Raw genomic sequence first — 107,396 nt, 5'->3', positions numbered from 1 at the left:
TTGACATCAGATATCGCTGATAGGTGTATATCATTGTGTGGATGTAGAACTTCCGCGATCGGAACTAAAGGGATGACCTCGCGAAGGCCTCCATCTCTCTCGTCCTCTACTACCATGTTATTAAGTATTACACATGCTAGCATTATTGATTTCAATTTTTTTGCGCTCCACAAACGGGCGGGTCCAGCTACAATTGCAAACCGTCCTTGAAGAATTCCAAAAGAACATTCAACGTCCTTGCGAATCTCTTCTTGCTTTTGTGCAAAATACTTCAATCAATAAACAAATAATTAGTATCGTAACCAGAATTACTTTGTGAAGAAACCAAGTGAACATACAATTTTCTTCAGTTCTTGTGGCCTTGCAATCGATTGAACTATAGTTGCCCATTTAGGATAAATGCCGTCTGCAAGGTAGTATCCCTTGTCATATTGATGACCATTGATTTCAAAATTACACTCCGGCGCCTCACCTCGGCAAAGACGTTCGAATAATGGAGAATGATTGAGTACGTTCAGATCGTTGAGAGCTCCAGGAATTCCGAAAAAAGCATGCCAGATCCAACGGTCCTTAGAAGCCACTGCTTCCAAAACTATAGTGGGACCTTCTTCTTTGCCTTTGAATTGCCCACTATGCGCTTTTGGGCAATTTTTCCAACGCCAATGCATACAATCAAGTGATCCCAACATTCCAGGGAAACCACGCTCAGCGTTCTCCTGAAGAAGTCTTGCGGTGTCTTCCCGGTTTGGCTCTCGGAGATATTCTTTTCCAAAACGAGAGACAACCGCCTCACAAAATCGTAACATACTCTTGATAGAAGTTGACTCTGCCAGACGTAGATTTTCGTCGTTCATGTCGCCGGGGGTTCCGTAGGCAAGCATCCTTATTGCTGCCGTGCATTTTTGTAGAGGTGAGAGTCCGAGCCTATGACAGGCATCTTGTTTTTGCACAAAATACTGGTCCTCTTGAGTTACTCCTTCAACAACTCGCATAAATAAATTCCGACCCATGCGAAATCGACGACGAAACAGTTCCTCATGATAACGAGGGTTATCAGAGAAGTAATCATTGTAAAGTTCTATGTGAGCTTCCTCCCGATTTCTTAATATGTTCGGGCGTTTGCCCTTCTTGGAGCCACCACCTCGGCGCTTTTGATTACCACCCGATGTGATGAGGTGACGAGCAACGTCCGTAGTAACTTGAGCTGCATTCATGATTACACGTAATCGATCGTTGGTTTGTCCACACATAGTCAAGAGGTTGTTCAACGATAAAGGGTGTTGATCAGGTGGCTCAGCCATCTTATGATGATAATGGACCAAAAATCTAATCAAAGCGGTTTTGATCAAATTGCATTTCTTCATCACAATCCGATCATATCACCCATCAGGGTGAAGATCACCTATCACCCTGATGTCATAGCCGGATGAATATGACACAGGAATATCTCTCGCGTGGCTCAATCGGTAATTGGTCGTTTTCACTTACACGGCCGCGGTTTTGTCAAACACCGCGTAAAATGTTTGTACAGGTCAAGACCTGTCGAACTGTCATTGTATAGACGGTGTTTATTCACGCCGTGGGTGGAGATGCTCTTATCAATCACCACATCGCATAAAATATGTATAGTCACCAATACACGAAAACAGCTTTATCAAAAAGATTCTTCCCCAGCTGAAGTGGGGTGTGTTTGAAGGTTAATCAAATCCATCAAGCACTTTGATCAAAAACTTCATTCAAGTAGACCAAAGATTATATCAGCAAACAATTCTACCATTTATCATTATGGTATGCCTACAAATGATGAAACCAAATCCATCTTTTCAAAATTTTCATGAGGTCAATCAAAGATGGAGAACGAGACTCTAGATCATCATTGTCCTCAGATTGTTGGGCAATCTTAGGTGGAAATTCTTCAGGACGTGAAGGTCTTTTCGGTTGAATGTAGAGGTGATCCAATCAATTCAATTCGGCAGAGAATCCGCGCTTTCGTGGAATTCGAGAGCCCACCTAATTTTGAGAGTTGCGAGCTTTTGCACAGTACCGGGCGTGTGAACGTTGTCATTTCACATTACACTTTAGACACGTGAGACAGGTACAGACACTACCTAATCTCACCGACCTCCTGAATCTGGAGTGTGAGACACCGCGGGTATAATGGCATTTGTTGAAAGCCATTTCTCACTCGTTCTCACTCCTATGCCCCATCATAAGACAATCAATATCCAAGAAGAGCGACACTGATTGCATAACGGGTTAGTGGGCTTGAAGCTCTCATTATGACATTAACCACTCCTCTTGTCACCGCGGCACCGCACCCAAGTGGTTCCCTGTAGAAGGACGCAAGGTCGTCCAAATGTATTGACTCCTTGACGCCCTTTAAGAAGATCATCTTTGGCTATTGATGAGTTTACAATTCCTTATTTCTTCCTTCCCCTTTTCAGCATCCTTCATTGTCCGTCATCATTCAATCTTCAATATATGATTTCAGAATGTTAGTAAAAGACTTGATGAAACAGTTGTTGAAATTATCGCCTGAAGCCTACCACAGCCTCACGTTGCGCCAGCTCTCTGCATTCCTCTCTGTTTTGGCGGACTTCCTGCAAAGGACTGGCGACGTGTATGGACCTGCACCACGTGAGGGACCCATTGAATTTTTATGCGAAGTCCTTGACCCAACCCAGCCTGTAAACACTTGGGCCCAATTGTGGTACTTGACCTATGGAGACCTTCACTTGTGCTTCAACGACAACAAGGATGTTTATTGGAAAGGCATTCCAAATGAAACCCGTCCACACGCCGTAGTGATCACCGAGTACACCTTTGAACCGCCCAAATCAGTATGTTTCACTTGCACAATTGACAACGAGCCCCACCCCCTTGAATCGAGGCGCCAGATCTACGGTTATTTGTATGACATCGATGGGGTTAAGTCTGTGCAATACTTCACCAAATACTGTCGTAGTAAGTTACACTCAATCCAATAGTTGCACCTTTTTACCCTTGGAATCCGACATTACCCCAATTCGCTGTAAAACAGATTGCAACACTACGTATACGCCCTGCTTCATGCGTCGTGATGACACCAGGGAATACTACCATCAAGACGAAGGGCAGCCTGAGGAGTACTTCCAGGTGTCTCAGCATTTTTTTATGACTCACAAGCTAGCGGACTACTTCAATCATCTCCAGATGCTTGGTGTGTAAGAGCATCCACTATGGGTGCGGTAACCAAGTGATTTATCGTAACTTTAACGCTAAATTATACACAGGTCCACTATGGACCTGTTTTAGACTTGCGGTCCGTACGACTGCATCAAATCTTGCTCTCCGTGTGTTCAAATCTACGCAAGCCTACGACTTGATTTATCGTAGGAAATCAAGTCAAAACTACTGTTCCCAAAACTTCAAACTGCATATGAAACTTCATTTCTCAAACTTCAAACATCAAAACCTCACTTTTGAACTTCAAATTTCAAACTTCATCCTCAAATCTCAACTTCGAGATATCACATCTCGGAACATTGCACTTTGAATTGAATCGATTTCAATCACAACATCACCCTATATCTTAATCTTTTGCGAGACACCTTAAGAATTGAGGTGCACAATAGTCAATTGCTGAGTAGGCTGAGCTCGAGCTCAATCTGTTTGGAATTGAGTCTGAAATGGTGAAGGTGGTGTGTGAAGCCTATAAAACAAGATTTCTAGACAAGTTGCTCAAATTCTTGATGTTCCTCATCATTGTGGTTTGAAGACTTCAAAAGACAGTCGATGTGTCTCTTCAAGGAACTTGTAGTGGGCATCTGATGGATGGTTTTTTGGATGGGATTTGTGAGAAAGATATGATAAATCATCGCAAAATCAAACCACTGTGGATCTGGTTGATTCACAGTGATTTATCGTAGTTAAATCAGACATTACATCAATCCGTAGTGGATTTCATGCGGTTACCAACTTAGGTAAAACACGCGTGATTAAATTTCGCGGTCAGGAACGCAAAACTTACGATAAATCACCATCATGATAGTGGATGCTCTAAGTACTTTTCACTATCCTCATCTTTCACCAACCAAGACCGATATTTTTTGGTTTATTATCATCATGGTTTAACAGGGTATCGATATACAATCTCGTGAACTCCTACAATCAAACACACACTCCTTTCAAGGTCATACATCCAAACGATTTCCTGAACCCCCATCACACTCAACCCCTCAGTCAAACTGTCTGTTCCCAGGGACTTGATATACATTGATTGATGCTGGCCTACAATAGGCGCAAATTGTGTTTGAAGGGTGACACAAATGGGCCGGACAATCGATGTTTTTTTGCGGCGATGGAGGATCACTCAACATGGCTAAAACACAAAGGATCTTCCTTCACTTCTCACGTTTGCTCCGTGTGTACTGAGGTTGAAGATATACCAGGAACAAACAAGGGTACCAGTAAGCAAAAATGATGAATTCTGTTCATTTACGTTAACTCCCAATGGTTTATGGCATCGATTCTGACTTAGTTTCACTGTAATTCTTTTTCAGTCATGCGCGCTCTAGTCACAGACGGTATAACCATTGGTCACTGGTCTTGTAGCGTTTCCGAAGTCCAACTCTGAGCTCTCAATCCTGAGTCAACAATGAATCACTGCAAACTTCACCTCAACAAAGTCAACGATCGGTACTGCCCTAAGCACCAATCAATGCTTGAAGGCTACTGCCAAGCACAGCCATGTGTTGAACGGGTTGTTGATGGTACCAACACATGCAAAGATCCTCAGCATATAGAAGCTTACAAATCATTCAAGGACCGCAACTTGTCTCTATTTGGTTTACCACGAAAGTTCAACCGCCCCAATACCCGCATCCAGATTGATCCTACCGAGATGCTTTCAGCTGAAACTGCGGAGATCACTGCCACAGAAGAACAAATGATGTATGCTGAGGTTGAAGAATGTGAACATGAAGCTGCGCGTGATGGAGGCGATAGCATCAAATCAAAGAAGATATTGCTGTCTTGTTCTTGTTCTCACAATGAACAGCTAATGGTTTGCTGCTGTGGTGTAGTGATTGCTAGGAAGACGTTCTTCAAATCGGAATCAGTCCCCAAGGTCAAAGTAAGTCATAAATTTTGATTTGTGTCTCTCTCATAGTCTCTCTCATTGTAAGTATTACTCGCTGTTGGTAACATGTTATTGACCTAGTGGAATGGGAGAAGTTGGTTATGTTACATTACATGTTTAAACTTGTGCTGACGGGTTGGACTTACCCAATCTTATTTATCATCTTTAGGTATGATGTCATACCTGATGACCACACTCTTTACCAACTTCCCATCGTGTTCACTATCGTCGAAGTTTCATTTCTTCAAACTCAAGTCTCATCATCTATTTGTTAAAACTTGTAGTAGTTATCAAATTGAAAGTTTTTCAGCCCTCCCTCCCACCCTTTTAAGTACAATGTTTTTCATATGTTGTGTTTTACATCCATCAAGATTTAGTTCATTAGCAAGCATTTTTTCTCTTATTTTTCATTTCCTTCTTACATCTATATTATCATTTCATTATTTTTTCATTTCTCTAATATTTTATCATATCTTTTATTTCAATTCAGTGTCTTATGTCAGATATGTTTCTTTTTGTTCTGGCAAGATGTGCGTTAGTTTTTTGTTGTTCGTGTACAAGTTATGTTTCACTTAAGACCGCTCGCTACCCCGTAGGGCGTTTGTTTGTTTCAAGTAATATTATATCCCTTGGCTTAGGCCTTGGGCTTTGCACCAAACAGTTTCTTCTTTGGTTTTCAAATACCAAACTATTAGTAAGTTTTAACAAATCCCATTTCTTACTTACGTTTCTTTTGGCCTTTAATAGGAATTCATATACGAGGTCTTTCCTGACGAGATGCCCCAAGTTATCTTCTACAATAACACGTGTGGGCTCTACTCCCACATCATGACTAATCCTGAAGATGCTGAGCGTTTCAAACATGCACTTCTCCCTGTCGACACCTTCCACATCAAGTCGCACAAGGAATCTCACACGACATGCCAAACTCACAACAATCCTCATAAATTTCCCGAATTGAAGAAACCAGATGGTAAGTGGAAGTTTAACGCTTCTGCGGCAGAGATTGTGAATGCATGTTTTGGGCGATTTGACTCAATGTGCCGTAACATGCATCCGATTAGATACAACTTATTCCTTGAAGAAATGATTCGCATCCACAATATTAGACTTTGTGACCAGCTTCAACAGAGGCAAGGTGTCTTTGTAGGCAGTGTTGACTATAGGTCCACCCCCATGTAATTAGACTTTCATGTTAATTTTTCGTAACTTTCATTCATTAATCATCATTGAAATCATTTGAACTGTGAATTTTTTTCTGTATCTGTAATGGTTTATTCTGCATTATTTTTTGTAACTTTCATTAATCAACTTTGAAATCATTTGAACTGATATTTCTTTCTGTAATGGTTTATTGTTCTCTCATTTAATTTTCGTAACTTTCATTAAACAACTTTGAAATTGAAATATTCTGCACTGTTATCTTTTGTCGGTAATAGTTTATTTGTCTAAGACCTTGGCATCTCTATGAACTAACACTTCTGTTATTTAGTGTTCATGGATTGGAAGTTGAAGCGATGCATACATTTTGTTTGATCAAGTAACAAGTAGACCAGTTAGAAACTAGTCAATAGATGAACAAAAAAAATTGAATGACCAGATGATACAACAGCTTAATTTTAAGGAGAAAGTAGATATCGGAAAGTAGTCAAGCCAATTCAATTGAAAGTAGTCAAGCCAATTCATTCATCTCTCAGAGTGGAGGCATCTGAAGCGCCGAGTAGTTCACAAATATAGTTACATTCATGGTCCCAAGCAAAGTGGAAAAAGGCCATTTTGGTTGTGTTGGAGGCTTGTCTCTCACTAAAGTAGTAGTAACGGTCAAAATCAATCGATGAGTACTCAATAATATTGCTTTGCCAAATTAGTTATGTACTCACTTTTTGTTACAGCAGATCATGTTGTTGATGGTACCTTCGATGTCACAGTCGATTTGACATATCAAAGTGTTGCCACCACTGGCATCCAATGTGTAGTGAATAAAAGCATGAATCAATTCTTTCCACGGATTAAAAGGTGGTGCTTGCATAATGAACTTGTAACTATAGACGTAGCGTTCATTTCGAGGTGCTGTTGGAATTCCACATAGGTACCAACCTGGTTCGGCTTCGCGTAGAGTACCAATGGTCTGTAAGAGGTATACCACTTGAGCCTGGTGCGATTGCTACCGAGTTAGCGTCATAGATAACTAGTGTGAACTAGATAGACAATCACCCACCTTTAGACCTAAAGCTTTACAAAACAAATCACCTAATTTATCGGCGTCATCACTCTCAGCCTCTAGGTGAAATAGCCATACATCGCGAAGGTCATCTTGGAACATTTGCAACATGCTAGCTGCAAAATGATTAGCCTGACCAAGTCGGAGCACTTGAGAGCGGGCGGAAGTGACACTTTTGTCCCACAGACATGGTATTTTGCCGTGAGTATATTTGGAAGGTCACCGTTTTCACCTTCTTCCACTTCGATCATATGGCCGAGCCAGCTTTCCCAGTCTCTACTGCCAATAAAACTGATAGCCAATCCAAACTCACATAAGACCAGGTGACTTTTGTAACCGGTGAAGTCTTCAGGTCGATACATAAGCGGCTTCTTTGAACGAGCTGAAAGCTGTGGAAGTGAGTAGATGAAGGCGGTGTTCTTCTTCAACAAGTCTACCCTGGTGAAGTTTTTGTCACGATCTGAAAGGGCAATCAAGCCTTTTCAGTCACCATTAACATGATAGAGTATAAAGATACAAATAGACTGAACTTTGTGTGGGGTGATTGTTGGAATTATCGGTGTTATGCTTGATATCATTTGATTCATCTATAGAATTCACGTTAGCATTTTGGAGATTATAAGTGGTATGAAGTGTAATGAAGATGATCACTCAACTCTTTTCTTTACCCAAAGAACTAGTTGGTAAGGTAGTCGACGTTGTGATCACAGAGGGTGACCCATTATTGGTGGAAGTGGTAGCTGATGCTGTGTCAGGATCAGACATCCTGTCCCAAACACGATCAGCTGCACTCTTGACGACGCCACCAAGAGTCCCTTCATCACTTTCAGATACATGGGTCTGGTCAGTGACCCCGGGAGAACGTTCAGATGTTGGAGTACTAGGTGGAGGAGCTTTCTTTTTGGATGCTGATTGAGTGAAAGACAGCATTCTGATCCTATCTAATTTTTGGCCAAACAAAACAAGGTGAGATTTCCAAACAATGTTAGATTTAAGTATCCTACGTAGCATTCTAAAGTAGAGTAGAGAAATCTGTGTAGACACACATAAAGGATGTGATTGGGATGGGATGTGGATAGAAGGGTGGTAAAAGGTTGTGTGTTTGTTGCAGGACCCATTATATAGAGATTTCTACAGCAAGTAGAAATCTCTATATAGTGTGTCCGTGTGTTGTCAGCACTTGCTAGTCGAGTGCTTCAAAATCGAACTCATCATAAACGTGATTTGCTCGGGTAACTCACTTGAGAGATCCTTCAAGCTCAGCAGTCTTCAGTCTTCAGTCTTCACATAGATTTCCAGTAATAAACGATCGAGGTTACATTTGTAAATTTATCAAGAAGTTATCTATTTACACTACTTGCACAACCGAGCCAGAATCACTAACAAGTAAGATAAAAGGGGGCATGACATTGGGCGTAAGAGTTTCTTTGGTTTCATTTGCTGATAGATATATAACAAGTTAGAAACGGTAATTAATACATCAGAAATATAATAATACTATACACAAATATCACTAATTAATAAAATAGAGATATCACTAAATAATAAAATAGAGAGACGTGGAAAACCATCTTACTACAATCTGACCTTCTTACCAGGTCGGCTTGGTGATTGTCAGCTGCCTTCCACTCTGTTTTGAAATGCTTTGGGCCATGCTTAACGAGCTGGTCGCCATGGATGGCTACATAAGGATTAAGTCTTGCTGACGTGACACATTTAAGCCATTGTTGATATGTTGAGACAGTTGAATCTACATAGTTGTAGCGGGACCCAAAAACAGCTTTGAAAGCTTCTTTGTTGGTTTTATTCCAAGGTTCCATAGTCAGGTCAAAGAATGATTTCATTTTGGACATTGTGACGACGGTCTTGCCTGGCCATCCTGTAGGTGTGGTTGGAACTGGTCCGTTAGGTGTCGTCAGAACTGTTGTTTCATTGTCGGACAATACAATGGGTGAAGGTGAGCGAGCGCGTTTGTTCGGTTGTGACCCTCGTTTTTCGATATCAACAGCTGAGGATGAGGTCTCGCCTGTGGAGATTTTGGAGGTGCTTGCGCGTTGCTTATTGGCAAGTGGGGAAAGTGATTGGGTCGGGGGTGATGACAGTAGATCGACCATCCTTCCCTTGCCCTTTTCCTTCTGGGGTGATTCAGAGGCGTGTTGCTGTATGAAGGCTGTGAGATTCATTCTTTCTTTTTTGCCGCCAGTGGAAACCGAAGCTAATTGGCTAACAATATCCTTGCATTTGAGGGGATCCACTCGTGGAAATACAACTAGCAGTTTGCGTGTGTTGACTGGATACGTCACCAATATGTCCATGGGGGTATGAAGCTGATTGTTTGAAACAATTTTAACTTAGCCGTTCAGTTGAGCCAAAATAAAATATGTTGGCCTTACCCAAAGTTGATGTTCTTCGCTCCATACTTGCAAGCCTCCATTCCATTCTGCGCCGAGCTGATGCTCAACCATCGCTTTGATGTCATTTGACTGTGAAAGACAGAATTGAGGCCAGCTATCTGCTTTCACAATACCGGCCCAGAAATCATGTGGATTGTCCTAGAGTGAAGTGGCATGGTCAGTAGCGAGTTTGTCTCAGATTAAACGTCATATGTTGATTCATTGACTTAAAACACTTACTCTTGAGGAACCCCACACTACCAGAGCAATCGATCTTTTTGCTCGCTCAGCATTCGCTGTGTGTAATCGTTCTTCGGCTTGATCTGACAACTGCAAGGCCCTAAACTCTCCTAGATATGACAAGGGGAGCCGGTTCTTATACACCTGACGTCCCATGCTGCGGTCACCCTGTTTAGTTGGGTGGTTCATTGTGTTTCCATTTCCATCTTCAGCTGAGGCGATGAGGATGTCAGCTTGTTGAGTCTGTTGAGTCGTCTGTTGTTTCCGCTGGTTGGTCTGCAGTTTCCGCTGGTCGATTGAATTCATGGCATTGTGCTTCAAACACGGAACGGTGGTGTTCAACATCAAGCAACACTGTTGAAAATCCGGTTTGAAATTGCAATTAGCTTAGCTTTGCCTCATTAAACATATTCGCTTTGTAAGTACTCACCGCCTTGCATGCATTCGCAGGGCATCCGGCATTCTTTCGCAAGTTATGACGCGGGGCGGTTCTTCCGTGTATGCCATTGCAGGTGCCGCCAGTGTCATTGGGAGGTTGGGGCGCTGGGTCATTACAAGTTTTGTTTGGCTGCTGGGTGGCAGGAGGAGTAGGCGGCCCATTGAGCATATGTTGAGTGTCTATTGGAATTGGATAGCCGTTGATTGGTGCAGGTTGGTCTCCTTGGAGATTGTTGTTGATTGCAGCAAGGTCGTCTTTAAATTTCCGGCTGTTGTAGGTTCAAACGTAGTCCTTGTCAAACGGGCACTAGAAATTCATCAAATGTTGGGTGGGTTCATGGGTTCCACCGTGGCTAAAACGTAACTTAGCTCACCTTGACACCTGTGAGCCAGCTGCTGTTCGAATGAAAGTACACCGTTGAATGAGCTGGTCTGGTCTTACAATTGCTCGAAGGGCAAACTATGGCCGTCTCCTGGGGGGATTTGGAGCGTTTCGATTTGCTTGGTGGGTACGGTAAAGGCTGGTAAGGGTTAATGGGCACAATGTTATAATGAGATTGTCGGTTTGGCATTGAGAGCAATGAGAGGAAGGATGCAAATATGTTGGCTAGCCAACAATTTATCTTGTTAAATAATGTTGGTGTCGCCATGGTCAATCCTTGGGGTGATTCATCAGCTAGATATTCTTCTTGTTCCGTACTCATTTTGTGTCGAGCGGCTTGGTTGAGACAATATTGTTGACAAATTATAAGATCATCATGAGAATGTGATCTACTATGGGGAAAGAGATACACATATGGCACATATCCGTTTTCGGACTTCATATGCATTTCCTGATTAAAGGGAAATATGTATTGAATGATCCTTTGCGTCATCTGTTTTGGTCTATATTGGTATACTGGGGATAGTGTGGACGTAAACAGTATAACAAATGTTGTACTTGGCGATGTATTACTGTATGGTCATGCGGCAGAAAGCTCGCAACTAGCAACCTATGGCTGATAACAGCAATATCTTTAACCCAGATGTGCGCATGTGATGACTACATCTGGACATTCACTTTTTGTTTTTTTACCTTGTCAGTTGATTACCTCGCTTGTGTTTGTCTCCCTCATGCTTTCTCTTCTCTCACTCGATCAATATGTACAAACTTCAATGACCGTTGATATATCACATGGAACAAATAGGTGAAAGAAATGAACTGAAATGACACGTTATAAACTATATACACACACACACAATCTAAAGTAACACAAACTAGACCCTTGGTACAACCCCTTCTGCCTCACGACGAGTGTTCCAAATTTCTTGGATCAAGTTGTCTCAAAGTGCAAAATGCGCATCAGCCTCACGGTATGCACTCCTGCCCTGCATAAAACGTGCAGTCAAACCAATAGGCCTAGGAAGCTGAGGTGGCGGTAACAACTCTTCGCGTTCAAAATACTCTAAACCAACATCTCCCTGCGATTCAATAATCATATTATGCAATATGATACAAGTGTTCATAATGAGAGCAAGAGAAGATGGCTGCCACATCCTGGCAGCACCCTTGACAATGTGAAAGTGTGCCTGTAGAACCCCAAAAGCATGTTCCACATCCTTTCTAACCAACTCTTGGTATTTAGCAAATAACTTCAAAAAATCAATGAAGAAATTAGACATCCTTATCCGGAACAAAAGAAATAAGTTGAAAACGATAAACATACACTAAGTTCTGGGGTAGATGGAGCACTAAAAGTTTTAACCAACGTAGACCAGTTCAGGTAGATGCCATCTGCCAAGTAATAACCAGTGTGATAGTCGTGACCGTTGACGACAAAGTCACAGGGTGGCGCCTCGCCTTGTGATAGTTCGGTGAAAAAACTAAAGCGCTCAAGGACGTTGATGTCATTCATAGCACCTGGCATTCCAAAGAAGGAATGCCAGATCCATAGATCTCGAGTAGCAACTGCTTCTAGCACAAGGTTTGGCTTCCCTTTTCGACTGGAGAAGTGGCCTTGAAGCGCCTTGGGGCAATTATTCCACTGCCAGTGCATGCAGTCGAGCAATCCAAGCATACCGGGAAATCCACATTCGGTGTTTTCGGCGACAATACGCTGAACGTCTTGAGCATTTGGTTGACGTTGATACACAGGGCTGAACAGTTGGATTACACCATTGCAGAATTGAAGAAGACATTCGATAGCCGTCGATTCTCCAATGCGTAAGTACTCGTTGTTTTGATCGGCAGTAGTTCCGTAGGCAAGTTGACGTATAGCCGTGGTGCACTTCTGATGAGGCAAGAGTCCAGGTTTACCTGCCGTTCAATGTGATAAAATCTGTTAATCCATAGCCTTAAAAGGGTCATAATCAGAATGGATAAGGCTTACCCAAAGCATCACTACGTTGGGTTAAGTACACATCATCCTCCGCAAGCGCCGTCATGATACAAACAAATAAATTGTGGGGCATTCAGAACCGACGGCAAAATAGACCTTCACCATACACAGGATCAGGTGCAAAATAGTCCTGCATTAGCTGAGCATGACCAACTGGTGCATCTCAACAAAGGTTAGGTCCACGACCAGGGTGGGAACCACCACGAGATTGTGGTTCTTCCAATAACAGAAGGATTGGGAGAAGATCAAGGTTGACAGTTGAAAGTGAAGACACAACTTGAGAGCGTAACAAAGCTCCAACCTGGTATTGAGCTAGGAATTCAACTAATTGTTGATTCATTGTAAGGTTTATGTTTATGTGAATTGTTCAAGATTTAAAATAAATCTAATAAGATTGATTGGAGGTATAAAAAACAATCGAAGAGGCTGATTGAAGATAAGACAAAGGTATCACTGAAATGTTTAAACAGGGAAGGCTGGAGACAATTGTATATACGTGTAAATTGAGATAAGAAAACGGACAAGGACAAAGGGTATTGCCTGAACAACGATTGTTTGGTTCTTATATATCCTGGTGGATGCCTGCCATCACACAGCACATTGCTCACGAGCTCAACAAGATTATGATATCCTCGTGCATACACCTTTGTTATATTACTTGGATGACCGATTGCAATTAGGGAAAAAGACGGCCGCCTACCGTGGTCTTTATGAGTGTTTTATGGTCTTTGAACTCGATCAGATGTATGGGAAGGCTAGGCTTATCAAAAACAATCTATGACATCTCAAATAGTCATGATTTGACAAATCAGTCAAGCTCAGACAGGTGTAGAACCTCAAAATAAATATCCAGCTCGTGCGTTGCTTGTGCTGTAGCTGGAACTGAGATACAGGTGTCCAAGTGTCAATTGTACACACCTGTACTCAGTTTCCATATCCCGGCGCATTGGGGATGCTCTTAAAAAGATGATGACTTTGTTATTTTAGGTAACTGATTGGAATATCAGAATGACAAGTACAGCCCTTTCCATAATGGATGACTTTGAAGAAAAAAAACCTTGAGTTTTCAAATAAAAAACCTTGAGTTTTTTTGTAAAGTGACCGAGTTTTGTCAAAAAGCTGCTGGGTTTTTCAAAAAGTCAGTGAGTTTTTTGGAAACCTGGCCCAGTAATTCTAAAAGAGAAAGAGCTCGCTCAGTTTTTGAAAAACTCAATGAGTTTTTGTAAAAAACTTGCAGGTTTTTTTTTGAAAACTCAAGTGTTTTCTCTTTTTCCAAAGTCATCAATTCTGCAAAGGGCTGTACACTTGTGAAACAAAATGTGTCATCAACGGGTTGGGTTTTCATGATCCCTAAAAGTGGTAAATAACATGACATCATTCTAGGTACAACTGTTTTCTCATTTAATTCTACCATTTTGTGGCTCTACATATAGCTTATTTCTTGATATACTCAAATCAGATCAAATAAAATTTAATCATTAGTTTATTGTAAGGTATGAAGAAATTTCTGATATAGTAGAGGTTTTGATTTTTGATTTTTATGAATACATAGATGTAGGTTGGAATAGGTTCAGTTTTTTATACTTTTTATTTATATTTACAAATCCAGTTTTCCAGTCTTGTGCAATTTACATTGTTCAAGGTGGTTACTTATTTATGTACTGCTGCGGCTATGTTGTTTTGTTTGAGGCATGAATTAATTAAAGGATCCCACTACAGCTGTTCCAACAAAGATTGATTTTTTTTGAAAATCTCGCCAATGTGCAAAACCCGGCTTTGGTCCCTCACTTGATTTTGTCTCTCCGCTAATTGGAAGAATACAGGAAATAATAAACTCGTAATCAAGTTTTGTCTTTGGTTTCAGCCGCTGCGGAGACAACTTTCTCCAGCAAAAAGTTGTCAACCTTTCTTGAAACAGCTGTATTTGGCGCCCACTCAAGTAATACCCAAAGCCCGCTTTTCTCGGTGCTTTACCCGCGTAAATCAGTCTTTTTTCCAAGAACCCAGACCCGCCTCAGCCAAATTTGGCTGCAGCCGCGTCACTTCCGGGCTCATACAGCAGCTCGTGCCCGCTCGGAGGAAACCGGGCTACTGAACTCTCAGAAGTGGGCAATAGTGGGAATCCAAGCTCATCCAAGTGGGCACTTGTGTTCTCAATCCAGGATGAAAGACCAAAACAAGATAGCCACACTAAGACTGCCCTCATATTCAACCCAGCACCAGTCTATTCAACTTACAAGTTCAACCCACCATCCTCAACAAGCCTTGTCCCAAGATGGTAAGTCTGTTTCATCTCTATCTCTCCCTGCCTTCATCCGAGATTTCAAGTAAGTAAGTTGCTGACCATTGTCTGATCACAGCCGTTGTTTACTTTTGTCCATTTCCCTTGTCTTTTCAACTCAACCGGCCCTCCAATCCCAAACATCACATTCATATCTTTGACGATGTCAATACCAGGACCTTCTACTTTGACTGTGAAGAAAAAATTGGTGAACCGTAGTGCTCCCCAAGGCTACCCAGTCTATCCACCGTTTCCACCTCCACCTTTTATGTACCCACCTTACTGCCCACCATTTCCGTATCCATCTCACAAAGACAATACTGTAAACAATTCAGCCCTTCCCAATTGGCCATATCCTCCCTATCCGTCACCGTTTCCTTATGGATCTCATTTACCTGCCTCATCATTTCACAATACGGACCACGATGAAGACGCTGCTTCTCATTCTCAACCTGATCCTAGCTTTATTGAGTCCAAGACAAGCGTCAAATCGGCTGTTACTGTTACTCTACCGACTCAATCCGCTCCTGTGTCTCAACTTTCCAATGTTTCTCATCCTGCCGAGTTTCCTCCATCTGCTCCTCTCATTGAAGACAAGACTACCTCCATTATTTCAACCACTTTGAACTCGTCGTTATTCAACACATCAGCAGATGCATCAACTTCTCACCCAACACATCCAATACCAATAGTCAATCAGCAACCCCCTCTTGATGATATGGACGTTGATGTGATTGACCTACAAGCTGAACGTGGCAAAAATGGCCCCCCATTGGTATATCTTCTGTTGTTTCCACCTTAATTCACACCAAGCTGACAGCTATTTAATTTTTACTATGATCTTTTGTGACACACAGGTGTTGAACCAGTTCGTCTATTGGAATCGCCACAATTCGGGAAGTTGAAAGCGGTGTTATGTATTTGAACGCGGTAGCTAGGCATCAAAGATATGCAATTGCTATCAAGAGCCACAGAGGCAATAAGCAACGGAAGTCACAGGTCTACTTCAGATGTGCACTTGGATGCCCGGTCCAGTCAATCGCTAAGGTCCGCGAAACCTCGATGAAGATGACGGGGTGTCTCTTCAAGATATCACTCAATTACCATCAGAAACCCTCTCAATGGATTGTCCAGCGGGACTTGAAGAACCCTGACAAACACGAACACAACCATCCTGCTTTCAACCAGCCACATAATCTTTCAAAAAACCGGCAATTCTCAGACCATGTCATGGGTCAAATCAAAACACTATCCTCAGCTGGGTGTCGAGCCTCACAGATTTGTCATCTCATCAACTTCCCAGAAGGTTCAGATCCTCTAGTTCAAGATATTCACAACACTTGATATTGACTGAAGACATCTTGGTTGGCTGGGCGTACACCCATCCAGGGTTTATTTTATTTGATTTCAGACGCCAATTGGGCCTTTCATACAATGACGGCACTTGATGGAACATTACAGTCCTTGTTGTTGGCCAGCCCTCAAGCAATCACTATGGCTTGTTGTTTTCACACCGTCATTGGTCCTGACTGCACCTACAAGACCAATCGGTTTAATCTCCCCCTGTTTCATATCGTTGGCACATCCAACACACACAAAACTTTCACCGTGGCCTTATGCTTTATGCACAGCGAGGTTGCGGATATGTACGTATGGGCTTTGGAACAGTTGAAATCGGTAGTTTATGAACCGGTTTCCAAAGAACAACCACCTTCCAGCAAACCAGAATCAAGCTCTCACTCCAACCAAAACACCTTGGACCTTTTGAAGACATCCAATGCCAACAATTCACAAGTTCCTACTTCAAATTCGAATTCTGTCGGTATCCAAACAACTGAAGACAAAGCTTTCACCTCCTCCAACAAGTCAAACCTTCCAAAGACGTTCTGTACCGATGCAGAGCCTGCTCTGTACAATGCAATTGGGAAAGTTTTTCCTGCTTCAACTCATCTTTTATGCATTTGGCACATCAACTTCAACATAGGTACCTGTAAGAGCAAGTTCACCGGACCTGAATTCACCGAGTTCATGAAGCTTTAGAATTGGTTTATGCAAAGCACAACAATCACTGAATATGACGAAAACCTTGAGGCTGTAAAGAAGATGGCCCATCATCACAAAGTCTTGGAATACCTGGAAAAATTGTGGCTTTATCGAACTGATAAGTTTGTGGCACTTTTCACATCTCAGACCCCCCATTTCGGAAACTCATCCACATCTCAACTCAAGGGCGGCCACCGTTGCCTCAAAGACTTTCTGGAGGGCAACAACAACAATTTTATCACTCGTTTCAAGGCTTTCAAGCGTGCCGGGGATTCTCAATATGACGAGATATTCATTTCGACAGGAATTGAAAGCCAAAAGACTTTACTTGGCCTACCCAACATGTTTCAAGAGCTGAATCGCACAATCTCACATTTCACACTCAAAAAAATCAAGGGGCAATATGATTTGATACCTGATTCTCTGAATAGGACTTGCATGAAGACCTTCCGTGGCGTGTGGGGACTGCCGTGTTTGCACGAGATTGCTAATGCCTTGACCAAAACTAAATATATTCCAGCATCCCTTGTCCACCAGCAATGTCATATGTCTATAGAGATTTCTCCACGTGATCATGGAGAGCTATTGAAAGCTGTGCAATCAAAGTTTGACCACTTAATCAACCTGCCCAAACATGCTTTGCGGAAGATATATGAAGAGCTTGGAAAGCTCGCATCTGGTTGGTATTCACTGGTGCCAATTGCAAACGCCGCAGTCAAAGTCAATCAACGAGGCCGACCTCGTAACAGCCAAAAACGCCCAGCTCCATCTGAAAAAGGAAAAGCAAAGAATACGCAATGGAAATTGGAATTTGAGATAGAAACCGTCAAAGAAGCAAAAAAGTCTCAACCTAAGAAATGCGGCTATTGTGGCAAGCGTAACCACTGCTTAACCTCCTGTCCCCAACGTGCCAACAATATTCTCAACAATCCAGATGAAGATATAGCCAACAAATATTCTGAAGAATCCGAAACAGACAATGATGACAGCGCTAGTATTGAGCTTGAATCAACTCAGCTCGAACCAACTCATGGGTCTCACTCTCCAGCACAGATCAAGCCATCTGACGCAATAGATCAAGAGGTCAAACGTTCTCAATTATCATCAATTTCACAAATAGGAGAAGGCAAACAATCGGACCTGATGGTATCTCAAGAGATCAAAGCAAAGCGGATTTACAAGTGCAGCTTGTGCAAGCTCCCTACTCATCCAGCCAACCGCTGTCCCATCAAGTCTTTATTGGCTCCCACATCATCATCCACGACTCTTTCTGTGACAGCATCAACCTCGGTCGTGATTCAACCATCAACGTCAAACAACAAGTCAAGCACAGCATTGACCTTGAGCGGGTTGACACAACCCTCTAACAAAGAGCTTCTGGAATTGGCACTTTTGGACACCAGCAGCATATCTTTTGGGTCTTCTCAGTTGAACTCTGACAATCACAATCTGTGTCCTTTCTGCGATGACCCAATGCCATCAGAGCCATCCAAGAAACTATTGAGTCTGAAGACGGTCCTTTTTGCTTTGCCCAGCATACACAAGCAAATAGGAGGTCATCGAGATGCTATGGATTTACCTGTGAGTAAGCTTTTGTGTTGATCTCTTTGATATAAATTGCTAATCATTCGGGTTACTCTTCAAATGGACAATTTGTGAATTGTAGTTACCCCAAACTGCAGCTTTTTGTCATCTTCATCGTGAGGAAAAAGATGTGATACCCATGGGGATACGTGATGAATGGCCTATGCAGATCAACTTCGATTTATTGGAACAGTGAGTCCATTCTTCACCCTCACAAACTGCAAATTGTATTGGACCTAATACACACAATGTCTAGATGTATTCAGAAACATCAAAGTCGTCTTGCCCAGATTTTCAAGCAGGAAATCCCTTCCTCTTTTCTCAATGTTGCCCAATCCCAGTGGAAAACCCAGGGATCACGGATGTTTAGTATGCTTGGCAAGTTTGAGGGATATGAGCTGGAGCAGCCCGGATAGTGAGTTCAATTTTGACAACCTGTGCTTTTCTGTTTTTGATGACTGAACAAAACCATTAGTTATGGTCAGATTGGTTTTCTCGTTATGTTCAAGGTGCTGTCCAAGATGTTCTTGGACACGGATTCTGAGACCACACTCGACAGCAAGCCGTTTCCATTGGATTACTTCCTTTGTCGCGTACTGTTGCCCGAACTTGCCCTATCCATGATTGCCAAAGATGTGGGCCTGCCAGTCACCAATGCCAAAGTCATGAGGATTCTCGAACGAAGCCGAGCTTTTGGAGTGGCTGTCTTTTCTCAGAATGACAACAATGTTCCGTTGAAGCTTGGTAACACCAAGAAAATCACAGTAATCTCAGCCTCTCAGTCGTCAGATTCCAAAGGAAACACCAACAAATTCAGTTTGAACTCAGACTCAAAACATCCAGCTCGCAAAAGCGCTCTGACCTCGCCACAGGACCAAAACATATTGAAGCAGATTCCACACTTCATGGTTCCATATGTCAACTTGATTTTTGATCCACCACCGTTTGGAAACTGTGGGTATTATGCAATTGCCACAAGTGTTCAGTTCTACTCTACAGATTTGTATCTGCATGTTCGAACCAAGTTACTAGCCGAGCTCAGGTCTAATGCAAAAGACCACGAGGCTCTGATTTCAGTTGCTCGGACTCGGCCTGCCATGAAGACGCGGAATTATCGCCTGTATGCTGCCAAGGTAGCTCAAGACCTTCTGGTCCGACTGGATTGGAAAGGGCTTGAATGCAGTGAGCAATATTGGTTGCAAATGCCGTATTTAGGTTATGTGATTGCGAGTACGTACAATAGGCCAATGATCAAATTGGATCCACTGCCATCCAACTGTTACACATTTTTTCCTTATCAGACCCAACCCAACAAGGAGATTCCTATTGTACTCGCATTTGTCAACAAACAGCATTTTGTGAGCTTAGCACCTAAGGTGGGCTTGATACCTTTTCCAGAGGTGTATGGTAAGTCCAACAACTCAGCCATGCTTGACACAACTACAATACCTAGTTGGGTCAAAAGCTACCAAGATCGGTTGGATAGCTGGACTAATCACAGACAATCCACCTAGTTTTACACACTTTTTTGTTTTTCTCATCTGTCTCCTCTCACACTCACTACACATCACACTTGTTACACTTGTCACACTCGTTATTATACTTTTGTTTGTTGGTGTCTTGTCTTTCTTTCTTATCATGTGTATGCCCTTTAAGCGTGGCAAAGGAATGACAAATATTACATGGATTTCAAAGTGCATAGTAGCAGTAATTTCTACTGAGAGCCTGTGACAAGATGATGGACGGGCTACGAGAGGCTAGCTGTGCATCTCAGAGTTTTTGGAGTTGTTTAAAGTCAAAGTGCGCGGTTTAATAATTTCATTTCAAAACCGGGCATTCCCGGTTTTCTACGAAAGTTGGAAGCCCGCTTTGTTATCCGGTTTCCGGGCTTTGGATCTCGAAAAACAGACGCCAAATAGTGGGATCCTTAATTAAAAACATGGTATAGTCCAGTGAATTTGGTTTGTCTATTCTAATCTTTCCATCATTACCATAGTTGATATTTCCGCCCAAAACTTTCACCTGAGAGTTAGATGACCTATAATAAACTGAAGTGTGTCACTAGAAGAGCCAAGATCAATACTTATGACTCCAGACAAAAATAAGCGCACTTGAAAGCAAGCCTCCAATGTTTGAAAAACCCCTGGATCATTTCAAACTAGATGAATCTGTTGAAGGTTGTGGTCACATTAATTCAACAGCAGGTTCCTTTTTGACAGCACTCTCTGCTTCCTTTGAACAGTCTTTGTGAGTTATCTATTCCCAGAAACAAATTGGGAGATAAGAATTCCACTCATGTTTCCAATATCACTCTCAGACTTATCAATTTGATAAATCCAGAGAAACATGGAGAGACTGAGAGAAGGTGGATTCCAATTTACATCTCTCTCTGTTGAATGTTTTTCCAGTATTGATCTCTCTGACATTCAAGTGATCAAGTCCATTGCTACAATTATTCAACTGAGCAAAACAGTCCCAACACTGCTTACCTTCTGTATCATTTCAGCACTTCTACTATATCTGCAGACATCAAATCCTTCATCAGATCAAAACCACAGTGACCGTAGGCCCCGTTTTTATCCATGTCATTTTCAGATTCTCAATATCATCATTCTTATCTTCAATTTTACTTTGAATCATTTTAAGGGTGGTTCAGTTGAAATTGTTTTGGCTGCAAAGTATTGTCCTGAGGTGAAGGTGACTGTTTTGAAAGATACAGACAAGAAATATGGAATTCTAATCACTTTGAGTGTTGAAACTGAGCCATTATAAACACTACTATGTGAAATATTTTCTTGATGACCAGTTGCATTTGAATTGGCAACTGACAAAAACCTACTTTTGATGATCTTCTTTAACTAAGGGGCATGCTCTTGCAAAAGAAATTCTTGGAAAAGATGATTCACCATTCTTTGTACTCAACTCAGATGTCACCTGTTCATAATCAGTCAAGCCACTTGCTTCCTTCCCTCAAGCTCAGCAAAAAGAAGCTACAATCATGGTCACCAAACTTATGCTGATGTTGAGATTGCTGCTGTAATTCTGAAGCTCTATGGCCACTTTCAATACTCCTACGTTATGGAAGACAATCAAGCCAGTAGACAATCAATTCTTTGATTTTGATTGGCATGGAGGACATGGATTGAGCAGGACCGGAAGTCCTCTGTGCTATGCATTCAGGTAATTTGGGTAACTGAGGTAGATTGGATGTTGATTGGATTTGTCTTGCAACATCCCCAATCATCATTTTATATTTGGAGGAAGTATTGATAATTTTTACACGGTTGGTCTTTTGAGGACCATCAAAAGGATGAAATGATGGAACATGCCGGTTGGTTTACTCCACAATTCAGTTCTGAGGTGATTTGGAGATACATCCTCAGCAGTCCTCAGCAAACTGATGCTGATGAGGAAATGGCATGATTTGCACAGCCCAGCACTGAAGGCTCATGAAGAGAGGTACACAAAATTGATAGCATGGTGACATATGAGCAACAAAGAAAAAGGACAACAATTTTTACCAGATTCCGCAGGAACATACTGAAATAGTGTTTGAATTGATAGTGGTTATTATGGTAAGTGCTTATGCTTCAGGCGCCAGCTGATGCGTTCAATCTCAGAGGATCTACCCAATTATATGAATTGAATGCTTTTGAATAAATCTATGGCGTGGGTAGCAGGCTCTTTGCTGCCTATCCCAAAACAAAACATGGAGCTTTGTAATTGAACAGGGTTTTCCAATACTCAAATTCTAGCTGGATTATCTCCTCTTGACTTTTGATACTCTATGCTTCCTTCAAGTGTGTAAATCCATTTTTCACGTCTTCAAAATTGACCCAAATATTCAATAATGATCATCTGCCAAAATTCTTGGATAAGCAAACATTTGAAAACTGAAGGGATTGATCAAACTCATTGTAAGAGGGTACCTCATCAGAAGATTCATTTTTTAAGAAAAAGTACACAACCTTGCATTCAATGACAAATCTCACAAGAAATTCAACACCAGGTGATTGAATGTCAGAATCATCAAAATTATATCTTAAGATCAAATCCTTGAGCATTCTTTTCCATCTTATCATTCTTTTTCTGTTCTCCATCTAAACATCCGAATTTGCAAGCACTTGTAAACATGAGATCTTTCCTTTGGAAAATTGGTCTACATCTTCAAGCCATTTGGTCAAGATGATGGCTATGAACAAAATCGATCCAATCAATTCAATTCGGTATCCAATCATTGAACAATTGAATAAGACCTCAAATAAACAAGTGATTGAATTTTTCTCGATCTAAAATCAAAATTATCATGATATCTCATTTTCTTCTTGCTTCTTTTCTGATCAAGACAGATGCTATTACAGCGGTTCCAAGAAAGGTTGACAACTGTTTTTTGGAGAAAGTTGTCTCCGCAGCGGCTAAAACCAAAGACAAAACTTGATTACAGGTTTATTATTTCCTGTATTCTTCCAATTAGCGGAGAGACAAAATCAAGTGAGGGACAAAACCCGGGTTTTGCACATTGGCGAGATTTTCAAAAAAATCAATCTTTGTTGGAACAGCTGTACGTCGAAAGCCGTTTTTTTAGAGCGGACATGGCCGCGTTTGCCAGATGAACACTGTGAGCCACAAGAATGACATCGCTGGTACCCAAGCTATGCATGCACGACCGAGTCCCGATGCATATGTAACATTAAGGCCTGTAGGATTAAGTACCTAACACACCAAACCACTATGTATTTAAATTTTGGGACTTAGCAAAGTTTAAAGCTCTTCCTTTTGTGAGTTGAGGTCAGAAAGTGTATTACTTAGGGTTAAGCTGTATGTGATTGAGTTTTGAATTTGAGCTGTGCCCTCTTGAGTCTTGTCCTGTCTTGTCCCCTTGTTTCGATTTCCAATTCCCTTTCGTTTAAATTCAAACTTTCCTTTCTCCCACTTCCATTCGATCGATCACAGAAATAAAAACTTGTCTCTTGCTCTCAAACCATCTCCACTTGAACTCTTCTCACTTCAATCACTTTCTTCCACCTATTCAATCCTCCATTTAACAATCGCCCTTTTCCACTTCGAACATCATAAATATGTCTGCCATGAATCTTGATCGCCCATTAGACGACATGTGGGTCTTATCTTATCTCGCCCCTCCTCTCGTGTTCTCCTTTTGTTGACATCTCTTATCTTCTCCTCTGTAGCATCTCTGAAAAACGCAAGCAACGCCGTCCGGCAGCTGTCGCTCGTCGCGGTGGTAAAGCTAACCATACCACCGGGCCCATGTAAGCTTTGAATATCTATCCTATCATTCCCTATTTCTCTCGTTCGTACTCATTTTTATGTCTTCACCTTAAACTCGAAGTCGACACGGTCGCACTACCACTCGACCCCAACCTGTCGCGATGGCGGCCCCTGCGGCCAAGATCCTTCAGCTTCCCGCTCAAATGGGTCAAGGCAGCAAGATCATCGTGTCGAACTTGCCTACAGATGTGACTGAGAATCAAATCCGAGAACTTTTCTCTACTACTGTCGGTCCAGTGATGAAAGTTGCCCTCAGCTATGATAATCGAGGTCAATCAAAAGGCACGGCCCAAGTCGAATTCAAGAGAAATGACGATGCCACAAAGGCGTTTCAACAGTACAACAAGGTCTCTTCCTACTTTCGTTGTTTCTCTTCTAGATCCTCATCACTGACCATACATCTTTCCCTTTTGTCCAGCGCCTTATCGACCAGAGTTCGTTCTTTTTCTCTTTTAGATATTTCTGTGCTGAGGTTTCTGCATAGGCCTTTCAGTTTCCTTGCTCGCCTCATTGGAGGAGTTTTTATCCGCCCGCCCGCATGCTTCCATCAGGCCATTGACACTAGCCTACCAGAGTCTTAGAACCCACGTGATATCGGTCCAGCCTCATGGTTCTCGCCGATCTGATAGTCATATTGATGCCACGAAGACTTGTGCCTCACTGGCCTTGGCTCATCGCTCAATGATATTCACGCACGGACTAGCCAGCGCATTGTACCTATGACGACTCACTGGCTATCCGTTGTCCAACAACTTGTTGCTACGTGCGACTTTTGTTCAAGCTCAAGGGCAAGCGTTATTTTGACCGAGGGTCAGAAGCTTGAAGAAAGGTCTTTTTGTCGATTGTTCGATAGCTGCGAAGAAAATCATGACTACCGGCGCACCCCTACCTTTCCGCTTTCGCTGGCGCGCTACCACTTGGACCTGAACAAAATCAGTGTACTGATAGACCTTGACCCCTCTTGCATCACCTCATCTCTACCAAATTTCACAACACGACTCGTACCCTCAAACCTTCATATACTTCACATCATTGTACGTTTTAGATCGACCCATGAAAGTAGAAATCATCCTCGACCCTGCTCGCATTCCACCTCCGCCTTTGTCAACTCGCGTGGCTCCTGCTCCTAAGCCAGCTGTTTCCGTCAGGTGATTAAGATCTCAATATTTTACAATTGAAACCCACACCGTTTCCTAGTTCTTGGGAAACTCTTTGTGATCATTGTCGGATTGGGGGAGATTCTCGTCCTCAAAGCCATTGCCCATACCTTCGGGTCGATACTTACTACAACTGCTCTGTTTCTTGAATCCGCTTTTGTCAATATTGCATTCCTACCTACTCAAATCACACCTGGTACATCAATACACTACGCTACTGGGTCACCTTGCGATTAATGAAATTAGGCAAGCTGCTCCCGCTGCCGGTCAGCCACGTCGAACCGGAGGCAAGCCACGAGGCAAAAACAACAAGCAACCACCAAAATCTGCCGCTGATTTGGACGCTGAGGTCTGTCGCCGTGTCGTCGCTCGCCATGCATAGTGATACTTATTTGGTTTATTTATCAGATGGAAGACTACCAGAAAGCCAAGGAATAAGCGTGCAACGATGCTCTCGTGTCCGCAGAAAGTGAGCCATCTCACTAGCTCATATCTGTTCTCACTTGTCCTGACGTGTACATTGCTTCTTAGAATCGAACACCCTACGTCAAGTATCTGACAGTTTTTCTCGCACATTCATCTTTGTGCGTCCGAGGTGCATGGAGATCACGTCGTCAAGACTTGTTTTATGAGACTCTAGAAAATCAATCGTGCTTCCTCATACCTGCGGCCCTGTTACTTTCAATTTTGTTCTTTGTCTGAATCCACGAAATGTATTTTCTCTTTGCGTTTGAATGGTGATCATGATCTTTCATTTCGGTCATTGTACTCATGCTCAATTACTGCTGACCCCCCACATCTTTTCGAACCGTAAAGACTTGAAGCTATTCAATTGGTGCTTTGATACTTGCACGTTGTCTTGACTAACTACTAGGAGCGCATTAGCGAAATGTGATTCTATTAATGACTTGTTATCTGTACCATTGATTGCGGTTGATTGCGCCAACTCAGTGTGACCTCCCATCTATAGGGATCTGCTGCCATTTGGTCGAGGTGTCCACAGCTCATTCTAGCGCCCACAAAGTGTGATGTGCTACCTCTTATGTAATGGCTGACAACACAATTTCTACATTTTGAGCGACCTGTCCCCCTCCACGCTTGATCATAGGGACTGGGCGAAGTTCGGACGAGCACAGGATTTTGCCACCTGAATTAGCGCAAGTATAGCAAGGAAGTTGTCCGAAGAGATTTAAACAGGAGGAACATATCACTGACCTTTCGCATGTCCAAGTGCCCCGTTCAAAATCTCATTGGGATGACAAAGCTGAGTCCGGGTTCATTCCCAAGGCCATATTCCCACAGACCCGATTGCTTGCTCAACTTCTATAGGATGTTCCAACGTCTATCTCGCAAGGGGTTCTTCATGAGGACCCCAACCCAAAGGTACAAACTTCCTTTTTGGGCTCCCCCGTGGGCACCACCACCGGAGAGCTCAGGGCCACAGCCTTATCTGTGAAAGGTATATCAGGCAATCCTGATGCGGTCAGCCTAAGGCTTGTGGCTGAGGAGTAGGAAGTTTTGGATTGGAGAGCCCATCAGATGATGGCAACCGGCTATGCGCCACCCTATTTTTTTTAGTCTCATGAAGTTGACTAATAAAAATAGGGAATTTTGATATTGATTCAACAGGGGCTGGATTGCTTGCGATAGTATTTCAACTACGGTTGAATTGGATTTTTGCAGCGCTTCGCCCAGTCCCTCATGTGGCGGACATGTGGAGGCTTGTGACGTGGGTATGCCTCATGCTGAACAGCACGTGATGTGAGGTAAAACAAGGAGGTACATACAACTGGAACATGGCACCGAGCTCTGTAAATACCGAGTGCGTGATATGCTGCAAGGCCAGATGCGTGCATGATGTGCTGCAGAAACTAAATGCGTGGCAGCGTGCGACCATGTCTGACCAAAAGCCCGAGGCTCGACCCGGTAGTGCTGACTAATCCCGAAGAGAAGACCCGGCGGGGTATCTGGAAGAGGTCAACCACCAATGAACTCGATAGATCTTCCGGAACACCGAATCCCACACCTAAACCAACAAAAACAAAAGAAAAAAGTCGATCAATCAATCAATCAGATATTTTTTTAAAAAAGAAAAACTCAATCAAATCCAAGAAAAATGAACATCTCATTAATAGCCAATCGATTAAGATTATTATCATTAAACAAATTACAAAGTGAAATTTTTCAAACTACATATAATCCACATGAATTACGTATAGGAGAAAAATATTTAAATCGAAAATTAAAAGGACATTTGATGAGATCATATTATCCACCTATTAGACCGGTGAATTGGAAAGAAACTAATTTGATTTTTTTAAACACTGCTAAAGCTGAAGGAATTACTGGTAGAGATTTAGAGTATTGGAAATTACCTGATTTAAGAGAAGAAAAAAGGTAATGGATTCATACAATATATATATTTGTTTTAGAAAGTTTTTGATTAGGAAGTGGGGTTTTTTTGATTGATTGAAAAATGGGTTTCTTTTTTTTGGTTCGGGGTTTGGATTGTTTTTAGATTGGATCGGGTTGCATATAATAAGAAAAGAGGAAAGGGACCACCTAAGAAAGGAGAAGGGTAAATGATTTTTTGTTTGATTTCTTCGTCTTTCAAAATGATTGATCATGATTTTGGATTTTTTTTTGGGATTTGAATTCAAATAGACGAAGAAGTCAACTTAAGAAACGAAAGTAAAGTTTACAATGAAGTTTATCAAAAAAACGAAAACAAGTTCAGATTCGTTGGTCGTACTTCTTTCAATATCACTTCAAAGTTGAATTCAAAAAGGTATTCAAGGTTTAACTTTGGATGATTTGATGGTGAATCAATCGCAAGTTGGAAATTAGTTTTATCACTTCCAAGTCAACTACCTCATTGATCATTCACCTACAACACTTCATAAAGATCTTGAAGATTGTTAATCAAACCAATAAATTCCAAATCATGTAGTCAACTTTTTTTCCTTACAATCTTGGGAAAGATATAGGTATACTATTTTACTTTGGAATAGGTTGTAGTTATCAATAAAGATGTAATTTTTTTTTCTTGAGTAAGATTGATTGAGTATTAAGTTTTTTCTTTGTTGTTGTTGTTGAGAAGATAAGTTAGTTGAAGATTTTTACAAGATTCATCTGGTGATAGTCTTATGAAATTAAATCGTATCTTATACTTCTGATTACATTTTTCAGTTCATATGGTTGATTTAGTGAAAGAAATGACTAGTTTTAATGTTTTTGAGTGCACTGCAATAGATACTAATGTATTTTTTTTTTTCAATGAAAGGGTGCACATCCTGAAAAAACTGGAAAATCCCACCTGGAAATCTTCATGTAAATCTTTCACATCCAAACATCAGTCATATTGTAGATGAGGATGAATGAGATTTATGTCACCTCTACGTACTGTGTTGCGCCTTTCATAGCAGTAGTTAAAGTGGATGTCGGGGCTGCTATGAGCAGGTAAGGTGTTCATCTGATTTCATCTCGATTCATCTGAGATTACACTACATTTACATACACATACACACCCTATTCCTCACAAGTCCCCACTCACCCCTCGACTCAAGTTCACTACCAATCCACAAAAACTCGTCAACGTCATCCCTCTTAACTATTCCCCAAACTTGCAACATGGGACAAAACCGAAAACAACTATGTTCGAACGAATCTAATGAGAAGGAGTCAACTAAACGTACACGCGTAACGAAAGCTGATAAAGAAGCCGAAGAAGCCGAATTCGCCAAACAAGTCGAAGCAGGCAAACGCTTTTTCGCTGGTCGTCCCATCCACCCTCTCAATGACAATGATGATAATGATGTCAATTTAAACAAAACCAATTTAATTCATGATAATTTCGATAATGATTTAAATTTAGATGAACATGATCACGAGTTACAGTATGGTGATTTTATGCCATTCGGTGGTTTACGGCGTCCAGATCACATTGTCCGCATAGAGGAATTCATTTCTCAACATCGTGGATATCGATACGCACGAGCTCGTGAAGATCTTCGACAGAACTGGGAAGCTATCAAAAATAAAATGACTGCGGCCTATCTCCAGTCTCAAACCATAACTTTGAACTGGACCACCAAGGCATGCTACCTCAACGATGTGAGTGATGACTGCAAGTGCAGAGAGTCGCAGTTTCACTATCGAAACGTGGACCTAATTGACGTAATGTGTGAGTTTCTGAATAACTGAAGGGTGTCAACTTATACTGATGTCATTTGCATATGTAGCTCGGTCAGTGTCGAAGCCAGTTCGGTTCTGTTCATGCCTCCCCGAAGCGGTCCAGCTTGTTTATCAAGGTTTCTTTCCATCATCTCCCCAGCAACCACGAACAGCCTTCTCGATTCCTTTGGTACAAGCTTATCACTCCGTCTGGGAAACGTCAGTGCCTCCGAGTTCAAGCTTCATCAACGGTTGGTGCAACTTCCTCGACCGTAGATCCAAAAAGCCGCTACTTGCTCGAGCTTCTTGAGGAAATCGACGAGACTTGACTCAGCCATTCTCGAACGCAACCCATCTCTACAGCCGCATTATTGTCTTATCAAACAGCATTCTTCAATACGGTCTGGAACTTACCACCATTGATCAATGGGCTGCTCGATGTAGCCGCTGCTTTGGTCCTTCAAAAGACGAAGTCAAGGTATCGGATGAAGAACCTGATGTTATTGTATGCATGGACGGGAATTTTCAGCACCAACATAATATATTGGCAAGCAAGGATAATTCGGAGGAAGCACAATACCCTGCCATATTCATGCGACCTTCAGAAATTGCGAAACAAGAAACCACCACCGCACTACCACGACCAGCAGCTCCAGCCACAGATGAAGATGTAAGCCATTAATTCAAATCATATTAGTCGATTGATGGATTCACAAAGACTGATTAAAACTCAAGGTTAGGATCCATGTGGTGAAGCGCACAAGACTGCGAATGATACTCGGGGTAAATCAACTTGGGATCAATGCGACGATACAGGACTTTTTGCCATGTCCTGCAGGCATGATGTACCATTATTACTGGCTAATATATATCAAAGTGGTGAAAAGTACGTTTTTTTCTCTCATTCATATCACTTCAACCACTTTATTCATCCTGCTTATACATTTTCACCACCCAAATTCGCCAACAGGATGTATTACCCTCTAAGCCTGCTGCAGTCGCTAATGGACGACTTTCCTGATCTAAGGGTGGCCGTTCTATACGATATTGGGTGCGTGCTTGACAAGCACATCACAAAGGTGAGTAAGTGGTATGAGTGTTTACTTGTTTTTATTTTAATACTGATTACTCAATATCTGATAGCAAAACAAATTACCAGAATATCAACGTCGACTAATGTTAGGAACATCGGTGTTCCACGTGTATGTCCACACGTGGGGGTGTCAATTATCTTACAACCCACGGTTCCTGGAGTTTTGGGGACTATCAGATGGTGAAGGACTCGAGCGCTTGTGGTCGGACCTAACACCTCTTATTGCTCGATTACGGACTTCAACTCAGCTACACCGACTCCAACAGATTGCCGCAAGATGTGTATACCTGACTAATCGAAATCAAATGAGCTCGGCTAGCTGGCTACTACGGAGATTAAATAGCGCAAAAAAAACGATACAAGAGGCACAGCGTACACTAGACACGTGGTGCAAAGTTGCTAATCGATACCAACCCGGACACCTTTATACACCCGAGTTTTTCCGAGACCAGTGGGCATCTGAAAGAAGTTACAACCTCAGAATGTCGAAAGAGGTCAAGATTCGACAAAAGGTCCAGCTGGGAAGGCTGCTGTGCCTGCAAGATCTCATGTATAAGACTTGGTGAGGTTAAGCAGTTTACTCGGATCAAATATTTCAATACACTGAAGTTGCTTTTCAACTCAGGGATGAACACACCGGCCTAGAACTCCAAGCTTTTGATCGCCTAGCTAGATTCCAGGATCTAGCAACTCAGATCACTGAGCTGCGTAGCAAAGTTGGTCTTTCAGATACTTTGACAAGCCTCTCTGGTAAGATTGGATTCTTTAATAAGAAAACCAATAATTCAAAACTGATAATGTAACTTCCAACGATCTTGATTAGCTGCTGGCCAGGATTGTTTCTTGAAAGTCTGGTATGCCAAAACTGAGGTTTGGAGTCGATTTCTATCTTTGCGGGCGGAACAGAGACCGTTAGATCCTGAAAACAGAGTAGGTGGAAGTTCACGTCTTGGTAAGCATTTGTTTTGATTTAAATATGATCAAGACATGTAACTGACTACCCTTCTGGCTTCTAGGTACACATGAGAAAGAACGTATCATGCTCGCTATTCAAAAACAAACACGCACGATGAAAAGCACCCTCGGCAATTATAACATGCTGGCTCGTGAGTTTCAAACTCTATACCCCGACCACTCCACCTCTCCTCCAGTTGAATATACGGACTTGATCAAGATGGAGGCCGACGACCCTTTCTGGAACGACGGGGTTTTTACTCACTCCAGTGAGCCCTGGGCCGTTGATCATGGCACGCAGATGGGGATGTGAGCGTTGGCGAGGGTACAACGCGGTCAGGAGGAGGTGCGACGACTTGGGTGGGAAATACGAAGAGCCATGCGATGGCTGACACACGAGCACCAGCGTCTGTGGAATATTCTCACATATCTGAGAGATTCGGATGACAATGATGCGGGTGAGGTAATTCAATCAGAGTTTATCAATAAATTCATACAACACGAAGCACTTGAATCATTATCAAACGGCAGCAGAATCGATGTTGTCAAAGGTATGGTTCATACTGCCTTTGTGAAAATCAGCATGTTGACCATCCATTGGGATCAGAATGCTATGGAGGTAATCATGAGAACTCCATCTCAGTTGGGTGATCTCGAACTTATGACATTATGGAAATCTCAATGCAATCGTATTGATAATCTACGTGCATCAGATTGTGCGTCAACGACAGATGGGGACTTTGTAAACCTCTTTGGACCGTTAAGGGTTGATGACCGGTTAGAGCAGCCTCTGGCAAATATCAATCCCCCACTTCTGGATGATTTATCTGATATTGAAGAGGCAGATTGGGAAAATTTGCTTGATGAAGGAATGCTCTTAAACATGATGAAGAATGTTGCGTTGGAAAATTAGTATTTTTGTGTTGTACTCTCCTTATTTTACTTGTTGTACATTGTATATGTTGTATGTTTGATTATAAATAAAATAATCATGAATGGTTTTGGGCAATATTATCATAGATTTTGTGAATTGTTTTTGGTGCTTGAGTAAGTGAAAATAGTACACTTTTTGAGATTTGAGAGTCCATTTCCAAGGTGAAGATGATGATATTTGGCCCAAAGTCATTAACAAAAGTTGTCCGGGGCGCAGGAAAGCACCTTGGTCAAACATGCATTCACCCAAAAGGCATCAACTTCAATGACTTTAGGTGGTTTTTGGACGTGAGCAAGATAAAATAGTACCTAATTTGAAATCGAATTTGATTTTTGAGGGTGAAGATGGGGAGATTTCGGAAAAGTTGATTAATGAAAGTTGTCGGGCGTATGGCAAAGCATAATTATCCAAGAAGCAATCACCCAAAAAGCATCATCTTCAATGTCTTTGGCTAGTTTTTATACGTGAGCAAGATAAAATAGTACAGTTTTTGAACTTGAGTTTACATTTCAAAGGTGAAGATGTGGAGATATGACAAAAAATCATTAATGAAAGTTGTCCGTCGTGTCGTAAAGCACCGTTTCCAAAGGACCATTCACCCAAAATACATCATCTTCAATGACTTTGGGTGGATTTTATACGTGAGCAAGATAAAATAGTACAGTTTTTGATCTTGATTTTACATTTCGAAGGTGAAGATGTGGAAATATGACAAAAAGTCATTGATGAAAGTTGTCGGGCGTATGGTAAAGCACCTTTACCAAAGGACCATTCACCCAAAAATCATCATCTTCAATGACTTTGGGTGGTTTTTGTACGCGAATAAACGAAAAACCTACATTTTTTGATCTTGATTTTACATTTCAAAGGTGAAGATGTGGAGATATGACAAAAAGTCATTAATGGAAGTTGTCGGGCGTATGGTAAAGCATAATTGCCAAAGGACCATTCACCGTTTTTCCCACATCTTCAGTGTGTTAGAGTAGATTTTGTACTAAATTTTGTATCAAAAACCTTGTAAAGTCTTTTTTGAGAAATTTCACGCAAGTCATGTTGCTATAACCTGATACTAATTTGACCACAAAGTTGGTCTAAAAACATCAATCACATTCCAAAAGTGGGAATTTGGCACTTTGGTTCTCTGGTAAATGTACTTTCCTACACTCCGGACATGTTTCATTATTGACTTTTTGTCATAACTCAACATCTTCACCTTGGAAATGTAAAATCAAGATCAAAAAATGTACTATTTTATCTTGCTCACGTATAAAATCCACCCAAAGTCATTGAAGATGATGTATTTTGGATGAATGGTCCTTCGTTAAAGGTGCTTTACGACACGACGGACAACTTTCATTAATGAAATTGTTTCATATCTCCACATCTTCACCTTCAAAACGTGACTTCGATTTCAAAATAGGTGCTATTTTCTGTTTGTCACGTACAAAAATCACCCAAAGTCATTGAAGTTGTTGCATTTTGGGTGAATGCTTCTTTGTTAACTATGCTTTGTCATACGCCCGACAACTTTTATTAATCAACTTTTCCGAAATCTCCCCATCTTCACCCTCAAAAATTTACTTCCATGTCAAAATCGGGGTTTTTTTATTCCTCCCAAGGACAAAACCCACTCAATCTCACTGGAGATTATGCTTTTTGGAGAATTGCTTCTTTGGAATATGTGCTTTAGGACATGGCGGACCACTTTCATCAATGACTTTTGGTCATATCTCAACATCTTCACTTTCAAAAATCGAATTCGATTTTAACAACTACCCCAAAACAAATTCATTTCTTGTATTTCCGTTTTGAATTTCTAAACAACAAACTTTACAATATAAGGTAAAGGAACTAACATCGAGTCACAGTACGAGACAAAAGTGGATATAACAAACGTTTTGATGAAGACAGCAGCAAATCTTGTGTATGTAGCAGTACGTTTTGACAAAGACGATATAACAAACATTTGGATGAAGACAGTCATCAGATCTCGTGTATGTAGGATGAGCTCATATCAAGATACAAGTACAAAAAGAAGACAAGGCATATAGGATATAGGATAACTAAATGAAATATAAAAACCCTTGTGGCACCTACACAAGAAAGGAAAAAAGACTCATTCATTCACCCTGAGTTGTGCTGAAAGTTGGGTTTCGTGACGGCTTACAAGAACTATTTTTATTTATTGTGGCAACCACAGGTGCACTCTTTGCAGGTACAACATATGACCTTGTTCGAGGTTGATGATCCGCTCGATCTAACCAACGTTCAAAAAAGAAAAATCATACATCAAAAGTTTGTTATGGTAGTACGGTATCAGTATGACTAACACTGCTGGGTTGATGTTGGACACGGAACCGGTTGGAAGAGCATCAGTCGTCTTCTTCGTTTGTCTGTTTGTTCAAACAAATCAAAAAGTGAATAAATTGAGAAAATTAAAAAAATCGAAGGAGATCAAAACTTACACAAAATTTGGTTGAGCTAAACTCGGATAAAGAGCCAAAACACTATAAACACTGGTACGGCCATGCCTTTTGAAATGAACCAGACGCCAGTCGTTGTGATGTTCAGCTACGCTAGGTGAATCCCTTTTAGTGCATAAGAACTCGGAGTGTCCAAATTGGCCACAGTGTTTGCATTGCCTAACCCAGTCTCTAACTTCGGGTAGAGCAAGCTCTTTTATAAACGGAAGGGACTTTTTGAAAGTTTGATCTCGGCTGACTTTGGTGGTACTCGGTTTTGCTTTGGGTCCTGGTGATAAGAATGAATAGTGTCTAATTGGCGAAGGAGTTGATGTGACGATGGTCATAGGAGAATCAATCGAACGAGAATCTTCAATCAATAGATCCTTGGTCGGAATGGCCAAAGTACAGTCTTTAGCTGTTAGATCAGTCGTTTTCGCGGCCAAAGGAGAGTCAGGAGAGTGTTGAATGAACAGGTCTTCGGTAGGGGATGATGATGGTGATGGAGATGGAGGTCAAAATGCTACTTGAGATGAAGGTGGAGTTTGAGACGGATGAGTATGAGATGGTTGAGATGATGGTGGCAATGAAGGAATAGTGTGAATGGTGACCATATCGGAACGCTACAAGTCAAAGGTAAGTGAGAAATCGATGTTCACGTTGAATGAGGTGATTTCAAGTAAGAGAAAACTAACTACGATATCCGATTCGAAGGAATTGAAGGAATTGAAGGAAAAGATGTGAAGGCTGGTTGGAGATGGAAGAAAAGAAAGAGCATCACGATTGAACTTATATATCAAAACGAAATGACTTGTTCTATACGTCTCACAGGTCATCATCGCCGATATCGGATGGAGGGATTGTGTTGTTGGCCAAGCATCAAGTCACACATTAATGATTATGAACTATGTTCGTTCATCATAACATGCAAGTAAGCTGAGCTCACGTTTTTCAACTTACCCAATATTGTTTTTCAACTTACCAAATATGAATCTTATCTTTAAACGATATAAATGATGAGGCTTTGGGAGGTAATAAGGACAAACACCGAGATCAATATAAACAATACAAATCTCAGTAATCAATTGACCGATCAATTTCAAGACATGCATGTGAAGCAGGATATAAATTTCTCTCAAGAACAACACAACTTTATTTCGGAAGACACGAAGACATAAAAAAAAACCTATTGTGGAGATGATAAACAAGACTATTACAAAGGTTTTCTAAATCAAACGGTTGCAAACAACATGGGGTCTACATTAAGTCCGCGGCGCTCCATGATATCAGTGTTAACACGATTGAAACCGTTTGAAAATCCATTTTGGATATCATTTTGAGTTCGATTTAATGTATGTATTTGGTTGTCTTGAGTTTGGTCGAGGATATCAGTACTGCTGTTGGTTTGAGGTTGGTGGCTTCTGTTAGGACTGAAGTCAGGTTGGGTTTTGCTGAGCTGAATATCGGCTTGAGTTTGTATTGGGACCAATTGGATTAAGTTTGCTTTGAGGTCCGCATCGAGGGCAGCAACTTTGGCAGCGTTGAGGTTGCTGCTGGGCATCTTGAAGGTTGATTTGACAGATCGTGCGCCAGGGAGTAATTTTAATTGCCGTCCGGCCGCGGCAAGGGTAGCATTGCATTTGCTCCAGGGCCAGTGCTTCAAGCCCACAGTATCAACTATATCATAACCAAAGACCAAACGTGTAAGTAAATATCCATATCGAGTTCAGTTTATTGTAGACTTAAGCTTACATACATAGTAATCTTGAGAGGGCGTGGACCACTTTTGCTTGCTTTCTTTCAGTGCGCTCTGCCGATAAGAAGATAACCAAATAAGCTACCGGAAGTGTTTAATGTATTTGTAAACTCACCGGCTAGTCCAATTGCAAGACTATTGGGTTCTTTCCCCACCAAAAAAGACTGCAACTGCGCGGGTAACTTATTGATACCATCGGACTCATAGATGACATTGATTGCTTTATTGAGCCCGACAGTGTTCCGAGTCACTTGAAAGTGGTGCTTCCCGATGTGGTTGGAGACCGCTATAAGTATCATCTCGAAGTGATTGGATTTTGCTATTGAGATGCACTGTAACTCCCTCAGATGATAAGTGATTTGAGATAAAAACAAAATGAGAGGGAAAGAAAGTGCTTACCTTGGCTAAAGTTTGATCCAATAACTTTTCAGCGGTCTCTTTGTACTTTTTAAGGCAGCGTGGATTGGTCAAGATGTTGGTGCAAGATTGATGGTCAGGAGAATCGTGATTCACATCGCTGGTGTCATTTGCATTGAGGTTGTTGGTAATGCCGTCCTGAGTGTTGGTAATGCCGTCCTGAGTGTTGGTAATGCCGTCCTGAGTGTTGGTAATGCCGTCCTGAGTGTTGGTAATGCCGTCCTGAGTGTTGGTAATGCCGTCCTGAGTGTTGGTAATGCCGTCCTGAGTGTTGGTAATTTCGTCCTGAGTGTTAGAATGACCTTCACGAGTGTTGACGTTGGCGATCTGAGAAACTTTCTGGTAAGACGCTTTCTCTTTCTTGTCGAATGTGGCCCACTGAGCGCTTAGACGTCGCATAGCCTCCCCATCACCAATACCGCCAGCTAATTATATGGAAAAGGTAAGGTATAAACTTGGGTAAACGAATTAACTATGTGAAGGGATAACTTGCCTGCTTTGAAAACGGCCTTTGCCAACTCGCTTTGGAGAAACCCATTCCAAGCTGATGGTTGACGTACCCCTAGATACTTGCCACTAGTGAAGCGTTCAAATCAGATGTCGAAGCTTAGTATGATTTAAAATTTGAAACCATATGTATAGGGAAAAACTCACAATACCTCTTCCATGGTAGATACAGTGATGCCTAGTTTGAGTGCTTTGATAGCTTTGAGGGTTTCCATCTCTTCGTGAAACTTTAAGACGGAATGGAGTACTGCTTGAGTCATACCGCTTTGAGCGTGCAGTTCTGCTAGAGCTCGGAGATCGATGCTACTCATGTTCATGGCTACAATGTCGGCCACGTTGACAGACGGGGTGTCGTTGGATGGTTTGCCTTTCTTGTTGCTCTTGTTGTTTTTGTTACTCTTCTTACGCTTGCGTTTATCATTCGTGGCTGACGTTGCATGCACAACACTTGTTGGATGATTACCAGTAGTTTGAGTAGACGAAACACGCTGCTCGAAAGAGTCTGCAAGGGATTCAAGGTTGGACACGACTTGACTTCCGGTTAGTGTAGAGCTTGTTGGTAAGTTGGGGATCGACATGTTGGGTTGTATGAGTTGAGTAAGATGAAAAAGGTTGTGGTGGAACTTTGAAGTTGTGAACTTTGAAGGTGAACCTTGTAGGTTTGGCTCGGTAGTGAACTTGAGTCGAGGGGTGAGTGGGGACTTGTGAGGAATAGGGTGTGTATGTGTATGTAAATGTAGTGTAATCTCAGATGAATCGAGATGAAATCAGATGAACACCTTACCTGCTCATAGCAGCCCCGACATCCACTTTAACTACTGCTATGAAAGGCGCAACACAGTACGTAGAGGTGATTTATGTATGACTATGAAGGTAGGATGTGTGTAGTAAAATCAAGTGAAGTAATCAAAAGAAAGCTTCTCAGAGTGTTTGTACCGTGGATACTGTTGAGACATTGCGGTGTGGAAGAATTTGAAGAAACAATTTTTTGGATTATTGTAAGATTGTATAAGGAATCCTCTTGAGCTTCAAGTTCTAGAGGTTGATCATAAAGGGTGCAAAGCTCTCATGTAAGCTTTTTCTTGAGATTTGAGAATGCAACTGAATTTGAGGGAATGTTAATAAGGGGGCTCAAGTCAAATTTTTTACGGCCCTTTCGTAAAAAATTGGGGAAAGTTTTTTACGTTACGGTACCGTAAAAACTTTTCCCAATTCGTAAAAAAGGGACGTAAAAATCTCTTTACCGCTTCTCAAATCTCAGTCATAAAACCAATTTTCTTCCGATCTTTTTGTTTTGTTCACATCGGACACTTCACCATGGTTCGGGTTTCACAGCATCAACAAACGATCGAAGAAATTACCCACCTCTACCAAACTACCGAATTCCTAGCCAATGAAGCCCTTATGCAAGAACTCTTCCTGGGAGCTCCAATCATACCATCGATGGGTACGATCTTATACGAAGATGATCAAGAATCAGCCGAGCTATTCGATATCTTATTCAATGAACGAGACGGGCTGAAGACTCTACTTCAAGTACTTCATGACTTACGCTATCATGAAGAACGCCATCGCATTCCTTATGATACTCCCTTCAACATCAACGATCTGCTTCGCTCACGTCGGACTGAGTTTCGGCAAGCTATGAGAACTACCCGAGGTGGCTTTGATGCGCTACTTGAAAAGATATCACCCCATCCTATCTTCATATCACCCACCAATAATCCTCAACCACCAATCAATAAACAACTAGCCATCACCTTGGAACGCTTAGGAAGTTGTGGGAATGGAGCTTCCATTGGACGCTTTGCTCGAAATTTCAAGTCATCGATTGGCGGTATCATCAATTGTACTCGTAGATGCCTGTTGGCCATCAAAGAAAAATGTGCTCATTACCTCCAATGGCCCGGTCCCAAACGACGCCAGGAAATCTCCCAAGTCATGGCACTCGAAGGTTTCCCTGGATGTGTTGGATTCATCGATGGAACAACCTTCCCTATGTATCGAAGACCTGGTTACGATGGTGAAACTTTTTTTGATCGAAAGAAACAATACTCGATCAACTGTCAGGTTGTTTGTGATTGCGACCGTCGAATCACAGCTTTTTACACGGGGTGGCCTGGCTCATGTCATGACAATCGCATGTACTCACTTATGAGCCTTTACAAGAATCCCAATCGATGGTTGAGCCCAGGTGAGAACTTGATTTACACATCTTCACTTTGTCTTTTATTTCCTTTCACAGTACTGACAATCGATTCATTTTAGATCAATACATTTTAGCTGACTCGGCCTACCAAATCAGCAATACACTTGTTTCAACTTACAAAGGCAATGCAGCAGATGTCCCACGAAATTCTGAATTCAACCTCTACGCAGCACAGGCTCGGGTGAGAAACGAGCACTCCATTGGAATCTTGAAAGGTCGGTTTGCATCATTGCAAGACATGCGATTGCAATTGAATGTAAAAGAAGATATGGAGTTCTTTCTCGACTGGATTCATGTCTGTATCTTACTTCATAACATGTTAGCTCAATTAGGGGATGCTTGGGAAGAAGAGTATCAAGATGACACCGAAGAACAAATTGATGAGATGGCAGTGATGCGTTTAGATGTTGATATAGGGGCAGAAAATAGTGATGCTGGTAATCTAAGAAGAGAACTTGTGCGTGATTATGCTGTAGCTTTTAATGATAGTGAATGAATTATAGTGTTTCATTTTCAAATACTGGTGTATCTGATCAACACGGAAAAATTATAGTGTACATCTTATTGTTTCTGTTTGACTCAACAAACTCCACTTAAGCTTTGTATACTTTTTTGTTATGTTTGGACTCGCATCTTTTAATGATCATTGTGTCATTTATTGATTACTCTTTGTCAATATCAAAAACTAACAAAAAGAAATACATAGTATGATTACCTCCAAACCAACTAAGAAATGTTCATTTGCATAGAAAAAATTACAAATCGTTTTTGAATCAGATCTACAAGTCTCTAGCTTTGAAGACATACAAAAGAAATCAGACTGTCATACAATACATTTTGCTTGGTTGAGTAACAAATACTGCTGAATTAAAATTTGCTCGCTCATTTTTGAATGAGGCTTTTTCTTTGAAATCTCGAATTTCTAATTTACATAATAATTTTGTTCTTCTATAATTGAGGGACCGGATTTTAGGATAAGAGTAAAGCCTGATGATGATCACAAAAGAGATGTGATTGTCAGACAAATGTGCATCAAAGTCAAATCTGTAGAATAAGAACTTACTTTGGCTGATCTATCAAGTGGTAGGAAACATCAATTCGATGTATGCCTTAGTATCTTCAATTGACATCCCATCTTTACGACACTCCTTTACTGCCTCTCGTTGTTCTCTTCTTTTGTCTTCAGCTGATTTAGCTGAAGCAAGCTTCAAATCACAATCACATTGAGCTTCAGCGACCCGAGCTTCGCGTTCCAAGTCATCTCGCTTTATCTGAGCCATCCGGGCGGTTTCCAAGTCAAATTTCTCTCTTTCCCAAACGATTTTCTGTTTTTCTTTAAGTTCTTCTTCTATTTCTTTTTCTTTCATCTTTTCATTATAAAATTGCATTGTCGATGTTTGAGCCTGCATCATTGCATTCGCCACTGGCTTCTTACGTCGAACATCATCTTCATTCACGGGTGGCAAGGGTTTTAATGGTCGATCTGCAACAGCCTTTGAAGCCTTTGAAGCCTTTTCAGTTTTTCGGGTTTTCGGTTTTGGAGTGGATCAAGACTGTAGGTCAGGTTCTTCTTCGATTTCTTCCTCTGAAAGATCAATCGGGGATTGTAAGTTGGCCTTACGCTTGATGCTTTGGCGAGGAGGTAGAGCTTGTTGATCAGGCTGTATGTAAATTGGCTCCTTGATCTCATTTGAAAAGTCAGGTGAATTGGCGTGTAAGAAGTCTTGAAGGTTATCGGGGTGTTGTTGAGTTTCATCGTCTTCATCATCAAATTCCTTCAAAGAGGGTACAGGCGATTCAATCTCATTTTCAACATCTTCGAGCTCTTCAATATGTGCTGCCTTTCTCAAAATTTCAGTTGATGACAATATGTTTTCATCTTCATGTTCAGATGATTCCTCAGAGTCCTCATCATCCAAGCCCGCCTCTAAATCCATGCTATCGCGGATTGCACCTGGAGCCACGTTCGCCTTTTCACCAAATATTTTGTTCAATCTAAAGAACATCGGACACTGACTTTCTTGTTTTATTTCAATTGTAACATAACCATCAAGCAAGTCCTTCTTAGTTAAACCCTCACCAGTGTTCCTGTCCCAGTAATTTCGAGTTTCAATGTATTTAGTTTTGATTGTACCCCACCGTTTGCCAAGTGCACTACCATCAAGTGATAGCTTGTTTGAAGAATGTCTACCGTTTGCTCGAAGTCGATCATTATGTGAACTATTGACTAGAGTAGCAAAGATATTCCAGTGTGCCTTGCGACTTAAACCTCCCACTTTTGTTTTTGACCCAGCACCCATGAGATTTCTTTGATTAGACTCGTTTGAGATATAGTCAAGTACAAACTCGAGATCTTCTCGATCAAATCTTGCGCTATAGTTTGACGGGGTTGGCTGTGATAGACTTAGGTCAACCGCATTGGCTTTTTTCTTCGGAATCGTGCTAGTTTTTGGAGTAGGTCGACTAGTACTGGCCAAGACAACAGCAGTTTGTTTCTTCGGAATCGTGCTAGTTTTTGGAGTAGGTCGACTAGTACTGGCCAAGACAACAGTAGCTTGTTTCTTCGGAATCGTGCTAGGTTTCGGAGTAGGTTGACTGGTACTACTTGGATCTGCAGTTCCTTGTTCATTCTCATTTGCGACGATTTCTTTCATGATCTGTTTAGTTTTTCAAATATGATATTGGGTTATAGGTGTTCCAGGGGCGAGGTGAAGTAGCTCAGTACATTGCTGGTTGATCTCGGCTAGGCTGCGTCGAACCATCTTTGGTTGATTTTCTGAGACAAGTATAAAACAGATGGCTCGTGAAGTGGTCAAGAGGGATGGTGGTCAAGGAAGATGATGGTCAAGAGACCCATCTTATCTCATTTCAACTCTGGGTACCCGAAGGACCAGCTCGGATCTCCTTCTGAGCGTAAATTTACGCAAATTTACGGCTTAAAATAATTTGGGACATCGTATAACATTTCCCAAATTCATAAAATTTTGCGTAAATTTTATGAATTTGGGAAATGTTTTTTACGACAGAAGTTGTAAAAAAATTTGACTTGAGCCCCCCTAATATGAATTTTTGAAAGAATTGGTTTAAATTGAACTACTGCTGGTCACCCAAGACTGAGAGAATTTCCTGATCACAGTCATTGGGAAATTCCTTGATAGAATTGTATCAACTTGAGGGGCAAGAGAAGAAAGTTCATGTGTTTTGTCTTTATGGTTTATAACAGGTTTATAAGAGTTGGAAATGTATTATGAAATAAAGTGATTTGAATGAAACTATAGTTTTTTGATGAAATGATCCCAAGTGAAGAATCGAAGGAAAATAGTAAACAGTTCAACTTAATCGAAATCAACACTGCGGAGTAAATTAAACCAATCGAAAGAAAGAAAGAAAGAAAGAAAGATATCAAAAGGAAGATCAGGATCAAGTTAATGATTAAAATATCTTGAAGGAAAGTAAAAATACGATTGAAAGGAAGATCAAGAAGTTAAAAAGACGAAAAAGAAGAGAAAGTTAAAAAAAATGAAAGACGATTCAAACGATCAAAACCATCAAAACCATCAAAACCATCAAGAGTGAGTAAAACATTCACTATCTTTCTTTCTTTACCATTCATCAAAAGAAAACTAACAAAATACTATTTACCTTCACAGTCAATTCGAACTTAACCATCATCACAATACCAACTCAACTCAACCAACACATCCACAACATCAGCAACATCAGCAACATCAGCAAAGACAACAGCAACAACAACAACAACAACAACAACAACAACAGCAACATCATCAACAACAGCAGCAGCAACAACAACATCAACAGCAGCAGCAACATCAACATCATCAACATCAACAACAACAACATTCACAGCAAATCTTACAACAACAACAATTTCTACAACAACCACAGCAAATACTACATCATCAACAACAGCAGCAAATTCTACAACAACAACGACAACAACAACAACAACAACACTACCAACAGCAGCAGCAGCAGCAGCAACCACAACAACTCCAACATCAACAGAATCAAAGACAGATCACCTCAACAGAATTACCTAGAATACCTGGTTTCGATCCCGTAGCTATCCATGAAATATCTCAAATCTTACGTCAATCTAATAACAATCCACATTCGGTTCGTCTCTCACCAGCTCAAATCAACCTTTGGAGTCAATATCGATCAAAGTGTGAGAGTCCTTCTTTCAATTCATCAAGTACATCTCAACCTAAAGAACCCATACAACATCCATCACAACCACCTCAACCTTCAACATTTCATCAACAGCAACAATATAACCCAAGAATTGCTAATCCTCAAATCTCAAATCTCAATCGATCATCATTCAATCTTGGAAATCATCAAATTCCTAATGAAAATCGAATTCATCCTAATCACAATGGAATCAATCCCAATGGACAACCCAATCAACCTTATGAGAATCGATCATCCAACTTTCATCCTGCTGGAATTCAAATCAATCATGACAATCGATCATCTCTTAACCCAAACATCAATAACATCAATCCTAACGCAATCAATGAAACCCGATCAGCTTCCACCATCTACAACCTCCCGCCTCGATCAGCCAGTCCATTCACACCACCACCACCACCTATTCACAATGGTCACCATTCTCACTCACCTCCACATCATCCTAATCCTAATGAAACTATTACTGCCAATAGTACTCTTCATGATCTTCCTTCACCTCCTAAAACCTCAACTCATCCATCCGATCTACAATTATCATCATCATCACTTAACAAATTGCCGGAATCTTTGATGAGACCTTCTAGTTTTTCACGACCTCCCAATCGATTACCAGTTAGCTCTAGTTTTACTAAATTAGAAGATCTCCCACCTGGCCAAACATCACTACCTAAGCTCACTCCTATCGAACAAATTAAACTTACTCAATGGGTCAAGGCTGATCATCGATTTGAAGTTGAAGCTTTGAATGATCGAAACATGAGACGAAATCAATTACAAGAAATCGTTAAGGATGCTGCCACGATTAATCGACAAGATTGGATAGGAGAACGAACATCAAAACCCATGATGAATTCTAGGTATAAGATTCGAATGCCGATCGAGGACGAACGTGAGAAATCGATGGGAAAGAGAAAAGGTAGAGATCGATTGAAATTAAACAAAGATCAAATCAAACTTGTCTCTGAACGCGAGGAGCTCTTGGTACCTATTAGACTTGAACTTGAACATGAGCATTGGAAGTTGAGGGACACTTTTACTTGGAATCTCAAAGGTATGCTTCAATCTCTCTCTTTTGACCGACTGATATCACAACACTGACCTAAATTTATCTCTCTTTGCTGTGGTTGGATGAGTAGAACCAGTGGTAACACCTGAACAGTTTGCTTCACATCTGTGTGAGGATCTGATATTGCCAACACAGCATTTTTTACCTTTGATCGCAACTGCTATCAAAGAACAATTAGAGGACTATAAAATACATGCAAACTTCCATCAACACCAGTCAACAAAACAAAATGAAGACAAAAGTTGGTGGTCAATTTGGCGAGAGAATCCAAAACGTGTCAAACTTGATCATACACCAGCCATTCAGATGAATGGCGATGAAGATGAAGAAGAACGTGATGAAGATGAAGACGAAGTGAATGAAGAACTTCGAATTGTGATTAATCTTGATATCATTTCAGGTTCAGTTCATTTATCAGATCGATTTGAATGGGAAATTAGTGAACCTAATAACTCACCTGAAGAATTCGCTGAGATTTATATCAACGACTTGGGTCTATCTGGAGAATTCAAGTACGTACCTTCAAGAGGGTCTTGATTGACGTTCAATCACTCTCGAAAGATATAGATCTGATGCTTATTCTCTTTGGTCGTCTTCAGAACTGCTGTGGCACATTCGATCCGAGAGCAAATTGAGATCTATGTCAAGTCACTTGCCTTGGTCGAACATGTTCACGGATTACCAGTTCCCAATGATGAATTACGATATGCTTTCTTGACTGGAATTACTGATCCAATGCGAACAGCACCTGTAGCCGATGATCATACACCATTCCTGACACTCTTAACACCTGACGAATTAGATCGACAAGAAAAAGAACATGATCGAGAAGCTAGGCGTAAAAGACGTCAAACTCGTGCTCGTCGTGGAGTCACTTTGCCTGATCGAGATGCACCTAGAACGGCTAGGACGACCGTACCACGTCAAGGGCTGAAAATGGTCATGTCTTATATGGATGAAAATGAAGATACCGTGGTACCCGTACAACCTGTTGCTGAACCTTATCCAATCAAAGAGTCTATCGTCGAGCTACCTGATCCACCTGGTAAGGTATCCTTTTATCCATCTATGTGTAGCTGTTTCCAACTTGCTCTGATCTCATTCCAATTCCTAAATCCCAGAACATCATCCCAGGAAGATCTTGGCAAATTCAAAAGACCATCATTTGGTCGAACCCGTCTCGACCGGAGCGAGTACGCCGATCAAAGGTTCAGGACATCGTGCCTCTCGACGATTACGTGGAGCCACCGCGGATGTGGCACCATCGGTTGCAGATACACCACCCCCCCTTGCCAGTGCATCAACTCCAAAAGCCCTTGCAACCACATCAACGGATCATCAGCCAAGGAAAGAAGATGAGGCATCGAAGAATGAACCGAAAGAGCCAGTCACATTGGCAGGTGGAGCTAAATCGAATCGTCCAACGCGTGGATTCAACTGGGCAGCTCATGGCTTACATGATCCGATGATTAATGGAGTTTGGCATTGTAGTAACTGCGGCTGTCCCGATAATGTGGCAGTTGGTCGAAGAAAAGGACCTGGTGGAAAAGATACTTTGTGTGGTGAATGTGGTCAGTCCCCTTGTCATTTTGACCTAATTTCCATCTTTTCTCTGAAAAATAAACCCGGTACACTCTAACTGACAATTTGTATCCTCAATGAATAGGTCGATATATGCATCGATTTAAAAAGAATCGACCGGCGCTTTGGAATACTTCCGCTGATTATCACACAAGCCTCAAGATTGAAGCTGATAAAGCAAAACAAGCAGTAGCTGATCAAGAACGATTGAGAAAAGGGAAGACTACGAATGGCAATTCAAACAAGCCAACCGATACAAGTGGTAGTGGATTAAGTGCATCCAAAAAACGAAAGAAAGAAGGAACTTCAACTGCAACTGGAACGCCTGCATCTGTCTTGGGCAGACCTAAAAGGGATCGAGCTGGTAGTGGCAGTGTGAAGAGTTCGAGGGAATCATCACCTGTCGTTTTGAGAGAGAAGAGAAGTAAAGCAGGCTTGTTGATGAATAAGAAAGCTAGACTTGATAAGAATAGCTCTTCGTCCTCTTCAACTGCGATATCCAGCAATAAACGAAGACACAATAGGATTGAAGATGACGATGAGGAGGAGGAGGAAGAGGATAAAAAGGAAGAGGAAAGAACAGAACAACAAGGTGAAGGAGGAGATGATGGCTTGGAGGAACTTGTACCCAAGGTTCCACCCGCACGTCCTATCCCTGGTCCACCGCACGTGGCTGTCAAACGTAAAAGTAGAACAGCTATTGGAGCGAGCAAGAATCAAAAGGATGAGGATGAGGACGAGAAAGAGTCTAAAAAGAACATTGAGAATATCAAAACAAGCAAAAAGAATGGCGATGAGGTCATCAAGAATAATGATCGTGAAGAAGAGTCGAAACCGGTCAACACATCACAAGAAGGATCGAAGCCAGTGATAAGTGGTAGTGGTGAAGAGGAGCTTAATAGAAGGGCTAGAAGAGTTGTACCGCCTGATTGGATGATGAGAGAATTAGGAGATATAAGGAATGGGTATCCAAACGATCGAGTGGAGTTGGTACCTAAAATCAAAAAAGATTCACAACATGTAGGATGGAGATTAAAGTGTTGGGATTGTCCTGGAAAGGTAATTTATCGATCATCATCATCATCCAATCAATGAAGGCATAAAATAGACTGATATGATTTTTTTCTTGATATTATAGCTGTACACTGTTGGACCTGACGAGTCGTTTAGTAACTTCGTGGTGCATTTGAAAAACAGGGTTTGTGTTTCTTTTGTTGATTAATTTTCAAACGAGTTAGATTGTGATACGAGATATATAAAATTAATTGTTTTGATTTGTTTCAATCTTTGTAGCAACATCGAACGCACGTTGACGAAAGAATTCAAGCTTCACCTACAACTCCTAACCCAACGGAAAAAGTTCAAACACAACCAACCCCTCAGACCACAAGTAATCGTAGTACTGTAGCACCACCACCACCACCACCACAAGTGACGATGATCAACTCACCAACAGTTTCATCGAAAACTCCTCAGAATGATTCATTACCTTCACCACAGGATGCTTCTGATTCCTTAGCAGCTCCGGTCTCAAACTCATTGCCACCTACACCGGTCGTGCCAAGTTTATCAACCCCACCCCCACCAAACGCTGTGAATCCATTACCACCAACATCTACTATCTCTGCTGCTGCACCACCACCACCGCCGCCATCGATTGTATCTGCAAGCTTATCAGCACCAGTACCATCAACTGGTTCTGCTGGATCATTACCACCACCACCACCGATCTTACAACCCAATCCATTCCATTCTCATCCAAACCATCATCTTCATTCACATCATCATCATCATCATCGACAAAGTTTTCTTCCTAACCCCCCTAACTCTTCTTCACTTGCTCCACCACCTCCTTCTACACTTGTCCATCCTTTACCTAAAAAACCAATGTTATAGAATGAAGAATAGGAAAAAGAAAGAAAGAAAAACATTTAAAACTTCAAATTTTGAAAATCGGATTGTGGAAAGTTATTGTTTTGTCTGTGTCTGTGTGTGCGTGTCACTGTCACTGTGTCTGTGTGTGTTTGCTAGTATGTGTTTTTGTGTGTGTGTGTGTGTATGAATGTTGAAAGATAGAAAAAGAAAGATGTGTGGTGAATTGTGACTTGTTTGCTTGGTATAAATATAAAGTTATAAAGTTATATATATATGATTAGAAATCCATATATAAATGAATGAAAGGTTCTTCTGTGTGTGTTTTTGTTTGTGATTGTGATTGATTGGATCATCTTGAAGATTTTTTTGGGGGGAAAAGAAAAAAGATGAGGAAAATCTGAAGAAAAAATTGATGAAATTAAGGTTGATCTTTGATTTGATTTGATTTGGTTTTACTTTTTGGTTTTACATACATACATAATTGTTTGTTTTTGGTTTTGCAATTATTTTTTCATAAAGGATTGAAATTGAATTTTGTTTGTAGATACTGAAATCAAAAAGAAAAGAAAAAAAGGTTTTTTGGATTGTCTGATTAAATGATTTTTTGTGGACTGGTTTACATCTTGTTTTTTGTGAACATTTGAATCATGCATATGTCTGACATTGTATATACATTCTAACATTCATTAATCAAAGAAACCCAATTGAAAAAATTGTGAAGAGAGGTGACATTTGGTTTCTGTAATAGGCTGTACTTATACTCTCTTTTGATAATGCTATCTTTGTTAATTTTCTTTGTGATTTTGAATGTTTGTTTGAGTTCTGAACTCAAGTCTTTTCAGATTTGAATCCAAAGAAATCATATCAAAACTCAAGAACTACAATTCTTACTTATATCATATGTGGAAAGCACAATGAAGAACTCATAAATATTGAAAGCATCCACAGTGGTGGGCTCCAAATCGGGGCTATTGCCAAATTTGGTGACTGAGCCCCAATTTTTTGGTGCAATGGCGGTCCCTGTCGCCAAATTTTATTGTAGCAGCTTCAAATTTTGAGTTTTGAGCTACAAATTTGGCAACAAAAAGCCGGGCTCCAAATTCCTGCACTTGCTCAATCCCATACCTCACACATGTAAGCCCACGCACACCAATCTCAAAGTGTGTGTAAACACATAGAATGTACACTTTTGAAGCCCATACGACTGCATCCGGATTGATTTGGGGCCCCACCAAATTTGAATTCGTTTGATTTGGAGCCTCAATTTGGAGCCCACCACTGTGGATGCTCTGATGAAGCCAAACAATCAACCTTTTCTCATCTCACCAAATGCTTCAAATTGCAGTACCACATTCATTGTATCTACATCTTCATTCTTTGACAGTGGACACAGTGTAGACATTTTTTTTGATATTTGAACTTTAACTCCAGAGTCCAGATATGTAGAAACACAGGTATTGAAGAAATGACTGTAAAGCTGTATCTCCCCACAATCATAGCCCTGGTATGTGATGTATTGGATCTTTGACACTCAGTCTTAAGGGCTGGAATCCATGTCTTTGATTAGCTGACAATATAAGAAGCCTAAAAATAAATAAACATATACTGATTTTGCTGAAAGTGAGCTGATGTAGAATGTGTTGAATTGGTTGTTCAGAACAAGTTTGATGCCCAATATGTGAGGTTTGAATCACTGGTATGTAGGAGATCTATATGAAGATCTTTTTGATTTGACTTGGGAATGAGGTCTGATCATTTATCATACATATTCACTTTGACTCTTCTCTCTACAATTAGTCAGAAAATCCTTTTACAAAAACATTTTTAATCAAAAAAAACACAATGAAGTTTTAACTGTCACTCAACAAGATGATACATCTCAGTACATAATTGTTTGGTGGGGAGGTTGTGTATCTTAAATCACATGGCTACATCTATGAACACAATTTTACAAGTTGAAGAAAGTCCATCAAATACTGAGTTGTCACTCAACTCTTTTGCACAAGCACACAAGGCACAAATCCAGTGGCAAACATCAGAAAACCATAGACAATCAAAAGCTGCAGGAAAATTATGAGGTCTGGGGCTCTCAATCACTTGATGATTATCTTCCAAAACAGCCTCACAAATTATGTGATGGACAAAATTGGATGCAGGATATATATCTCTTGGGCCACAAACTACAACACATTTTCCTGTCAATCTAACAGGCAATCAAGAAGAATCCACAATGAGTGAATTTGAGATGGAAAGGCTAAGCTCAAGGAACCACCTCAGTTTAGATTTGTTAAGTTCTCAAGGGTTGAAGATGTGTGATAGATTTTGTGTTTCACAAAACAGACCTCCTAAAAAGGCAAGGGCAGGAGAGCCTCTAGGAATAAATCCTAATGAAGATAGCTGGAGATTAACACCCAATTTTCTGATAATGTTTCCCACCCCTCCAAAACAGATAGAATCACAGAACCAGAAACATAGACATCAATATGAGTCTGGACCAAGGGAGGAATTGAACAATATTCTTGAAATGAAGTATACTTCTGGCCACATGATTATACAGCAGGGATTGATATACAAAACTTTTACTCACACACTCCTGACAAAATGTTTTCATAAGCTTCCACTCATTTCACACTGAAAACAATTGAAATCAGGTACAGGCATTAAGAAAATCTTCAAATTATCTTACTTTGAAAAAATCAAATCAGATAAGTGCTTCCGGAAAAGATACAACACATCAGTCACGGCTGGCAGAGTAAATGTGTTGTATCTTTTCCAGAAGCACTTGTACACCAGTTACACCACTTCCATCTCTACATTTGTTTTATCTTACAATCCAAACTTGAGGGTCTGAAAAATGGTCAAAAAGACAATAGTGTCATCTTCAAAACCTATTGCAAGTGGTCTGTCAAAGCACAGACAATTTGTGATCAGGAGACACTAGCCCACTTCATTTTGTGGCATACAGAATTAATATACCATATCTTACAAATGATTCCAATGGTAAAATCCTCACAAGGCATCCTAATTCAAACAAAATGGATATATAGCTACAGCTTTGAAAGTATCAACTCTGGCCAAGATGTTTCATATGTTGGAGTCTGACTTTGACAGTCTTACACAGAAATCAAGGAGTGGGGATGTCCTAGAGCGGCATGTCTATGAAACTTTTGAAAGAGACTATGTATAAACTTGTTTATCTAACCAGAAATACTAATCAGAACATGCATGTAAAGTGTCTGAATTCATTCAATTTTGGGAAATGGACTTCATGGAAACAATGAACTTCCTGTAGACTTCTCAATCAGAGAACACTGGGTATTCACTTTCCATACTCAAGGCCTTCTCTTGTGTATTTCTTTTTTTTTTCAGGAAAATAAATGCTAGATCATGTATGTATACATTGTTCTCTGAATTCCTTTATTGAAATGCAGAAGACAATTTTTTTTGTAAATTTTTGGCAACCATCCAGAGCTTCAGAACTTGAGAGATTTAAAGACACAAAAAAGAAGAGAAAAGGATATGTTGTGATTAGAGATTGAGTTGGGGTTTTCATGTTAATGTTGATATTCTTGACATAATGTGTTCATTAGATTCTTGTAGAAGTACTCAGTACCCAATGGTGCTCAACTCACATCCAACTTTGTTGTGGAACTTGAAGGTATCCCAAGACAATTTCAGTCAGAATGGGAGAAGAGTTCAAGCAATGTCACATTATGTGACCAGAGGATACCTCACACAAAAAACAGGGGTCTCATCATTCATTACATCTGATCATACATTTGATGTCATGAAAGAACTGGTTGAAGTATGTCATAGAATCTTTGGAATATACTTCATGTTAGAGCTTCATATCACCACCCTCAAAACCAGTTTGTTTTGTGTTCAGGGTTAAGTGATGTGAGAGCTGTGTGTCAATCATCTGTTGGAAAGGGGTGTGAGAGGTTCCTTAATGTAGATATGTGTTGTATGTCTCCTCAAGTCATGTGATATTTCACCTGAGTTCATGTGGTGAGCGGGGCGTGAAACCAGGGGCTGGCCTTTTAGGCCCAATTTTGGGGCTGGCATGCCAACATTAGGGTTAGGTCTATGCCACCCAGTTGCTGTGTGATTCTGGGTGAACTATCAGGACCCTGGAGAGCTCTTATCAAGGTGCATGTTGTGCAAAATCTTCCTACACTACACAAACTTCACCACAGTTTACATTCATAAAAACTTGACCAGATCCCTTGCTTCTCCCTCAATAATGCCTAGCCAGAAGTAAAGCACTTTGTCGACTGCAAAATTCATACCTACACAATTGTGAAGAGTTTTGTAGATGCCGTGAAATCCACAGCAATACATAGCAAACATAAGAAAATAAAATCTTTTACATCACACACCTCTACAGGAGCTCTCCGTGGTCCTGAACAATCCCATTTACATCATTTTTTTTCAAATCACATCTCAAAGTGCTAAACTTACAACAAATCCCCTATCTCCAAGCCACTGTCAGACATAGACTCCTTTCACATCATGCCAAAAAGCAAATCATCCTTGTCACAGTCAGCCTCAGACAAGTAGAACCAACCTACCATTGGATTTGGAAAGCAATGGACAGGATTCATGATGTCTGCTGAAGTGAATGCATCAACAAACCACCACCAAGCTCAATGTCAGCACTTTTTTTGATAATTGTTGATGAAATGTACAGCACTCTCCAGCAGTATTAATCATTATGCACTACAAAAGATGCTATCTTTGGTGTTGTTGAGCGGTTTTTTACCTCCTTTTTTTGCTTTTTTGAGGGATTTAAAGAGCTCAGAGGCACACCTCAGTGCCCCCACTATAGGTGTGCCTTTGAAAGGCTCAAAATCCGTGCCTGGGCCTGCCTCAAATTCACAACCCGCGTCCACCACGTGACTGAGTACATCTTTTACCATGTGTAGCAGCACAGTTGCTACCTTTCCTCATCTTTTTACTTTTTTTATTTGCCCTGTGCCTCAGTCACAGTTGCCAAAATTGGTGCCCAGGGAGAGGTGAGCATAACAAGCTTGGAGGTTTCCTCAACTTGTCTACCTTTTTCCTTCCAACTTTTTTCCCCCTTTTGTTCTCCTTTCTCCTGGCTCATCATCTGCTTAGATCATTAACATGAGCCAAGCAGATGAGATAGGCCTTCCTCAGGCTTTGCTCTTTGGTCAAAACCTGAGGGAAGGCTAGCCCAGCCATCAGGATTTGCTTGGTTGATGTTGTGGCCTGGTATCTACGCAAAGTCAGAGGCTGTGCCACTGGAAGAAAATCGCAGCAAAGTTCAACTGTGGACCAAGTAGCTGGACACTGGTATACTCAAACTTAACATTCCCACAAATTTCAAGCTTTGAGGAACACCTTAAGCACACCCACCCAATGGATCCATGACACAAGGTCACAATGATGATGTTCTCTCCCAGGAGCCAACGCAGTTTTTTTATCTAATCTGAGCTGTACTGTGATCAAACAAACCACCAGAAGAGCTGGTTGCATTTAACTCCATTATCACATGAGGCAGCTGCAATGAATGTGAAAATCCACATTAAGACCCACATCATAAGTGAGCAAGCACACTTGAAATACTTTTGTGGTGTTTTGAGGTAAACTCAGATTGCTGAAATGATAATGATTTCTTCCAAGATAGCCCAGTTTGAGCTTTATCAGAACGAGGAAAGAATCATCACACGTACAAATGATCAGAAAGGTTTACGCTTGTATTCACAAAAATGAGTCACTTGATGATGAGTAGGTAGCTACAGATGATTTGAAGAACGCAATGCCACTAGAAATGCCACTCCTTAAATGCTAAGATCTTCTGTCTGAATTGAATCTTTCACGGGCGCGCTCTCTCCTTGATGCCTTGAATAGGACCAAGATGGCTTCCTTAACAAGCCCACCTTGGCCTTGAGAGATCGCACTGTTACATTGTACATCAGTCTTGCGGCCTCGGGAGAAAGCCATGAGGGAGAATCTACTGACTTGTTGAAGGTTACCATGAAAGTAGCTTTATCATCGGAAGAAGCCAACTTGACCGGTAACTGCTCCACTATAGGAGGAAGCCATGTTGACAACTCTGCGGGAAAGTGCTCGCCTAATAATCGGAATATTATGATCACTGATGATGAGAGATCTTCGGGTAGATCTGAGAGGAGCCTTCGCAAAAGGGCTTCACAAAGGAGGAAGCCATATTGTGTAACAACGGATCTAATAGGAGCTGCCAGTAAGGCAAAGCCAGCTGGTGCCTGAGGTGCGTCTACGCCATTTTGAGGTCGCTGTACACCAAGACTTTCATGGCCTACAATCTCTCGTACATAGTCCAATGTTGCCGACAACGGCCCAGGGTCGTAAAGTTCAAGTGAAGCGAGAACGATTGGAAACGAGGGAGGAAAACAGGGAGACGAAGCAATGATCTGAGGATAAGACTCTAACAAGACCAAAAGAAGATGAATGTAATCATCGATCACTACAAAAGAAGTCAACAGAATGACAGAAGATTAGCAGATGGGGTTGGGCGTTGATCTCCAGACAAGAACATTTAATACATACCATCAGAAGTGTGCTCCGCCCCTGCCTCCTTTATAGTAGAGAACGCATGGACACTTTGCCTTTCAAAGGCGATCTTCAAGCAAGACTCAAGCCCGGGATCTCGTGTTTCCGAAAACATACCGACCACTTTGCCAGTAATCCACAAGTAACTGGGACACCCTGACCTTTCATAAGAGACCGTCATCCTGTCAACTATGCTAACTAACAAAGGTAAACAAAATCTCCCAAAGAATTGAAGGCCGCGTCGGATGACAGCGCATGCGCGCTCGGAAACCTTGAAGTTTTTGTCATACGAGCCGAGCACTCCGTCCAGAACTGTCCAGATCTGTTCAAGAGTCTTGCTACATTCAGGCTGTAAGTGGTCTGCCAGGCTAGGTACGTAGGAAAGAAATGTATCGAGTGTTTCCAGGGTGTCTACGGAGCGTAAAGGATCAGGGAAAAGCAAGACGATATCCGGCCAAAGCAATTTTACGCACCTGAAAGCTGCTGAATGGCACCCTCTTGTCCCAGTGGCACTTTTTGTGCCACCATGTTGTGCATATTCTCCACAAGGGGCATACAGAAGGTCTGGAGGGCTTGTGAGGCTTCGGGTGCCGGCATCACCGCTATGATGTGAGCGAGCGCACCCGATAGCTCCGTCATGTCGTCTTTGCCCAAAGTTGACGAAACCGTTTGATAGAAAGTGTGGAGTTGAGGTAAAAACGACACTAAGTGCTACAAGGGAGTTGTTGGATTCATGACCTGTGCCGCAAATGAATGGAAACAATGGAAAGAGCGTACCTGTGAGCAATCTCGACATAGAAACTTCATCGCCTGAGCTGCAGCCAATCTAACCTCTTCGGCAGGATCTTGAAATCCGGCTGAAATATACTGAAGTTGAAATGGTATGCTGTCCGGATGCAGATTAGTCCATTCTGTATATCGGCAAAGGACCAAGATTGTAGCATATTGTATCTTAGGGTGAGCTGGTAGTTTGGGAATGATATCCATAATCAGAGGTAAGACTTCATCATCCTTGGGATCGACTTCGGCGCCCATCGTGCGCATGGAAAACAGAGGCGCTTCGATATCTTGCCAACGAGAAGACGTGCTGTTCGCCAACGCTCGTACAATCAAGTCATACGACCTCTTCAAGCACAAAGAAGCACCGAGAACATAACAGCAGTCTTTGAGAGTGTCGCCGATGTTGTGTCGAAATCGTCGGAAAGCATCAGCTTCTTGGCCGGTATGTGTACTCATGTCGTTAGGATAATGCAGGTGACCGATGATTGTCTGAACCAGGCTGGAATATACATCAAGCAGTGGTTTCATCTCGCCTTCAAGCCTCTTGCGATAAAGCCCCTTGGAAAGTCGGTACCAAAAGTTGAAGGTGATCCCGACTACATCTAGATCTTCATAATCGCAGCATGAACGGATGGCATGAACGATTGGTAGGAAGGTATCGGGATGTCGAAGGATCAAGGGGGTGTACCACTCTCCAGCTTCGACATAAATTCGACAGTAGCCTCTCATCATGTCTGGATCTTCCCGGTCTTGAGCCAGTTTGGGTTGAAGGGCGATTAAAAATGAGACTATTCTTTCGATAAGTGCCATGTTATCGTCGATTTCTTGAGTCTCGTGAATCAGATCAACTATGAGATCAACAGCCGCTTCGAACAGCTCATCCTCACTCAGTGCGTTAAAAGCCGAGCTCAGAACGTTCGGGGTACCGACAACTGAAGCTGAAATTTCACCGGTCCGTAGCCAAGCGCTTAAACACTTGAAAACTTGAGACTTGATCGGTATTGTGATGCCTTTGAATGAATGATCTAGGTTAGAGCTCCTTCAGTTTGAACCAAAGACCGAGGACATCGCACCTTGGGCAGCCAGATACATTGAAAGTGTGTCTGATACCAATTGAGAAGTATGTGGGGAACTCCATTGATTCTACGGTTTAATGATGAATATCAATGAGAGGTTCTAAAAGTGATGAACGTCAGAGTGAACATACAGTGATCTTGATCCGATGGTTACCCAACACTTCTTGAGGAAATACGGTCAAGAATTCTAAGAGGATTGGAACAGTCTCCGGGCTTTTCCCAAACTTTTCTGTCATGTCTCCTATGACTGTTGGCCATTCCGGCAGCTGTAGTGCTAGATCGGCCAAGCTCAGACATAAGTGTACAAGGACTATCTTAGCGGGTCCAGTGGCAAAATCTGTCAAGACGGTCAATAAAGAGTCCCGGAGCTGTAGCCGATGAGGAGCTGGGAGCTGTTCAAGGTCAAAGGTGATCTGCAAAGGACGAGAACAACCAAGATATTAATCACTTGGCCTAAATTTCGTTATATACGTTCATACCTTTGCACGAAATGTTTGAGCAGCGAACAGCTTAGATTCCAGAGAGCTATCAGGTGCACGGAGGATTAGGTCGGCAGTGAGCCATGCTTCTTCCTGAATATCAGAGTGAATAGGTAAAGTATTGAGTTTTTTGGTGGAAGCAAAACATGCCACAAACCGGCCTGAGTCAGAATTCGTGTAGTGATGAAATCCGCCAAGGAGCCATTCGCGAAGAAAACGATTGGAAGGGCGTATGATAAGCGAGGCAATGCTCGCTAGATAATCTGAGAGCGATGACTGACGGTCTTTTGGAAATTTTGTAACCATTCATTTGCTTGAGACTTTAGACTAGGGTCCGGATTGTGGTAAAGAGCCGCAAGATGAGCTGATAGTTCCTTGATGGGATCCGACATTGAAGAAAGTTGAGAGACTTGAAGAGTAAGACGAAGATGATACGAAGATGATGATGAAGGGTTGATGACTGAGTGATTCGACAGACTTGATGAGCTGATCAAATGGTAAACACCGACTCAAGAGATGTCACCTTAATCATCAAGAACCTATATGTCACGCCAGCTGACAGTCTCGATCATTATGCAGTCCAGAGTCACTCCAGACAGCCAGCGTCTTGCCAATTGGAGAACTCAAGGGGAAACACCACATATCATGATGAGATCCTGCTCCGAAAACCACAAGGAGATACGCCAAAAGCTCTCAAGGGAATAAATTGAAGCTTTAATGGGTTAATATGACATCTTTGATCGATTTCTCCTGCCCTCTATCATCTATGGCATAATCCGGATATCTCTGATGGAGAGCAGTTGTTTTGTTGTCACAGGCTCCATTCTTGTATAATTGCCCACTGATTTTCTGCAAATCCAACCAAATCTTCTCACTTGATCACTGAATCTTTACCCCACAAACTAATTCAAGATCTCTAAATCTTGTCTGTTGACCTCACGCATGCACTTGGACGTTCAATCATGGGTCTAATTTTCATCAGAAGCTATAAAACGCTAAACTTTTAAGTTTGTATACATGCAAAGGAGAGACTGCTAGTCAGAAAATTGACTTGGCAAAGCACCTGGGAAGGCCTTGGACTTGGGGACATACAATCATAGCCAGGAAGCTATCATAGTATTAGAACTAACCTTGGAAGTTTGTGCTTCAAGGGCTCATAGATGAGGCCTCTTTTTGCCCTAGCAGTGCACTCAACAAATATCCATCTCTAAAGTGAACTTCACCTGAGCATAATCAGCTTAGAGGTGGACATTATATCTTGTGAGGTAGGAAACCCTGACTATATAGTGCAAAATAACTTGCGGGCCTCCAAGGGCCAATATGTCTATCTCTATGCTCTGTGTAGTACAGATGATTTGGTGTACAGATGATTTTTCATCAGCAAAAAGCTTTGAACAGTCAGAGTCAAATCAACTTGCAGTGCTGGTCTGTTGGTGGAATATGGCTCCATGAATCTTTATTTAGTCCAATAAGGATAAGAGACTCCAAGGTCCTTTGTTAACTCAACTTTTTCAAGAACATTGTGCCAGTGTATTAGTCCAATATGACCAACACAAATCCAACTTTCAACGAAATTTTTCAAGGTTGATGAACTGATGTGTTTATGCCATACCTGTTGACCTCATTGTGACTTTCGTGTATATGAAAGACCATGAAAATACCCCATGCAGGACGCTTCCTTGAGGTAAGTTGACCTTGTCAGTAATCTATGTGCCCAATATTGGTAGCAAAGCATCATTTGAATTGCCAAATATTGGTATGACAAATTACATCTTGTAACAGCTGTTTTATCAAGATATTTCATAGAAAGACTCTTAATTCTTCAATAGCCTGAGTCCATAACGAATTGCCATGGCTATAGATACAATCTAAAAGATTCAAGTGAAGGGATTTGACGGGAATGATCAGTTTCTATTCACTTGATTATAAGTAAATCAAAAGGTCTTACAGAAGTGATACCTGCAGGCATCAGTTTACCAGAGTTCAAAAACCTTTTACCCATGAAGATCGACAATGCAAGGCTAACAGCTTCGAGGATGAATCAACACATGGGGGTTAGCTTATCAAACCCTTGCACTCGATCATAATATTTTTGAAGTGCGCGTCAATTTCGTGTCAAGTTGAGAGAGTGGCATACCGAAAACCAAATCTGGCTTTCCATGAACCTGTGCACGATATGCACCCAGCCCAATCAGTGCGCCTATGGACGAGGAGATGACGTTCAGCTTGAATGCCATTCAGGTGCGAAACGTAGGTATGATCATGGAGCGAAGGACGTACCAGAGCCACCACCCGCGATTAACGAAGGTACACTAGACGCTTTCAAATAACTACGAGAGTGAAATGATGAGATCGATGCGAATGCTCAATCACGATCAAAACCTAGACTTTGAACATACGCATCTAATCAAATGAGCTGCATTTGGACTACTCACCCTATGAGCCCACCGCCAGCTACAAATAATGCGTAAGCACTACCGACGAGGAACACATATTGGTGGGTCTGAAAAAGTCTTTCGAAGGAGAACTTGATAGGGAATAAAATCAACGAACACGCCAAGATAATCGGTTGTTTGGGAGGCCATTTTTCGTAGTTATCTTTTCAGAGTGATCAAGACAAGACTGAAGTGTCTGTATGTAGATCTGTCTCTGGAGGATCTCATGAAGTCATCAAAGTCGATCTTGAATTTTATAGCAGAATCACACAGGTGTCACGTAGCTGGAACATAGCTGTCATCGAGTGTGAAAGTCCCCTGGCGTTGAGAGCTGTTGGGTCGAGTCTCGACTCAGAACGACTTCGACTCGGATAACAATATACGAACTCATACGGAGCACATGCATACATAGTTCTCCTGAGTTGCCGTCCTCAAGGTTAACATGGAGATGGAGATCAAGTGTGCATTGGCAATAGCGGTTTCTTCCCAGTTCTCTTTGTCAACGGGTGTGACTTCAAAGGACTCTTGACAAATATTGACAGCTTCCCATGGAGTAATGCATTATCACCGGTCACTTGCTTCTCTTCTTTTCTCGGATAATATTGGGCAGAACAAAGGAAGGGATGTGATCTTGAACCGTCTTCAATAGATATGATCAGCAATCAATCTTCAGTACCAGTCTGATATCAGTCATGATCTCAACAGTGCGGTCCACAGTCACACGAACTCCAGATGCTGAGCGGTCTAGAATTTTGGCTGTTCAAAGTGGGCGTAATGAAATTTCTAGACGCAGATGACAATCCCAAGATGAAATTTGTCAAATCTGTAGTATGGTAACATCACCAGGTAGATCGGTGAGGCTTGAGTACATTTGCAAGGTATAATTGCATGAATTGCCATCACCCCAATAGTTTCTGACAGGTGTTGTTTTTCTCCATGATTCGACAGATATTCACAAAACCAGGATGGACTTCAAATCATGATTGACTAAACAGTTTTGATCTATTTAAATATCGACTCGTCAAATTCAAGAATCGCCAAAGTTGTAATGGAGTAGCTAAGAGAGTCGAATTTTCAAATAGAGTTGAGAAGCATGACCGGGATTGGTGAAAATTTTTGGTTCATTCATTTCAGCGCTTCAATCAGGGTGATGTTTTCTCCTTTGAGTAGTAAACGACCTATTATTGATACGGGCAAAACAACAAGGCGCGTCAGAAAGACTTGAACATAACCAGTTGGATGATGAAAGTTGTCCCACCTAGCGGTACTCGAGTTCCCTTCTCAACAGCCTCCCGGTGAGGAGTTCCCTTCTTGGCTTTAACCCAGACCTCAGACGCGTTATCAAGTACTACATTCATGAACTCATCAAAACCCTAAGAAATCAAAAAAATGAAAAAGCACCGTGAGTGATGAGCTTGAGTATTGGATGAAGAGACGCGAAAGTTGTGACATGAACCGTCAGGAATATAGGTGACAAAGACTACAGAGTAGGTGGGATGAGATCGTCGCTCGCTCTCTTCAGACTGAGAGCAATACCGATCCTCTAAACTACTTTTTGTCAGCCAAGGATGAGAGCATCACCCGTCAAGCTGATTCAAAAGTAATGAAAATTAGCTCACAATGATCTTTCCTTCGAGCCTGAATTCCGTGTTGTCGTATAGCCAGATATGAACCAGCTGACCAGCCTGGAGATGTTTGAAAATAACATTCTAAAATACATGATCGCATAAACACATCAGTCGCGATGAACCCATTTCATAACATCGATCAAAAATGGATCTCACGATGGGTTGAACCATCACACGTTGTTGTCGACCCGACATCTTGAATTAGGTTATCTGAAGCTGTAGAATGTGACCAAGATGGGTTGGCGTTCGAGAAGTTACAGCAATGCCAGTCGATCGATGGCTTCGATGTTTTCGTGTTCTAGATGATTGAGGTGTATGGGTCTTGTCGTCGAATGTTGAAATGCATCGTCAAAAAGACGAACAGCACGATCAATAAGACTTCCCTCGAAAGCTCCATTGCTCACTATACACATATCTCGTACAGCGATGGAGCATTATGCTTATATCTAAAACATTCCTGTTACATACAAAGCTGCAACTCAAGGGCAGGAAATAGGGAAACCATGCAAAATATAACCCCAGACTACTGTTGTAGCTGCATAGGGAAACCAAATGGTAGAAGCAATGGAAAACATCAATTTTGTGAATGAACACAAAAGGAAGGTAAGACTCATGAGGGGAGTTCACTATAGAAAGGGTATCACTATCATAAACAGTAGTGTACATATACTATCCGGTCAAAAGGAACCGAAACATCAATCAATATTGGTACTTCAACCAGTCTGGATTGATCAGTGATATAGGACATGCATCAAAAGAAAAAGAGACGGTAGTGAAGCATCCTATCCCATGCTAGCATCAAGTTATTGGAACTAACCTTGATACTGTTAGAAAAGAAATCCTGATGTTCTAGTATTCAAACATCCCATTGCCTTCACACTCAACTACTGATCAGAGGTAATTAACACTATCCAGTAAAAAAAGAATTCTATCCCTTCTTGGGCACTTCATAGACAAATGCTTATCCTTACAATCCATATGTCAAACATCTCAAAACAAATTCAAGTTGAAAAGAAACAAGGACGAATCGAAGTAATCGTTAGAAGAGAACGAATGTTCGTAATCATAATGTCAATATACCTAGGCAAAAGACATAGATGCTGCTGTTTAAAACGATTCTTAATATTATTGTACACTATTGGAGTCAGTGTTGCCAAAAGTCTAGTTGATGAATATCTACAGTTTGTTTAGCCATAAAACTATTTGGTACAACACTGTCCAATATGATAATAGTCTTATCAAAGTTTGTATATAGCTGTAATAAAAGCAACATTAGCTTGGCTAGAATCATGAAACGATACAAAGAGAATAGTGAATAACTTACTGCCATCCGAAAACATGATAGAATTCTCATCATTCATGATGACCAAGATCGCTTCAGCTTCACTGGGCGAGAATGTATTTTCTTCCGACAAGCCTTGGTTGACTTGTGGGAGTAAAGTTGCTTGTGTCATCATATCTTCATCTTGTCTCATAAACGTCTCACCCATTCGTCGTTTGAACAACTTTATCCTAATGATGATGAAAAAAATTGAGCGAGATAGTAGTCAGGTATAATTGATGACAACTTTCACAAAGCAAAGCATAATTCATCGAACTGAGAAGACAGACAAACCTTTCGATCGTAATGGGACCATCAGCTATATTATTTGACGATGGCTCCGTTACAGGAGCTGAAGATGAAAGATTCTGTGTTTCATTCCCAACCGTTCCAGTCACGTCGGTATCCAAATTCATCGTATCTTGATGGTGATCACCGGTGAGATTAAGTTGAGATAAGCTTTGAGTTTGATCTGCAATGGAGTGAGTAGTTGCTTGAGTCCCTTTTTGCGCACGAGCACGGGTTGCATGTCGAGACGTTGAAGGGGTTTGTGACGCTTTCGCAGTGTTAGTATTGGGCTCTTCGTCACTACCATCCGCATCTGCATCTTCATCCTCTTCATCCGTTTCATCATCAACAGGTGTTCCTTTTGCCTTGTTGGTTTTACGCCTCTTGGAGCTGGTAGCTCGAGTACTTTTGAGTACTTCTTTGAATAAGGCAAACCTGAGAATCGCTTCAGCACCTTCAGCATCTGCAACACTTATAGAGTTGGATAGCCTTGCTTTAGCATGTGCAGTAGCTAGACGGATCAGAGTTTCTAAGGTACGGGCCGTCAATGGAGAAGTCTACAAAAAGAGTTTCGACAGACTGGTCAGATTGAATGGTTCACAGATCCTAAGCAAGAGCTTCATGTATTCACCTTTTTCTGATTTGATTGCAAGTCGTCATTACGTAGAGAGGAATACGCATTGACGATGTAGTCGACTGCATCTTGTGAAAGGCTGGGCTTACACGTGTTTTTGGCGTATTGGATGAATTTCTTCACAAATGCGATGGATAACACTTCTTTCCGGCGTTGGTCGTCTCCTGTGACGCCTGCATGTAGTAATGGATTGAACTTCTCAAAAACAACGGTCTCCTTCACAGATCCATGGTCGTTGGAATCAGGCCCGACGCCAACTGAAAGATTTTGTTCTAGACTGTCGACTGCCGGTGTTCCTTCCTCGACACCGGGTTGAAGATAACGATGCATACGTAAGACATGCTCAGATATATGACGATCCCGTTCTTCGTCTGTATCATCTGTTACGATGAACAGAAGATCAAATCGAGACAGTAATGAATCAGGAAGTGCGATGTTCCGATGGGGATCTTTGTGAACGTCGTATTGTCCATAGATAGGATTGGCAGCAGCGATTACTGAGCAACGCGCGTTAAGAGAGGTGTGAATCCCAGCTTTGGCTATTGTGACCGTTTGCTGCTCCATAACTTCATGGATTGCTACCCGATCAACATCTGACATTTTGTCAAATTCATCAATACAAACCACCCCGCGATCTGCCAGGACCATGGCCCCTGCCTCCAGTCGACGTTCACCTGTTTCCTTGTCAGTGGTGACAGCGGCTGTAAGACCAACTCCAGACGATCCACGGCCAGTCGTGGCAATAGCTAGAGGAGCGGTGTTGAGCACAAATCGCAACATCTGCGACTTGGCTGTTGAGGGGTCTCCTACCATCAACATGTTGATATCACCTCTGATGTGGGTCCCGTTTGTCAAGTTCTTCTCCATACCCCCGAGAAGGAAAAGCAAAACGGCCTTCTTGATATGTTCGTGACCGAAGATCGACGGAGCCAACGATTCCGCCAGTAATTTGATCACGTTTCGCCTCTTTGCGATCTTTTTGATGTTTCGCATGTCCATCTCGGTGAGTTGAGCTTGTGCAATTCCTCCACCAGCTTTTGAGGACAAAAGAACGATGTTGTTGGTCACTATGAGGGTTCTGCCATAGCCGAAGTCAGCACATCAGTTTCCCGGCTTGACTGTATGGAGCAGCTTTGTAATAACCAGTGATCATCACACACTTGAATGTAGCACTCCCTCCGCCAGCTCCCTTGCTCCCGAGACTTCTATACATCCCCACTATCTGAACACGGTCACCAGGCTTGCATCGATCGACCAAGTCATCGTCCATGACCACTTCAACGCTGCGAGGTAGCTGCCCGGCAGGTGCACGTTCAGGCATTTCCTGAATGGCGATCGTTTGATGATCCATATAAGTTGAAAGCCCGTATTCCGTCTGTAAAGTATTCCCGTCCGCATCTTCTTGCGGATAGAGTGACTAAGAAAGTAGTAAATCTCAATAAAGTTTCGGTTTCGTCCAATGATATCATCACATACATTGCTTGTGTCTCCTGTTCCACTACTAAGTTGGTCGCGATATTCACGTCCATGAAAGACATTTGTGGCATGACAGTAATGGACACTCTTGATTACTTTCGGACGCACAAGACTACCTGAACCGCAAAAGTCGACATGATCAATAATCACATCAGTGGAATTCTGCGTCGAGATGGAGGGATACGCGATGACAATTGACCTACAACGCGTGACAATGCCTTCCAAGGAGATAATTTTGCCAATCATGTGACTTCGTAATGTGCGAGGGTTGACATGATGATCACCAAACGAGCCCCGTAAGCCTTATAGGAGCAAAAGCCAGTCAAAACCTTATTTTCAGCTTGAGACCATATAAGAAGGTAACCTACCGATGTAATACTTTTGTTCATTCTGTTCTGGAGAGTAATCGAGTGTCTTAACAATACTATTGAGCGCCACGTCGAAGGCATTGAGATATTCGATAGGTTCCTTCAAAAGACTAGATGTTTTGATCAATCAGCTGGGTATCTCAAAGCAGCTCGATGGGCTACTTGAGAGGGAGATGCAAGTTGAACGCACAGATCGCAAAACTTGCGGTTATAGTCTCTCAGGTCATCGACATTGACGACCAAGCGGCGCTCGCCTTTCTCAAGCATGCTTTTCACTAGTTCGCTATAATTCGGTTTACGCGTCTGATTAAGAGTAATGATCAACGAAGATATTCAGGTAAGAAGACCCTATTGAACGTTAACTAACATCATCTTCAATAAATTCGATAAAGATTCGAGCATTATCATCGATTTCATCGCCCCTTCGGTTGTTCGAAGGACCGGCTGGCCGATTCGTAGCCATCGATTAGAGATTCGCGAAAAACTTGGTGAGTTCCCAAAGTACGTGTTAAGAGAGCTGCCTGTGAGTTGAATCGACTAGACGGCGCTTTTGTGGCCAGGTTGTATGCTTTGAAAGTTTTGAATGTGATTGAGAAGAAAATGACGCGACGAATTGGAACTTGGGACTCGGAGTGAGCAATGTCAGCTTTGGAGGATGATAGAGTTGGGATGGGAAAAACCTCTCAAACACCATTGTCTAAAGCCATACAACATTTTCGATCAAGTTTTCCAAATATTCCCGCATTCAATCAGCTTGCTTGACTTTTTTGAAAACTGTGATTTATCATTTCATGAACTGGCACTTTGTCCATCAACAGTTTCGGCTCACTTTGAGACCCAACACTCATTCCCATCCTCAAAGATGGATGTCCAACTTCTCACCAGTTTACTTTTCAAAGACAACTTACAGTCCATCAAAATTGGAATTTCCTCAATCGAACAATTCTCAAGATGTGATTCATAAATTGGAAAGTCGTCAACTCATTGCACAACTCACCAGGTCCGTCAAGATCCATGAAAAAACCTTCTTCTGGGCAACCTTTACGATCTGAAATCTTATCTTCACCTAAGTCGTGCAGTACGTCAACATCTGATAGATCAACCGAGGACGATCTATTTAGGTATCGATCCAACTGCAAGCTCTCTACATGTAGGGAATTTGTTGGCTCTTATCGGACTCGTTCACTTTGCTCTCAATGGTCACAAGACTATCGTTCTTGTAAGTTGTTGAAGTTTATATCTACTATCGTCATTATTTTGACTGACTGGATCACTTGTGTTCTTTAGCTCGGCGGTGGAACCGGGATAGTAGGTGATCCTTCTGGTCGGAGCTCTGAACGTACAAGCCTTTCACGTTCATTGGTCGATTCTAATGTGGAATGCCTCCACAAACAAGTCAACAAAATATTGGACTCCGCTCTGAAGCATGCTCAAACACGAGTTCGCCACACTGATGATCATCAAGATTCTAAATCACCTCAAATATGGCTTCATCGCGTGAAAAACAATATGGAATGGCTTTCAGGTTTAACCCTGTTGGATTTTTTGGGCTCTGTAGGAAAAATAGCCAGAATTGCGTCTATGCTTGCCAGAGACAGGTGAAGCGTTTGCTCGAATTGCTTTACGATTTTCAAAATTGTGGCTTCTTGTTGACGTACGAGTGCTGATCAGACAACCGTTTCAATGAACACGCAGCGTTAAACAGCGAATGGATTCTGGTGCTGGTATCTCTTTTACCGAATTTACATATCAATTACTACAAGCATACGACTTTAATCAATTGAGACATCGATATGACTGTACGATCCAACTCGGTGGTAGCGATCAATATGGGAACATTATGAGTGGGATTGAAATCATGACCAAAATTGGTACACATCAAAAAGAAAACAACCAATCTTCGTCAGAACTTGTGGAAACAGAAATACCACAAAGTTATGGAGTTACACTACCACTCTTACTAAATCATAAGGGAGAAAAGTTTGGTAAAAGTGCTGGTAACGCGCTTTGGTTATCATCTAGACTTACCCCACCAGTTGACCTCTATCAGGTTAGCTACCTTTTCACATAACACCGATGCCACTATTTTGCTAATGTATGACTTTATCAGGCATTCCTACGGACTCCAGATAGTGAGATAGATAAGTATCTTCGAATGTTAACGTTTTTACCTCTGGAGGTAATCAACCGCGTTATGGACGATCATCAAAAAGGTGACAGACAACGCCGCGAACCTCAAAAACTCCTTGCACAAGAAATCATTCTTCTAGTACATGGATGTAGGTCTTTCAATATGTTTGACTTGAAGCATGTAGCTTAGATCGAGCTGATGCGTTTGTTATATCCTTTGATTTATAGCTGAAGGGCTCTCACAAGCATTATCAGCTACCGAAATACTTCATCCCTCCAAAGGAAACCTTTCAATGCTGACGACAAATCAATTTCAAGATGCTTTCGATGGATCGCCACATCACATACGCTTGCAATCCAACAAAGTGCTTGGCTGCAGTATTGATAGCATCGCAGTGCTCTCAGGCTTATGTAAATCGAAGGGTCAGTTGAGATCATCTTGAACATGAGTGTTGTGGTCTAATCTGACTTGGAAACTCGGAATGCATATCGTCCCTGCAGGAGAAGTGCGAAGCCTGAAGCAAAGCGGCGCAATCACCGTCAATCATCAGCCATTGCGTGACAATGTCATCCAAGATAGCGATTTGTTAGCAGGTGAATTCATTTTATTGATGCGCGGAAAGACTGCGTACAAGCTCGTTAGTATACTGTCGGGTGATCAGGACAAATGAAAGTTTTTTATAATATCAACTGCCTATGCTGTGTCCTCTTCCTGCTTTCGGTGAATCCTGGATGCCTATACACATCTTGATACCAAATGTACACATAACGTGATGCCAAATTGCTCAAAGGACATAGACTTCAACATTCTCAGGTCCTGTTTTGGCCTCTTCCGCAATCAACTGTGCCATCATTTGCACTTTCGGTTTGTCCTAGTCGCACTGTGTTTTGGTAGGATTGTGGAGTGAAGTCAAACCTCGTGGAGTTTGCAGGTTAAACTCTTCACGCGCGCCGGTCACCTCACATGAGGCATATCAGCACAATGTGAAGCTGGAAGAGACGATTATCTTGACACGTCATTTTCGAAAGCAGCATCAACACTAAAATACAAGACTTTGCCGTTTCTCCTTGAAACCTTGTTCGAACCATTCAGTTCCGATCAAGTCCTCTTGTGATCGATCATCCCCTGCCACTGTTTCCCTCTTCGGTACAACCTCGGTGACCTTTCCCTGCACCTCTGCCGGGTCCAAGAGATGAGCAATTGCGTCTCTCGTGAATCGAACGCGACCTCAAATGATTTAATACATCTACGCCAAAATGAGGTGCCTTAGTATCCATTCTGGCCTTTTGGCTTAGATCAAGTGTAGTATCTGTTCTTATCAGTGTAATTACTGGTATTGGTTCATCGAACCAATCAATTAATTACTCTTATCTTTGATTGCCCTCGACCGCTCCCTGGCTTGCCAGCGTGGTTGAGACGATGGCCTTGGGCTCACACTATCCCCTTGTGCTGTCAGGCAAAACCTCCTTTTTGGCCACTTGTCGAAGAGTAAGATGCTTTTGCAAGTAAATACGACCATGTACATACACGCACAGGAGATTTGAGATGGATGATGCGTTCAGCCATGGAAAAAGACCCATCAAGCCGTATTAATGTCACAATTGCCTCGGGCTTGGTTGACCGTGAGGAATTCACGTTTAAGGTCAATAAAAGCTGAGCTTTTTGTTCTTCCTTGTCAGTTTGGAGTTCAAAACCCACGAAAAGGAACCACGATCTAGTCCGTCCTAGTCCGCCATTCACTTGATCATCGCGTAGTGTTTATGAACGTTGAGCTAATTGGATGTATGAGTGCAATCAACCAGTTTATTTAGATGACCGATCAATCCAAGCCTGCTACATACTTTGTAGCACTTTGAACAAGTTTTTTAACAAGCTCATCAAGATCAACCTACGGATCTTGCAAGAAAGTTGATCTAGTGTAATTTTTAGCCAGCGTCGAAGGCTCAATCTATTACACATTGAGTGACCGTCCAGTTTGAACCCCAAACATATAAAGCACCAGGCCAACTCAGGCCTCCTTGTCCATATAACTTAAACCGCATCAACGTTTTCCCTCTATCACGTTCACTATCTACTTCCAAGATCGCTTTGTTACTGCACACTGCGTTGATCGTAGGCCGTGGAGTGACCTATACCCTATCGTGCTCTTTTACGAAACACTAAGTGAGTGACATCAGCGATGCTTGCAAACAAAGGGTTTGCCTGAGCATTCCTTACGGCCACAAGGACCTCTCGGGTTGCTGATATTCGCTGTTTCACGCCCAGATCGAGTGATTGACATTGTGTACCTCAGAAACTCAGTCTCGCTAGAGGTTCTTTGCCAGAGCGCATAAGAATATGAAATTTCAGATTACCTCTATCTTTTTCCTCTGGGTCTTTCTACCGGGAGCTCTCCTGACGGGATGTTACATTGAAGGTTTAGGACAAATTAACCAACCAGAACATCTTAAATGTCTACGAGATATCAAGCATTCAGATGCAACTGATAGTAAGAGATGCTCTGATTCGATTTGGTTTAAGGAAAAGTGAGTCGTTTTTTTTCCGAGACCTAGTTTCTGTTTACTGAATTCAGTTTGGGTTAATTTCTTTTTTTCAGACGAGCTTGGCTTGATTTAGAAACTTGTTACGAACGTTGCTTGAGTTGTGTTTTTACTGGTATCTTTGCTAATGCTACTTCAGTCAGCTGTCACGAGCGTGTATTCCTTGGATATTGTTCAATGGGTTATCGTCTTGGTCATTGAAAAAAACTTCCACATATCTATTGCTGGCTTATAGGATATGGGATATGATGTCTTCAAAATTGTTCTATATTTTATCGGATGAAATCCAATGTGGTGCAACAAATTCTTTATGAATGTCACGGTTAAACTTGAACCGAATTCCAATCAAACGTGATCGAACCGCAATAAAATTCCTTTCTTGTAATTCCTCAAGATGTTATTTGTGTCCAAGAGTTGATAATGTGATATCTTCATTACTTCTCTCTGTTGATACACTCTTCTCACTTAGTATCTGAGTGATAAAGATGTCCCGCTGACTTGCTCAATGTGGCCTGTGTTGCTTCACTTCAGGGTTTCTATGACTGGCTGGATTGTTAGCTTTAAATATTTTAGTATCTGATCACCATCTATGAAACCTATGAGAGTCACCCTACATTATCATATTCCAAGCTTGCACAATCGATATTTCTGGCTGGGCAGTTGCAAAAAAAACTGTAGAACCTAGGAGGCACATAGCACATATACTATCATTCAAATTTGACATGCTAATAATGCGCACTTCATGGATTTTTGAATCATGACTTTCAACTTAATGGTATTAAAATGTTGGCCTTTGCCAAGGGTGTTCTCATTCTGACTCTGACTCCTGAGTTTTTGGTGCATCACGTAGCAGTGCTGTGAGGCTCGAGCATTTCACACTGGTGTCACTTCAGCCTTTCAGTGATGAAGCTTAAGCTTAAGTACAAGCACTATGATCAAGATTTTGATGGAATTGTAGTTTTCCGCAGGAGGCACGACGAAGGTGGGCGATGTCCACGCTTACGTGTAGAGCATACTACTGATGCCTCGGTGGAACTCGTCCTAAAATAGGTATGACAACGTAACCAGGACCAAGGGTCCTGGTTGATTGGACCAAGGGTCTAGTCTTGCTCGAATATTTAAATTGACAAAATAACCTTCACAACTAGACCAGGAAGGGTCTAAGGATCCGAATTGTTCCGTTGAGAAAAATTACCACGACAGGTTATCATTGTCATTTAAAAGAGTTCTTAACGTGGCCACGGATGAGATAGAATTTTTCGTTCCCCTCATCCGTCTTTCCACTTCATTTCTTTGTTATCCAAATTTCATCTTTTACCGATAAAATCTTCTATAGCTCCAAAAAGTATTTTTGCAAGATACCAACAACAGCTCCAATTTGTTCTATCAAAAATCCTGAAGAATTTATCGCATCTTTTTCTTTAGAAAAACGACCGTTTTCATAAAAGTGTCTACAAACATATACCTTACTTGTACCAAACCAAGACTCATCAAATCCTCGGCAATTGTAGATAAATTTTAAAAAGAAAAAGTCCATACTTTCCAAAAAACGTGACAAACGTCGATCAAACAACCAAGCAGAAAGAGAAAATGTCACCAAGTAGCATTGAAAACACCGCGGCACGTTTAAACTCCTTAAACTCGACAAGTGGAAACATGGCAAACCCTACAGACGCCACCACAAGCGTGTCAAATACGCAAACCAAAAACACTAGCGATACGGGTGAGCAAAGATTCTTTAGAAAAACCCAATTGGCACAAAGGAATCTCGTCCAAGATTGACTCAAAACCAAAGATATTCTAAGTCTAACAATTATCGTCTTAACTTACCAAATGTACACAATAGGTAACACAGAGCCACCACGGGAAAAAGGACCAGATGATCCCAATAAACAAAAAAGCCAAGGTAAGCAAATTCAGGCAGTGCGATCAGTCACAAATCTAAAAGACACTGACGAAAAACCACTATTGAAATTTGATGCGATATCGTCAGATACATCGAAAGATAAAGAACAACCACAAGGAAATAGTGAAGCTGAAAAAGAGATGAGAAAAGATCAATCATCAGCAGACAAATCCACGATCAGTCACAAAACAAACATCCTGACAAAGGAAATGGAACAGGTAAGATAATCTCTCAATACCTAATAAAAATGCGAAAAGAAAATTCCGTTCTTCGGGAAACATAAACCAACTTCATCCTCCATTCCATTTCTTGCCATTTTAGAAGCCTCCCCGATAACAAACATCAACGATTGTCTAGCTACAACCAAAAATTGATATCTAGAAGAATTCAAAGGCACCACTGTCCTCCCGAAAATCAAGAAGAAAGCTCCTAAAATGACAGAAGACGAAAGAAAAGAGAAACTACGTCAAGTCCAGTCGAGACTAGAAGAAATAGAAGAATTAGTGAGAAAATCAGCCGAACTCACAGGCTTATCAACTGACGAAGACACTGAGATGTCTGATCCCACCGAGATGTCTAAGCCCCTTCCAAACTGCTCTTTCGAGGAAGGAGGCTTATCTTTTGATTTCAGTAAAGCCGCCGACGCCAACGCAGTAGGTCTACCGCTATTCTTTCATAAGAATATGCAAACCCTGCAAGGGTCACTTCCTCTTCCAATCTTCAACAAACTGTGGCAACAAGCAGCTTCCGATAATCACACCGATTACAAGAAGAGCGACAAAGAGATTGAGAAGTACAGAGGTCATCCTTTCCCTGGAGAATGGTCCCAGTCCAGGTTTGAATGGAACGAAAATTTCGACACACTAGTAGAAATGTGCAGGAGAGTCTACAAATACTACTCCTTCGCCAACGCCCTAGAAATTCACAAGAAAAACGTTATCAGAATTTTCAAAGATCAACGTTCCTGGGTTATAGCTTTCAGATATGACTTAACCATCAGGAAGGCAACTTTCGCAGTCAGAAACCCAAACGACAAAATCCCCAATCCAGCGCTAGAACCTACAGGACTAGTCGACGAGATTTATTACGCTGCCAGAGCTCAAGGTGACCTAAATCTTGACGACAACCCTTACAGGAAAGGAGGACCAAAATTCGGAAGAAACCCATACGCAGACATCACTTCTGATCCATCCTCATCCAATTCGAGTCAAGGCAATGCCACATCAGGACAATCCAGACCCTACAGCTCTGGAAGAACCCAACCGAGATCTCAAGGACCTTATGGTAACTACAAAGGAAAGAATTTCAACCCCAGCTATAAGAGACCAGAAGGAAACAGATCAGATAATTTCAAAGGAAAAGGAAAAGAAAAAATGTAGGTGAAACCTCACATTTAAAAGTCTCCAGTACAATTCTTTCTGTTACCATCAAAGAAAATACCCCCGTTGTTTTTTCCTCTAATCCTCTAAGATGGATGCTTGATTCAATCAAACAGAAAAATGTGTGGAGACTCATAAAATGTTTTTTCTTCCTTTCCCTTGTGAAAACCTCTTGTATCATTGAACTTGTCCTTTTGTACGAAAATCCTGCAAAAATTCCACACTTATTGAACAACCCAAAAAAGGTTCAATTGTACCTACTCCGAAAGCTCCCACCTGTCCTCTGACGATTCATTCTTACTAGCATGTTCTGCTAATCCAATGCCACAACCTCCCGATGACGGCATAAGATGGCTTTCAGAAGACCTTTGGCCAACCAAGGTCACGTGTGAGATGAACATACCAGAGTGGAAGAAGGCCCTCGAAGCAGCAGGAATCCTTGAAGAATATGGAGATGTTATTTACGGTTTCACTCATGGTTTTGACCAAGGAATACCGTACCATTGTTTCGAGCACTGTAGATGGTACACCCCTCCAAATCATGCCTCCGCCGCAATCACAGAAGAAAAAATCAATAGAAGCATGCAAAAAGAGAAAGCTCTAGGTCAAATTTTCGGACCTTTCACTCACGAGGAAGTGTATAAAAGATGTGGTTTCTTTCGTACTAACCCAATGGGAGCTGTGGTAAACAGAGATGGGTCCATCAGACCCATCAATGACCTATCTTTCCCTCGAAACAATCCCAATATCCCTTCTCTAAATTCTTTCGCCGACGCCGAAGACTTTAAAACGACATGGGACAATTTTTCAACTGTCTCACAGTATTTCAGAAAAATAACCGTCCCATTCATCATGGTCATTTTCGATTGGGAAAAGGCTTACCGCCAAATCCCAACCATGTTGTATCAGCGTCAATACATGATGATCCTGGCACCAGACGGCAGCATATACTACAACAGCCGCATTGGTTTTGGCGGGGTAGGTGGTTGCGGGTCCTTTGGCAGACCAGCAGATGGTTGGAAGCTGATCATCAAAAACGAATTCGACCTCATGGAAATTTTTCGATGGGTTGACGACGCCCTATTCATAAAGGAAATGAATTCGAAAGTCCAGATGAAGGAAATTGTCGACAGAAGTCTTGAGTTAGGAGTCATCACAAATGAAGAAAAAATATCAGATTTCAAACCCGAACAGAAGTTCATAGGTTTTATCTGGAATGGTATCGAAAAAACGGTCAGACTCCCTCCCCTGAAATTGCAACAGCGAAGAGATCAAGTTGACAAAGCCTTAGAGAATGGAAGAAGATTCTCCCTGAATGAAGTCGAAGTTCTAACAGGCCGACTTAATCATGTTTCACTAATCCTGCCTCAAATGAAATGCAACCTCACGTCGCTCTATAGATGGTTAAAGAGCTGGGTGCATAAATTCGCGACCCAACTTCTGCCTGTCGATGCAAGGAAAGACTTAGAAGAATGGAAATGGATCTTGTCAATTTTCCAACAAACACGATTAATCAGATACTCAGTCCCAATCAATATGGGATGGGTAGGGGACGCATCCCCAAGCTATGGTGTTGGAGTCCTCATTGGAGGAAAAGAATGGTTTCAGCTGAAACTAAAAGTAGGTTGGCAAAATTCAGGTGATACTCCCAGAGGAATCGCATGGCTAGAGACGGTAGCCATTTGACTTGGACTCTGCCACATCATCTCCACAAGAAGCTGTGAAGGTAAAACACTGATAGTGTGGACTGACAACACCACCAGTGAACACGCAATCAAGAATTGAAAATCCAAGGATATCGAAGTAGACACTGAGTGGAAGAAGATACAAAATCTCCTAATCAAAAATCAAATGGATCTAGTAGCCAAACGCGTAGTGTCAAAAAGAAATATGGCTGATGACATATCCAGAGGAGAAGGCGATGATCATGACAAGGAGGAGAAGTATAGAGTTATGACCTCGATCCCAAAAGATTTAATTAAATGCTTCACTCAGAACTGGAAGAAAGAGGAGGAGTTCGATGATTTAAGTTTGCAGTTCCCAGGCCTTGTATGCGACTACTAGACCAATGATCTTGTTTTTCCCACTCTATAGATAATGTTGGTTTTTACAACAGACGTGTCGTAAAATTGTTTTTAGTTCTATGCTGCAATTGAACTCAAGTTTTTCAATTGACCAAATAAACTCCCTTACAGATGTTTTAACCATCCCAAAAGGGTTTGCATTATGAGAATGTAAGCGAAAGGCATGATCACGTAAAGGTGGACAACAGGTGTTGAAACTTGTAGGAGAATCAGTCAGACAACATGATTTCGTTTCATAACCATAGTGGAGACATTCAGATTTTCTCGAAAATCGTCCAAGTGCCTACACCGTCAAGAAAATTTCTAAGAATCATAACAGACAATATAGTCCCTCACAGAAAGTACCGTTAGGTAACAGAGGTCTGATCCCCACAAGAGAACATTCCCCAAGTTCGACAAAGAACCAACTGACGGAGACACAAGGCAAGTTCAACCGATCTCTGGTTGAAAGTTTCCTTAAGACAATAGCTAACCGAATGTCGTCATTTAAATAAGATATGCATATAACAAAGGCCGAGCTAATCAAAATCAAATGGTTCGTAGGAAGAGGAGACGATCAACTTTACTACAATACAAGACAAAGGCACGTAATCCTAGGGTGGAAATGGAACACGTTGGTCAGCTATAACGGAGCTGTTCGGAAATTCCTAAAAATTTTCAAAGAGAAAGGTACAAGACCTTTTGGACTACCAGCGACAAGAGATGAGATATACGACTTTTGTACGTGGTCGGGGAGACACCAAGATGGTCCAACATCCGAAGACATCTTGTCAAGAACAGTGCAGAAGTATATCTATGGATTAAAAGCTTGGCATCTGTACCATAGCACAGATTTCCCAAAATTGAACGAGGAAATGATAAAGGTGATGCTCATTGCTTCAGGAAAAATAGACGCTGGAATCCCGAAATCAAAGGAAAAGAAGGCTGTTCACTTATCTCATATGGTCCTTCTGATCACTGAACTATCAAAAGGAGGCGCAAGAGACATAGCGATAATGGACACGGTACTCTGCGCTTTCTGGAACCTGGCAAGATTGGGGGAAATGGCTGGGGATAAGCATGATTCATCAGAGATTATAAGAAGAGGAGATGTAAAAATAATGGCCATAAACAAAACGGAAGAAGGTTTCATATATTTGAAAGGCGCCAAGACATCAAAAGCGGGAGAGACTCAAGTGTTACAACTAAAAAAGCTAAATCACATTCTATGTCCAGTAGCCGCACTGAAGAGAAGGATGAACCAAACTTATCAGGACGAGGATCCAGTTTTTAGCTACCTAGAAAACGGAATCCGAAAAAACTTATCAAAGACAATCATCATGGCAATCTGTCAAAAACATTGGGAGATAGGCGGGTACAAAGGTTTAACGGGTCACTCTTTTAGAGTAGGCGGGGCCTCTTTAAGAGCAGCTTTAGGAGTCCCAATAGAAGACATATGCGAGATAGGCAGATGGAAATCAGAAGCTTATAAGCTTTACATCAAACCATATTCAATAGAAGAATTGCTAAAAGCTAAAGAACTGTTAAAGGAATTAAACAAGCATCTATTGAATTAATGAAATAGCAAAGTGATAAACAAGCCTAAAAGTGTTGGGTTTTCGGTTTCATAGGCTCAGGCTTTCAGACTTGAGAGTAGGGTATATTAAAACCTTAACCAGAGTAATTTGATTCTCGTTATCGAATCAAAATTGCTTTGGACTTCTCTCGAGTAGGTTCTTTTAGAAGCCTGAATCTTTTCCGACTAGTCCCCTTTTAAAAATTACCCATCAGTCATCTACGTAAACTAGCTTATAAAGCTCATCAGCCGTAGCGACTGGGAAACAGGTTGGATGTATTTGACTCCTCAGTTCTTATAAACTGGTACGTTTCGATTCATCACCTGAAGTGGTATTAATCCGGGGACTTCGCAAAATGACTCATCCTGACGTCAAGATAAATATTATCAAGACGCAGGAGGTTTCTCGCAAAACCCGTACACTGGTAGTCCTGGACCCGTAAGGTCGGGACTACCTAGGTTTGCTAGAAAGTAAAATATACCATCTTAGGGACTATAAAAACAATACCTTCAGCATTTTATGCCTCAAAAACGACCACCGGACATCGGAGAAGGTGTTCCGAATCCTCCCCCCCAAAAAAATCCGACTTTGCGACGATCGAATGACGTGGACTCCATGATGTGTGACTTAGGATCTCTTTCATCAGGAAACTCTCAATCGTACGATGCTCTTATTCAACTCATGATCAAGATGATGAACGGGTTCGAAAACACGATCAATGAACTCAACAATACGATCAAGGAATTACGCGAAGAAATCAAAGTCCTCAAGGAACGCTCAACGCCCCAACATAAAGAGCTCCACGCCACTAACAATACCACAACTCCTAGACCTCGTGCTTGGAACAACCCTTACCCAAAGCAAAATACAACAATAACTCCTAAACAACCCCCCAAAAACTCGGATATCAACAACTTCAAAGCTGCTACATTGATCATTCACAAAACACCTGGTACAGAACCCTTTAAGGGATTGAAAACGGCCGAAATTGCTCAAAGAATCAACAAAGCCCTCGCATCCATTGATGCCAAAGTTAACGGCTCCCAAGTTACAATACGAAGCGCCTCGCTCCTCAAATCAGGTGATGTGGTCATGTATATGGATAATCGATTTATAAAAAAGTGGCTCCTCGAAAACAAACATGTTTGGACAAAGCTAGCACACAATGAATTTGTAACTTCTCAAACACATTACCCAGTTCTTTTCAACTATGTACCGGCTGAACTCGAGGTTGAAAACAATGACTTCCCCAAAAAACTCAGCGAACAAAATGGCATCCCCATCGAATCAATCCACTCGGTCAAATGGCTCAAGAATCCCAAAGATACAGGAAAAAATCACGGTACAATTGTCCTCAACTTACTTGACAAGGTATTAGCTCACAATGTTGGTAAAGGAGGCTTATACGCTGACTATCATCGCATCAAGAGCAAATAATATGTACAAGGCCCGACAATGTGTTTCAATTGTCTAGACTTGTATCATACTCATAACGCTTGCAATAACTATGCTTACTGCACAAAATGTGGTGACCCACATAATACCAAAGATTGTGCCAATAATGACTCTGCCCAAGTCTGCGCCAGATGCTTTCATTTTGACTGCCAAAGATCCACAGAAAAAATTGACCGTTTCTCTCCCAAGTATGCTCATTCTCCAAAAAGTTTAGGTTGCCCTCTCCGAAATACGAAGTTTACGATTACACCACAAGACACAAGCAACAATGAGTAATAATATCAATAACCTCACATCAAATAGTTTTTCCACTCCCCAACTTCCAAATTTTACTGAAGATCAAGAATCTCAAGACGAACCAACCTCCGACATCCCTCTCTCACTCAGCAATTTTTCAATCTTACACTTCAACTGCCAAAACTTGATTCAAATCACTCATGAAGCACTCACTCAAACGCACTACACACTCCTAGCACTCCAAGAACCTTGGTTTAATTCACATTCCCTTACTTTCCCCCACCATGATGCCTGGCATCGGATCTCAGCCTACGACTACTCCCCCTCGGCTTGGTCTGATCGACCAAGGGTCTGCATCTACCTTTCCAAGTTAATTCCAACATCACAGTTCTCAGTTCTTCCCAGCTCGACTGATATCATCCTGGCGATTGACATCAAAGATCAGAACTCGCACCGTACAAGCTTGAGGATCATATCTTGGTACAACCCCCCGGGCTCCCTAAGAGGATTCTTAACTCTACAACACTGGCTGGACCAAAACCACAACAGACACATCCCAACTTTGCTTGTCTCAGACACCAATCTACATCATAAGACCTGGAACCCGCCAGACTACCCAATTACCGACACACAAGCAAAGTAGCTAATCTCACTTTTCAGCTCAATTGGTCTCAAAATCATATCACCAAAGGGTGTTCCTACGCGCTTCTCCACAAACACTACTCCGACAACCATTGACCTTGCATGGGCCAGCTGGAACCTGGCGCAGAAGGTCATTAGTTGTAAAGTATTAACCAACACCTTAGCTTCAGACCATTTTCCTATAGCAACTATCCTCGACCTGAATTTCATACCTCCTGTTGAATCCCACATCTCACTGAAAATCACTGACATCCAATCTACACTACTCCATAGCAAAATCACAGATAAACTACACCTACTTCCACCTGACTACGACAACTTCTCCACTATCAACACAGCAGTTTCTACGCTATCAAGCATCATTCTTGAAGCCGCGCAGGAACAGGGTAAAAAGGTAAAAACCAAACTCAACAAACATAAAGTCTGGTGGGACAAGGACAAATTGAACCCAATCCTCAAGAACCAAAACCAAGCCCGCCGTTGGATGATCTTGTCCGGACTACCTGAGGCTCGAAAATGTTATTATGAATGGCAAGCCTTTTTCAAAGATCAGGTACTCAAAACTAAAGTCAACCATTGGAAACAATTTTTGGCATCCTGCTCAAACAACGACACTTTCAAGGCTTTCAAATATGTCAAACCCAGCTCGTCGAGTGAAATCGCCCCGCTCAAAAAACAAGATGGATCAGTAGCTATTGATAAAGAAGAACAGGCATCTCTGCTGTACTACGGAACATCTGTTGCCCATGTGGAGGCCAATCTATCTGACATCCCACCTGATCTAGACAACCGGATTACACTTACTCAACACCTCTTCCCTAAACTTGAGCCCCACGAGCTCAGGGGTATTATCAACAACCTTCCGAACCGTTGAGCGAATGGAGACGATTGCATCTTGAACGAACTTATCAAACTGGCTTTACCTGCGATTGAGGAGGAACTATGCCGACTTTTTAACGCCTGTTTCAAACGGGGTTACTTTCCAAACGCCTGGCGTAAGGCAATCACGATCATTATAAGGAAGAATGGCAAAGACAACTATTCGGACCCGAATGCTTACAGGCCCATCGCGCTACTCAGCTGTTTAGGCAAGATATTGGAAAAGATCATCACTTGCCGGCTTACCTTCTGGGCTGAATCCAGGAAGATAGTTGCTGCTGGCCATATGGGCGGTAGACAGCATCATTCCACAGAGGATGCTCTCTTAATTCTCACGACCTGGATCAAACAAAAATGGAGGAACAATGAGGTGGTATCAGCGCTATCACTGGATGTGAAATCAGCTTACCCTTCAGTTCATCGAGAACGCCTACTCTCTACTCTGTATAATCACAACTGCCCAAGCTACCTCCTGTCACAAATTCAAGGGTTCCTTTATGAGCGTTCTACACATCTTCGACTTCAGGACTTCTTATCAGCGACCTTTGAAGTAGATAATGGTCTACACTGCAGACATTATTTGGGTTCCCCAAGTGGGCAGGGAAAAATGATTGGGAGTATGATTTGTCATAAAATGGTCTATCACTCCACACCTGAGCCATAACACCCACACTACATATGTGTAGCAGGCTCAGTGAATATGTGGTTATCATGTACATACAGTTCTGCTCAGTTATCTGCTCATCAGGACAAGTTATTCATATGTAATACATGCTGTAACTTCTTTCAGATTGAAAAAAGCTTCCAAAAGATTGACTACATACACTGACTCAATGTTTTGGTGTGATCTCATCAACTCAACTGCATGTAACACACTTTCTGTTACTAAGACATAGCTTCAACAATATTGCCTGAGCAGCTACAGAATTATATGTAGTGAATTTTTGGGAAAAAAATTTCAAAGTCGAAAAAGTTACATGTGGTATAACATGTGATTTATTTATTCTGATGGGCAAAAAACTGAGCAGACCTGTATGTACATGATAGACAACTATTGACTTAGCTTGCTGCACATATGTAGTGTGGGTGAAATGGCCCAGGTGTGCAGTATTAGATTCTTTTATGAAAAACTGTACTATTAATCATTTTCCTCTGCCAAATTGGGGAAGTTGAATGATGTTTACAGTGCTACCTCAAGGTTCTCCCTTATCAGTCATATTATACATCATCTACAATTCGCCTCTTCTAAATTCAACAACCATCTCTCCAAACTCACTCAATTTGTCACTAGGTTTCATCGATGATGTGATCCATTTAGTTGCATCAAAAACATTCGAAGAAAATTTAACAAAACTACAACTACACGCCACAAGATCGCTAAATTGGGCCGAGACTCACGGTGCAATTTTTGACAAGAAAAAGGCTCAACTTATCCATTTTACTAACAAGAGAAATCAGACCTTTCCCAGTTTCAAATTTGGTGAAGTACTACTACAACCCAAGAACGAAATTAAATGGCTAGGAGTTTGGCTCGATACCAAACTACTGTTCAACTCGCATCTACAGCACATGAAGAAAGCGGGCGATTTCACTATGCACCAACTCCGCAGACTAAACAGGTGCTACTCAGGACTAGCCCCCAAAGAAGTCAAACGACTTGTTCTCTCAGTACTATTGCCTCGAATCCTTCACGGGAGCATAGCATGGTTCACAACAAGAAACTTTAACAAAGCTAATAAAATTATAAGGTCTTTTCAAAACGCAGCTCTGATCTTGATTCTTGGTGCTTTCAAAGGCACATCCATCGATCTACTTCACCACGACGCTTTCATGGCTCCAATTCATCAGATCGTCACGAGAAGACATCATAACTTCATCCTCAAAAGACTTTCGACACCAACCTCCCACCCAACTCATATGCTAATAAAACATGAACTGATGAATGGACCAACAAAGAACAAAAGCCCTATACAGGACATTCTACAATTCGATGTGCTGAACCAAACAGCAAAGCTGAAGATCGAAACAATTTATGCTCATCCTTTTCCCCCGTGGTCTAAACCAATCGGCACGGTTTATAATCTAGACAAATCCAAAGAAGAAGCTACTGACTTGATTCCCAAACAAATCAAAGAAGAGGAAGAAAGAAATTCAATTATTATATTTACAGACGGATCAGTAAATCAAGAGGGAGGCGGAGCCTCAGCCGTTTCAACTTCAAATCAAAAAACAATATCTCTCCAATTACCTCAGTTCTTTTCCAATCATGAGGCGGAACTATTAGGCCTTTCACTAGCAGCTCAACTTGCTAAAGAACTTCTCCGCGGCAGAGTGCAGCAACACCCAGACTTGGCTATCTTTAGTGACAACCAAGCAGTATTGAGGCTGATTCACGACATTCCGAGGGCTACTTCGGGTCAACAGTTGATCATCAAAACTCGTACTGAATTAAAATCTCTCCCTATAGACGCTATAATAAGATGGTATTGGACGCCAGGTCATGCAGGTATTGAACTCAACGAAAAAGCAGACAAGCTCGCCAAACAGGCGGCTGACGCTCATATGGAAGGCACTCGACTACCAGCAAGTTTGGGTAGTCTAAGAAGAATAACTAAAGAAAAGTTTAATACTAACCAGTTTCCTTTCAGGCCAGGTTCTAAACCTTTTTCTACCAAACCGCAGCACATTGCCAGTGCCTTAATGGGTATGGAAAAAGGTAGATCAGCCTCAATTGTACAGTTGAGGGCGGGTCATAGTCCCCTTAATGATCATCTTCATAAAAGAAATCTAACTGAATCTCCTTTATGTACCAAGTGCAGATTAAAGGAGACTACTGAACACTTCCTTCTTTATTGCTCTAGATACAAAAGAGAACGCAAACGATTCCGGGCCAGACTTCGCAAAGAAGAGATCAGGGTCAATTGGAACAATGCTAAAAAACTACTAGATTCTCCTAAAACCTTCTTTTTACTTTCTGAATTCATCTTAGAAACTAAACGCTTTGTATTTTTCCATTCATATCTACAGGACACAAACTCAAGAAAGCAGTCACGGGACAAAAGTTAGAATGTTGATGATCCGCAATATCAACGTAGCAATATCTTCCAAAGCTGTTAACCCGACAAACTAGATGCCCCACCTCCTTCCTTGAATTGGGGGACGAGTGGTCAGCAAATAGTGGGAAAAAAAAAAAGATACTTCCTCAACAAACATTCAAGCTAGTCTTACCCGTTTAAACAAGACGTGGAATAAGTAACTTAGGCTAAATGTCACTGTTAATGCATATGAAAGCGATGTCACGATTGGTAAACAATCACCGACAGCACATACACGTCTTAGTTTCCCTTTCCTTCCACCTTAGATTGGGGATGAGTCTGTGGGGCTAAACTGTCACTGTTGCTTGATTCCCTGCATTTGTAGGATATCTAGAGATGAGTCGCGAATGGTAAACATCCCCGACAGCACACACAATCCCTAGGATCCTTACCTTCCACCTTAGATTGGGGATGAGTAAACGACCTATATTGTCACTGTTTTTCTCTCAAAAAAAAAAAAGTCTAAAAAAGATAGCTGCCTCATTGCGTAACGATCTAAAGACACTTCTCACTCAAGTCACCGACTAGATGACTGTCTTTCAAGTGTACTAGTCTTTGTAATTAATTACTTGCTTAGATAGTGTAATATGCAATAAAGCAAAAATACACTTTAAAAAAAAAAAAAAAAAAAAAAAAAAACCATCTTAGGTTAATATTTTTAGCATCTCGAACGTGTAACTTACTCGTTTGCGATTACAATAGATATTAAGTGGACAAAACAGGTTAGGGTTTCTCCAATACAGTCCTATGTTGCAATACAGGTCTTCGATTTTTTCACGCATGATCTGGAAAGTTTGAGAAGCACCTTGGAGTTTTTTTGGTCAACAGTTTCATCAAAACAGCTTCATCAGCCTTTCCTCAAGCTCAAGGTGAAGCTCAAGCTCAAGCTCAAGATACCATACATCATCATCATCAAGCAGCAATATCACTACTATCATCGAGAAACACTTCATATCTCATCACTGGATTTTATTCAAAAGACATGCAAATGTCATCAACTCGATTATCGCTCACTTTCCATTCTTGCCGTTGTTTGAAATCACCAGTCTCGCTGGTTTCTTCTCATACGGACCGATCGGCTCAAAATAATATTCCACGCCCCCAGATTCTATCCTCTCACCTTCAGGCTCGAACATATTCTCAATCACTTCACCGTTGTCCCTCTAACACGGCATCTCATTTTCAAAGGGTAAGTCCTTGCATGCCTCATCCCACTGAAGCTGTTGGTCTGGAACCTCACCTTGAAGCCTTCAATTCAGCGTAACTTTCATTCCTCTCGACCTCATCAAGCCGACTCCAAGGATCCTTATTCAGTGCTTGGTGTCAAGAAAGATGCAGCACAAGGCGAAATCAAAAAAGCGTATTACTCTGTGAGCGGAATGACCTGTGACAAATGACATTACTTTTCCCATATGTTTTTGCAACTTCTAATCAATTTTCCCACATTTCGAAGTTTAGCTCGCCAAGAAATTCCACCCCGATGTTAACAAGGAGCCTGGTGCTAAAGAACGATATCAGAATGTTCAAGAAGCTTATGATGTACGCTGTTTCGCCTGACTTTGATCAATCACTTCAAACTGAACCGCATCATGGATTTTCTTGAAATTAGACTTTGAGCGACGAGCAAAAGCGTGCGGCCTACGACCGCTTTGGACCTATGTCACAACAGCCTGGATTTGATCCGAATGCATTTGGCTCCGGTGCCGGCTTTGGCGCAGGATCTCCCTTTGGTGATATGTTTGGCGGTGATCCAGGGGATGTATTCAGCAGCCTTTTTGGCGCTTTTGGTGGAGGTCGGTCTGGTCGGTCTGGACAGCAATCTCAAAATCAAGTCTTTGTCGGGGATGACTTGGAGGCCTCGATCACTATTCCTTTTGCCGAAATGGCCAAGGGTACAACTCGGACCGTATCCGTCACTCCTATTGTAGATTGTCCAAAGTGCAAAGGTGCCGGAACCCGTGAAGGTGCCAAAGCTCAGACTTGCTCGCCCTGTAAGGGTACTGGAACAATTACCTTTGTGGTGCAGTCTGGTTTCACTATGGCCAGTACATGTCAAAGCTGCAGCGGTTCGGGTACTCGAATTGCTGAAAAGGATCTTTGTTCAACTTGCGGCGGTGTCGGCAAAGTTCGAGACTCGAAAGAAGTAGAAGTGAAAATACCTGCAGGTGTTGAAGATGGAATGAAGATCAAGCTATCTGCTCAGGGTAATGCACCCGTTGGCGGGGGTAAACACGGCCGACCCGGTGATCTGTATGTCCGAGTCAATGTGGCGCCATCGCGGATATTCAGGCGACAAGGCAGCAATATCTACACCGAAGTCAAGATTCCTTTCCACTCGGCTCTTCTAGGCGGAACTGTGCGCGTACCGACACTAGACAATGAGGTTGATGTACACGTTCCAAGAGGCACTCAGCCCGGTGAAGAACTTGTGCTGAAGGGCCGAGGTGTCAAACACCTTTACAAGCAATGGGTAGGCGATCTGATCGTCAAATTCAATGTCACCATACCTCGGTACGCCGATTTTCTTCAACGGTTCTTTTCGCTTATGATCATGACTTGGCTTCACTCAACTGACCTTGCTTCTATCTTCTTAGCTCATTGAACCCCGACCAACGAGAAGCCCTGATGGCCTACGTCGCTGCTACAGAAGGAAACAAGGCTGCCAGACCCAACTCATCAGCTTCCACCTCGACACCGCCACCTCCGTCTTCAAATGGTGAGCAGACATGATATCTTACATTTGTTCCAACCTCCCTTCCCCTTTCTCTCCACTCAGACCACTTTGCGGTCTTTTTATCCTTGACAATACCGTTGCAACAATCGACGCCCATACCAGTTTACTCAGTGTAAAAGCTGGTTTGAAGGTCCGCATTGAAGGAAGACTGTTGATATGATGCTCGTTGTATACTTTGCTTTCAATTCCGAATAGACGAATCTAGTGGACTGTTCAATAGATTGGCCACCTCCGTGAAGAGACTGTTTGGGCAGGATTGAAACCCCCCTGACAACACTCACTATATATAGACCCGCCACTTTCCCACTCTCTTTCCTCGTGATACCCGTTAATCGCATTCCCGTCCGTGTTAGAGATACACCTACCTATCCTGAATTTCCGCTTTGTTTGGAAAACTTTTATTGATTTCTGGAAATTATATGGCACTTCCCTCTGTCCATCACTCAGATCAACAGCCGAACTTGAAGCCGGAACCGACCAAACCCGAATCTGAAGACACTACCCCCGACTCGACAACTGATCAGTCAGGCAAAAAGCCCACAACTGAAGAGTCTTCATCAAAGCCAGACCTCTCATAGATAACCCTTGTTCAATCCTGCTCCAAGAAAATATTCGAATTGTTCTAGCAGACCACAAGCCTTTTTAGACTCCTCTGATATCCTCTTGATCTGCCCTTTCACATATCTGTCAGCATAATCGAACCTGCATCTGTTTATCTTGCCTAGTGACGATGTCTGGAGGTCTGAAATCAATCACGCCAATGGCGAGGCAAAAGAATATGTCTCAAAGCAGAACATTTCTAGAAGGATTGGGATCTACAAAGAGTCACCAAGTTTCCGTATGGAGAAAATATTGAGTGTGTCAATCCATTTTGTGTTTTTGTACAATGGCTTGGAAGTAGGATACCTGTCTGTTATCATCACTGCAGGATGTGCACAAAATCAAAACCATGTATCCTTTGAAAGCCAAAAGTTGTGTGATGAATCTTGAGTTTGTCATTGAACTTACACAGCAAGTGATCAAAATCAGAACTTGCACTGATTTTGACTCAAGCCCATATTCCATTTGCTTGCATGGGACCATCAACTCCTTTTGACCTCAAAACTTCCATCCATGTTGTACAGTCCCCTCCAAGTGGTTTATGTAATCATTCAAGCTCTGCAGTGGCAGACCAGGGTTTGTCACAAACCCAATGATTGAAATTCCTAGGCATGGGGACATGTACTTCTAATAGTTTGTAGACTGCTCTTCAGCAAGATCTTTTGTTCAAGTTGAACATTTTCTTCAAAGGTGTCATCATAAAGCAGGCAATGCAAGCTCAATATATAGCGGGTTCACAGATCAGTGAGTCGTCATCAAGTACATACAAACTACTCAATTCACCAATGTCAAAATTCCCCTTTGAGCATTCTTGCACATACATTGATGATATAGTTTACAAATGGACAGACTTGTCTACATATAGTATGTAGGATGAGTCAATACAAGGCCAGTGTCAGTGAGGTGACTTGTACAAATTGGTTTGGGGTGAGTCAGAAGAGAGGTAGAAAACCTGAGAGGTAGATGATTTGCAGTTGATATGACATCCTATCAAGAGTCTAAAGGAAGCTTCCCAGAAAGCATTTATCTTGTGATGGATGGATTGAGGAAGGCCTTGCATGAGGTATCATATGGCTTGCACTTAACATAGCCAACATATGGCACTTTATTTGTTTTTGAGCTGCATGCCTTTTTCAGCACACACTACTAGATCATCAGACATGCAAAAGAAATCGACCATGTCTTCAACAGTTGATCAAGACATAGCAGTGCCATACAAACTTCAACCTGGGAAACAATGTCTTTTAACAATATTATAGTGGCAGTGTTTTCACCAATACTGCAACCGCTACACAACACAATGGGATTTGACCTCATTGGTGTTGTGTATAATAAGTCAAATAAAAAAGGACACATCCTTGAGGTTATGGTATGGCTCTGCTATATAGTGGAGAAACCCTGGCCCTGGCCCATTATGGAGTGCTTATTAGAATATAACTTAACATTCAAACACATTAAGCAAATTACAGATAGAACTTGATTACATAGACTCAAACCCAGGCTATACAAATGTCACACCTAATTCAATCTTACTAACATATCACATTTAGATAGAACTTACTCCAAATATGCTACTGTTTCCTTGTCAGTTCACTGAGGAACAGGCTGGTGTGTAATTGGCTCAATTTTGTTCTTCTCCAATCTGAATACTCAGATCATTGAATTGTTTTCTTTTCTATGTTATTAGTTCTCTTTTTCTATATTTGCTTTTGTCTGTTTCTAACCTTAATAGGTATGATCCTGTTCTTATCTTCTTTGGTGTTCAGAGAGGTAAGATTGATGCTTGCTTTCTGGCTATTACAAGGTCACCGTCCTATTTGAGGATCTTGATTTTCTTGGTTTATTGCAGTGCTGTAAAACATATAACCCAACAAGAGTTATACAGAGCAGGAAGGGTAAAATATACAAGTAAAGACATGACAAAAAGTGTCTATGGACCACCCTCCTAAAACAAGACAATCAGAGATAGCTTCTGTTGAATGAGTACTGATGAGGACAAGTGAAAAGTATCTTAGAATGATTCAAAGGACAAAAGCATGAGTTTTTGAAAGTTCAAAGCACCTGATTTTAAATGTTCTCAACACTTTTAGTGTTGTTCCAGTCAGATAACAGAAGAGAAAGCTCAGTATCCTATTGATATTATTCCTAATTGACTTTGAAAGTCTACAACCTTCACTAATAGAGTAAATTTCTCTTTATAATTGTAATAAACGGTGTATTTAAGTGACCTGGTAATATCAAAATAAGTTTAGGATGATGGACAAAATGATAATGTTGTAAAACTCAAGAAAAAGGGGGGGAAACAACCCAAATCTTCCTCTCAAAAGTATATAACTTTGATCACAGACTTTTAACAATGGTCAACAACCTCAAAACACAATCATTTTTGACAAAAACCTCCTTTCAAATCTTAAGAACTCTTACTAAAGCTCATTGTAAAGATCTCATGATTCTGATCAATCTATGGTGTCTCATGATATATTTCTGATGAGTAAGGATGAAGTAAGTAAGTTGTACAGATTGATAAACTCAGGTTTTGAAGAAGATTGCATATGAATGAGCCATGTTACACATGGTGGTGTAAGCCAAAACCCATGATACAGCCGGATTCCCTCAATTACATATAAGCCAATGTTCAAATTTGAAAATCACTCTTTTGTCATTTACTCCTGACAACCCTTTCATAACATCTACAATATTCTTGATTTAAAGGTTGTACATTCTCAAAAAACTGATTCTGTGTTTATTGAATTATTACTTGGGTTTATCAGACAAGACTTGATATATGTTACTAATAAAAAACTACTCATTTCCACAATTTCTCACTTTTGAGATCATGTTTTCTTTGTTTTACTCCTTTCCACTCTTCCTTCTTCACATATCCAATGTGATAAGGCAATCTTTTCTCGTGAATAACTCTAAAACAACCCCAAAACCTTTCCTGTCATTTATGATTACTAATCACACCTCTACATATCTAAAATCACCCATGAAACACCTCTTTACCACTTTTTGTAAGTTTTTTCCCTCTATTCTTCACTTTTCTTTCATTCTTTCTCAATCAACCATTCTGATTAAAGCTCTTGCTAACCAATATTTGTAAGGTTCGGGTGAATGGAACCTTCACTGGGATGGTGAATCTGCTCAAAAGCGCAAGTTCACCTAACAAAAAGAACCTATATTTCCCAAAACTGGCTCCGTGTGGAGAGTCTCCTCTAATCAGTAACCACTAACACAACAATAAACACACAAGAGTGATGAAATAAGAAGACTAAGAGAATAACGTACCTGGCTCCGTGTGGAGAGTCTCCTAAGGGAAAGGAGAATCACTGGAGCCAGGGCAAGTAAACAACTACACTCTGATCTCTAAACCCATAATACCTGTATAAGTGCTATCTGTAAGGCATACCCTTACAATATTACCCTCCTAAAATTTTTATTAACCCAATAGATCCTCTTTTGATACCCTAGAAACCATTTCCAATTTTATTTTACCTATATCTTTCAATCGTTCTATGTTTAATTAATTTATTTTCCTAATCACCTTCTAAGAATTAATGACAAATGATTTTAATGTATATACTGAAAGAGCTTGATATTAAATTATGTAGAAATTATCAGGTAACCTGAAAACCTATAACTAAATGATACACCGGTGAAATGATAAGATGAGTCATCAAGATCTCCTGAGATAAAACTTGATGTTGATAAATGATATAATAAACTTTCAAATTTTCTTGCTTAATGATTTAAAATAATCACAACAGATCCCACTGCCCTATGGGCGCTTTCCATCCTCAAAATGTGGTGCACAGGCTCTGCTATATATAGCAGGGCTATTGTGGGCCAAAAACTGCTCTGCAATCACAAAATAGAGCACAGAAATTGCAGTATTGCTGTTATTCTTTCAATTAGGTACATAAAAAAATCATCACTAATGGTGAAGCAGTGTCTGCTATGCATTTGGATAGCTCTTTGCAAGTAATCATTATCAGTATTTCTGTTAAGGCCTTAGGTGTGGATCTTGTCAACAGAAGAGAGGAATCAATAGGTCATCTGGTCTCTATTATAAGATTGTCGCATGAAGGAAATAGGACAGTATGAGCTAGTGACGTATATACAAATAGTCTACTATGTGTGACATGCGTGTTGAACCTTTCACAGGTAGAGTCATAACATTATCCCCCTTTTAATGCCCAAGCTCCCTTTTGCAAGCTCTGCATGCTTCCCCGGGCAGCATTAAAAAACCACGTGGGAAAAAGCTTAGCCCTCTCACCGTCTTCTCCGTGCCTTCTTTATCCTTTCTGCATTTGGAAATCTTATTTTGAATTCTTTCAATAAATCTTTACAATTCTTGAGGTTTGCTTCCGGTTCCCATGAGTCGTGACTTGAATTAAACCCCGTCCAATTTACTAAGTATTCTTTTTTATTTCTTCTCATTCTACAGTCTAATATTGCTGACACCTCCCATTCTTCTTCACCTTCGATTTCGATTGCCGGGCTTTCTTTACGCGCTCTTTGATGAATTGTGTCAGGATTGTGTTTTCTTAGTAAAGACACGTGAAATACATTGTGTATTCCTTTCATGGAAATAGGTAAATTCAGGGCGTAAGTAGAGTCAGAAATGGCTTTAGTTATGTTAAAGGGACCTAGCCATCTGTGTCCCAATTTGGGACTTGGCCTCGTTGTCGTTATATTTCACCTTCGATTTCGATTGCTGGGCTTTCTTTACGCGCTCTTTGATGAATTGTGTCAGGATTGTGTTTTCTTAGTAAAGACACGTGAAATACATTGTGTATTCCTTTCATGGAAATAGGTAAATTCAGGGCGTAAGTAGAGTCAGAAATGGCTTTAGTTATGTTAAAGGGACCTAGCCATCTGTGTCCCAATTTGGGACTTGGCCTCGTTGTCGTTATATTCTTTGAGTCCAGCCAAACTTCATCTCCTACGTTCCACCGTGGATTTTTTCGTACGTGTTTGTCGAATTGATGTTTCATGGTGTCCTGCAATAATTGTAGACAAACAGTTAGCTCTTTTTGTACCTCTTTAAGTAATTTCAATCTTTCTTCAACTAATGGGATACACTGCTCTGGTGATGGGACTTGATTGAAAATGGGATTAAAACCGTAGTTTGCCATAAACGGAGATACCCCGATGGAGTCGTGATCTCGATTGTTGTAAGCGAACTCTGCTGTCGGTAATAAAGACTCCCAGTTATCCTGTCTGTAGTCAACAAAGTGTCGTAAGTAAGTTTCAATTGCTTTATTCACAATTTCAGACTGGCCATCCGTTCTTGGATGAAACGCTGTTGAAGGATGTAAGTTAATGCCCAGTCGTTTGTCAAGTTCCTTAGTGATTTTAGAGATGAATATACTCCCGCGGTCTGACACAATACTTTTAGGTGTGCCGTGTAACTTCCACACGTTGCGAATCATTAAATCAGCTAAGTCCTCCGCCTTCATCGTTTCCTTGCATGGAATAAAATGTGACATTTTGGTGAGTCTATCCACCACCGTAAGTATACTGTCATACCCATTTGACACTGGTAGCTTCGTAATTAAGTCATAAGAAATGTCCGTCCAAGGTCCAGCCGGTACAGGTAGCGGTTGAAGGGTTCCAAAAGGTTTCTGTGTGGTTGATTTAGTGCGAAGACAAGAGTCGCAGCCATCCACATAGCGGTTAACATAGGCTTTTTGCGAGGGCCATGAAAAGCATTGTTTCGTAAGACTCAGAGTTTTATTACGTCCTGCATGACCTGCTAATAAAGTGTCATGTCTAGATTTAACAATATGAAATTTGATATCATCGTCATTTGGCACCTCAATTTTTCCACGTTTGTACAGAATGCCATCCTTAACTTTGTAAGATCTAGAGAGTTTCTTCATATCCGATGAGATGGGGTTTGTAACTGAGTTTATCAGATTAGTGATTCTTTCATCTTGAGCGTTAGCTTCTCGTATACGTTGTATGATAGTAGTGTCGCTAAGAATGTCATCATCAATAGCGTCGATATCAGCATCTGAGACACCTAGGACATCCACTTCGAACCAATGTTCGGCGTCTTCCAAGTCAATTGATTCGTCCATAAAGAATGCATCAATGCTAGCTAATTCAGTTGGGAAAGTATCGGGGCCAATGTTTTCCGGTTTGATCAGTTGTCCGAATGTCAGTCGTTCATCCTCTGGTGGCTTGAGATCAGGGCGTCGAGACAACGCGTCTGGTTTGCTGGATTTACGCCCTGGCCGGAATTTGATGATGAAATCGAAACAACCTAGTGTTTCCGCCCACCGTGCTTGTCGGCGTGTGAGTTGTTTAGTGCTCATAAACGTCTCTAAGTTACGGTGGTCAGTGTACACAATTACTTCAAGCCGGTTGGGATTACCTTCGAGGTAATGCCGCCATTCTTTGAAAGATGCAACGATTGCTAGGAGTTCCTTGTCAAAGATTTCATAATTTCTCTTGGCCTGGATCAAAGACCTTGACAAGTAAGCTACCGGATGGATTTCACCGTCATCATCTGACCTTTGTGAAAGGATAGCTCCTAGAGCGAAGTCGGAGCAGTCACACTCCAAAATGAAAGCGCGGTAAGGATCTGCTATTTTCAGTACAGGTGCCGATGTAAATGCCGTTTTCAAACTCTCGAAAGATCTCTGGCAATTCTCATTCCACTCGTAATGTGTGTTGAGCTTAGTTAGATCATGAAGAGGTCTTGTCGTTTTCAAGAATTGGTTTATAAAGCGGCGGTAGAAATTTGCGAACCCAATAAATCGTTGAAGTTCATTCGTGTTCTTCGGAGCAGGCCAATCTCTTACTGCCTTGACTTTAGCCGGATCCATACGGACTTTATTTTTAGATATAATAAGTCCAAGATACTCAACCTCAGACCTAGAGAATTCGCATTTTTCTGGTTTAAGCCAAAGCTGGTGTTTGTCGAAAATCTCAAGGATTCCGTCTACTGCTTTTTCGTGGTGTACTCCTTTTTTAGTATAAATCATAGTGTCGTCTAAGTAGGCAGCTGTGTCTTTGCCGATTCGTCCTACCATGATGTCCTGTATAAAGAATTGAAAGTATCCAGGAGCACCAGTAGGACCAAATGGCATAGTCAAGGGCGCGAACTGGCCCTGCTTGCAAATAAACGCTAGGATGTCTTCAGATTCTTCATCCACTCGCAGATTGCCGTAAGCATTTCGCATGTCAAGTTTGGTGAATTCTTCGGCGTCAAGTAAGCTGTCCACTAAATCCATGGTTAGAGGAAGAGGGTACCTATTTTTTACAGTCAAAGCATTCAATCTCCGGTAGTCAAAACACGGTCGTAAGTTGCCGTCCTTCTTGCCGGTAAAGAGCACCGGTGCGGCCCACGGGGACGTTGTTCGCCTGATAGTTCCATTAGCCAGTCCTGTGTTCACCATCTCGTCTAGAACCGCTTCTTCTGCAGGTGATAGAGGTATGATTCTACCGGCTTGTGGTTGCGCCCCAGGTATGAGGTCCACACGAAAGTCGTACTTTCGTCGGGGCGGAAGACATTGGGCTCTAGATTTCTGGAATAAGTGAAGATGTCGGTGATAGCAAGAGGGTACCATCTGTTCAACCGTCTTGACGGGTACTTTTGACTTTTCGTCCGCAGCAATACGTGCTGAAGTCGACCAGGAAGCTTTCGTCGCAGAGATATCGAGATGTCTGTTTTGGGGACGTAAAAACTGGCCAGCTGCTTCTAGTGAAATGGAAGATGGGACTCTCTCGAACTCACATTGCGGGGGCTGATGCGTATCAAGTATGATAGCGGCCCCCTCGTCACATTTCCTAATGTGCCCCTGTGGCTCCACTCTTGGCTCGACAAGGGATCTGTTTGGAATGGACGAAGCTGTCACTACAGCCGCGTAGGATAATCCGGTTGGCTGAACACACTTTGAGTGGGTCTCGGTGGTAACATTATCGTCTTGTTGTTTAATCTGTGATTTTGGAATGGATACTTGCTTGCTAGCGCTCTCACAAAAGGACGGGACAATAAACGTGGCGGACTCACCCTGCGGGGATGTTAAAGTATCATCAACAATACACATCCCCTCGTCATTTTGCCTAGCTTCCCTCACGGGCTCAATTTCATGACCTGGCGAGGGTGGTGACGGATCAGACGAGGCTGTAATTTCAGCCGCAGGTGTTACAAGGGATATGTCAACCTTGGAAACTTCTAGATTTGGATGAAGATCAACGTTCTTGGAGCAGTCGATTGTAGGTGTCGGTACTTCGAGTGATTGAGTCGGTGGAGTCTGTAATTTTGGGGAAAGACAAAGCTTGCCAACTGTTTCAAAAGAAATTTGAGACGTAGGCGTATCGTACTCACATTGCGGGGGCTGATGCGTATCAATTACGATAGCGGCCCCCTCGTCAGTGTTCCTAACATCCCTCGCGGGCTCCAATCCTTGGGCTGGTGAGGGTGGTTGCGGATTTGACGAAACTGCATTTGCAGTTGCAATGGTGGTGTGATCTAAGTGAACTTTGCCACTTATCCAGTCGATAAGGTGGTGGTTTCTTCTTATCCAAGGGATACCAAGTATTCCGTCATACGAATCCTTGATACGAGTAATAATGAAGTGGGTAGGGGAGGAGTCGTGGTGAATAAATAAATCTGTCTCATAAGATGCATGGCTACGTGAGCCGTCGAAACCGGTGACAATCCGTGTTGCGCGCACTGCTCGGTCAATAAGGCCCGTTCGATGCGCAAAGGTCTCACTTAGCACATCGTGCGTGGCACCAGAGTCGACAAGAAAAAGTGTAGAAAAAGATGTGGTTGATGTGGCGCGGGGTTTTTGGGACGTTGATAATGAACACTTGAGAAAAACACGTGGATCATTTGCATTGCATGTGATGATTCTACTAGCGCCCAGTTCAATTTCAGCTATTACCCCATCATGGCTCAGGTTAGGCACATCGCTCAGGCCTGAGCACCGCCATTTTTCGACGATTCTGCTCGACTAGAAGAGTTAACCCCATCATTCTTGCTATCCTCCTTGTTTCCAAACGCTGCAACCTTCAACTCTAATTCCGCGACTCTAGCCTTATAGCCTCCACCAACTCTTCCTCTATCAGACTTTCTACCAGGACATTCATTTGCCCTATGCCCACGTTCATTGCATCTAAAACATAATCCAGCTCTCATATGTCGGTTCTTTTCTTCATCAGACAGTCGAACAAACCCGGAGGAGATGTCCATAGCGTTGGGGTCCGGTGTATGAAATGTGACGAGAGATGGATCAGAGACTCCATGTATCTTGCTGTCTATCTTGATCGCTAAATTTGCAATTTGCTCTATGCTAGTGAACTCATCTTGTACCATCACCATAGCGACTCTAATTTCTTTTTTCAGACCCTGTTCGTAGTGACTAATGAGTGTAGGAACTTCCCATCCTGTTGCTGATGCATGAATATTGAATTCATGGGTGTAGGCGGCCACAGACGACTTCTGGGTGAGAGTTCGAAGGGCCCTTTCAGCCTTAGACTTTTTTTCAGTGTCAAAATACATTGCCCGAAAATTAGTAATGAAACGATCAAAAGTCACGTTGTGAGCGGTAGCATTGTCAAACAACTCGAGAGTCAATGGCTGAGCCCAGCTACTCGCGGCTCCGGTCAGATAAGAAAGCAAGAAGACCACTTTGCTACGATCGTCCTGAAATAGGTAGGGATGCGCTAACATGTATAGCTGAATTTGACTTGCAAAAACCTCGGCTGGAGCGCCCCTCACCCCATTGAATTTATCAGGGACGGAGACCTTCGGTCCCTTAGGGTTAGCGGCCGATGATACATGTGGAGCCTGTGGGGTTACTGGAGGTACAGTCTGAGAGGTTTGTTGAGTCGCACGACTAGACTCAATAGCGGATAAGCGAGCTTCGGCGTTATGAGACCTAGCTTCAGCCTATAATCGGAGTTGACGTTCTTCTTGCAATGAGGTGTGGAGCTCATTCAATTGACGCTGTATGTCTTCCATCGCAGTAGATTCAGATGCTAGTGCAAGATTTGTATCAGTGAGAGCGGTATCGGCGTCGACGAAGTTTGTGAATGTTTCAGGGTCTGAATCGTCGTCGCCGTCTGCGGGGGTTCTGTATGAAGGCGATGTGGTGGCTAAACTCTGAATAGTCGATCTGAAACGTTAAATCTGATGTTCTGTTGTTGATCAAGTGTGAGTTCAATTCTAATAAGTTCTTAAAAGTTCTGTCAAATTCTAATCTTGTAGTTGAAGTCTAATCTAAATCTTCTAAAGTCAATCGATTCTAATTTTGATTCTTTCGGATTGGTCTATCTTTCCTCAGTTCACGTTTTTGAGAAGATGCGACAATATGTTAAGGCCCTAGGTGTGGATCTTGTCAACAGAAGAGAGGAATCAATAGGTCATCTGGTCTCTATTATAAGATTGTCGCATGAAGGAAATAGGACAGTATGAGCTAGTGACGTATATACAAATAGTCTACTATGTGTGACATGCGTGTTGAACCTTTCACAGGTAGAGTCATAACAATTTCATGTTTCCACTTGTCCTCAAGGAGCCTCAAGAATGATGTTGATGCCATGCCAAAAGAGTCTCTGTCAGCCCTGAGCCCTGTGTACAAGACCACGGGCTAACAAACACACATGTAAATATATGAAATGCATATGTAAATATATGTAACTTGTTTAAAGCCATAAAGATTACAACTCATGGCTCAGTATCAAGAGTCACTTAAGTAACAAGACTTACTATGACTTAAATTAGTAATAGTAAACATAACCCAAACCTAACCCAGAGAATAAGCAAACCTAAGTGCCAACAGTTGACACCTAGGTCTAGGATATATAAACCCCTCCTCTTCCCACTCTGGAAGAAGAACAAACTTCATATCATTACATAACTATTCATCACATTGTACTTGATGCTTTACTAGAATATTCAGTATAGTGATTCTGTTGTTTTCCTGATTATCCAAGTTCTACTTTTCATCTAGGTATTTGTAAAACCTCAAGTGGTGTTCTGAGCTTGTGGGACCATCAGCTAACAGAATAAGCTTCAAATTTACAAAGGGCACCTCATTAGAGAATCTAGAGTACCAAGCGGCGCCTCTGATTCTTCAGAGTCCAAAACTACAGGCTTGATGGTTGTAAGATCAACCCAAGCTCAGAGTGAGATCCTTAGAAACACTATAGTGTGTGGAGGCAAATTGTTGTCAAATTCAAAAGAAGGCCAGAAATAATTGCTACACCTTGAAACCTATTGTTTCAACCAGCCAAATGGAGTTCTGGAATGCTCTCATCAAGCGCATTCCATGCATATCTTTTTGGTCATTTTTTTTAAAAGAGTATATCTATACCAAGACATCACCTTTTTCAATTTTTTCTCAGCTTTTGGACTGCTCTCATCCAGAGCAATCCCTGCATATCTTTTTGGAGAAAAATAATGATTTCTTGTTTTTTTTTTCTGAAGAATTGATCTTCTTTGGCAAATGTATTTTATCTCTGTGAGTTTTTGTCATAGGAAGTTGAGCAAAAGAACAACTTGTAACCCAAGAGCTTGTTGACTTGGGACAGTAAACCAAGCTTGAGTTGAAAGAGCAGCAAACAATTTTGATGAAAAAACTAGAATCCAACCAGATTGAACAATCTGAAATTTGAGCTGGTGGGGCCAAAAAGGGCAAATTATTGAGTATTTACCTGTATTTACTTGATCCCAAATTGCCAAGGTCTTGCCTCCACACTGTAGAACTTATAACCCAACAAGGGTTATACAGAGCTGGAAGAGGATAATCTACTAATATAATGACTAGTAGAAGTTGTCTGAGACTGCTCTTCTAAAAAAACACAATCAGGAAAAGGCACTGTTGTATTGAGTACTGATAAGGCACCAGAGAAATATAACTTTCACACATATTTTAACTTCAAAAGCACAATTTTTATTACTAACAACACTCACAGGGGCAAAAATTGATGCTCACAACTATGTGAGCGTTGAAATTTTCGTGTTTTGTTCCCATTTGTTTCCCATTTGTTTCCAATTTGTTTCCCATTTGTTTCCCATTTTTTTCCCATTTGTTTCCCTTTTCTTTCTGTTTGTCAGCTGATTACGTGATCATCAGGAACTGAGCAGACAAACTAAGCCTTCCTCAGCATTTATTCCTGAGCAAAGAAGTCTGAGGAAGGGCTGATCCATCTGCTCAGCTGATCCTGAGCGGCATTCCCTGGTTCAGTAAGCTCCAAGGGATACCACCAATGTATAGCTTAGGGGCTGAGCTGAACTGAGTATTCCCTTAGCTAAGTCTCTGAAGTATCCCCCAGATGGATCACAGAGCGCCAAGCTTGCCTCAAGCTTGATGGCTCCGGAATGAAGCCTGAGGCCCGTCTGCTCGTTCAACTGAGCTGCTCAGTTATTCCTCAGGGGCATCCCTGAGATCAGGAGGATCCGGAGGATTTCACTGCTCATTGGATGAGGGGCTGCTCAGTTATTCCTCAGGGGCATCCCTGAGATCAGGAGGATCCGGAGGATTTCACTGCTCATTGGATGAGGGGCTGCTCAGTTATTCCTCAGGGGCATCCCTGAGATCAGGAGGATCCGGAGGATTTCACTGCTCATTGGCTGAGGGGCTGCTCAGTTGATCTCAGCCCCTCAGTGTGAAAAACTTTATCCGGGGATATCACTGAGGATTAGCTGAGCAATGAGCAGATGGGATGACGCTTTTATCAGGCTTCATTCCTTAGCAAGGAAGTCTGAGAAAAGTCCGGCCCATCAGTGATCCAGTCAGGGGATGCTACTGAGTATTTGCTGAGCAGCTCAAATGGGACGCCCCTGGGCAGGCTTCTTCACTGAAAAATGAAGCCTCAGGAAGGTATAGTTCATGTGCTCATCTTCATTTTGAACAAATTGCTGAGTATTCAGTGCCTCATGAGCTGATCCTGAGTACTCATCGGGAATCAGTTATTGCTCATCCAAGATGGAAATGAGCCTTCTCAATAAATGTCAAGTAAAATATGAGAACCACAGGATGATCACCTGAACACAAACAAGATTGTGAATTGAATCAATCTGAAAGAAAATGAATCTTTTTTGGAGAATTCCAAAAAGTCTACAACGCTCACATGTATGTGAGTATCTATTTTGGCCCCTGTGACTGCTATAGTGTTATTCCCAAATGATAACCAAAGAAAATAAGCACTATCTTAATGATGTTATTCCCAATAAGTCTTTTTGACTGCAACACTACAGTAAATTTCTCTGTATAGCTATAATAAAGGGCGTATTTGGTGACCAGGTACTATTAAAATAAGTTTATGATGATAAAAAAAATAATAACTGCGTAAATGATAAAAAGGAATGGGGAAAAACAGTCCCAAAATCATCTCAAAGTATGTATAACAATGTACTACAACTTTTACAATGGTCAACAGCCTCAAAACCAATCAAATCCGCCCAGAAATCCCTGAAAACCCTATAATGATGCAATGTAATGATCTTGTTACTAATAGATGATGTAATTTTCACAGCTAAAAGTGATCAATGATGCAATAATATGATGTACAGCAGTTCTTATGATGAATACGGGTGATTTTTTCCTTGTAAACTAGCTGAAAACCAAATTTTGAGATTACAAATTTTTTCAGATGAGGTCCAATTTTTGATTACTAAGATGCATCTTGTAGCCCTCGTGATACTGATCATTTATCACCCCCATATAGCCTATTTCTGATTAGTGATGAGTAAGATAATGAGTTGTGAAGTTAAGGTTTTTAGTGTTACATGTTGACTTGTGACTGTAAATTCGAGATTCACACCAATTTCTTATTTGTCTTGTAACATTTTTCATAAACCTCCGCTACTAGTTATTTAAAGTTTGTAAATTATGCAATCCACTCTTCTGCGTTGAATGAGCTATCTACCAACCTAATCTGACATCATTTGACATATGTAATTAGCTGAAAACCTTCATTTTTGACGAAATTCACCCATTTTCTTCACTTTTCACAGGTGCTACTTGCTTTTTCTTGCTCATGTAATATGACATCATCCTCTATAACCTTGAAAATCCCGGAAAATCCTCTTGGCAACCTTAAATTCCACTATTACCACCATTACATATGCAAACTACACGTATACCTCTTGTTTACCAACTTTGAAAAAGTACCTTTTCCCTAATAACTTCTGTTTATTCTTATCAACCTTCAAGAGTAAAATCTTTACAGTATGATATAATGTTGTTCTTTCATATTCTAACCTCATAAAACCCATAACTTTATTATTAATACCCTAAAAACTATTTTCCAACCTTTGTACCTATATTTTCAAATTTTTCTTATGTTTTTCTGTCTTTCTTTTTGTAATAAGTTTGTGAATGAACTTTAATGATCTTAATAATTAATGTGAAATAAAATGATGTAATGTTAACCCAATGACCAATACATAAGCCCATAAGAGCTTCAATTGATCTAAAAACCTCCATTTTGAATTTTCTTCCCTGCTAAACTTTTCTGGTAAACTGGTAAACTACTAATAATGAATTTTTTGATTGATCCCTTAAATTGATCACCACAACACACTATACTCAGCCATCCTACTGGCAACAAATCCTTTCTTTAGAGGTAAACTAACTGTAGTCTTCACTTGGGTGTATCAAGTGAAGACTAAATCTTTGACTATTCTTCACCTTTTTTAGTGAAGAGCCAGTCCAACAGTTGCGGACTCCTCACAGTCTCTCTGTCAGGTACTTAAGCCCTGGTTGCCTGTGTGACAAGCCAGAGTATAGACCACCATCACTGCATGCAAAGTGCTGACCCTGTATCCGCCGTGTGACAATGCTGCACCAAACCTAAGTGAGGGTCAATGTCAGGTCAGTGCAACCCCACACCCATGGCATCACCTCTTTGCCAGTAGTGTATACTAACAAAGATCTGAAGAATGTGGTATTTGAAATCATTCCCAAAGAGCACCAGATTACCCTCAAGGATCATTAAGACAGTGCCTCTGACCACACTGCATGCAAAGAGGTGACAAAGCTGGTGTGGGGTTGCACTTACCCCACATTGACCCCCAACTTTTGCAAGACCCCCCTTGGGTTTTGTGTGATGTCAATGCAACTCTGCATCTGTGGGGTCAGCACTTTTTGTGTAGTGCCATTCAGCCAAATCTCCATACAGGCAGCCATATTCCAGCCTTTTCTGCCAGGGTTGTCTGGGTGCCTTGCCATTTTATTTGTCTCATAAGTCTCCTGAGGAACTCAGATTTCTCTGCTCACCCCGGGCCCTCCCCCCCAATAATTGTTCTGTCCTAATATTTCATCTCACCAGTCTTGGGAGTGTAGCTGTTATTATGAGAATTTGACAATAGTCCATCTGGTGGAGTTCTGAGGTCAATAAACCCAGAAACACAATGATTATCCTAATGGCATTCCAGCTTGTTCTATTAGCCATAATAATGATGTGGGATAGCTACCACTGTCTGTTCCCTTGCATGTGTCACATGGGAAAAGATGCCAGGTATGTAAGTGATGATCAAGAGCAAAGTTAGAATTTTGTTTTGTGGGTGCAGGGTATTTGGGCTTTAAAAATACCTACTATAGATGCTTTCATAGCAGACATTGGTTGATAGTCAGATGCACTTGATGGAAGTGCAACTGGATCTGTTTTCCAGACATGGAGGAAAATGGTGGCTTCCATTGTGAATTACACTCCATGGTGGAGGTGCTATTAGGCATAAGTTGTATCAGTTTGAGTGAATGTTTGTAGCTGTGAAGTGGATAGAAATACATGGAGTGAAAATTGTAAATTGGATCATGAGGGTGTCTGCATCAATACCTGAACCGCTCCAAAACGCTATGAAATTTCACTGAATTTCATGGTGGTGCGGAGTGGTCGCTATTGACTGCTCCGCTCTGATATCGCTATTCAAGGAGGAAAAAACCTCACTGTTTAGCGGAGCGGACAAATCGATATCCTTGCGCTATATAGCGCAAGGATATCGATGACGTAGGAGAAAAGAAAACTGCCTGTATTTCAAATTTAAGTGTACAAGACCAAGGCTATAAGGCTAGAGTCACGTAGGAGAGTAGATAGAAAAAAAAAACTTTTCTCAAACATGTATGTGAGTGTAAGAAAACAAGAGTTCAGACTCGAGTAAGCAAGAAAACAAGTATAAGAGGAACAATCCTCAGTTGATAAAGGTAGAGCAATAATCCTATTGGGGCTTCTTGACCGATGCTTTCATATAGGCTAGAAGTGCTTGGGCCGCTTCTTCAAACAAACCATCAGGGACAATGCCCTCCTTCAACCAGGCTTGAGATCCAACAAGTCGCTCCATCGTCTTCGGTAGCATACTACCTCTTGAAGGTGTACATACGTCGGCAGCGGCTGAAAAAGTCCGCTCACATGCACATGATGTGGCTGAAATCGCTAAGTAGTCGCGTGCAATTGACGAAAGGATTGGGAAATGGTTTTCATGTTCCTATAAATGGTAGGTTAGCCAAATCAGAAAGGATGAGAGGAAATGATAGGAATGGACAAACCTTCCACCATTGAAGAGGAGTTTGATCTTTTCTGATTGGGAATTTACCTGCCAAATAATCTTCCAGCTCTGTAGTCGAATGTTTACTTGGACCGGTGTCAGAATTTCCAAACACATCAAATTCGTCGGCCTCGGTAGAGTTGTTAATATCTTCGGGTGGTGGGGTTGGCTCGTCAATCTTCATCTCATCAACAACAGAGCTGAAAGCATTCTCAATAAGAACCTGTGACGAGTTTTCATGTTCAGGATAGTGAAGGTTGAAGAATTTCACTCAAAAGCGAGGGTTGACAATTGTTGCCAGGATGATTGCATCGCAGTTGGCAGCCTCATCTTGGTACTCGGTCAACCATTTGACCATTACATCAATGGCCTTGTCAAGGGTCGGGAAAATGAAAGCTTCAGCTTGAAGTTCGAGGAGTTCTTTGATTACCCGCTTGTATTCAGCCAAGAGGATGCAGCCAGTAGGCCCATTTCCTTCTACTCGAGCTGTGGCATCGACAAAAGTCTACACAATAGAAACAGTAATATCAGTAACTTGATAATACAAAGATATTAATGAGATATAAGAATAGAAACACTAGCCTTTAAAACTTTGTTCACCATCTCAACCGCATGCCATTCTGAAGCGGAAATTGTGACACCCTTAAAAAAACAAGCCTTTCTATCGGCTGCAATCATTGAATTGATGACCTGTCAGGAACGAGAGAGTGTGTGTGATTAGAATTAAAAAAACCAATGGAAATGTCAGAGCAAAAATTACTAACCTCCTGTGCCTCACAAGCTATCTTTCGGCTTTCATAGTGGCTGTTCCATCGAGTCTTGCAAGGCCTCTTCAACATTTGACCGGTATATCCCATACGAGTCGCACGGGTCTTAAAATCATTGTGTCGGGCTGCACTACTTGCGATCTGTCCAGAGACAGCGTCAACCTGTACAAACGACAAAATCATTTAGATTACTAAATGATTCTTCAGGTTGTGAGAAGAACACTTACCTTTTGAAGCGCAGCTGCAACTACATCATCTTGGTCACAAGGTAACTCTTTGTCTTTGTCTTGAACAACATCTTCTTTGTCAACACCGTCTGCTATTTCGGGTAAGCCGTCCTTGTCCTCGGAATCCGTATCAGAAGCATGAAACTCAAGGGAGTCCTCGCCATCGTTGATCTCCAGCCCAGGTATAGGAAGAGCAACGCCGTGCGGGATAGAAGGCTTCGCATTACCGGTCTTCTGACCAAGTACTTTGAGACCGTGCCCAACAACAAGGTTGAGCTTATGCGCATAACACCGTACGTGATGAGTTCGGCTAGACCAATGGACGGATTCTTCAGCTTCAGCGAACATTTGTTGGAGCTCGGAGGCCATTGTCGAGTTGTTCCCTCCGCTATTGGTAGTCTGAGCTAAGATGTAAGTACAATACAAAGAGGTAAGCAAACCCTAAATACATGAGATAATGAAAGAGAAATAAAAGAATTGAAAAAGATCGACTCATCTTTTTATGAAGTCCATGGCGAATCAAAAATCGCCCGATGGGTCTGGCGAGCAGAGCACCAAAATGTCGCCATCCCACCATCTTGAGGGTGAGATGGCTCGATCGATATTCCCAATTGTTGTCGATATAGTTTGCTGAGGCACCAACAAAGGCATACCAATTGCCTTTGGTGGTCCAAACATCATGTATTAAACAAAACTTACCTTTGTTTTCCTGTTAAAATTCAAAGATTTGATCAGTTGAAGTACATCTATACTGTGATGATAGTCACAATTGTACTTACCTTCAAGTTGTTGATCGCCTTGTTGTGCAGGGCTGCAAAAAGATGGACAGACTGTTTTGTGGCCCAAGCAGTTGATCGAACCACTGCACCACAATTGACACAATAGAAGGCCGCACAAAGAGCCGGGTCTTGAAAACGAATCCAAGGTAGCGCATGTCAAACAATCCAGATTACGAGAATCATATTCAACAAGTCAACTGAAAAGACCGGTCCTTTGACAAATGAATCCAAGGTGTTCTTCTTCTTCTCTGCCGCGATCTGATCTTCATAAACTGGTGGGAGTATCAAACCTGCCTTGATCGCTTTATGGCGCATCTTACACACAGGACGAGTCTCATTTCCGTTGCGGTGCCCCCATAAGTTCCAGTAGGAAGTTGGGTGACGCAAGAACGTGTTCTTGCACCACCGGCACTTGTAACTACGACCCTATAATTGAACCAAAAAGAAGACATCAGCTTGAACCTCAACACGATGAGAAGAAAGTAAAGGACAGAAAAAGGTAGAAATGAGAAAGAAACTTACCACAGGAGGCTCAAAGAACTTAAGTAGGTCTTGCACCCAATCACTTCGAACTTCCATGTAGCCAGGTTGATTGGTCCCAATGAACTCAACATTGGAATCTTGATCCAAGTTGACATCGCCAGGTACCTCATATGCCTACACATATGAAAAAGGTTCAGTTCGTCTGTAAGTTATAGAGACATTGAGTTAGGAAAAGTGAGAAATAGGAAAAGTGGGCTTACATCTGTGATGGCCTTCTTCTTGGGTCGAGGTGAGGGTGAGCCAGCCTTCGAACTGGGTGTTGGTGATCTGACTCGTTTGCTAGTGGAAGAGCGAGTCTACAAATATAGATTAGTTTGATGTATGAGCTTAAAGTCCGAGAAATGAGACTCACCTTTCTTTTTCCATTCGGTTTGGTGGAAACTGGAACACTGGTCTTCTTCTTTGTTGTAAGAACTGGCGGGCGAGGTGATGCAAGCCGATCAGAAAGAGAACCGGGTTGTTTGCCGTCCGAAGGAATGGTCAGAGTCGTACGTGAATCCTTTGGGGTCGCCACAAATCCTGGCTGGGATCGGGCAGGACTTGGTGGTCTAAGAGTTCTAGAACTGGGTAAACCGGGAACTCGAAGATTGGAACTTTTGGAAGAGGATTGGGTAGATGGGGTATTCGAGATGGCCATTGATAAGATTGTGAAAAACAATGAAAGGAAAGGTTATAAAGGTTTTTAAATGAATAGCGAGATGATAAAAGTAAGTATTGATTATTCAATTGATGATTTGGGAAGGGAGATTGTTACTGACCAACCGATAAGTTTCAAATATCCTAAAATTCGGCGCTCAGACGGACCACATATTGGCCCTCGAACAGTATTCCAGGGGCCGTGTTCCATCGGTGGTGGAGGTGTTGATCTAGGATCGAAAGAGGTGATGGTGGACTGGATGGCGTGAGGCGCTGATCTAGTAAAGGGGTGGGGTAACTACAGTTGACTGCCCTCTACCCACCTCAAGGTTCCAATTCGGCACTTGTAGCGGAGAACCCAAAGCCCCAGGGCATTTCGCTGCGGTTTTTTGCTATGTAAAAACCAGGGTTTTGAGTTTGGTGCGCAGGCCCCGCTATAGACTGCGCAGGACATAGCGGGGCCCAAAACCGCTCCGAAACAGCTCCGAAACAGCTATTTCGAGCGGAGCGGTTCAGGTATTGTCTGCATTACAATGTGTGACATTGGGGATATGGAGATTGACCTTTTGTATATCATCAGGTTCCCAGAGGGCAAACTGGAAATTCATGGCAATGAATCTTGCTTGCAAGAAGCACTACAGTTGATTCAGTCTAGTGAAAACCACAAAAAAATTAAATACGAGTACACAGTTTTATATGCATGACTCATCTTGATAAACATCACATGATAAGTTGTGTTTGCAGTATAATTAGGATGTGTGTGTCTGGAAGATCTTTTCAATCTGACTGGCCTTTCTTTGGTTTTTCTTCCAAACCTCCAATTTTAGGTCTGTGCATACCCAAGTGCTTACCTTGGTAATGAAAATATGTTTCAAAAACCCCTACTTGGGTATTACTGGAGGGGTCAAAATTTGGGTATCACAGCGGGCCCTGGGGCCGACCTGTGGTTTGATTATATAGACTGGATCAACCTGTACTGCTCTTGGGATAGTGACTCAGGACTGGGGAAATTTGGCTCAATTTGGCTTGTAAATTATGACCTAACCAACACTCACTTCACAGTCAAATGAACCACAACTCTGAGGTTTGTTGGTTTTGATGCAATACAACCAAAATTATGTGTATAACAGGTGATGTCCCTGTTGGTCCCAAATGCATTTCACACATTTTTGGATGGTGCTGACAGAGAATACTCTGCAATACCTAGGCCTCTGACCTTCCCTATCCCCATTTCTGGCCCTCTCCCCAATAGACCGCCCAATGGCAGAAGA

At 41.7% G+C, this 107,396-nt stretch overlaps 17 protein-coding genes across 17 annotated transcripts; 9 read left to right on the top strand and 8 right to left on the bottom strand.

Annotated features, from left to right (window-relative positions):
* Positions 1-7,991: 7,991 nt before the first annotated feature.
* Positions 7,992-11,115, bottom strand: MELLADRAFT_104325 (uncharacterized protein; the record flags this gene model as incomplete). Its single annotated transcript, XM_007407358.1, has 8 exons — positions 7,992-8,340; positions 8,725-8,837; positions 8,936-9,667; positions 9,734-9,892; positions 9,974-10,327; positions 10,404-10,680; positions 10,786-10,807; positions 10,854-11,115. The coding sequence occupies 8 exons, from the start codon at positions 11,113-11,115 to the stop codon at positions 7,992-7,994; spliced, it is 2,268 nt and encodes a 755-aa protein (XP_007407420.1).
* A 12,469-nt stretch (positions 11,116-23,584) lies between these two features.
* MELLADRAFT_71269 (uncharacterized protein) lies at positions 23,585-26,065 on the top strand (the record flags this gene model as incomplete). The annotated part of the gene is made up of 8 exons (XM_007407594.1): positions 23,585-23,813; positions 23,887-23,967; positions 24,048-24,333; positions 24,405-24,420; positions 25,032-25,134; positions 25,390-25,492; positions 25,552-25,612; positions 25,675-26,065. The coding sequence occupies 7 exons, from the start codon at positions 23,776-23,778 to the stop codon at positions 25,579-25,581; spliced, it is 657 nt and encodes a 218-aa protein (XP_007407656.1).
* A 1,194-nt stretch (positions 26,066-27,259) lies between these two features.
* MELLADRAFT_96309 (uncharacterized protein) lies at positions 27,260-27,544 on the top strand (the record flags this gene model as incomplete). Its single annotated transcript, XM_007407595.1, has 1 exon — positions 27,260-27,544. One exon carries the CDS (start codon positions 27,260-27,262, stop codon positions 27,542-27,544), a length of 285 nt encoding a protein of 94 aa, XP_007407657.1.
* Positions 27,545-28,773: 1,229 nt separating this feature from the next.
* On the top strand, positions 28,774-32,276 carry MELLADRAFT_96308 (uncharacterized protein; the record flags this gene model as incomplete). The annotated part of the gene is made up of 12 exons (XM_007407596.1): positions 28,774-29,256; positions 29,477-29,567; positions 29,628-29,986; positions 30,057-30,202; positions 30,344-30,395; positions 30,460-30,690; positions 30,791-30,971; positions 31,019-31,159; positions 31,233-31,361; positions 31,426-31,515; positions 31,678-31,821; positions 31,870-32,276. The coding sequence occupies 12 exons, from the start codon at positions 28,774-28,776 to the stop codon at positions 32,274-32,276; spliced, it is 2,454 nt and encodes an 817-aa protein (XP_007407658.1).
* Positions 32,277-34,475: 2,199 nt separating this feature from the next.
* On the bottom strand, positions 34,476-35,373 carry MELLADRAFT_104320 (uncharacterized protein; the record flags this gene model as incomplete). Its single annotated transcript, XM_007407357.1, has 4 exons — positions 34,476-34,554; positions 34,628-34,690; positions 34,763-35,145; positions 35,287-35,373. The coding sequence occupies 4 exons, from the start codon at positions 35,371-35,373 to the stop codon at positions 34,476-34,478; spliced, it is 612 nt and encodes a 203-aa protein (XP_007407419.1).
* Positions 35,374-35,990: 617 nt separating this feature from the next.
* Positions 35,991-38,017, bottom strand: MELLADRAFT_96307 (uncharacterized protein; the record flags this gene model as incomplete). Its single annotated transcript, XM_007407356.1, has 6 exons — positions 35,991-36,436; positions 36,512-36,556; positions 36,631-36,853; positions 36,915-37,334; positions 37,406-37,508; positions 37,587-38,017. The coding sequence occupies 6 exons, from the start codon at positions 38,015-38,017 to the stop codon at positions 35,991-35,993; spliced, it is 1,668 nt and encodes a 555-aa protein (XP_007407418.1).
* Positions 38,018-40,724: 2,707 nt separating this feature from the next.
* Positions 40,725-42,302, bottom strand: MELLADRAFT_104318 (uncharacterized protein; the record flags this gene model as incomplete). The annotated part of the gene is made up of 3 exons (XM_007407355.1): positions 40,725-41,131; positions 41,270-41,602; positions 41,783-42,302. The coding sequence occupies 3 exons, from the start codon at positions 42,300-42,302 to the stop codon at positions 40,725-40,727; spliced, it is 1,260 nt and encodes a 419-aa protein (XP_007407417.1).
* A 2,539-nt stretch (positions 42,303-44,841) lies between these two features.
* On the top strand, positions 44,842-45,793 carry MELLADRAFT_29718 (uncharacterized protein; the record flags this gene model as incomplete). The annotated part of the gene is made up of 4 exons (XM_007407597.1): positions 44,842-44,914; positions 44,997-45,170; positions 45,294-45,441; positions 45,529-45,793. Coding segments are annotated over 4 exons (660 nt in total), but the record flags the coding sequence as incomplete, so codon positions are not given.
* An 8,403-nt stretch (positions 45,794-54,196) lies between these two features.
* On the bottom strand, positions 54,197-57,581 carry MELLADRAFT_96305 (uncharacterized protein; the record flags this gene model as incomplete). The annotated part of the gene is made up of 8 exons (XM_007407354.1): positions 54,197-54,308; positions 54,371-54,854; positions 54,938-55,351; positions 55,414-55,651; positions 55,718-56,703; positions 56,794-56,863; positions 56,928-57,209; positions 57,276-57,581. The coding sequence occupies 8 exons, from the start codon at positions 57,579-57,581 to the stop codon at positions 54,197-54,199; spliced, it is 2,892 nt and encodes a 963-aa protein (XP_007407416.1).
* A 1,508-nt stretch (positions 57,582-59,089) lies between these two features.
* On the bottom strand, positions 59,090-59,860 carry MELLADRAFT_104315 (uncharacterized protein; the record flags this gene model as incomplete). The annotated part of the gene is made up of 6 exons (XM_007407353.1): positions 59,090-59,143; positions 59,224-59,303; positions 59,413-59,475; positions 59,556-59,605; positions 59,711-59,749; positions 59,829-59,860. 6 exons carry the CDS (start codon positions 59,858-59,860, stop codon positions 59,090-59,092), a joined length of 318 nt encoding a protein of 105 aa, XP_007407415.1.
* Positions 59,861-60,921: 1,061 nt separating this feature from the next.
* MELLADRAFT_96304 (uncharacterized protein) lies at positions 60,922-61,533 on the bottom strand (the record flags this gene model as incomplete). Its single annotated transcript, XM_007407352.1, has 3 exons — positions 60,922-61,083; positions 61,330-61,419; positions 61,495-61,533. 3 exons carry the CDS (start codon positions 61,531-61,533, stop codon positions 60,922-60,924), a joined length of 291 nt encoding a protein of 96 aa, XP_007407414.1.
* Positions 61,534-62,850: 1,317 nt separating this feature from the next.
* On the bottom strand, positions 62,851-65,888 carry MELLADRAFT_34519 (uncharacterized protein; the record flags this gene model as incomplete). The annotated part of the gene is made up of 8 exons (XM_007407351.1): positions 62,851-63,504; positions 63,579-64,659; positions 64,742-64,998; positions 65,058-65,169; positions 65,257-65,359; positions 65,426-65,535; positions 65,616-65,728; positions 65,793-65,888. The coding sequence occupies 8 exons, from the start codon at positions 65,886-65,888 to the stop codon at positions 62,851-62,853; spliced, it is 2,526 nt and encodes an 841-aa protein (XP_007407413.1).
* A 327-nt stretch (positions 65,889-66,215) lies between these two features.
* Positions 66,216-68,347, top strand: MELLADRAFT_77170 (uncharacterized protein; the record flags this gene model as incomplete). The annotated part of the gene is made up of 7 exons (XM_007407598.1): positions 66,216-66,425; positions 66,497-66,644; positions 66,713-67,023; positions 67,121-67,475; positions 67,536-67,704; positions 67,784-67,978; positions 68,057-68,347. Coding segments are annotated over 7 exons (1,558 nt in total), but the record flags the coding sequence as incomplete, so codon positions are not given.
* A 1,546-nt stretch (positions 68,348-69,893) lies between these two features.
* On the top strand, positions 69,894-70,297 carry MELLADRAFT_104312 (uncharacterized protein; the record flags this gene model as incomplete). Its single annotated transcript, XM_007407599.1, has 2 exons — positions 69,894-70,081; positions 70,153-70,297. The coding sequence occupies 2 exons, from the start codon at positions 69,894-69,896 to the stop codon at positions 70,295-70,297; spliced, it is 333 nt and encodes a 110-aa protein (XP_007407661.1).
* Positions 70,298-71,686: 1,389 nt separating this feature from the next.
* Positions 71,687-72,229, top strand: MELLADRAFT_61279 (uncharacterized protein; the record flags this gene model as incomplete). The annotated part of the gene is made up of 2 exons (XM_007407600.1): positions 71,687-71,819; positions 71,943-72,229. 2 exons carry the CDS (start codon positions 71,687-71,689, stop codon positions 72,227-72,229), a joined length of 420 nt encoding a protein of 139 aa, XP_007407662.1.
* Positions 72,230-72,436: 207 nt separating this feature from the next.
* MELLADRAFT_61278 (uncharacterized protein) lies at positions 72,437-73,381 on the top strand (the record flags this gene model as incomplete). The annotated part of the gene is made up of 1 exon (XM_007407601.1): positions 72,437-73,381. The coding sequence occupies one exon, from the start codon at positions 72,437-72,439 to the stop codon at positions 73,379-73,381; it is 945 nt and encodes a 314-aa protein (XP_007407663.1).
* Positions 73,382-84,311: 10,930 nt separating this feature from the next.
* Positions 84,312-86,641, top strand: MELLADRAFT_77169 (uncharacterized protein; the record flags this gene model as incomplete). Its single annotated transcript, XM_007407602.1, has 6 exons — positions 84,312-84,518; positions 84,589-84,699; positions 84,788-84,868; positions 84,939-85,840; positions 85,924-86,045; positions 86,511-86,641. The coding sequence occupies 6 exons, from the start codon at positions 84,312-84,314 to the stop codon at positions 86,639-86,641; spliced, it is 1,554 nt and encodes a 517-aa protein (XP_007407664.1).
* Between the last annotated feature and the right edge of the window lie 20,755 nt (positions 86,642-107,396).

This window comes from Melampsora larici-populina, assembly GCF_000204055.1.
Source record: "Melampsora larici-populina 98AG31 unplaced genomic scaffold MELLAscaffold_9, whole genome shotgun sequence".
NCBI lineage: Eukaryota > Fungi > Basidiomycota > Pucciniomycetes > Pucciniales > Melampsoraceae > Melampsora > Melampsora laricis-populina.
Note: the sequence above shows the minus strand (reverse complement) of the source record. Positions and strands in the feature narration are given on the sequence as shown.